Below are 106,581 nucleotides of genomic sequence, written 5' to 3' on the forward strand. Positions count from 1 at the left end.
TGTCCTAAATATCAGAATAAAATGATCACTGGAATAAAAATACACCACATTGAATGAGGTAATTATTGTGCAAAATCTCTAGAATAACTGTATATAATTCTATGGGGTCATTGACAAGTATTTTTCCAGCATCCAATAGAATCTGTCACAGCAATACATAATAAATTAAAATATAAAAGATATGTCCACATTAAAAGAGCATAACAATGATTCAAAGGAAAAAAAAAGTTGGTAAAATAATTCTGCATTATATTCCATGGTTAAAGAGATATTAGTCCTAAGGTGAAAGATATATTATACACTGACACTAAAATTTTACTTCTGAAAAGTGCATGTAAAATACTGTCATGTAAAATATTAGATGAATTACCAATTACACATCTATTCCAACTTAAAAATAGTTTCCTTTAAAACATGTCAAGCAGCATATACTTTTAATGTGATATAATGTGATATAAAAGTAATACCAGTCAAACCACTGAGTTTAAGGATAATACCTATAAATTACTAAACTACTTTTTTTAAGGAAACAAGATACAATAAGGCTTTTTACAGGTAAACAAACTTAAAAAAATAAACAAAAATACATTTAGGCATACAGTTTAATACACTAATGCTTAAGTAGTGGATACATTTCCTGATCTACTGTATGAACATACTGTGATGCCAATTGTTTGTTTGTCAACAGGAGAAAAAATTTGTAGGTCAGCATGTTCTCATGTATCTTCTTTCCTAACGTTGTTACTGGATGTGAAGGCTTTCCCATTACATTCTCACAAGTACAGTACCCCTAACAGTCTGAAAACTACGTTATACCTTATTTGGTGCCGCTTAACAGTGGCCAGAGTTTCAGAAATCAAGTAACATTTGAAAAAAGAGTGTTTGGTATACCATGCACAGGAAAACAATCTCAATCATTTAGCAAAGATCATTCAAAACATTTATGCAATGCAGCATTAGGTACTAACAGTAGTATTAAGTAATAATAACTATTAGTATTAAGTACTGCCATGATCCATCAAACATAATATGGGGCATACACATTTGAAAATAAGACAACATGAGCATCTTAAAATGATACTGACAACGTTTAGGTTGTCTTTACTACTGATTTTAGCAACCATGCAAACAGGATGTCTACCTCTCAAGTAAAGTACAACTGAAACGTTTCAGTCTGCTTAACAGCAAACTTTTTTCTGTGAGTTTGCAGGCAAACAGGTCAGTACCAAATAGTCTAATAGTGTACCTCTAGATTATTTCTCAATATTTTAAAAGAAATTAATGTTAATGCTAAGTTGCTAATTATTATAATACATAAAAAATATTGCACAATGCAATTGAGCAATGTGTGTGGCTTTTTTTTTACATGTATATTTGAGCCATACACCACAAACTACCTGTGTTAAAGTTCAGAATTGGAACCTTCAGCAAGGCTTCTGCGCTTACGTTGCACATTGTGAAATGTGAATTCTATATAGCAGATCCAAGACACATGAGACAGAAAAATCTTTCCAATAAGATGTGTAATATCCAAAGTAACTCAGTTTCTCATTATGCACTCTGGATCTCCAACCATTAAATCAGTATGAATCATAGTCAAATGACAGCATCATAGTCAAAACCTACCTAATGTTCTTGTTAGTCAGCCTTTCAAAGAATGAGAGCCTTGGGCTACTGCAGAAATTTTCTGTTAACGTTTTTCCCCTCAAATTCCAGCATGAAAGAAAACTTTTTTTTTTTTTTTTTTTTTGAAGTGGCAACAAAACAAAAGAAATTATACTCAAAATACACACTGTCATCTCTGGGGTCTGCAAAGAAGAACATTAGACAGACTACAAAATCTAAATAAATACTAGAATCATTATTGACTTCTGATCATTTGTTTCAAGATTCTGTATTTTTAGCTAACTATTTTTAAAAAGAACTAAACATGTAATTTCCAGTGTGCTACTTGTGCTTAGTTACCATTTTCCTCTACAGGTGTTATTTGATACCATTTGAAAAAATTCCAGTTAAAATAACAGACTGCATCAGACTGTAAATGAGGTTGACAACAAAAAATGAAGTATCTTATTTTTAGTGCCTAGCATGATACTGTCATACATTTAAAAGAACACAATATGCAGCAGCGATTTAGAATGCTTGGTAAACCACAGTACTAACAAATGAACATCTGAGTTATAGCATATAGTGAGCTGTAAGACTTATCACTAGATTTTATGTCAAACTGACATAAATAAAGAAGTGGTTTAAGAAATCATCTTATATATTGCCAGTTTGTGTTTCTCCATTCCAGTTTTTACAAATTAAACGTAACAGGCTCCCAAGTGACTGTGTATTCTACTAAAAATGCCTTACTTTCAAGTCTTCCGTGTTCAGGACTGTGACTGTCCCTGTTGGTCCCTGCCTATGAGAAGATTACATATGGAGTTTAATTTACACTATTTAAATATGCTACTAAAGATCTAAAAATGTCTCTAGACAGCTGAAGACACAATTTTTGTCCAAGCCCGATTTCCATATTCTGGAAATGTATGAATCAGTGATGTCCTCATAAATGCAATGACTGAACACAAATGCACATCTTTCTATTAGCCTTCAGTCTGTGGTGCTGTTATGTAGTTTTCCACCTATGTTTACTACAGATCTGGGCATATATAGATTGTTTGTTCAGAAAATGTGTTTTCAGTGGCTCACTATGTTTTAACGGGTAAAGGTATCAGGCAACAGATTCTCCATCTAACACTGACAGTACATCCTTGGGATCAGACACGTGATATGAAGCCCAGGCCCAAGCTGGCTGGGATCTGAATGGTTTCTAATGCCAGAGAGGATGGATTAAATGGAAAAGTAACAGGAAAGATGTGTTTAGCATCCATGAGCAACTGAGGAGAGTCCTTCCTGTCTCGCAGACGCATCTGCAAAGATAAGAAAGTGATTACATTAGCATTTAGTCACTTCATTGACAATAATCATCTTGCAAAGAGGTAGTATTTCATCTGTGCTTACAGACACATGTGTGTACAGACACACACTATGCTAACTTGACCCGACACATTTGCAACAATTGTGCCATTAAATTGTAGTTACTTTCATAATTTTCAGTTCTGTGTATCTTCCCCTTACGATGCAACCTGAAGATATTGAGATTCCCTGCAAAAGGAAGAATTTTCCCACTACCTGGTAACTGTATCTTTTCAGTAAGGGGAATTACAGTTTTATCTCAGTTCTACCTTCCCAATCTCCCTTATCCTGCTAGTAATGCAATTTGATTTCTAACAGACCAGAAAGATCATCTTTGTTTCTTTTATTTTGCTCTACTGGCTGCTTTTCTTCGGAGTTTTCAAACGTTTCATTTTCATCAATATGTATAAAACTAGAAGGGCTAAATGAAGAACTCTGGAATGAACATAGGCCTCAGTTTTCAAAGCAGTTGGAATTTCTCATGCAGACACAGGTCTGACAAAAGTAAATTTGCATATATAAATGTTACCACTTGAAAAGTTGGCATACAAGTGTGTTTACATACACAAAGATGCATAAGCACAAAAAACTCCCAGCTTCCAAAAATCTCATACATGCTGACAGGGAAACTAACATTTTCATGCAAGTCTGGAGGCAGTAAATTGTGATTGCTTAAAATTCTAAGGCTGACAATCACCTTTTCAAAATAGCTGAAAAATGGTAGCTAAAAAACCTAGTTTACTTCATATTCCTGAATGTATTTCAGGGCACCAGCTATTTTAGCTCATCAGAGGGTTTCTTAGAAATAGTCAAATGATTTTTGATTAAAAGATATAGCCATACCTGTATTGTACGTATAAATGATACCAAGACTCTCTCTTCAAACTCATTAACTGGAGTATACAAATTCAGAACTTTTACAATCTGTGAAGAAGAACAACCATTCTTAGGTTCATTTTACTGATGAATCAACAGATGCATCCATGGTTACTAATAATATACTTTTAATTAGCTATTTTAAAAAGAAAATTCTTTACAAGCATTTGTTATTTTTTGCTTTATTGATTCATACAGAATTCCATCACCTGCTTAATGCTATGTTATACGACTGCCTCCTTCAGAACATGTGTTCTTTGGAGGTAGCAACTCTAAAATTCTACATGTGTGTGGAAAATACCAAACTATGGAAAAAACAGATAAGTAACTGATTGTGTTCCTACATCCCCAAGAAACATGCTCTATTTCTCTCCCTAATTTTGACCCTATAATTATGACCTTCTGTAGCTTCCATTCAAGAGTCTTACGACTTCACTAGTGATTTTTCAAGAGCGTGAGCTATTTCTCTAAAAATAGACCAGAACACCAACACAAAGACTTTAAATAATAATATGGGTTAAACATGTAAAACTTATAAAAAATTCTCTTTGTTTACATGATTCTCTACTAAAAAACCACAACTTTTTAACAAAGTTACAACACTTGAAGCATGTGGAATTCTAACTTCTTATTTCAGTACAAAACTAACGGATTTTCTAGCAATGTGAATTACCAAATCAAAACAGCTATATCAGTGCAGCCGCTAGTGCCAACACCATTGTGAAAGAAACGGAGAAATTTATTCCTTTTCCTGATGGGAATGCTTAGTAGTCATCAAAAATGCTTGGATCCAGTTATTCCTGTTATTCCAGCTCCATGCAAAGGTAGCATGGTTAAAAAAAAAGTGCAACTTATCTGTACAAAATCTAAGGTTTCATAACTAGAAGTCTTCAGCTGTTTCCTGAGACACACTTGGTTCAGCCTTTCTGAGGCTAATTAGTACTGTAATTTAAGACTTTTGTTCACAGACCCTGAGCTAACAGCTCTGTGTGAATTGTCCATTATCATAACTGGATACTAACTCTGACGGCAGAAAGATAATTTCCTAGTATGCTAGGCAGAGCTGCCTGGAGTACAGAGATGTCTTAGAGTGAAGAGTTTTCTCTAAGGATTTTCACAAAAGAAGAGACTAGTACTGCACACTGCACAATCTGTTGAGTTTCCTCTCATTTGGTCAAAACTCATCTTGAACATCAGACCCCAGAAAAGATCTGGTCCTTTTTTTACCCCTCCAATTTAGTCTGGTTTAGTTTAAACGAAGTAAGAAATCTTCGATCTATGTGTGACAGCAGTGCAGGCAGGCACAGCAAACACCAACAGAACAGAGAACTGCTCAAAAGTGACAGCAGAACAGTAAGTTTGCTTACCTGGGCAGTAGTCAGTGCATTGCACATTGAACAAATGGCTTCTGCATCTTCATCCGTTTTCTTTTTTACTTGCAACAACTGTGCAGCCTGGATGAGGGGTTCCAGTGTTTCTTTAGCCCCACTATTCATCAAATTTTTATCACGTAGCCATTCTTCCAGCTGACTCACATTGTATCTGTACAAAGAGGCAAGAGTATCAAGACATTAATGCTTGATTATGGCTAAATCGAAAGCACATGCAATTTCTCTTTCCCTGTTTCTTCTTTGTCCTTACATGTTTTTCCTTCACACGTCATTTCTTGTAATTCTGTCTTCATACTGTTTCCTTCTGATTAAGGCAGGAAATTTTGAATTTCAAAATAGCTGTATTGGGTTTGCATGGCAAGGTTTTGGTAGCCAGGGGGTTACAGGGGTGGCTTTTGTGAGAAGCTGCCAGAAGCTTCCCCTATGTCCGATAGAGCCAATGCCAGCCGGCTCCAAGATGGACCCGCCGCTGGCCAAGGCCGAGCCCATCAGCAACGGTGGTAACGCCTCTGGGATAATGTGTTTAAGAAGGTAAAAAAACCCCAAAAAACAACGGGACACAAACTGCAGCTGGAGTGAGGAGTGAGAATATGTGAGAGGAAGGACTCTGCAGACACCAAGGTCAGTGAAGAAGGAGGGGCAGGAGGTGCTCCAGGCACTGGAGCAGAGATTCCCCTGCAGCCCCTGGTGCAGCCCCTGCTGAGGCAGCTGTGCCCCTGCACCCATGGAGGCCCACGGGGGAGCAGAGATCCACCTGCAGCCCATGGAGGGCCCCATGCCAGAGCAGGTGGATGTGCCTGAAGTAGGCTGTGACCTCACAGGAAGCCTGCGCTGGAGCAGGCTCCTGGCAGGACCTGTGGACCCGTGGAGAGAGAGGAGCCCACACTGGAGCAGGCTTGCTGGCAGGGCTTGTGACCCCACGGGGGACACACGCTGGGGCAGTCTGCTCCTGAAGGACTGCACCCCATGGAAGGGACCCACACTGGAGCAGTTCATGAAGAACTGTAGCCTGGGGGAAGGACCCACATTGGAGAAGTTTGTGGAGGACTGTCTCCCGTGGGAGGGACCCACGTGGGCTGGAGCAGGGGAAGAGTGTGAGGAGTCCTCCCCTGAGGAGGAAGGAGCGGCAGAGACAACGTGTGATGAACTGACCGCAACCCTCATTCCCTGTCACCCTGCACTGCTTGTGGGGAGGAGGTAGAGAAAATCAGGAGTGAAGTTGAGCCCGGGAAGAAGGGAATGGTGGGGGGAAGGTGTTTTAAGATTTGGTTTTATTTGTCATTACCCTACTCAGTTTTGATTGGCAATAAATTAAACTAATTTTCCCCAAGTCGAGTCTGTTTTGCCTGTGACAGTAACTGGTGAGAGATCTCCCTGTCCTTATCGCGACCCACGAGCTTTTTCATTATATTTTCTCTCCCCTGTCCAGTTGAGAAGGGGAGTGATAGAGCGGCTTTGGTGGGCACCTGGCATCCGGCCAGGGTCAAACCACCACAACAGTTAGAAGCCATGGCCAATGACATCCACTAACTAGCTTTTCCCATTTGTTTCTGTTCATATTAATTGCAGGAATGTGACAAGTATAAGAAAGACAAATGAGATTTTGCCCATGCAAATGTACAGTAAGGCTTTTCAAGGTGAATTGAGGGAGTGGAATGCCTTGGCTAAATTTCCTGGCATATGCCAGTAGAATGCATTGGACAACTGATGCCAAATGCAGGAATAGAGTAAGATGGCTTTACCGCATGATGCAGCAAACTACAGAGTGGGTGAATACAGCAGGTATCCACTGAGCCAGCAGCATACAAAGAACACAGCAGGCATATTTGTTATTCTTCTCTAAAAGCTGAGAAAGCAACTACCAACATTTCACCTACAGATCTGATTCCTACTTGATGATGAAATACTTTTGTTTTGCTTTTACCACATTTCCTTGAAATCCAGGTAGCGTTTGGCCTAAATTAACCAAGACTTTTTCTACTTCAAAATCAGTTTAACAGCAGCTGCAACTGTTTGTGTGTGGAAAAATAAATATTCAAAGTGTATCTGCTGTTCCATCAAAATGATGTTCACCAGTGTCAAGAGTTCGCTAAGATTTCCAGCAGCACATTCAAGAAAAGTATAAAATGAGCTCTCCCACCTTATCTGCATTCCTTTGCTCCACGAGCACATGTCCTTGCGCAGGAGGAGATTATTAAGCGTTACAGCCCCAATGATGTAGAACATCTGCTTGACAACCTGTTTGATCAGCTCTGGATCCATTCCATGCTGACACATCACTGAATGGAAAGAGTTCAGCTGCCGAATAATGGAGTCCAAAGTGTAGGTTCCTTCATCAGCAATGCTGGATGTTCTCTTCCGCAGTCCTGTTGGTTTCACCCCTGAGACACCTTGGATAGTTTCATGCTCCAGCATTCCTGAAACTGCATTTGATTGACAACATTATTGTAATGACTGAAAATTCCTATATGCACGCGTATGGTGCAAGACAGCAAAACTTAGTATTTACACAGAAAGAGCAGGCTGGGCTTTCTGCTAGCCACACTTTGCCATGTTTTCCAGCAATTCTCTGTGTCCCACTATGTTCCACAAAATGTAAGCTTAGAGGGTTTTTACAACGATCCCAGCATGTCTGTTTGAAAGGAAGGTCTAACTCTAGCTCAGCAAAATACTTTTTTCCTCTCATGGTCATGTGAGCAGCAGAGTCAGCAAACCAAGAGCTGTTTCATTCTTCTAACTGGTGTGATCAGAAAGCATAATGAAATTTGTGTAAGAGTACTGTCTGACAAGAAAAATGAAAAGTACTTTTAATGAAAAAAATCTCTCTGAATGTAAGCTTCATCACTGCTAGCTATTTCATTGCTGACTGCTGTCCATGATGACAACCAGCCATTTTTCTCCATATTCATTTTAATTATGAGTTGTGATGTAATTAAAGTCCAGTTTTTCCATGGGATATTTCCCAACTCACAGGGCAACCAGTATCAGACTGATACCACAAGAACTATTAATAAAACTCTACTGGTTAGGAAGAAAAAGGTATAGCATATTACCACCATCCCACTTTTCATTTTGGTACTACAGTGTGAAGTTTAAGGAATTCAACTTTGCCTTACCAATCATTGGTTGCAGAATGTTTTCCAACACTCGGACAAGTTGTTGGTAGATCTGAATAGCCAAGTCACTCAGTACTTGTCTGTATTCAGCTAAATCAAAATTAGTGAGGCAGTGTTCATTTTGACGAGGTGTATTATGCTTCATAAACCCCTGAATTCATAAAATAACAGAAACAAATGCTTCAATGAAATACAAAAATATTACGCAAAACCAGTATTGACATTTTTTCATTCAACTGAAAAATAATTCTTTCAAAAGATTAGTCACAGCCCCTCAAAATTTTAATTTGTAAGTTCTTCTTATTGAGGCTAATGCTAAGATTTGCTTTTCAATTGTGACTTGTGCCACATCTGCTTCCTTGACTTGCAAATTCAGTATCTGGCACAGGAACAAACTCTGCCAACTTTCTGGCAGGTAAGACCCTTCCTTCCCACTCCAGCATGGGCATTCTCTCCTAGCCACTTATAGCCAAAATCCCAGTTAAGTATGAAGAAGAAATTAGGCATACCACAGCCTCCAAACATAAATTGGTCTGCCATACTATGGTTAAATGGCTTAATAACGGCCTTTTTCATAGGAAGTTCAGTGAATCATTACTAAACACCATAGTGATCGCAGCCAGATTCTTCTACAATCTGAGCTGGCACTTTTGGGAGCACAATGTCATCTAGCCTCTGGGCCCCCAGCCTGCAATAAAGGGAAACTGGTTCAAATCTTATCTCCCCATGCATTCCACTGACACCATCACCATCATCCCAAGATGTGTAGCTGTTTTAAGAGAGTTTGACTAGATACTGAGATATTACAGGAATTTGTTAAAGAGTAGTGCTCACAATAGTATTGCAGAGCAAAAGAAACCAGAGTAGGAGCACTGCTTACCTCTTCTCCACTATATTGCTTCAAACAGTGCAAAAATCGGCAGGTGTTAGATAGCCAGAAGGACACTGTTTCGAAGTCATCACCTCTTTTCTGAAGATAAACACAAACACATTTCAACAAAGACTGGCAGGAGGAATACAATAATAAAATGTTAAACAATTGAACACTTAAAATCTACTTTCTTGCAGCTACTCAGATTCTGATGCTTTGCAAAACTTTGTGTATTTCAGTAACATATTAGAAAAGCAAGGTTTTTGACAAAATGCCATTAAACACCCTTCCTGTTTTCTGTAATGTGTTTCAAAAACTTTCAAAATATGATATCCTCCACAGATACGATCTTTCTGTGTTTTACAGACCCATCCTAACTGCTCTGTGCAGAAATTAAAGGGCAATGTGACAGTATTCCCAAAACACTCATTCTGTGGTACAATGACTCTTGTGAAGAGCCCAACATGGAGGATGGGAATGATGCAGAGCCAGCAGGAGGAGCAGAGAACAATTCAGTGTGCATGAATGTCACTTACATCATAACCATTTTGGAAGCCTCATATGGAAAACAAATAAAACAAAAAGCCCTCCTCACCAAAGAGTATAGAATCTAGTATATGCTGAGTAATTAAAATTTCTAGAGCTCTGTAGCATGCACTCCATTCACTTAAATATGCCCAAAAGTTTCTAAGCTCCTACAGGATTGTTTACTAAACATTTTTTCAAAACATGTAGCTTGATAAAATGCTTAGGTTTTGAGCACATCTGCTTTATTTAAAAACTATAAAACTCCATGAAGTATAAAGCATATTTATCTCTTAATATGCTTTCAAGATACCCCTGGAGTAAAGTTTCCTAGCCAACTCATTGCGAAGACTTTAGGCAGTAACATATTATCATCAATGTAATCTGTAGGTGAAGCAAATGAGGAAATCTGTGAACTAAAACTGCAAATGAAACATTTTAATTAAGTGTTCTGGATTACAAAGACTCACTATGCAAACTCTGACTGCATCGAAAGCTTTACAGGCATAGCTTCAGAGGAGGAAGTCTATTCAAAATAAAAAAAAAAAGTAGTTCTTTTTCCACTAATTCAAACCATCTGTGGTATTATGTGGATAAAATGCTATCACTGCCATTTGCTGCTTGTTAACAAGTTTTTGTAACTTTGGTGGGAGGACTTTACTGATCAGAAACCCAGAGCCAATTCATTGAGGTCTTTCCCTCACTCCTCTAACATAAAATCAAAAGCAAATTTTAAATTAATGTTTTCCTAAACCAAGCAGACTAACTAACCTTCAACACTTTTTTGATGCCATTGATAGTGGAAGTCAACAATGACCGCACTTTTTGGTCATCATTAAGGTAATCCGCGTGGCGTACACACATGAACAAAATATATGCTGGTAGTCCTGGAATCAGGTTGACGGCTACCCCCCGTGGTTTCAGCTCTTGGGAAAAACAAACACACATTGTTTTGTTAAGTATAAAGCCATTGGAAGGTGTTATATGTGGTAATTGCAACCTCCCCAGTTAATTGTACATACATATCTATATATGGCCAGTGAAAATTAAGAGTAAAACTCAGAAGAGCCACTTTCTTGGTAAAATATCAGAATAGAATAAAACACAACTGCCTGCTAAAAAATATGCAGACACATTAATATGTACTATACTCATCAGGAAGGATGATTAGGTTACAATAGACATTCAGGAATTTTAGGCAAACTGAACACTGTCAAAACCAAAATAAGCTATTCATTTCATAATGCAAATTCTGTGTTCTTACCATTCATTTTTCAGAGTGTGTGGGAGCAGAGGAGGCTGCAAATGAGAAAGATGCTTACCTAAAATAAGATTCTTGACAAGTTTTTGTTCATCCTCCTTCTTATATTCTAACATCCCTTGGAAGTCCTTTTCTTTCCGTGGAATGTTAACTGGACGAATAGGTTCATCGATGATTTGTCCAGGCGATATGTTCTCCATCTGGCCCACTTCAGAGGGGAAATTAAAAGAAATTATATCATATAATATTTTCCAGTGAAACCAATACACATCAGAGGACACCATGACATTTCTAAGGAAGAACTCCAGCATATAGAGCTACGAAATGTTTTTCTTTGGTTCAGGGTAACACTTAGCAACAAAACTCCCCTTATACAAAAAGACACATTGTTGATGAATGTATGTATCTTGGGGTAGCATTCTTCCTTTGAAGAAAAGTGGAAGTGCATGAATGGCATCCATTAACACAGACTAACTGCTGATTTCCTGGATTTTATCATATAAAAGCACAAAGGTGAAGCGATAGCCATTAATCACTTAATCCCAGATTAATACTGCAAGTGTCACTGTTAATTGTTCTGCAAAATGCCAGTATTTTTCAAGCTTGATGTTTGTTACCTGTTGTGGTAGGTTTACCTTGACTAGCAGGCAAGCACCCACACACCCACACTGGCTCAGCTTCCCCCCAGCCTTCCAGCAGGACAGGGGAGAGAATATTAAGAGCAAAAGAGAAAACTTGTGGGTTGAGATAAAGACAGTTCAACAGGTGAAGGGAAGGGGCCGGGGAGGGGGGGAAGCCAAGCAAAGGCAATCACTCATGCCTACCCCCCAGGGGGACCAATGCCCAGCCAGCCTCCAAACAGCCAACACTTTGTATGCAAAAAAACCCTCTTCTGGCTCCTGACGTTACATGGTATGGAATAGGGAATATCCCTTTGGACAGTTCGGGTCAGCTGCCCTGGCTATGTGCCTTCTCACCCCTGCAGCTTACTCACTGAGGGAGCAGAGTGGGAAAAAAGAGAAAGCCCTGACACTGTGCAAGCTCTGTTCAGCAACAGCCAAAACACCAGTGTGTTACCAACACTGTGTTAGCCACAAATCCAAAACAGAGCACCATACAGGCTGCTACAAAGAAAGTCAACTCCATCCCAGCCAGGCCTACTACATCTTTCTAAGTTAATTAGGTAATAAACACAGACTAAACTATGCTTTCAGAAACATTTTCCCACTTTGTATTTTGTGTGAATACTACTATGATCTTGTCCACAGTAGTAACCAAACAATATTGAAAGACTTTTTAAAAACAACCTTAATTTGAATAACCCTTCAAAAGGATATATGAAATATCCACCTTGTTGCATACAATGCCTCATGGTATCACATTCACCACCTACACTCAACTTGATTAGGCTGCGCGTTTGTTTTTGAAAAGCAAAACTTGGCTTCATCCCATGAAAGCTACATCCTCTTCTCACAACCCTCCTAGCTGCATGCAATCTCTACAAACTATTGCACATCCTGTAAGTGTGCTAAATGTAAACCTGTCAAATGCGATAGAAAAATGCAGAAATCCAAACTGGAGCTCGAGGGGAGCTGCCACTAGCTAAAGGATAATATACCCTTGTCAAACCAGGTTTAACTTGCTATCACTGTTCTTTTCAAACACTGAAGCACTGAAGACTACACAGTCACTAATTTCAATCTCAGTACTCAATAAACAACTCATTAGGCAGTGAGCTTGTTTCTGGAGGAAGCAGATGACCATAAAAAGCTTCTGAAAGATTAGGACCAGGATTATTTAAAAAAAAATCCGTACTTGAACTTTATAACATTATTAATTGCTTTTAGCAATTAAAATTACTTTACTTATGCAGAGACATAATAAGCTCTCAGTCTCACCAGTCCTAAGATCCTAAGGCAACTCACTCTGACACTCATAAAAATAAAATTAGCTTAGTCCGTATCTCAGCGTTCTCTCATTCAAGTTTCACCAGCAGCTCTGAAAGGAAACCTCAAGCAGAGAAAGACAGTCTCAGCATTCTTGGCTCCAATGATATAGCAACTCACAAAGGAAAACTGGGTAAATTATTTCTGCCTGGTTCATATTTAGTATTGCTTTTGTCTTTACAAAAACAGATACTGTCTTTGAGTACACAAATAGGCCAGGTAACATTCCTTTATGGTTCAATGGTTTCTGCAGAGAAACATCAATCTCCTTTTACTCACTGTTTCAAAATATGACAAATATTCTAAAGGTTTATAAAGGAACACACAGAGCTCTGAGTGCATCTCCTGTTTCTGGAATCAATTAACAGAGCCTAATGCTACTGAAGACCTCATGCCCTCCCGACTGCTAAGACAGATGGATATGACATTGGGATCACAAAAAGTAAACCAAAATCTCTCTCTTCCTCTCAAAATATAAAAGTACCTTCAAGCTCACCAATCTTCTTAGCAAATACTTTCAACTGTTTCTTTAACTTGCGAACGGTTTTGTCTTGCTTTTCAAGCTGCTCCATTAAATCCTGTAAATTAAAACGAGAGAAAGATTAAGATATGAGAAAGTGCCATAATGTGTAACAGACGAAAATCAGTGCTGTTAGAATTACAAGGTGGTGAGGAAAGCTGAACAGTGGTGCCACCCTCTGGCTGAGGTTTGCAAGCTGGTATGCTGCCTATAACACGAGGCAAATATCACAAATATTATTATGTGCAGCATGACAAAGGCAAAGCTCTTAGGCAGGTATATTCTGCAGACACTCAGAACTAGGTCTGTTCTTATGGCAGAAGGCATTTTGCTGCAAACATCTCCCTAATGCTTCCTCCCTGCTCTTCCGAATGCCTCACGGAAATAATTTTCTTTATTATTTAACAGCTAGCCTGTATTTCTGCATGATTTATTCATGCCTTCAGGACTGACTCGTTATTCAGACCTATCCATTTATAAGACTACAAGAGAGAGATCTGCAGAAAGACCGTAACTTGCACTTAAATTTACCAAAATCATCAAACATCCAAACATACAACATTACTTGTAATTCTCTGCCATCTCCCTATCGCTTGCTGTCATCACATTTCCTTAGACAGAAACCGGGGTCTTACATCTTTTTATTTCTGTACCTGAACAACACCTAGCACCTAAAAGTTCTACTCTTGCAAGAAAGCTGTATTTTTCTTTGAAAGGAGCACTCCCCAGAAATCTCTCTTTGAATAATTCTGTGACCTAGTGCCTTCATTAAATAATCATGGAATTAAAAAAGGGGAAGTCTTTCTAAAGGAAGCAAAACCTCAAGCTCAAAAATCCTGAAAGCCATTCCAGGTTAAGGGTTTGAAAGCAGCTTAAAAGAAAAATGCTCTTCTGTAAGCGTGATCCTCCATGGCACTCAGAAGAACGTAAGGGATCATGAGCTCCTTGCATCAAAAGCATCATATGGGCAACTATACCTTTCCTAAAAGTACTGAAAAATATTAGTGCAGCATTGGCAACAAATTTGAAGCACAAAATTGCTCTCAATCATATTAACAAAGATTTTACAACCTAATATAATATACTGGAGCAGTAAGATATTAGGCCTGTTGAAAGAACAGAATCAAGGCCATGCTTCCTATGCAAAGTACTGTTCTGTATTACAACAGAAATCCTGTTAATAACACAATATGCTTATCATCAGATATAATAATTTCTACTGAAATCAGTAAAAAAATACATGTAAGTCCAACAGACTGTTTTGAAAATATCAGTAAAGGGATATGATTTCTCAACAACAAATATGTGAGGAGGAAAAAAGTTCTTTCTGTGGTTCCTCTAAACAAATGGAACAGATTTCACATCTCATTAAGATTTGGAATCTCATAAATTATATTCTTTCAACATTACATATGGTGCTATCTCAATTTATTATCTTTAATTATTATGGAAATACAGTATTATTGCCAATGTTATCCTTCAGACTTTGCATTTTTGAAAAATACTAAAAGGTTACGTATTTTGATTCTGATAGATTTATTCATTCCAGATGTCAGCACTGTAAAGAGATCTATGAACAAATTCAGGCTAAGACTGGGCTACTCACAATTGCAGGCATTATTCGCCTTCGTAAGTATCTGTATGATCAGACCTCTATTTTGCTGAACTCAATTTAAATGTATCAAAGTTTCAAAGCAAAGAGTGGTTCTGAAAACTGAACTTCTTTTGCATCATGTACCTCTTTTTCAGGGCAGCGTTAAGTAGATTTCAAAAAGAAACTGCTTTGGTCACAGTGCAAGACTTATATTAGTAACAAAACTGTGCATCAAAAAGAGACACAGATTACACAGAAGACACTAAGACTAACAAAAAAAAGCAGTGAAGGAGGTAATTGGCATCGTGAAGCTCTCTGCAGGGGATTTCCTTTGAAAGGGAGAAAGGGAGGCAGCCTGCTTTTCAATTAGTGCTCCAGAAACAGCGAACGAGACAACAGAGAAACAGGATTCACGTGATCTACATACAATCATCCGTTTGTAAAGTGAAATCCGGTACGATTGATACTTCTTGGGATCATCTGCATACAACTCCTCATAAAACTGTAAAAATAGGTACAGGATAGTTTTTCCCCTGCCTTTGAGACACTGACACTTCAGTAAGCACTATATAAATGAAATCAGACTAAAACAAGACCAAGAATCTCTAATTTTCCAGTCCTTAGGTGTGGTGCTCACTCCAGCCTCTCCCAGAAAGAAGCTGACGTAGATGAGTTGCAGAACAGTCAAATCTTTTAAAAATGGGCAGTACTAGTACTGTGAAAGCCTGGAATATAACCTTTGTGAGACCCTGGACAGAACATTTTCTTATGCCAATCAAGATGGGATTGCAGTGAAAACTGCAATTCTAATATCACATCTAGAAAGCCTGTACATATTTTCCACTCTAGGGCTAGGAGTGGAAAAGAAGCATATTCCCGACTTGGAGTGGACTTGCAATACTCAAACATCAGAAGTGAAATACTAAGGAATGAGTCTATATTTAACAAGTAAAATTACATTCACTGTACTTGAAAATAAAGAGAGCTCCTCTGGGATGTAATTACATGACTGTGTGTTGTCTTGGGAACACAGAATGTGATGAGTAGGTCTCCTGGGGGGAAAAAAAAGGCTAAAAATTGTAACGTATATACGGCTAAGCAGCAGGAGGGAGCTGTCAGAGACAGAAACATTCACCATTTACCTTTGCCAGTGGGAGACAGCTGCTGCTGAGGCAAACTTACAATCTACTTTGAATCTGTTTTCCAAGATCTGTTCACTGAATTACCTGATGCTTTCCTCAAAACCTTTGGTGCTAAGACAAGAGCCTGACAACCATAACTTCTGTAACATACATAAGCAGGGCAGGAAAGACTATACCTTGGCTTGTTTAGAGGAAGCAATGACACTCAGAGCTAGGATTTTTCTTCCTGAAGTAGCATGGCTCCCTTCACCAATAAACAGTGAGAAGCCAACGATATTCCAACATGGGCCTCTGGCAAATTTCCCCAGAATTGAACTAGCCTGCACATGATGGCCACACTCCTTTGGAGGGAAAGGTAAGGAGTTTCACCCGATCTTTCCTTCGTACAAAAATGTTGTGCAGTAAACAAGGAATACCAATTATTAGCTAAGTGACTTCTAACCAGGTTTATTTTTCTGGAACTATTTCCTTCTTCAAAACATACTGAATAGCTGGAGCTCATAACACAGTGGATTATCTGTGTAGCTTCGGGCAGGGAGGACAGAAATGGGAAGAAAAGTGACATTGAATAATTGAAGAACTACATCAGATTTTTTCAACAAAATAAACTAATACAGTTCAGAGGAAACACCACTACTTGGCACTAATATTTTTTATGAGTTCCCTGGATATCAATCATTCTATTTAGCAATGATTAAACTCATCAGTTGAAAGCTGGGATCCATGAGCTTTCTCCATGCGACAAACTTCAGGCAAATTCCCTGAAACGTTATTACTTCATCAGCAATCACAGATCTCTCTCTCCCATTAGTTTACCTACAAAAAACCCACTGCACTCATGCAATTTTTTGCAGGAGGTTGCCATCTGAAAACTGATAAGAACTTACAGGTGCAGCAAGTCTGTAAGTCCCCTAGCTGCTCCTGCAGCATCATTTCCCTTACCAAGTTCTCATTAGTCAGCCGGGTGATCTCATGCTGTAGACTGGCTTCAATGCGGGCCTCTGGAGGCAGCTGCAGATTCTGTGCTAGGAGCTGCTGCTGGCGATTGTTTTCTTCCTTCAGACTTTGGATCTCACCTCGCAGTGATTCCAGTTCATTCTCGTGGCTCTTCTTCTGCGACTGAAGCTGAGACTCCAGCAGCCTAAAGAAGTTGAGCAACAGTTGCGTGAACACACTTTAAAAGTTACATCCCCAGTTCCCAGAGGGAGTGTAAAGCTTTAGCTGCTGCTCAGGAACAATTAGCCATGGCTTGCAAAGGAAAATGAAAAAGACAGAGTACTCTTTAAACCCTTCAGTATGCCTTCTAATTAAATAAAGCTTGCATGATCAAAAAGCGGAGAGAAACTAATTGTGACACTGCTTTGCATTTCCTTTATGATTGAACACATACTGTGTATGGTGCCACCGAGAACATATGGCAATAAACGTAATGCTAAGTCTTCACAGATTGTCACTGCTTTTAAAGGGGCTTTAAAGAGGTTTTACCTCTAACCAAATCACACAAACTGTGCAAGTTGAAGAAGACAGTGTGTTCGCTTAAGCTGGGACCCTGCTATATTAACAAAGGAAATTCTTTTTAGAGTCAACTCTGTTCAGTCAGAAACCACTTAATTGCAAAGGCACATCAATCATCTTTATTTTTACAATAAAACCAACACTTTGCAGAGGGTTGTCATTTATGTACGAAGGGTTAACAACAGAACCAAACTCAGGACTGGGATCCGGGAGCTCTATTTTATCCTCAACACTGACTCGCTCTTTCCCCTTGGGCACATCACGTCTCAAATTCTTCTCATGTGAAATGGGGATAACACACACCAGCCTCCTTCCGAGCAGTGCTGTGGGGATCTACTCCTGCTTGCAAGGCACTGTCCAAGTGCTCTGACTCATCATTTCATACATACACACACAGAGGAAATGACATTACTACTGACTACTAGTGTTCAATTAGACAATCTTTCAGGGTTTAAATATGCGTAAGACAGGCACATTTATTAGTAACTAGACTGATCAAGCACGCAAGGGCAAATAGTCATTTACCTGCATTGCTCTGCCATTTAATATAAAGCTTCTTGTCTCTATAGTGCTAGGACAAGAAACAAGAGGCGCAGAGCAAACATTCCCACCTCCTGCTCTGCAGAACGCTTGCTCTAAGTTAGAGCTTCACAGGCTTACAAAACAAGGTTAGGTATAGAAGTTGTTAGCACAAGAAAAGGAAAGACTTTAGTTAGTAGCATTCATTGCAAAATACCTGCTTCTGTAGTTACTACTACCAAATGTGTATATTGAAGACAACCACCACTGCTGATCTATTGAATTAGTTGCCAGTACAGGACTAGGAACCATTTTGGAAGTCTGGAACACATGCATGGATACGGGGCCCAGATGTGCACACAGAGGCAGAACTGCATTTCCTAACAAGGTGAACTCACCCATTACATGACCAGCATGCAGTCTTTGCAGACTTGAACAGTGTCACGATCAACTAAAGATTACTTCTGTTTGTTGGTTATTTTGTGTCTTACATTTTGAATCTTGCATGGAGAGATGTGGGAGAAGAATGTTCAATTTACTGAACTTGAGTCGCAACAAGGAGAGCAAGACCCATAACTATTTGAAAGTTAAGAGTACGCTGAAGCTACTCAAACAATAGTTTTATTACTAAAATGTTTGTACTTCTTTAGGCGGAAAAACTGTAAGGGACGTTAATTTTGATACACAACGTAAAGGTGGACAAATAATACACAGCTACAAATCTTTTCCAGTTGTGGAGCTTCTGGTATTTTACAGTCTATTTTTGTGTAAGTATTCTTATGAATTATGTATTAGTTGTTGCCGCCATCTTAACTTTTTAAATGGTAAAACTTGACAAGTAGAAAGGTTTGGGGACTAAGTTTGAGGAAACTCTTTAATTGGTAAAATTTGTGATTAATTTTTTTCGAACTGTTAAAGCAATAGAAATACTGTAGCTAAAGCAAACCCATAGCAAGGGGCACAGTTAGCTAGAAAAGAAGATGCAAACGAAGGAAAAAACCATTCTGAGAAGTCTGGTAACCTGTTGGCTTGTTTTAACCCTTCATAAACCAGCCAAAGTTCTCCATCCTCATTCAGCATATGATAGTCCTGGGGAGATTGCCTTTTAAGAAAAGTTTTTAAAAAAATACAAGAGAGATATGTGATGGTGATGAGATGACACATTAAGGACATTACACACTAAATTACAGTTACTATAAAAGATAAACAAACAATGCTTTAAAACAACTTAGCAAATTACTTCTCTTCTTTATACATATTTCTTCTTAATGACGAAATTCAGTTGTTGGTGTTAGCCCAACTGGTTACAGTATTTCATGCTGTTACAATAAACATATTATGACAGACTATTGTGACAACTACTGGACAAAAGGTAAAAAAACAACATGGGGAATGGCACCCAGTTTGAGCCATGCAGCAGTTAAAGGCTAAGAAGATGTAAATGCAGGAAGCTTGATTCTGCATTTCCCCATTGTTTCCTAATCCTTTCAGATATTGCATACAACAATTTTACTAATCAAATCAAATTATAACCCCAACTACAAGTGTTCTCTAAGTATCTAGACTTACATGGATGCAACTTACTGAATATGATATACACAGTGCGTCACAGCAGACCCCAACTGATTGTAGATTAAATAAAGAGAACTTGTACCTGTTTGTTTCCTTCAGTCCAATATATGCCTGTGCTATTTCTCCTTTGTCTTTCATCTTTTGTACATCCTCCAAGAGGATTGTAGAATCTGTCATGGTATTCTGGAAAAAGAATGATGATTTCCAGGGTAAATTTAACAATGTAATTGTTCTTTGAATCCATGTTTTTGTCACTTTACCCACATGGAACACTAATCATTGAGTAGCCACATTAAAATTAGCGTGGGTACCTGAGCAGGAGGTTGGTCCATAATTTCTATGTCCATTTAGTGTGTCTTTTAAAATGAATGCATGCAACATGGTCAAAATATCAGTCTGTCTAATAAGCGGGTGCGTGTGTTAACCTCTTTTCATTTGTTCATCATGTAAAAGGAACAAAATAAATTTCATGAAATGATGAATATGCATTTTATTTCAAATTACCAGGAACAGCTGCTAATACTGAAACTGAAGAAGCATAATTTTGCAAGCTTAATTCTATTAATATTTCTTAAACACGGCATTACATGTAGTCTTTCAAATCTCATAAATAAGGTCCATTCATCACTTCATGTATTTTAAGTACTCTGGCAAAGCAGGAAATAATTTACAAGGGCTTGAGATTTTTAAAGTTAGATATCATAATACCATTTTGTTTCAGTTTTGAATGTTTACTATGGCACTTTTGCTTTTTCTTCAGTAAAACTTAAAATACTTAACAGATGTTTACAGTCACCTTGGCCAGTCTGATCTGAGTCATTGCTGTGGAATAATTACAGTGGAACCACAGGACTGTAATGAACATAAGAGATGGAATTCTGCCTTTTCTTTTTGACTTTCAAAACAATCAAATGCTGTTTTCCTCAGTAAAATTCTGGAAAGTATTTACAATAACAACTTTGTGGACATAAATTTTTGGATCCTAGGTCTCTATGCCTAGCATGATTTGTGTTATCTAATATGAAAACCAATAAAATAGATAAGCTCGTCAAAGAATTATTCTCAACATCCTTATGAGCTCTTTGTGATTTTTCTGCTATTATATTATTACACAGTAAACCTGCTGTATCTCACCTGCCAATCTATCAAGCTTTAGCAGTCTGAACATATTTATTATTTTTGTGCTGATGGAAAGAAATGTTAATTACTCTTGTATCTTCAAAAATACCCTACCTGCTGTAGTTGTAATATTTGAATTAACGGCCTTCTTTTAGAGTCAGTTCACTTTCTCATGCTCCTAAATACTATGTGTTCACCTATGTCCTCTATTTAAACATTCAGCAATTCCTAACTAATATCTACAGATCACAACATGAGTCCTGAACGTTTGTTGCATGCCAAGGACAACAAACACTATAAAGTAAGATGCTCCTACCACAAACTTTTTTGTGTGAAATTTATGGATTTTGCAAGTTAATCGAGATCTGATTCCTGAATCAGTGCTGCTCTTACTCTCCTAACATACTCAGCAAGGTACATTGATTGAGCTAACCGGACCAGTTCCTGAATCTTTCCTTTCATGTTCAGGTTACCATAAGCTAAGATTTCAAAATTGTTAGATCTGCTTGTTTTGAAATAACTTGTTCTCTTGCACGGAGAGGGAAGATGGGGACACAGGGGACATAGGATAATGAGAAAGGTTTTTCAATAACAGGAAAGTAAAGTGCAAGAACAACTTCACGTACACGTAGGTTACTTATGAGAGGCAGGGAAATGGCAGCTCAAGTATTGTTGAGGGGTTCTTTAGCATTTAAGAGTTCTGGTTTATAACTGTAGAAGAAAATGTGTACCTTATCCTCCTGGCAATCAAAGTGGTAGGCAAGAAAGAAGAAAAACAAATCATTAAAAAAAAAAAATCTATCTGTGCTGCAGCTGTCCAACCTAACAAGCAGAAGCTTTCTGCAAACTGGCTGTTAGCCATCCCACAGGTCACTTTCACATTCCCCTCATACTCATAACTGCTATAAAAACAACACTTGTATCCCACCATGGCTGAGAATAAGTTATTCAAGGATTTACTATTCAACTATTTATTTACAATGTTCTAAATATTAAAGAAAAATTAGTTTTGTTTTTTTTATAATTAATAATTTAAACCAAGATATGCACACCTTCATGCATCACAGGCTTTCAATTTATTTAGGACAAATATAAACATAACTTTGCAGTAGCAAAGGAAGGATGACATATCTGTTCATTCCTTGCTGTGGTTATGAAACACTAGATAGCTTAGTTCAGTGGAAATGACTAGTTCCTGGATTTACGTGATACCTTTTCAGGTTGAATGACTCTTATTTTCAAAGCTATTACCTCCCAAAATATCTCACCAAAATTAGAGTTTTTTAGGAGATACACGTTTCAGTGGTTGTAATCTACTCTTCTCAACAAAACCACATAGCACCTATCAAGTGATAATATGGAATTTATCTATCTTCATAGGTCATCTTTATGAAATGTTATTTATTTGCAATCACCTATAACCCTGTATAGATTTAGAAGAAATTGTTCCTTGTACCTCCTACTGAACTATTAATTAAAAAGAATTCCTGAGAACTATTGTAAGTTTTCCAGTCAAACTACATACTCACTAGAGAAATGATACTGCTCCAAATGAGAATTATCTCTCCATTGTTAAAGGAGTCTGGGGAGATCCTGGCCGGACCATTGGTATCTACCAGCCTGGTGCAATCAGTATGGTATCTTTACATGAACGCTGGTAGACAAACCCAAAATTGGTTTATTAACAGAATCTCCCAATTCGCACTGCTGCAATTTGTGCATTAACAACGGATCAATGGATTACACTTAGAAAGGCTTTCAAACCTAGACCTTGCCTTTCAAGCATGCTGTTAAATTAAATAAAGCATGTCAGTGATGCAATGTAACTTCACTACACAGTGCACCTGCTATTTACCTTGGGTTGAATAGCCTCTTTCTGGCTAACAAGCTGAGACCTCAGGATGAGGACTTCTTCCTTGCGTACTTCAAGCTCTTCACTTACTGAAGTCAGCTGATCCAAGAGGACTCTATACGCAGGGGCGCCAGGAGCAGTTACCTCTGGAGATCGTGTTTCTGTGAGGGCCTTCTGCAGTTCATTCAACTCATTCTTCAGTTTTTTGTTCTCGGATTCAAGTTCTTGACGCTGCAAGAAATCAGGACAATTCTGTCACCCAGCAGCATTCCAACAATGAGTAACTGCAACAAATCAACCATTGTCTCCCGTATCCCTGGCCTCTTGACTATGGTGAATAGTGCCTGGGAGGATTTCACTAAGAGGGCTAACCTTTTGTCTGAAGTGCAAAATCAGAACACATGTACATGAATCATACAGAGTTGATGGGAAAAAAATTACAAATCTTTTTTTCCTCTTATTCTCCCCTTAAAAAGAAAAAAAGTTCACAATGAATACTAGTCAGCAGGCTAAGAAGATTCTGCATCATTCAGTGATACTAGGAAATACTTTTAGGTTTTGTGGTCTACGGTATGCATTAATTTAAATAACGTGTTTGGAAAAGAGGGCTACATTTATCACTGTATTTTTGCTCAAATTAACTTGCAAGCTGTACTAAGTATTTCAACAGAGAACTCCCCCCATTTTAGAGGATCTTTTTGTTCTGCAGCCCCAGCTATACATTCTACCCCTCAAAAAGGACAATCCTACAATAAAATGATTGCTGAGGAAATTCTGTTCTAGTTTCTCCAGCTAATACTCTGAAACAGGAGGACTGGTGTAATTTTCTATGCCGGCACATACAACTGGTGGCAATAGTCTCACTAGAAAATAACAGAAACCTCCTTTTTAGAATTACCTTGAGCGACTCATACTCCAACTCTGCACCTCTTATTGGAGGCCTTTCCTCCTCCTACAAAAGAATACAGACAAGCATGAAAAATAAAAATCCAATCCTTTCTATTCTTTAATTTAGTTGAGGCAGGAAAAGGAAAGGGACCTGAAATTATTTTCCTATAAAACTGGAAAACACTCCTTCTGGTACTGCTGAGTGCTTTAGTTTGAATATTGGCATTGTCTCCTTTCATTTACTTCTGAATTTATGACACAAATTGGTTAATATAAATAAAATCATGTACAAGTCACTCCACTGTCACTGGTGACAAAATAAAGCAGGATGAATGCCAGGATGCTCAAGAAATTCACTGCTGGAAGAGTAGTAAGAAACAATTGCCAAAACTGGTTTCATAATTTTATAAGTACTTAAGGAGACCAAATCAGAGGAGAATTTCAAATAAAATCTGCTAAACGTGTCTAATCCCAGTGCTTTGGCTCTGCATCCTGGTTGAAACACTTCCTCTTCTGCCTAAAATGAACAATTACTTATTCTCCCTATCATGTAGGTAGAACTTCTATATTGCTACTCCTTAATAAAGCAGCCTTTTTTTTTTTAAGCACTTTTTCCTCCTGTTAACTTCCATCAGAGGATCTCAAGGACCTTGGAAAACTAAATAACCAGTCCCTAGTACTAAGCACCAGACATAAAACTTGTCGTTAGGTAAAGCAAGTACTAGAGGAAGATGAGGATTTAGTAAATGCCAGTCAGCAGTCACACAGCTACTATTTCACGAGAAGAGATACTCTGGCATCAGCATTTGATCAGCTAGAAGGAGTCCACCTTGGCTTTAGCACGGAGAGCCTGTTCTTCCTTTCTGTCCAGTTCATCCTGCAGGGATTGCTTTTCTTGCTCCAGCTCTGTAACCCGTTTCTGCAGCTTGAGGAACAGAGACATATCCAATGGTGCCTTTTTCTCACTTGGTTCCTGCTTTAGAAAGAACAGAAGGAAGTCAAGAATTATTCTCCTTCCACATCACAAGGAAGCACTACAGTGAGTAAAGGCGGGAAACAGACTGGGGAAAGAGGAACACAGAAATGTGACTTGATTCTGAGAGTGAACTATTGGCACCTAAAATATTTCATCAGCTGTCAAATGCTATTTTAACAAAATATCTACTAGTATAAAACGTATCTAAGCCTAAAGCCTAGCAAAAGAAAGCACTAGAGACTACCTAGGAGACAGGAGGTCTATAATTAAGCATACCTTTTATTCTTACTTGTTTGGAGGGGGAAAGGAGGAAAAAAATGTCTGTGGTTAGACTCATCTGGAAACAACTGTAAATAGAGAATTTGGTTTTTTATTTTTAAATTATTTCTACAGTAAGTTCTTCAGCTACAGAGAAATCTGTCTGCTGATTGTAGATTTACAGGTTATTTAGTGGGATGTGACATGAATAGGTACCAGAAGATATATTTTATGCCTTTCTCCTTTTATTATTCTAATTATAGAGCCTGTTCTGGGACTAATCCACTAGCTTTCTCACTATTTTCTGGGCAAGGACCAGCATTTGTAACCTGAATGTGCATCAGAAATTGTCCGTCAGCCATTTTGTACTTTATGTAGCAAGAAGATCAAAGCATTTACTATGAAGTGCACCATAAAATTTTGAAGCCTAGAAAAGGAACTAGAAAATTAATATTAATGACTGTAGCAGACAAGCGAGCACAGCCATTTCCACTTCATCTCCTTTTACTGTTGAGGGGAAGAGTCATAAACCACACCAACAGCTCAGGAAAAAGAAAACAGACTTTGAATTTTCTGGCTTTACTGGTTCGTATTGAGATGGATCCTATTTTTTTAATGTGGTTTTGCATCATTGATTTGTATTGTTAGTCTAGAGTCAAACTGGAATGTGAAATCTTAAGGGGTTAAACAAATACAGACTTAATCTTCCGAGTGCTGCATTTATTCACACTCTTGTGTGAGTTAATTTTTTTCATTTCTATTCTAAAAACCAAAACTGGCTCTAAAACAGCAATCAGTAAGTCAAAAGAAAGATGACATTTGGCTCATATGTGAAATCCAATCACATGTAGTTGCACTGTCCTTTTCCTGATTATCCATGAAGGTAGGAGCATCTTTCTGAAACAATTATGCAAGGCGAAAAATGTAAGTGGGAAGGCGAGTTATGAAAGAGTCCGCATAGAACATGTGTCAGCATCAATGCGTCAGAGTATTTGCATGCATAGTAGAAAACAATTTTCTGAGGAGGCTTTCAAAAACAGTAATGACAGCCTGTAAAAAGCAACTGTGGAGATAACTAACCTAGACAGAGGGCAAATGGAGTGAGCTGTGCGATGGCTCACAGTTAAGGTCTCTAGAAAGCACAGAAAAAGCTTTGCATCTGCAAACTGCCAAGGACAGTCAGACCACCAAGCTGATGGCTCTCTGCTGTGTCAGCAGTCCCACTTCTTCGGGAGGGGCCAAAAGGGGGAGTTATCTTGGAAAATACTAAGAATGGCTTGGAGTTGCACCACAAATTATTCATCATTATTATTCATTAGCTGAAGCAAAAGAGTCATCTTTCTGAACATTTTTAAATATCCTGGGATTTGTATCACTGCATATGCAAAGGGATAGTACATTCTCAGAGTTTTACTCATCTCTATGAAATGGAGGAAAAACATATCAACATGAGGTTCTCACCCCTAACAGGGAACTCATTCCATGTAGTTACTAAGAATGTGGCTACCCACCTTGTCCCTTTTAATCCTTGAATATACAGTATACAGACTTCTCAGGAAGTCTCACTGGTTTTCTGAATTCCCACTTTGTGCTGAAAAAGTGATTGTGCTTACAAACACTGGCAAGCAAATGTTTTACTGATGCAAATCAATTGGATGGCCAGGTGTCTAGTCTATGTTTACTGTAATACAGAAGAATTCAAAGCATACTTTCACAAAGCCTTTTTACATAGGACCACAACTAACTAGAAAACTAGCTGAGAAACTAGAAAACTAGCTGAGAAAAGGAAAAGGAAATGGAAAAAGTTGAAGTATTAGGTATCTCAATGTAAGTATATGGTGTTCACAACCACATATGAAGAAAAAGAGATAGGAGTAAGTTCAACCATTGATCAATGAAAAGTTGTGGGTTTTTTTTAACATTACCTCCATCCTCACTGGTAAGTCCTCTGCTTCTGTGATCTCAGAACTAAAAGTATATTCAGACTCATTGCTACTGTGAGTTGAGTCCGTTCTTTTGTGTCCAGGCTTGGGGATGTTCTGGAATGCAAATGAAACAAATCAATACCACTATATGGTCTTCCCTGTGACTGTCACTTCACAACCTATAATTTAGCTTGTAATATTTGGTGTTATTTCACAGCTATCAAAATTTATAAGAAAAGATTTTTGATTCTGGTCTCTCATGCCACCTAAAGCCTATGAGATGTAGTTCACAATCAAATCTATGGAGACAGGTCAGATCCTACACCATCAAGTATTGCTGCAGAAAGCAGAATCAAGCAACAGTGCAGCACTTTGTGGGAAAGAAAAGCTTGGTTTACAGGAAGCACAGGCAGCAATTCTCTAACTTCCCAGACACTGTACTGAGGAATATTTTTTCTTCCTGACACACAAAATACTCCTAGAACTACTTGAAATTTAACACTGGATGAATGTGGTACAAACACCCCTAGCACATATGAATAACTTCAGGGCAGATGGCACATGCAATACCACTAGCAAAGTCAGAGCACAAATTTAGCCTTCTCCACAAACATGAAAATAAAAATAAAATTTTAAAAAGCATCAACCACAAATTTTAAATATATTTGTTTTGGCTGAGCTAATCTGATTAATCAATATTTAAAAGGACAAATTCTCTTTTCAGGTACAGGTCACCACCACACAGCTGACAGCAGAATCAGTTACTAACTTATACCACTAGATTCTGCCTAAACACACTTGTGAACAGCTTTTGATTTCTCAGATGTTTAGCCACTTACCACCATTAAGTTCATTTCATCCTTCAGATCATCATACCGCTCCTCTAAACGGCTGAACTCATTCAGCAGGTTCTGGTACCGTAACCGTTCATCATTCAGATCTAGCTCTAGCTGTTTTGTTTCCTCCACTAGCTTCTTTTCCATTGTTTCTGCCACAGAGAACAGGAATCCAAAGTGAGAACTCCAGTTCTACCTACCATGCAGCGCACCCATCCTGGAGGTACAGGCATGTGTCTACATCAGGAACACAGATGGTGAAACAGTCTGCTGTTTGAAGGTGGTGTGTGGTATTTGTGCTTCTATAGGCAAAGATTAAGCCAAATATATGAAGGACCAAAGCATTATTGTGGTAACCACAGAAGGGTTCACTCAGTCATGTTAGTTATTCTGCTAATACCTTGCATTAGTAATTCCAAGAGGGAGGAAAGAAGGGGCACTAGCCCAGTGCTGCATTATGTAAAAAGCAAAATGTAAGATGCTTTACGCCTCAGGCACGCTGACCTTTGTCATCGCATCTGCCTCCATCACAGCCTTTTCATCTAGACTTATGCTCCTCTGGTTTCTGTCTACGTAAGTTATAGCAGCCAGAAGAGCTGCAGTAGATTAATTGTATTAAATATCAGAGCCTTCTTTTTAAAAGTAAAATGCTTTGTAACAGTCACCTTCACCAAAAAGACCCCAAACCCTTAGGACTTCACAGAAACTCAAACAGTAAACAATTCTGATGCATATGAGTTATTAAAACAAAGAAATGATACCATTAAACTAAAAAGGAATGCAAACTAAGGCAAATTAGCCCAATCTATGCAGTAGAGTGCTGCTTTGCAAGGTGACATGAAGTAGAAAACCTGAGTGAAGAGAACAGAGCCAACCTGTTATTTCCCTCGCCTGGTCATGGATGCGGCGGTTCAGCTCCTCCTTTTCTGTTTTCAGTAATGTGTTCTGCTCTTTCAGCTCCGATACCAGCTAGAGAGATAATAAAATATTTGACTCAGAATGCAGTTCGTCTCTCATCAGTAGCTCTAACAGCATCTACACCCTTGTTGTAGGAGTTCAAATACTTAAACTTTTTCTTAGAGAATGAAGTTATGACATGTTCATTTCACAAATTACATGTCTTAAGTATGTCCCACTGCAGATTCCCCTGTATGTTCTGCACTCCATTTCTGATCAGATGCCAAAACTGCCTTGAACCATTCCACTGTGCCATAATATCTTTCAGTAAAGTCCCAAAGATGTAATTTATTCCTTAAAACAGAAATATTCCTAAAATAGGAAGAAATTTGGTCATTCTGTTGTATATTCCATTGCATGGGGTAACACCATAATCTAACACCTTGCCTCTGCCCAAAACTTGTGCCACTTTAACCGTGTCTAGGTTTGCTAGTTACTGATTTGTCTCTGATTATGGTTACTAAGCATTCCCTTTGCTTAATCAATTAATATTTTTCCTTATGTTTATCTTATTTGAAATGTATCACTGCAGCATCACATAATGATGAAATGGCTCTCCCAGTATTCGAAACTTGCACCGTTATCAGCAAGTAATCTTGACAGGAAACAACCTGTTTGATATGTTTGTGGTTAAAGCAAAGATAAGGAGTTACCCAAAACCTGTTGAACTAGACTGCGCACACATACATGTGTTTAGTAGGCTAATTGTTTAAATTAGGTAGGATATAAGCAGGTACCTTTGAATACTGTGTATGGGACAGACTTCTGGTATCTATGTCATTACACTCTCTAGGTAGGTAGAATTATTTCTTCTGATGAATGCGCTACCTCTGACTAATTGAGGAAGTTTAAGTTTTTGGATTTGCAAATACTTTCAATATCAAAATCTGAATAGATCGAATACATATATTTACATACAATATATAGATTTAGTATATTCTTCTACCATAGGTGTAGTTACTTAGGTATCAAGCCTATTTAGGATTGTACAGGTATAACATTCCTTAAAAATACTGTAAAAATATCAGCCACACAACCTAAGCAGTTAAACCTGGGCAAAATCTGAGTGGACACCAGGCCCCTATAAATCTTCTCATGCATCTGAGACTGCATACTTGCCTGCTCGGTTTCATGTTTGTATTTGTCTGCCCATTCCTCAATCGTCTTCTTCTCAGACTGAGTTTGGTGCAGCTCCTTCCGGAGCTTGGCAATCTCCTCCTGAAGGCTGAGGACACGGTTGGTCGCATTCTTAGCCTCCTCCTCACTCATCCGAAGCCTTTCCACATCACTCCGCAGCTTCTCTGTCTCCGTACTGTACGTGATCTCCAGGTTGCTCAGCTTCTCCAGAAGAGATTTGTACTCTTTGTTCTTTGCAAAACACAACACAGACATAGCAGCTGTTGGAGCAGTTCTGATTTAAGGGAGCCTTCCAGTTCCCTACAGAATACACCCAGGCATGAGAGCAAAAGAGCAGCTTCCCCATTTACAAAAAGTTTCAGTCTGTTTTTGCAGAACTGCTTAACAAGGTGACAGAACAGTCCAGTCTCTAAGCCTGCACATGAATGTCCCAAACTAAAATCAGACAGGGAGCCCACACACATCAAACACGATCACCTCACCTTCCCCTTAAACAGAGCAACTGACATGCTTCAAATGAAATACTGACACCAAGGGAGCAGATGTTTTCTCTCAGTGCTGCTGAGAGACACAAACGGATGCTTTACTGTTCCAGTTCTACTGTGGCCTCCCTTTCTTTTCTATCAATGTGCTTCAGTAGAAAAGAGAACTAATACCTTACAAGGAAACTTCAGTGCATTCTTCTGTGAATGCCCGCAGTGCTACTCAGAAAGGTAATACAAGATTTCTAAATATTTCCCCTGAAGCCACGGAGCTTTTACCTGCTCATCAATTTTTCGCTGCAGCTGCATGATCTTGTTCTCCAAGCCAATGTGAAGCTTCTTGTAGCGTTCTACAGACCGGGCCTCTATCTTAAGTTTCTTTAGCTCCCTCTTGGCCATCATGCGCCGGTAACAGCATTGCAAGTAAACAATTGCCTTCAAGGTCCTACGGTAGTGCATTCGAGCCAGCCAACCTCTTACATGTTTCTGAATAATAATAGACTTGTGCTCCCGAAGCATCTACAGTTAAGAAAAAACACCACAAGGGGTATTAGGAGTTGCGAACTACACCTGCTCAGTTAAACAGACTCCATAATGAGAGGTGTAAAGATGATGTACACATAGAGACACCGTGGCCTGAAAAGAGAAACTTCTGGCGAAGAGTAACAAGAAATGAATATGGAATTAATTTAAACAAAAAGTAAGAGGAAAAGAAGACAGGAATAAGGAAGATGACAGAGAATAAAATGAACAGGAACCAGAAGGAAAAACATGGAAAGAAAGAACTGGAGGCACACTGAAGAACCAGGCATTCCTTTGTGTTGATGTCAGATACAAGCTAATTACAAAAATACATGGTACCTGTTGGCAAGATTACAAATACAATCCTTTTCTTTTTCACTGTATCTTTTATCTTGAAGCATCTTAGACTCATTGACACATGCTGTATAGGATTCATCAATACAAAGTGTAAAATTACCACACTTGATATGCAATGCGGCTAGTACACACTAGAACCCAGAGTAAATCGTAGCAGCTGTTAAAAACAGCAGCTGTAGTCTAGCTGACCAAACCACCAGTTCCAGTCAGTTTCCCTTTCCCCCCACCCTGATCCCCCCTTCTGGTTTTGATATATCTTAGACCTGCCAGCATGGAAAAATCTCCATTTATTCTAATCAGAAATTTTACATTGTAGTAATTGCAACTTATTTCATGGCAGAAATTTCACCCATAGCTTTGAGGTGTTAAAAAAAAAAATTGATAATACTTTAAAATAATTCTTAATGAAAATCAATCATGAATGCCAGCAACCTTCATCACTGACTGATTCAATCAGAGATCCCCCAGGTACGCCTGAATTCCAGCAGACCACAGCTATGCTGGGAGAGCCTGCCCAAACCCACAAGGCGTCCAGGACTCTGAGAACTTTAGAGTTCACTTAATAAAGCTTCTGAAAATTAAACAGTTTATTCTAAAGAACAAAACTGTTTTAAGATTTTATGTTACTTCTTGGGCTTGGTAGTTTAAAGATCATAACACCGTCCACATTCTTACAACGATTTACCAGAAAGCTAAGACAACCTAGTAGGGCAACGACAATTTCATTTTCTCTTATACTTCTTAGCAAATGAATTGAAATGTGTTAGAAGCGTTACATTTCCAGATCAATGAATTTAAAAGGTTCACTGACAAAGTGGCAAGATTGTAAGATACACAAACTTTCTCCCTTAGCACTTATTTCTGAAGAAAAAATGAGACTTGAAATACCAGCACTCTGTTAAATAGCACACCGAGGTGACGAAATAGCACTCTCAAAAGTACAGTAAGGTCAAAAGCCGAAGTCCTTCTGACTGCGCGTCCTGCAGTTAGCATTCCTGCCTCCTTCTTACACGTTTCCTGGAATAGTCCTTCAGGTTACCCGCGGGTGCCTGAACAGCTCAAATGCAACTAGCTTTCAACAACACTTTCACCTGAAGTTTGAAAGCAACAAGTCCCATAAAATACCTCCATCGTGCAGGGACGGTCCTCATCTGCCAGTGAATTCTCACACCCATGCAATCCAGTGAGGAAACAGGCCACTCCAACGTAAGGTGGGCGTATCAGAAAAGTTACTTAATTTACCAGGTACTCCGCAGGAAAGCTTATGTAAAAGCTATGGAGGAACTAAAGTCCTTGTTAAGCTGAGAAGCACATCACAACATCTCAGGCAGAAGCCTTCCCCAGGATGTGTGAAATAGATGATTCAACCATTTTAAATTCCTTGTATTAGTCATGTGACTGCAACACATGCCCTCTCCTCTAACAACAACAACAGGTACCTTTCACAATCCTAACGAACAACACGTGTACCATATATTACTTACAGAGTCACGGCTCAGCCCAAGTGTGCTGTCATAGGGCAACCTTTCGGTTTCACTCATTTGCAATCATCATGAACTTCAGAACAACCGTGTTTACGTGCCCATGGCACGCAGAGCCTGTGCTGCTCTCCCTGGCCATCCCTGTATCTCAGCTTTAATAAAATTCCACCTCAGGAGGACAACACATACACAGCACACTGCAGGCGCACTTGTCAGAACTTCATTTTTACTGCGGTGAACAATTCCCTACTCAAGGGGGATATTCCCTGACAGGCAAGTCTGACCACCCCTTACAGGGACCCCTCCAGAAATCTGCCATCTCTGTTAAGAGGCAATATAACAGGTTTATATAACTCTGTGCTACAGGACAGATGCGGTGCGTGCCACTCACGTGACTAACTTCAGGCATACAGAATCATCTCCCATTTTCCTAAGGATGGCTTTTAGTCCACATATTGCTGTGGCCCATGTCTCACTTTTGTCACATCTGTCAGATCACTGTTAAAAACATATCTTACATAATCTCACAACATAAAATATGGTTTGTAATAATGAAAATGCTAAGAATTCCAATAAAAAGGCAAGTAGATACCCGCACAAAAGAACAGCCAAGTCAAGCACGGGGATCTTACTACTTAGAAATTCTTATCAGGGATTACTTGTTTTCAAACTTTCTGGTTAGTATATGTTAGAACGTTGTAATATAGACATATTCACATGTGACTGTGTAGGCAACTTTAATACAAACGAAAAACATACAGAAACATCAAATATAAAAGAGAAACACATGGAACATAAGCATTCGTTGGCTTTTGGTTATATGCCTTCAATATCTAGCTGCTTGGGAAAAAATAGACCCCTTTCAGCTAACTTTTCAGTGAAATATAGGCTGACTTTTGAGCTTAGTTAAAACAATTCATGTAGACTAAAGTGCCATGAAACATGTTGGCATTCTGTAGTCTAGCCATTTGAATCCTAATTCTGTTTCCAGCCCTGTAACCATCAAAGAGCAAATGCTAATTTCTCAATTCAATTTTTTTTTTTTTATCAAGCGTAATCAGGAAAATATTACCAATACCACTAGGACAGGGTTATATTAATTTCTCTCCAAAACAAAACCAATATCAATACATTAAAAAAACCCCAACACCCCCCCATGCTTAAGTTTTAATCTCCTATTTTTGTGGGTATTTCTTTGCTAACATTAATCTCCTTCAGTACATTCCATCAACCATTTCAGAATCACTGAAATTAGGGATGGAATAGGAACAGTAGTGCATCACATGTATATTGATGTGAGCAATACTGATATGGACTTATGGAGGCACATTCACACAAGGCCATTTTCAGTATTTAAGTGCCTCGACATTCTATATAACAAATGAAAAAGTTTTCTCAAGAGAAATGCTGTAAATCCCCGTTAGATTTTCCAGTGACTACACTGAAAGGCCAGGTACATTCATTTTAGATTACAATGTCAATATCTCTAAAATGACAAGTTCATTGATTGCAGTATCAGATCCTTCTAATTCCAGGTTCTGTCCTTCAGTCCACACTGTGGTATTTTGTTTGTGCGTTACGTGCAACAGCATGCACACAAACATTTCAGATTCCCAAGGGGACACCGCAGAGCAGCTTTGTCCTGAAGGTATGTGGAAATAAAGCTAGAGTGAAGAAGCAAAACATTATGATTTCTTACCATTTGGTACTTGTTCCTGGCCATGTAACCTCTTAAGAGAGCCTGAAGAGCAATAGTAGCAGCTCGCATGCATTGGTATCTTTTGCGGACCACATACATGCGCTGGAACTTCTGAATAATGATGGCAGCCCGTGTTCTCCGCAGGAACGTGGCATAGCTAAGCAGGAAAAAAGTTACAAATAATACCTGTAATTATTTTCCAGTGCTTGAATACTACTTTTTTTACATCCTATAACTTTACCCTCTTTCTCAAGAGCTACATTTTCTACTTCTGTTTCTTCCTAATGTTGTCAGTGATAAAGCATATTTACTTGCTATTCTACCAAATGGCAGTACAACAGAACAACAAATTAACAGAAACCTTGCTAGGTTTTACAGGGAAATGTTTTCACTTCCTCTGAGAACTGTGCTATAGAACTGACAAGATAAACTCAGCTTAATTTCTCATCACCTTTTCTCCACCTTTGAAGCTATTTCCACTATGCCACCTTCCAGATCTCCTAGCCTCAACCTGTAGAAAAAGTTTGCTCTTTCTTGGCCCTCTCAGCAAGACAACTACGAAGCATCTTGACACAGTCAAGTCTTTATAACCACCTTGTCTCCGAACGATGCCATGTGTACTCCTACCCTTTTCTCTGGCCCATCCATGGCCATCCCACAGAAGTCAATCCAAACAAATGACTCTGACTGACTTATCTCCCTTCACAGCTGCACCAGGGGTGACGAATGGCTTCTCCAGCAGGACAGACAGACCCAGCTGGGAGGGCACATGGAAACCGGGCAATAAGGACTCAGCCAAGAGTCCTGCTTTACCTCACCTGCAACATATCTCCTAGTACTACTTGTACTCTTCTCCCACTAATGACACATTGTTCTAAGCATCATACAGCCAGGGTACTACTGGCCTCTCAGGAAGGTCAAAAACAGGCAGGACAGACACACTCACTATATTCAATTTCCTTCACTTCCCTGGAAAATCGTTTCCTCTCAGCCAGTATAGGAAGGAGAGAACAAATGTATCACATTTAAATGTCCTACTTAAAGCGATCTGAATTGAGGCTAGTGTGGGTTTTCCCACGAGCATTGCTTACCATCGTGCTTGGTAGCCTCTGACATATCTCTGAATGGTGATGGCAGCCTTCCTCATACGCACGTACTTCTTTCGCATCAGCCACCCTCGGATCGTCTTTTGGATGCGGATACAGGCAGCTCTCAACTTATCTGCCCTTATTTTTTCCAGATAGGCTACTTGACCAGCACGGAAAAATATTTTTGTCTTGCCAAACTGGTACTTATCCTTGTCCTATTTTCAGAGGTAAAAAGAGGATCAGTTACAGCATAAATGTTAGTGGATTAAAAAAAGCCATGAAGGACTAAATGAAAGTACAGTTAGTAAAGAAGCAAAATTATCTGTGTAATATTTCAAGTAAACCTAGACTTAATTTAAGTAGTGGAGGAGAGTATTTTCTCTGTATGATTCTGTTAACAAATTAATACAATAAGGCCACAACCACGGGTTAAAGGAATAACATGAGATTTTTGCTTAGACAAGAATGCCACAAAGATTATAAGAGACGTGGAAGGCTACAGGAGGTGACGAAGGGGCCCAGAGGATGAAAGCAATACAGGCAATGTACATGTACAGTTTCCTGCTTAAATTGTAGATGACCCCTCTGAATGCTCCATCTTCAACCATATTACACAGCACAAACAAAACAGCTGGGGCTTCAAACATGTACGCATCGTTTGCTACATCAGGACTAAGCCAGAACAAAGCATCTCGCTGCTGCTCAAACACGTCTGAAATTTCAGAACTAAAACAGAAAGAGAGTAATATTCTATCTCTATAGGCTGTAGTACTCCTTGGAGGGAAAAACTGAGAATGTACAAAGGTACATTGAAAAAAATTAATTTTGTTGATTGTTTGATGTTAAGTTAAAAGGAACAGAAATCAGAGCTACAGCTTACGATACATTTAACACTATAAATACAAACACATGCCTATAAACCAAAAGATTTTAGTTAAGTCCAGCCAATGACACAGAAGTTAAAAAGCCAAGCCCCAACCTGCCTGCACAGTACTTCTTTTTTTGTTTCCATAAACATCCTAACATTGGCATCGCACTTCAGCAAAGTAAGCTTTCTTGCTTTTATATCTTCAGTAAACTTTGTCTCTTTCTCTTCCTAACTGATACTTCCGAGTAAGTCTCAATTAACCACCTTCTACTGAGAACTGGTTGGAACTGTCTCTTTGGAGCCTGCCTGCCCTCCGCTGTTCATCGGTCCTTAAGAGATCCCAAGAAACACATCAGTTCAGGTGCAACACCAGTGGTGTGGATGGCATAGCCTAGGAATGTAGGGCTGCAGCTGGAGGTAGGAGGCAAAGCAAGAGGCTGCTGAAGCATGAGGACAGCCACAGTCCTAAGCAGGGAGACAATGTCATGAGGAGGATGAAAGGAGTGAAAAAGGTTGACTTCAGCATAGGAGCTGAGAGGAGCAGTGTGAAAGAGACAAACACATATGCAGACAGAAACACCTCCACATTACTTAAGGTGTCGTTAATGCATCTCACCGTTAAGCAAGGTAAGGCTCACCCTCAACTGACCCACACTTAAAATCACTGTCTTCCTTTGCTGTGATACACTGGGCAATTCTACAGCTCCTGTGCCAATATTGGTGGTATAGCACTTTGTAGAAGTACTAAAATAGCCTGGCTGTGAGGGAGTAAAGGACGCTATCTTTACTCCTTCCGATTTCAAATGCTCTCAACACTAAGTCTAGTACCAGAATCAGCTTCTCCAGGACATTTTTACATGTCTGCTTTCGGTCACTAAGGACATCTCTCTGCTTCATCAGAACACGGTAACGGCTGAAGAACTCTTGGTACGTCCACCTGTCCCAAAAACAGAGACAGCGTCAGTCCCAACAATGAATAATTCTCTTAAAAAGAAGAACTGCAGCTGAAAGCAATCTAAAAAGCAGCAAACACACCTGGAGGGGAAGCCAGCTGCACTGATTCGGATGGTCTCCAGGACACCACAAGCTCTCAGCTGCTGCACTGCCCGCTTTTCATCAAATCTACGTAGGAATAAAAAGAGCCGGTGGGTGTGAGGCTAGTTTTGCATTACATGGGACCTCTGGCCCGGCGCACACCCAGGACGGGAGTGGCAGAGAGGGGGAGCAGGGGTGGGATGTGATGGGTGGTTAACAAGTCCATCTTTCTTCTGCAACTCAGCGATAACAGAGGACCAGGGAATTGCCCGAGCCCGTCGGCTGCTGCAAGCTGCTCATCCTGTCCTGCTTCCTGCTGGCCTGCCCAATAGCCATGGGAGTCTTTGTGTGCCTGGATTTTAAGCAGACTTTTGAGAAAAGCTCTAAGCAAGTTCATATATGAAAAAAAGACAAGGAATAAGACATTGGAATCTGCAAAAGCAAATTCCAGAAAATGTCAAATGAACTCAAGGAGTGCAAACTGCCAGTCACATTTAAAACAGCTAGCAATGAAAATGATGGTATTTTTTCTCATATATCACCATAAACAAAAAAAAAAGCATCAGGAAGTATTTCTCCCTCTGTTCATCCCAAAACATCTCCTGCTCTAAGTACACGTGCACATGCACAACGAGTCTGTAACAAGACAAAGGAGACACACCACTCCACTCCTGAGCGAGCGAGCAGAACCTCAATCCTCCGAGGCCTTGGGCAATTCCCTCCCATGTACAGGCTACACAAACCATACATGAACCAGCTTACGTGAACGGAAACTTGAAGTCATTAGGCTTAATACAGCGCACGTAGTGTGGAGTTGTAGCGTTCAGGGTTTCCATCAGCAGATGAAGAGAGTTTCGAAACTTTTTGAAAAAGAAAAAGGGAAAAATATCAGGGAATAGCCTCAATAAGCTCAGTCATATTTGAGATAACTTCAGAAAGTGGACCCAGGGATATTTGCTTATTTTTAATAACGCTTTTGGTAATAAACACCAGTTTGGTTTTGGTATGGCAATAGATTTTACTTTTGGATACCATCTTTGGGTGAATTATGCTACCATGAGACTTCTAAATGTTAGGTTTTACAGGAGGGAAGCTCCCATATCAACATGTGATAAATTACAAAAACATGGGATAGACTGAGTTATTTTCAGCTTCTGACTATCTCATCTACCCTAATCTTTGTCTAATCTATCTCTTCATGACTAAACCTCACGGCATATTACTAAATAGCCATTTAATTTTAAATAAATTTTAAATCAAATTTAAAATCAAGAGAGTGGTAAAAAAAAATATCAATTTCTTCAGCTCCACTGATCCCAATGTCAGACCTACTGAAGAGAACTTTGGAAGTCCAATGTCCAAGAGTTTTACGAACTTTACTTTTAAAGAAGTATCAGGACCACAAATACCTAACATACTGCAGTATATCCTTCTAACCATAGAATACCCTAATAGATAAAGAACACTATGAAAACACATCTTAGATGTTTTAAACGTATTGGTATGGATTTCCCTCTTCCTGTTGAACTCATGATTCTAACACAACCTCTATTTCTACACAGAATATGATAAAAATCACTTTTGTATTAGCTTTCTTTAACATGTATAAATTAATATGCATGGCTGATTGACAGGAGTAGTATGAGAGTACCCCTAACACATCAACTCATAGTTTCAGTCTGACAACAAAACTGTTAGGCCTCCACCAGCCCCAGGATACTGTCTGTTTGCAAAATCAGAAATTAAGATGATATTAAAAAGATAACTGGGCAGGGGTTCTCTTGCATGAATTGCAGAAGATTGGAATTTGCAGCCTGTACCATGAATGCAAGCCAAGCAGATTTGTGTTCTGTACAGTAGCATGAATGGCCATTCCTATTCCCACCCATAGCTTGACATAACTTGCTTGGGAAAGGTTATAGAGAAATTATGAATATCCAAATCAAACATTCTCTGAATTCCTTGATTCTCACTTAGCAGTGTGACTAGCGCATGACACTGCACAGACACTGTGCTAACATCTTAGTTAGGGAATTGACAACCATCCAAGGCAGTGGACAAAGCCCAGGCACTTTTGGTGATTTTATCAGAACTCGGAGCACCCAAGAGATGTGGCTGGTTCATCTTCAAGAATTGGCAGGGGACCCTGATACACAGAACTTAAGCTCCCTGAGAGCTAATTTATATTCCAGGCTGTCCTACAGTAACATAAAAAGAGTTATCCGCACAGACCTCCTGGAAGCCCCAGGCAAAAGAAGAATGCCACCACTCACTAGCAAAGCAGTACAGGCTGGCAAGTAGATAAAAACTGAGTACTAAACTGTCAAAAAAGTTCCCCTGGGCTCCTACGTATAATCCAAGGGACAATCTGTCATATATAAAGCACTGACTGGGGACATAATCATCTTGAGAAAACACCTGTTAAATCTGTTGAGTGGAAAGTAACAAAGTGAGTTCTCCAGCCATACTGATCTGCATATTTTTAATTAACTCTGGCACATACAGATGGGTATTTTATGTTTAGCTCATTGATAACTGGAACCAAGTTTTCTGGGAACTGAACTCCCACTTTTGATTTGAGTCAGACAATGTGGCACATGATCAAACAGACCCAGTATAACATGTTCAAAGCTTCTCAGCATCCAGCATGTTAAATATATTTTGAAAAACATGAGTTTTTGTTTTGGCACCACAATAAGAACTGAGCTCCCTGAAACTGTGGCCCAAAATGTAGTTAGGGTATATCTGCTCCAAACTGTAAGTCATAATCAGCTGGACCTGTCTCAAAATCACAAGGGGTCCCAAGAAGCACCAGCACACCTTGAGACCTATGAGACAGAGGGAGGTAGAGATTTTTTAATAGAGCTGCATCTTCACACTCACCTGATGGCCCACAGTTTTCTTATGCTCCTTGCTGGCTTGACCTGGTCTGGCCTTGGCTGGTTTTACAGCCGTTCGAGACAAAGGCACGCGCCCTGAGGGGGTTGCTGATGTGGGACTGAGGATCTTCTCCTCATCCTGGAATAACTCTGGTAGCAGCTTAAACTGGTGTAACAGCAGAAAAAATACAGAGGGTAAGAATCCAGCAAGTGACTGCACCCGTTTGTGCTTAAGGTAGAATTCAGGCTCGGTTTCTGTAAGCACTGGGTTTTTGTTGAACTCTACACGGGGACAAATGCAAAAAAGCATTCAAGCTAGTAGTATAGTAAATGGGCCATGATTTAATACTAAATATTTTTGTGGGTTTGATCAGTGAGTCTCCTTCTGAAGATAAAATTCTGATTTGAGGGTTTTTTCATAAAGCCAGGAACAGCTTCCATGTGAAACTGTTAGATACTGACAGCAGCTTCATAAGTACCCATTGCAATTATGTATGGCTGCTTTGATCTAAGAAGGAAACAGGGTCCTCTCATATTCCAGTGGTGCATCAGACTCCTTTGTGGTTGAGAAATATCTAGGACACTGAATAACCCAGCAGGCAACAAACAATATTCCTGCTTTATCACGCTAAATTGAAATAATCAACTTAAAAGAGGAACATCAACTAAAAAAAACCCATTAGCCAAATATATCCGACTGCAGATCTACTCTCAGGCCAGTGGGAGTGGAGGAAAAACCTGAAACATCGTTCTAAATATCACACAGGGCTTCCAGTTCCCTTTCTCTAATGGCTACAAAATACACCCATAAATAATAGCTGCTTTGAAGTAACTTGTAACTAAAAATAACACCACCAGGTCTTTCTACTGACAACCATAGCACTTCAGAAGCATTGTAAGAGCAAGAAAATCTGAACTTCTCTACCTGTCAATGAATAATCTTTTATCTAGCATCTGTGCATTTTCTCCCAAGAGATAGGAGCATTCAATTTTCAGTACTAGAAAGTGCTTGGGCTAAGTACAACCTAAAAAATAAAAAAATTGGGTTTGCCTTATAAAACTTGGTGAGCATGCATGATATCCAATGAAACATGCTGCTGAACAAAATGGTACTTGTGCTCTGTGGTTGTGCCAGACGGGCTAGCAGAAGGCATCAAACGTTCCTCAGTAGCATCCAGCACAGCACTCCAGCATAATACAATGACTATGAATGCTACAAAGGTATCCTAAATTCCTGAGCCAGAAAAGGAGTATCACAGCTTAGCTTTATCTCACCTGAGTCTGCCGGATTCACCTTAGATTACCTCTGTAGCTGGTGGAAGAATGAAATTTCCAGAGGGTGATTTAGCCTGTCTCCTTCCACTGACACAACAAAGAGTTCAGGACGATTGGGCTACCACCACCTCATTCACCTGCCCGCGGTCAGATGGAGTGGGTCGGTATGCACAGGCATCTGAGCTACAGAGCCAAGTCTTTTCATCTCATGCAGAAAATTATTTGAATGCAATATGCTTTGTCTGAAACTCCTGATGTTCTGACACACCAGGGGTGGGGGTGGGAACAGGGTCCCCAGTGTCTGAATTGCAGATGGATGAGCTCTTCTAAGCTGTTGGTACATAAGTCTCATTCCCTTTTTCCAGCCCTGGGAAAATCTGCCTGTAAAAATGGGCAAGTGCTTTTCAAAGGTGCCATTTTCATAGACGCTGCCTCAGTTACTGCATGCAGAAGAAGGGAGCAATGTATGGCCTTCTGCAGCAGAGGTCAACAACGGGAGAGCATTTGCTGAGATGATCCACACTGTGGGGGCATTCATGTTTTTGTCTGGCTTTGGTTTTCCATACCTTATCAATTTTCTTTGTTTTGCAGAACACTAGGAGTGTTCAAAGAGAGGGAAAACACTGATCAAAGGGCAGATAATTCACGTGGTAGAAAACAAGCAAGCAAGTATTTTTTCCCTGTAATTTTTTCAGACAACTTAACAGACATGCTGCTAACAGTCTTATAGATCACTTATTTCAATACAGAGCCACAACAGAAGATTTTAACAACATGCCAGTAGCAAGCATAAAGGCTGAGGACTGTTGTATTGCTTTCATGACACATGCATGGAAACCGAACTAGTTCAAAGAGGTCCTGTGGGTAGATTTACAAAGAAGGCCAAAATAAATAGCTAAACACTACAGTGCCTGCCAAAAGCAGTGTGTCATGCACTTCGGAGAGCAAAGAAGCATTCGAGCTGTGTGTGACAGTGGGCATGGGCAGGATGACAGATGATGCATTCAATTTAGAATTACCTTCTGTTGAATGTGCACAGCAAACCCAGAAAACAGCAACAACCAAAAAAAAAAAAAAAAATCAGAAATGCAATCCCACTACAATTACTAATAAAGAGGGCCTGCTGAAAAATAAAAATGAAACATTCTTCTTTTGAAAAGCTATTTTTTCACAGTTTAATTTTTTTTTTTTTTAAACCACCGGTTTTGGTAAAATTTACCATTGGGGAAAACCATGTTGTTTCTTAGTGTTTAGACTGAGTTGACTCAACCTACTGAGCCTGCCCAAGATGTTGTCATGCTCTTAGGGCAGCTAAGTCCCCACTGTCCCTTACTGACAGGACTACATCCCTCGGAGCACCCCTGCACCTCCCCCCTGCCCAGCGCACTGCCATGCTGTGGCAGTGCTGGAGCTACAGAGGTGGCTGGTCCCTGCCAGCTCCCCGAGGATGCCACCTGCCTCCCATGCACAGCAATTGACTTCACTCAAACCACTTCAACACTCCTCTCAGCAGAAAGCCTGCTGTGGTTTTTCATTAGACTACATGTTTAGCTTCATGTATCTGCTCAGAATAGAAACAGAAGAGAAAAATGTTGGTTTTCCTGATAGAATAGCATAATTTTAAATAGCCTGTCCTTGATACCCAGCTTCCTGAGCCATTAGAGCTAGCAAATTCCCAACAGCGATCACAGCGCAATGTCAAGTTAATTGCCTTTACATTTCAGAAGAGCACAACTAGCATTGTTGCCATTAAAAAAAGCAGACGATGCCACCGAAGGCCTGTCCTATAATATTCCTTCACACAGTATTTTTCAATTTCGATGTTGTCTTTCTTTCATAGATATCAAGAAGGCAACACTGTAAATTCTGGTTCGTGTCCTTAGGGTCTATACATTTCATTCCTCTCTCATTTTGCTTCTGGAACAGAACTTGTCTCTCCTCTAGAAATTTTCTCCTCAATTGTCAAGCCATAAACAAGGAGCTTCTGTTTTCAGATTATAAAATTAAGGGCTTAACTGCTAAGCCTTCTTATACTACCATAGTATATTAGAAGTCCTTGATGCCTTTGCAGAAAATATAGCAAAGTTCTGTGAAAAGTAAAAAAAAAAACAAACCCAACCCCAACAAAAAGAACAAACAGTGAAATCAGTGGCTAAATAGACTTATCTTACATGGAGCAAAATTAGGCTACAGGATTTTCTAAATTAATACAGATAGCCAAGTAAAACATAAACTATGTTCAATTTCAGTTAATCTGATACTAAGGGAGAAGTATTTCCTAGGTTTATAAGAAATTTTATATGACCCTTAATGCAAGGATTCAAAACTGCAAAAGAAGAAAAAAAATCCTTATACTAACCTTACTTGATTTTAGGACCTTAATTTGTTCTTCATAAACTGTGTCTTTATTCTTTTCCAAAAAGCCTTCACATTGATATTCCACCTGAAAACCATAATTTCACAAAAAAGTAAGTATTAAAAGTATTAATAAGAATATTTTGCGTAGAATTCACCTTCTGTAACATTCACATTTAAAACAGGTAATTCTTGTGGATGTTGAAAATATCAGCTCCCGAGCGCATCTTTGTTAAATACAGATTTTCCTCAAAGAGAGTGCTTTCCAGTAAAACATAAACCATTATAAACATACAGAGATGAATACTGTTATTGCATTACATCAGATATATTTCACTGCTGAGAGACGCTTGTGGTAAACCAGCATGATTGAATGGTTACTGTAAAGGTGAAGAATCAAAATGTGTGTGGAGCATCTCCTTCACTGAAGTTATCAGGGCTGCAAAATTGTGTGAAATCCAGATGCAACTGAGAACAAACTGTCTCATCTCACCTCTTTAGCTGAGAGACAACTAGATCTGCCTGCAGCTTATTATGAAAATGCGTCATTTGTACTCAGAAAGACTATCTTTATCAGAAGGAACAAAAAGCCTGAATGTTGTGACAATACATAACAATCCTCTATCACAGGGCCACGGAGTCTCCTGGACTAAAGAACAACCAGAGCGTCAGATAAAAAGCTAGTATTTATTTCACTGTCCTAATTCAAGGCTGAACAAAAGCCAAAAACTATTGTCAAAAGTCTATACTTTAGAATTCAGTATTAACATCAGTGTGTTAACTCTCACAAAGTGTCTCACAGTAACTCTTCAATCTTGTATCAGGAGAAGTGCAGACTATACAACAGAAGAGCAGACCCTTATAGCAATTTTATTTTTTCAGAGCAGACAGACTGATAGCCATCAGCAGCCCCTCTTTCAGTACAGCCATTTATCAGTGCTTACACAACGACACTATACCCCGAGCTGCCAAACATTTCAAAAAATTCTGAGGGGGGAAGAAGGCACAGGATCTCCCCAAAGTCCCTCCACGGCTGAAAGCCCACTCTGAACATTACCTCGGGTACCATTAATGTTCTTACCACGGGAGACAATGCCACGAGAGGGCAGCAGAATCTCTGCCTTCTCCCAGAGAATAACACGTCAAGGCACAGAGGTTACTAACCTGCCAGCTACAGCTTTATTTTTTTCCTTCAAGATGTCTGTATGCATTCACCTAAGCACACAGGAAAGCATAAAATGCTTAGCACAGACAGCGCATCAGAGCTTAGAGCTTTGCCAACACCTGCTTGGAGCTACTTTTAGCTTTCCTTGGCCCTCACTGCTCAGACCAGGCATAAGAAAGCCTTGCTTTCAAAGAGCAAAATTTAGCCTAATGAACAGTATATGAAATATTAATTAAATCCTTCTTGTTCTCTCATCCACCAAATAAAACACAACTCATGAATCTTAAGAGTTATAGAGATGTTCTTGCTGCTTTCATTAAGGTAACGCTGAAGGCAACAAGAACAGGACCCCTCCTTCTACGCATAAATCCAAGAACCCAGGAGTGAAGGCAACTAAAGGCCTCCAACCCCAATGTCAGCACATACAGACGTACTGATAAGAACCCCAGAGCTTCTCCAAATTTTTTTCGACAAAGCTGACAATAATCTGAGGCAGCTTCTTTGTTTAACAGGACAATTCTCTTAAACAGAATTTTTAAACTTTTTATTTTATTTTAACCTGAGGAGTTGCTCAGTTTGATGATGCATTGTGAGAGCAGAACAACGCATGCACTCCACCGCGATGCCCCTCGTCCAGCTTCCTAGAAATAGCTGTTCACTGACCAGCAGAGGCGAGGGTGGGAGCAGTGCATGCTGCTCCGGCAATAAGAAGAATGGTGTGTGAGCCTCTTTCCTGTTCGCACATTAAGATGGCAGCAAAACCAACAGCATTTTGGTTTTGTTCTTTAGCTAAAATGACAGTGAGATATAGGATTTTCTATTTTGTGCATTTCTATAGCATAACTGGAATTGATGCAATTATGCTGCGAATTGCAAATACACTAAGCTGTCATGTTTTGAAAAAGGATGGTTAGTGGTTACAGCATGTGACAGGAGTCAGGGGCTCTTGTTTGTGTTCCTGGATCTGCACAGCTGACTGGTCAACTTCCTTCTCCTGATCCAGTGTACAGGCAGGCACACATTTTGCAAGAAGCAGAGTAGAGCCAGGGATGCCGCTGCCCAGTCACTGCCTGCAACAACTGCCCACCCCAAGATCCCCTCCCATGCACACGCTCAGCAACACCAGCCATGGAAAGAGGTACTGGAGGAAAAGTCGTTACCTTGTCAGCAAAGTGCTTGATGATAAAAGCCTTATTCGACAAACGTGGTTTTTCAAAGAGGGCACATTTATTCAAATGAGTATTATACAGTTTTTGGGCCCAAGTGTCATCCGAGCCTTTTGGCATCTACGGAAGAGAACAGACAGCCATTTAAAACATCTTGAAAACTTTTCAGTAGCAAAAGAAACTAAGAAGATGGGGGACAACACTTTGCGGTTCACTTTCAAATGCCAACTCCTCGGATTTCCAGCACTGCCATAAGCAAGGAAGCTGGCAACCAGCTATGCACTTGCCTTTCTAATAGACTGGGTGCAGCCCAGCAGTAGGTGTAGCCGCTACGTGACACATACGACGCTAGTAACGCTTCCAGTATCACACACCTAGAGGCGGGGATCCAAGAGGTACGTTATCTGACTGAGCAACATCTCCCTGGGTCAGAACTCATCCAGCATCATTAGAAATTGCTTGTGATGCTTTGTGATACACAAAAACCCCAAGCTGGGCTTCCGCTGAAGTAGACAGCACACACCAACCCCTGTACATGGCTTGGCATAAATTAAACCAAGCTAAAAGACTAAAGGTGAGACAACAAGCGAGGGGCAATTTGGAGAAATCCGACAGGACCAAAGACTGGACTTGCTACACTTGGGAAAGAGAAAGTTGCCAGAGCTGAAACAGAGGTTGATCAGAAACCCAGAAACAGATACAGACACATGATGGAGAAGAGGGAAAAAAAAGCCTGACTAAAACCGTCTTTTCTCCTCTTGTAATTGCCAATTCTGTTTGTACGTTCTCCAAATCCTTTCAACAGCAGAGTGTCAAAATGATGGCTCTACATGGATGACTTTTCCCTGTGAGACCCCAGAAGCAGGACGGCTGATGACCTCTTTCTCTATGAAAACCCTTGAACACACACCTTGCACTCCTCATCCAACAGATCCAGAATTCCCATTTTGGCCTCTATGAGGTTGATGCAAGGCTGATTGTCGTAGAAATCAATCAAGGTCCATGGTATTTGTTCCTTCATATATTCTTCTTGTTCCAGCTTAAAGACATGCTACAGGGCAAAAGGAAGACAGTTTTCTGTGAAATAAAATGCAGAATAAATACATCGAATTCTCACTTGAATTCATCTTGGCACATTAATCCAGGCTGTCAAGTGACACACTACTTCAGCTGAATAAACCCTTTAACAAGTAAGTGTATGAAAAATAAATTAACCTTTTTTCCTGGCCTAAAAGCAACGGACTAAATTAAAGCACTCATCCATATTCTCTGCAAATAAGGTCTATTTTTTCCTATCTTTTTACTGTATTGTCCCACAATCACTATAAGCTCTTTTCTCTTAGAAAAAAACAACACAAAACCCAGAAAAAGCCTCAAGTGCAGGAACAGCACTTATAAAGTGGGATGTGCCACGCATTTATGACTTTGAAGTTATGAATACTGCTCTATTTCAAGTAAAATTTCACTATAAATACTTTTGCATTTCCTTGTAAAAGAACAGAGCTCCATTTTCTCTTAAATGGCTGCTGATTTTTTCCCAGGATGACGCATTGCATTGAAATACACTCTTCAAAAACCTGGAAGAATGACTCTAGGGGTATTATCACAAGGAATCCTTTAAGGAAAATTTTGGGAAAAATTTATCTGATACGAAGATCAGTAACAATGTAGCTGTATATTTTTTCAAAAATATTATCACAAAAAACCTGCACAGCTTTAATGAAGTGTGCATAGGAGATGAATTAAAACTTCAGGAAAAAAAGATAATAAGATATTAAACAGGCAAACTGTGGTCTTAATAGCACAAGCACTCTTTTTAAAAACAAAAAGACTGCTGACTCCAGTTATTTTAAATGACGTTTTATCTCCCATTTCAATTGTAATGCATACTAACTGCTCTGGCAGGCAGAACCGAACTCAGCGCGTACCCTAACAAGCAGCAAAGAGCAGCGCTGTGGGCAGGGTTTGGGGGGCCACCACAAACACCTGCATTCGTGGAGCCGGCCTCAGCTGCCCCGAGCTCAGTGCACAAGCCCACAAACGCCTCGCAGCTCTCTGGCACGCATCTGCCAGACAGCAGAAAACCACCCTGAGAAAGCGGTTTATGCCTTTTATTCCATTAGCTTAACGCCATCCTTTCCAAAGCAGCGCTCTTTAACAGAGCCCGCGGGAGCCATTCCCACCCCACTGCTTAACGGCTGCGTTACATGCAGAGTTAATTCCTGACAGGAAAGCCAATGGTAGCATTTTATTGGCGGGGCGTATCCAACCTAAGTCCTGAAAGAAAACATAAAACCGTTTCTCCACTGTAAAGGAATTAGCAATTAGGTGGTGACAGATGCCATCAGACCTCATTCTCCTTATGGGCTGTGGGTGGCGAGGCAGGGGAACGGTGGCCAGGGAGGCAGGTCAGGCTGTGGAGATGCATGTGGCAGCCAGGCAGTCCCCGAGTGGCTAGCCCTCAGCTGGGCTCGGGCCACCCCGGGTGGCATGTGAAGGCTTGCTGGCTGCTGCCATAGACACAGGGCTTTAATTTAAAACAACTCTGTGTACCTGCATGGCAGCCCAACGGGTCCGTGTCCACCGGCGCTGGGTTTGGTAGCTTGGTGGGGCATCAACACAAAAGCCCAGCCGCCCTGTCCTTCGTGAGATGAGTGCTTACAGCAACAGTGTGAGAGGGACAGGAACATGGGGATGGTGATCTTTAGTAAAGAAGCGAACCCTTACAATTCTTACAGTAAGTAGATTTTTGCTGTAGAGCTGAGAAAACTCCGAGATACCTTGCGCTTAGCAGTTATGACACCCTGCTTATGGAGCTGAAGCCAGCTGTGGCACTACCAGCACGGAACGGGCACGCCGGGGCTGGAAAGCCCAGTCTCCACTCCAGCACCTGGCTTCCTCCCTGACACGCATCCCTGCCGCTGGGATCAACAACGGCACGGGGGAATCCAGTCCTGCGAGCACGCACCGCCATGGCGGCACGCTCGTAAAGAGAGTTCAAAGCTATTCCTGTACTGCAGCACAGCCTAGCAACAGACCTGGCATAAATAACTTGCCTCATCGTTATGCAGGTAAGATATATAATTACAAACATCACTAAGACTGAGGAGAGAGAGAGAATCGTGATCTCGCTGGAGGAGGGGGAAGAGGCGCCTCTTGCCACACGTCAGTCATCAATTTCAGGACGCAGCTGAAAACCCTCAAAAAATAACGCCAGGAGAGGAATCGCGGGTGGCGGATTTCCAGCAGCAAAGCCCTGCTCTCTGCTGCCCGTGCACAGGCTCTCGTTGGAGGTTACGGAGACACAGCTAACTCCAACTTCACCCACACAGCGCTCTCAGTGACAGGCAGTCTTGGGGTCTTAATTGCCAAGCACTGCTTCTGTCTTATAATTGTTACTGTGATCGGAATTTCAAATAGTCCCAAAGCAGCAGTTAGTCAGAAAATCTATTTCTAGGAGATAGTCGATCTTTCCCCATCCCCCAAAGCCCATGGCCAGGACAGCTGGCTAATAGACTGAAGGAATTCATCGTAACCACTGGGGACCCAATTAGCAGAATGGAATTGGGTGAGGGGAAAGGGAAGAGGAAATGCCAGTTGTTTCCTACTTACCATATTGAACTGCTGCTGCAGCTTTTCGTTAGCATAGTTGATGCAGAACTGTTCAAAGCTGTTGATTTCAAATGTCTCAAATCTAAAATATGCAGATACTCAAAATTACTAGTGCAGTGAAAAAAAACAGATTAAATTACCCCATAACTTCAAATTCCCTCCCGCCAGTCAAATTCATTGCATTACTCCAGGCACAACCAACCACAATCAAGCAACGAAGCACACAGGGAAATGGCAAATTGCAGTACATGGGCAATTCAGTGATGCTCCCTCCTTAGGTAGGGATGAGGAACACAGGGAAGGGACTGATGTTCCTGAAGAGCGTGTTAGTTATCTTTTGTCCTCTCTTAGAAGTGCCACCCTGGAGGAACCATGAGATGACAGTTACACCCTTGTAACTTTCCCCAATGCAATACATAAAGGAACTACCAACAGCAAAAATCTGAAATCCCACTATAAATGTCAAACCTGAAAGGCAAGACAAAGATCTTAGATAGCATGTCAAAACCAAACACCTACTTCCTTCAGCTGGAATAAGCAGCTACCTTAGCATTTTTTTGTGTAATCCACGCAGCGCTACATGATAAAGACAAAGACGCTTTGCAGTAAGATAATTACGTAAGAGGTGTCATATCTCTGACAAAAAGACTCACCCATAAATGTCCAACACTCCAATGAAAGAATGCTGTTTTACAGTAGCGTGAAGGGCTTTGTTCACATGATCTACAATCCAGTTAAAGAGATTAGCATAGATATGTTTGGCAAGTGCATCTCTGGCATTGATGGCATGAAGTTTAGAAATTGGCTTGATGTAGGTTTCAGTGGCAGTTGCAAGCTTTCTATGGCAAAGCCAGTGGGCCATCTCTTCATACTCCACACCCATGAGGTCGCAGAAGATGGTGAGGGGTTCATGCTTGGGCTAATAAAAACAATCTCATTAGGTCTTGAAACAGTATTACCAATAGCATGCATGCAATCATGCAATCAGAAGAACTGCCTGCCTGCAGTGATCCAACAATAAGCAGCAACAGCATTTTCCTCAGCTCTTCCTCCTTCAAAATGTAACAAGTTCCCTACCCACTTATCACATTCACATCGCTGAAGTAAATTAGTGAATCACAGTTTCCCCAAAGGCATTTTACTATACTTGTGTTCACCAAGAAGCCCCACACAGGGAACCTGCAACCTTCGCAAAAATGAATCACCTAGCTTCGCAGGGATGGACGTGGTATTTTGAATTCTTGTAACTAACTGTCTCAGTTTTGAGTGTCTCGGCTAGAGGAATGCAGAGGACAGGACATCAGCTGTGTGCTGGGGACAGAATGGACTGTAGGTCCGGAGTGGTGCTCTCATCTGCTCACATACATCCATGGCAGGGAGTGACAGGCAATGGGGCATCGCAGCCCAAGCCAAGAATGAAGAGGAAGAAGTGTGGAAGGGCTTTAGTGCTCTGGTCTTATTTAACTCTGTATTTAACACAGTGTTTTCTCAGTGAATTCTGGAGACAAACATTAAGAGACTGGAGCACATAAATGATGTTCTCTAACTCTCGAATTGGACTGTACAAGTGAAAACATTGACCTTTGTTTAACTGGTTAAATCAACTAGCAAGACTTGCACACTGAGATGGGTATATAAGATTTCTGCATAAAAATCTGTGCAGTGCATTCAGCACTCAATGATACTACACCTCGTGACTAACAAGCAAACCGATAGCTAGAAATCAAGGAGGACCAACCGGTCTTTCCTCCTAAGGAACTCCCCTAACACTACTTCCTCATCACATTCACTTTGCACCCGGTGGCTCAACAGCACGCTGACAAGCAGCGTCTTGACAAGGACAGATTACAGGGGACTGTTACTACACGCCCAGTAGCTTCAGGGTACATCAGCTTTATCTTTCTATTTCCATGTCCTGACTTCTCTGGGGCTTCTTCCAAACCTTACAGCATACAGGCCCCATGGCAGTGCTGTCACACCTCCAAAATCCAGTTAACTGAGCATGTCTTCGTTCAGTTCAGCCATACCACCTTAACTGGCTCACAAGACAACAATAAAGTAATAATAATAATGAACACTGCAGAAAAGAGAGTCACATAAGGGTTACTCAAGCTGACATTAAACAAACTGATTCATTCACGCAGCGCCATGCGGAGCCCTTCGCTGAGCTCCCTGAAGCACCGCCATTGCATCACCACACCAGTGCTTCCCAGGCAGAGCGGTCTGCATGGCGACAGAGCTCTGCAATGACATGGCTATTGTCAGAGAACAGCACAGCTCAGGTAGCGGATGCCGTTGAGCAGACATTCACTGCCGCCTGCTAGATTTTTACCATGGTCAGGATAGGATTGCACAGGAACTTGCAGCTTTGTACTCACTCATTCAGTGGCATCCCTGCATTGGAGATACCCATTACAACACAGGCTAGCTCATCATGTCCTGGGGCTCATCAGCTTTTCTACCTGTGATCATTAAATGACGCTTTCTTTGTAGTGAAAACCTTTTTAAGACACACCAAAGAGCCAGACTGTTGCTGTGGTTTCACAGCAGCTATCCGTTAGATCCCACGGACAGATGGTGTCAGACCAGGCACACTGATCATCTGTGGCCCCATGAAGGACCTATTGTCTCAGCTCCAGAAACTGCTACTGCAGATTCTTGAGAAAGCGACTGATAGTAAAATGAGAAAAAAAGCCTGCAACTGTTACTACTATTTGAAGAGAGAGAATGATGAAGGCTGTGTAGTCCAGCAGTAGACATTCGAAGAAAGGCAAAAAGGAGAAACTAGTCACTTGTGAATCCAAGGAAGAGAAGAGTGATGAGCCAGGTCTTTTTTGTTTCTCATCTCCAGAATACGGACTTCAGTAAGAAGCCTTGGTCCTCACTGAATGAGGAGTTTTTTTTCAGATCAGACTATGCAGTCCTCATTGCTGACCTCCGCAAAGGTTAAAAAAAGACTGATAAAACCACAACGCTTAGATGAGTCACTCGAATCATATCTGTATATCATATGCTCACATCTAGACATCCCAGAGGACTTTGCGAAGCATTTGCTTTGCAATTATTTAGGCCATTTTGGCATGTAATGTTAAAAAAACCCATCCTGCAAAGCATTTACTGTGGGCAGTGAACATGTTTATGTAGGAATATAAAGATCTAGATGCCTGCCCAGGACTTCAAAGCTAGCCTGTCTGGTAGACTTTTCTAGAACAGATTGATTACAGTTTTGAAATGAAACTAAGGCAGCAACCGTAACAATACAGAGAGTACTGTCTAAAGCCCCTAAACGGAGAAGAGTTGAATCCATCTGCAAAAAGAACTGTGAAAATGTTAACAAATTAGAAATAAACACATTGCTTGCATTTTTATATTGTTACTCTTTTTCAGAAGAGGTCCCTGCAAACAAGCAGAGGGCAGAACTGTCAGAGTAGAAACCGTGCCCTTCAGTTCATCTACTACTCACGGGAATAGTGCAGCTGTCAGAATCCCGAGATGCAAACTCCACATTGCCCAAGTGAAGGATGCCAGCAAGGATTCGAAAAATTCCCATCTGGTAGGAATCACTAATCCCTGAAAAACGATGAATAAAACATTTTGAACGGAGAGAGAAATAAAGAACCATGAGCTGCAGTTGATGAAAAATTTTATTAAGAAGAGAAAAATGGTGACCACTGTGTGTTTTTTTCAGAGACTTTGGTATTTGACAGTACTGCTTGGCTCCACTTCTATTAAAAACATTTTACAACCAGATGAAAAAAAAAAAACAACACCTTTGAAATGAACCATTTTCAAAGTGCTTTGTCAGTGACCTCCAACACTGCTGCACCAAGGGAATCCACCATTTATGTTCATATAATGCCTGCTCCTCCTACACTAGATATGTGATTCCACTGCAACTTAAATACCTTCTTAATGCAATAAAAGTATCTCAGTCCCAAAGTTTATCAAACTCTCCTGTCTTTAAACACAACAGAGTATGAAGAAAATATACACAAACAATGTAGAAAACACTTGCTAATATATCAGATTTGGGATATGACTGTGTTTTACAAATTACCTAACAAAGTGCAGGCCTGCCTGGTGTTTAGCATTTCCTTAGCATCATCGACACCATCAATCACCGGGCTTCCACCTTGCTTTGTATAGTGAAAGTAATTTGCATTCCCTGTAAGAGACAAAACAAATCTTTTACACACACTGATGCAGAAATTCACAGCACATCTGTAAAGCAGTGTAATGATTAAGTTGCTCTTGGCAGAATCCATGACTTGAAATACATTAGTATATTTTTGCTTCATGGCTCACAGAACCCACTTATTCTGGAGAAAATTTTTTTCAAGATTTAACAGTGCAAATAAGTATTCTTAAGCTACCTGGTTCCTACAATAGGCCCTCAAGCATATTCTCTACCTAACCTTGGTTCAGACTTCCACACCCGTGGAATAATCAATTTGGAAGCAATTATTGTCCAAATCTCAGCCAACCACGCAAGTGGTAGGTGCAGAGTTGACAGCAGCAGTGCTTTGGAATTATGTGGCAGATATTATTATGCTATTATTGTATCAGGGTATTCAAAAAATTCTATTTTGCCCATTTTCTTCTTGTTTCTAATTTATGGTCTGGTTTAGTCTTATGAGTATCTGTAATCCAATCTGGCTGAGAAGTCATGGCTGGAGAACTGATAACTTCATACCACTCTGGCGACAGCACTGGGCTTCACTGGGAGAGCACTAGCTCTCCTGGGTACTGTGTAAATTCCTACGGTTTCAGTGGCCGTGCTTCCAACCACAGTAACAGACTCCTTTTCTTCTGATCTGCTAAGGTTTCAAGAATGCTGCAAGAGGAGTCTGCTAAATGGCTTCTTTAGTTATAATTACAGCAGCTCCCTTCTTTCCTGTGTCAGCAGATGTGAATCCTAAATGTGCAAGGATGGTGCAGAAGAGCAGAGAAACACTTTAAAACCAGAACGGTATTTCAGAAATCAGCACTGACAGGCTGTGCAGTTTTCCCACTATGAAGCTAACTTTTAAAAATATACAAGAAGCACTGAAATGTATACTGAATTTTAAAAATTATGAGGTGATTGCCTGTCCCAAGCTCATCATCATGCCTTTCTTTTACAAAGTACCAGTTCCTCTTAAATGAGAAACCCTCCCTTTATCAACATTTTAATTTGAAAAATGAAAAGTTTCACTTATCAATTTTGTGATCACCAGATTAGCAGAGATGGTAAAGTAATTGTTGGTAACAGCCCAAATAAAAGTATGCAGACGCAAAATAAGCTTTTCAGGTGCTTATACCAGAAATGGTAAAATTTTCTAGTAGCTGGAGCCATGGAAAAAAGGTTTTAAAGGACCATGAGAAGAGAATTTCACCCTTGCCACTGGAAAGCTACTCTGGAATCCAGGACATAGTAAGTCCTAGTGACTACAACTGCAGTGTATTAGAGTATGCTGAATAAACAAATCTGTTACTTTTGTTTTATCTAAAAACCACGAAGTCTGAGATGTGCCATTTTAGTTATTTTCAATATATTTTAGTATCTAAAGGTTTAAAAGTTTAGAATTTAAAAGCCAGCAATTCTTCTTTTGGTTCTATGGCTCAAAAAGCTCAGAGATGCTGCTTTGTACCTACAATTGCTCAACACAATGAATATGAATTTCATACCTAATCGTAGAGTTTTAAACTCAGGTAATGCTGCAGAGGCACAAAGTTGGTAAAAGATGTGGTAATTTCTCTCCTCTTCTGCCTTTAAAAAGGAAGTAATTGATTATTTTTCACAACTTAACAAGTGCCAGAAACATCCATGAGTAGAAAAGAATTACTATGTTTAATGCTTTCTCTAGCGTTACATTAAGAACACAGAAACCGTATGGAAAAAGGAAAGACAAATCAGCTCTATCATTTCCTTCTTGATTAATTTAATCCATTTTCAACAGCAAGAAGCATGCAGACATTTTAATTTCAAAAAAATGTATGATTTCACTTTTCAGAACTGCAGATTACTATTAAATATAGATCACGATTCTATGGGTGGGTGAAATGATCATACTTAAAAGCTTTTCATTTTCCAAAAATAACTAATACCATTCGCCTCAGCATTTATAGTAAGCTGGTGAAGGGAATATCTTTCTTGCCAAGGCAAAGCTCGAATTTTAAAATGAAGGACAAACACAGCTCAGAAGGTTGTGACTCATGACCAACACCAAAATTCTGAACTTAAGCTCTCTAAATTTCACAACTTCAAAACAAAACAAAACAAAAAGATTGTCTTCCAGGTAAAGCATGTGCAAGAAGTCTCTCTTATTTTTAAAATATACAACAGTACTTCATGTAACACCCCTACACAATGCAAACTGTAATTATTTGGTTTATACCTTTAGGCAGCCAGTCAAGGATAAGTCCATTTTTACTGAGCTCTAGACTATAAGGTAGACAAAGACGGAGGGGAAGTATGGGAGACAAGTTTGCGGATCCGTTCAAGTATGAAATACCAAAATGAAGAGAGTTCAAGAAAGATGAAATTACATATTCTCATTTGCCTAAATAATGGCAATTAAGATTCATTCCTAATTATTGTGATAGCAGTGGGTTTTAACAGGAGGATGAAAGTGAGCTAAGATGGCAGCTTTACAAACCACAACAGAGAGCTCTCCTTGAGCATGACTGGTTTCTGCTATGTTTTGAAGCTCTATTCTATAATACTATGGTAAGCACAAACTCATATCTAGTAATGCACTGAAAGTATTTAATGTTTAAATACACAGCCTTTTCAATACACATTTTACAACTATGAATAATGAAGGGCTGACTTGGTTTTCCTTTTCTCCCCCTCCCCACATGTGCTATATTACAAATACACTATTACAGCCATCTCTTAGGAGAGATAACTAATACCAGCAAGCAATAGCTTTTTTTTTTTTAGCATAGTCACACAAATATACAAGATGATTGTATCAGTATTACCTGAAACACCACTCTTGATTTTTCCAAGAGGTAAGTTCTCATGTTAGCACCAATGATTCGATACCTCTTATCAAAACCAATTTCAATGTATTTCCCAAAGCGACTGCTGTTGTCATTCCTTGTAGTTTTGGCATTTCCAATAGACTGAAAAAAGGGAATATTGTAAAGGTTAAACAGCTTTTAGAAATTATCAAATCTATTTAATCATCTACATGGCTCATAAACACTTAAGTACATTAATTTTTTCCTGGTTTCAAAATAATCACGAATTTAACAAAGAACAATCTCCGCCTGGCCAGCAAGTTACATCAAAATATGGTTATTTCACTAACACAAGATTGGGAGCTGATCTTCCTAGCAATGATTTCACTTCCATGTAGTCTAATTTTCCAGCTAAAAATCCTTTCTTGCTCTCTGAAGTCTTTTAAAAGGAATTTAGAATGCTTACATACACCCAGATTTCTTCTAAGGACTTAATAAATTATTTCATGTATGTATGTGTACAGATATACGTATAGTACTTGCAACCTCTGTAAGTCTACCTATCATAATAAACCCGTAGTCCAGCAAACAGTCCCTATGTTTTGTCTGGCTAGCAGTTTATTATTATTATAACTCTATAATCAACCACATTTCCAAACTACTTCTGCAAACATACCATTATAAAATATTTACTGTGTGCCTAAATATAATCTAAAAATTAACATGTACAGACTCACATCATTTACGTGAAACTGAATCCCTTCTGTAGCAGCTTGGTTACTGACTCAGAGACAGTCTTCAATGCTGCCCTACGTGCCTAACTTTCTTAGATTAATTCAATACAGCTTCATACACAATAAACAATATTTAATGTATTTCCTCTATAGTACATGGTCTTGGGATGCCCAGGGCAAATGATGACTGTGGTTCCTAAATGGTCTTGGTGCACCTCTGCCTTACCTCATCAGCGTTAGGATTCACCCTGCAACAGGTACCAGCTGGATATATCAGAATTCAAGGCATGCAAACCACAACATGCTGGACTTCATAGAAGAGCATTTTCTCTTCTCAATTAGATCATGTTTTAGACATCATACAGCAATTCACCTTCCAAAAAATCCTAAAGATATCTCTGTTATCAAAAGGAATGGAATTTGGAGTAATTCAGATACAGCACACTGCCTTTTATCGTATGCCACTGTATGTTATCAAGTACCTAGCTGACGTGCACCATAGCTAAAGAACACAGAGCTGTATCTATGTCCTAGTTTCCTAGTTCACATAGCCATTCATAGGAACTCTGTACTGAAATAAAACTTGGGAAAAACAAATGAGAGCAAATAGCAATGCTGAGTATCGGTATTCCAAACCTGTAAACAAAAGGCCAGTAAGTCAGGAAGGGTACAACTGGATACAGCACGGGAAGCAGGGATTAGACCCTCAGAAACCCCATTACAGCAGCAGCAGCACGCACGCCTGACTGAGCAGATGTCAAAGTGGGTATCAGATGAACAGCTGCTATAAAGGATGTACGAACAAATTGCATCTCTCCAGTTCTAAGAAACACCGAATTCATTCAAACTGAACATATTCAAACTGCATTTCCTGTGTTTCAAAATCATTGCTACTGTGATATACTTTGGTGGTGGTGGCAGCAATGTAATATTACAATATTTCCAGAAACCAATTACTACTTCAAAAGGTATTACTTATAAAAACAGTTAAGGAAGTCTTTGGTATTATATGATTGCTTACCAGAGTACATACTAAGCTGTACAATCTGCATAGCTACACAGGGTAACAAAGAATGAGTGGCAGGAAATTACATGTAAAGATGTTTTTTAAGACTTGACAACTTCTACATTTGCAATAGGAAAACTGTACATAGTTATTGACTACAAAACTAATTATTCAAATAGTTGCTAGAAATGTATAGTGGTCACTTGATATTACAGAGTATTTAGTAGGCAAAGATTATGTGAAATTCTGACACTAATGATGCTAGCTCATAAAATGCTGATGTTTAGGTTGTCCAAATAGATATCAAAACATAAAATGACCTTCTGCTCCTAAGATTTTACAATCAACTTAGCAAATGAGGAGTTTCCTCTTTCTAAAATGAATTACTCATTTTCTTCCTAATCTACATAGGTTAACTTGTGTTTCTGCTGATTTATCAACTGAAGAGTTCAAAATGTTAATTTTTCTATCCTAGAGTCTGTCTCAACGCCAGATTTCACAACACTCACTCTAAAGCTTATTTAAAGTTCAAGTGTTTGAAGTCAAAAGGATAACTTTCATCCAATTATAACAACGGTTAAAATGATTGACATTTTAGATATACCCAGGTTCATGAAATTGCTGTTATCCCTAGAAAATAAAAATAAAGCACCACCATTGCTTTTTAGTGGATTAAAAAAGGTATGGATAGAAAGTTCATTTCTAGTTCTCACTTTAAATTTCCTTGCTTTGGAAATTAAATCAGACAATTAGTGGTGAGCTGATGGCCACTGGCTGGGAGGTGGGGTCCAAGGAGTGAGAAAGAAGGTTGTTTGGTTTAGGCTTTGAGACCAAACAAAAGAAGTGGTGCAGGGAAACCTGCAGCCAGTTTGCATTTCACCCAGCAAACAAATAGCAAACTGCACACCCATCCTGCAGAGTCTCTTACCGTAGCTGTCACTCAGCAGACAGGCGGTGAGGACGCGGCCGCCTGCCTGGCACCAGGTACCACCTCTGTGGCATGCACGGGAAGGCAGAAGAGGCAATCAGCACCCGTGGTCCTGTTAGCCACCCAACGAATCTCAACGTGGCCAAGAGTGCTACGACACTTACTGCAAACGCTGGAGCAGTGAAAGGGGTACTCTGGGATTAGCTCACACGTGCAAAACTGCCATTGCTCCCCAGGGCCCAGGCTGCTGCCGCTGGGGTAGGTACAGCTCAAGACAAGGCTCAGCTCCCCTGGCTTCCTCCCATAGCTGGACATTTGGATCCCCCAACAGCAGAGCCCACTGCTCATCATGGCACCACTTGTTTTATCCCACAAGAGAGTTTCAAAAAAACACCACACAGCACCACAAACCAGGCACAATTACCTTGTGACAGAACACAAACTGTGATGGGGCAGTATAGTTTGAGTATCATGAACTCCTCATGCCAGGAGGAAAGAAGGAATAAAACATAGTTCATTTTTAAAAATACCTGAGAAAGAAAACAATGGCAGCATTTTGTATTTCACATTTCACTGCGTGCACTCCATTTACTCATGCCTATCCACTAATACTTCACGCTATTGCATAGAGATGCTAAACATTTACCAAGGCATCAGTCATCCTAAGCATTTTCTTAGGTTGTCCATAGGCGTGTGCATGTGCCTGCCTATGGACAGTGCTACTTCTCTCAAGGAACTCCCCCAAGACTGTTTCTCTCTGGTGAATCATTTCTTACCATAGTTCCTCAACTTCAGCTACAACCTGAATCTACACAAAGGCAAAGACACAAAAAACAATTCAGATGAGCCTAAGAAATGTTTTCTGCTTGGCCCCAACATCAGAATTACAGCATCTCCTGAGCTTCCCAGAGAACAGAGAACCTGAAACAGGAGGGAACTGCAGATGTTATGTCACAGCCTATTGCCAGCACCTGTGCTCCCAAGCCAGTGGCCCTGGGACTTGACTACAGTTAGTTACACAAATTTCCAGAATTGAAACATTAGTCTGAGCTAATTGTAGAAAAAATACATCTTCTGTCGTGCTTTTCCCCTCTGAAAGAAACTGCGTGCATCTCATGTAACTTTGCTTTCTCAATCTATCTTCCCTAATCACATTTCCTAAAACTGAACATTTGCTTTACTCAACAACTCTCTTCACTTCAAAGTATAATCCACCTGCCCCCACTGTGTGATGTATAAGTTCAGTGGGTAAGACCAGAAGTTTTAATCCTCTTTGGAATTTTACACACAAAACCAGTCTTCTGCACTTGCATTTGGCCAGCGATCTGGGAACTACCAGTTTTGCAAAGCTGAATAGATTTAAAGCAGTATTCATATAAAAATTACTTTGTTATGTGAAATACATTAACAATACTGAAACATTACCTCCCGTCTTCTCTCAACCTTTCACCTTCGCAACCTTACACAAAATGATGCCTAAAGCACCTCCCGGTAAATGGATTAAAACCAAAATTTTAAAATACATATATTCTAGGTTGTTTGATCCTTAAAAAAAGTATGGGCTGCTCGCTGTATTGAATGCTTATGTTAGCCCCAAAATAGTAACTGCAGCTGGAGGGTGGGGGTTAGTGCAGTAGCTGTCTTACCTCCATGATGGGGTTGGAGGCCAAGACTTTCTCCTCAACATTGGCTTCACTGGCGGATCCACTGACCGTAGCAAAGTACCTCATGGCATACTTAGCAGAGACGGTCTTTCCGGCTCCAGATTCCCCACTGACAATGATTGACTGATTTCGCTCATCTCTGAAACACAAACACATGTTAATTACCAGCTGTTCTCTCAAGGACACTTATTTTTTGTGCCCCCACTTGGCAACAACACTTCCACCATAAACGTCAGCAATACAGTGATAATGTAAATGCATGTGGCAGAAACAAGGCTGTTAGTGACCAAGCTGCCTAATGGCTGATTGGACTGCCTGCGACCAGGATGCTCAGTCAGGATTGATGCTGCAGCCACAGTCCAGCCAGCCAGCAGAGCTGCTCTAGAGAACCTGGCTACAGTAAAGTACCTGTTACCACTATTCACTACATGCTTCTGCAGCTACTGCTATCCAGAGTCCCTGGTAAAGTGCTCCACTAAATTATCAGTGCTCATTAGTAAAGATCATTAATGCCCTCTTGCAGATAGAGAAATCAACAGCAGAGTTAACAACAGAAACCTTTTGTCCTTCTGATTTAATCACCAGCTTTTCCCAGAATTTTTCTGAATCTGAAAAATTCAAGCAGGGCTGTTCAGGACACAAATAGTAGCTCTGGAGTGAAGACGATCCCTTTGTTGTGAAGTAAGTTCTTCTCATTTAAAAAAAATAATCTCCATTTGCTACTAAAGTGATTTTCTTCCATCTCAAAGGGGGGTCTATCCATAAACCCCAACTGTATGACTAATAAACACACTACAAAATAACAAGGATAGAAATTAGCATTGGTATAGCCTGAATCTTTTAAAATAAAGACCATACATGCTTTATACAGTATTTTGTTTTTCCAAAGCAAAAGAAGTTTAAAGGAATGATGTTTCAAAACACTCCTACGAGCTGGGTGAGCTTAACTCTATCCTACATACTGGAAAGTAGAGAAAGAAGGAATAAAATTTTACCCCAAAGATTTTCAGAGCTGGGGCTGGAACATAGAAAGTACGACCAAGCCCCTGACCAGGCTGCACTTAGAGCACAGTAACTGTGAATGAAACTTCAGGCACGCACATGTTTGGGCAGGAGATATACAGTCTGCACAGCCTCCAAACGCCTGCTGAGGCCACCAGTAAATGCTGGGCAGGGGAAGCAAAGAAATATGCATGGAAAAACTATTTGTGGTTTCTGTAAAAAAGCTGCTGATGAAATTATTAAGCTAAATTACAGATCATGTTGTTACTCTCAAGCTGTTACCTATCTTCAAAAACATCCCCAAGCCCCCAGATAAAATCATGACTCCAGCATCTACTTTGTGTTGCACAAAGACATAGGCTAAAGGAGCCACTGGCTACGTCATGCATCTCCAGGAGAGCCAAGGTGGGATTCCTTTAACCAAATGAAGGCATCGGCGGAAGCAGGTTTTCCACATTTTGGTAAAAGGAAATTACTTTAAATGGTTGGCTGCTGGTTTAAATTTAATAGCAAAGCATTAAGAATATCAAAGCAGCCTAATTTTACGTTCTCAACTTCCATCTAACACATGCGATAGGTGCGAATGACTACAGCACAGTTCACACATTCAGATACACCAAGCTGTCAGTCTCAGTGGGAAAGTTGTGGGAAAGCATAACTGTCTAGCTTGATACCAGGTTGTGTGAAGTCCATGTTACGTAGACTGAACCGCCAGAGATACCAGCCTCGGCCACAGGAATATAAAAACACCTGCCCATGAGACCCTTCCTTACAGCCATCAGGCCTGCTGCGCGCACTCCTGAGGGAGGTCTGTGGTGCTGGGATGGCTTGTGGTGGCAATGAAGATTTCCAGCTGGGAAAGGAAGAAGAAACACTCTTGCTTCTTCCCCATTCCGCCCTCCCTGAGTCCACTGGCAGTAGACAGACATGCATGAGGGACAGCCTGTAGCTCTGCACGTCAGGAGGTGGTGCAAGTTGGGTGACGGCTCCCGTTCAAAAAGAGCAGCGGATGGACATGGGAGAAGTCCAGCCAAAGACCTAAATGGGACAACCAAAACCAAACAATTCTCCTCTCACACAGACAGTTCCTGCAGTGAGTCACAGAGAACAAGTTCTTCATAGGACAGGCAGTGCTCGCTCTTTATTCCTCCACTGCTCTTTCACATAGAAAAAACCCCAACCATACCATTATAAAATATGAAACTTCTGGTCTGATTTCAGGAGCTGCCTAACACAGGAGATGGGCAATGACATAACAAGCTCTTCAGAGCTGTAGAACACCAGCCGTTTCATGTATTAAATATCATTAAATATATGAAGACTCATGAAGCTCCAGTCCTATGAAATGTATCTTCTGATGATTAAGCTTATTTTTAGCTTAGTTCCCATACAGAAGGCTTTCAGAAAACAAAGTAATGCAACCTAAGTACTACAGACTTCTGCCAAAACTGTCAACAAAACCTAACTCTGTTGCCAAGAGAGGAACATGGAAATAAAGGCGTCTTATTGTAACTGTCACATCCCTGAAGGACACGTGTGTGAGTGTGGCAAGCGCACACTGGTTTTGCAGTCCCTAGTCCCTCCTCGGGAGCTTAGGAGTGGTAGGAAACACTAAGCTCTTCAGAGCGCTGCAGAGGAGGGAGTTCCATGTTTTCAAAGACAGTAATGAAAAAATGAGGTTGAAATAATTTCTCCTTAAGAATACTGTTGCCAATTAGCTTAGAGTTTCCTTCCCCCGCGTCATAAGATACGAAGATGTACTCTTCTCCTTAGCACTCATTCATGTGCTCAGGAATAAGGGATCCGTTATTATATTACTGTATAAGTACATATACACATACACTTCTCATAAATTCGCCTAGAAAAGATATGGCTGGCTCACTGTGAGCTGAAAACGTTGCTGCCATCTCTTCTGCAATGAATATTTGTGTTTGCGGCAGCTACAGCACTCATGAGAAACAAAGGGCTCGCTCATTGTCTGCAGCGGAGTCCTCTCGCGTCGCCCCGCCAGCGCTCCATCCATGCTCAGAGCCGCTCTTGTCTTCGGAAGTACATCAGTCCATTGTTTTGCTTTAACACACTGGAGCGACCATCCTCTAGCATATTATTCTTTCTGCTTTTTGGCAGAGAGAAAGGAAAAGACAAAAAACCAGCCAAGATCACACTCAACATTTGAAGAAGGAGAAAGGACAGTGTAACGTAACACCCCAAACGCAACAACAGCAGGGGATGAGCTGTTACTGCCACAACCCCAGGAAGACCTGGCACATGGACGTCCTACCACAGGCAGCAAGACACTTAGTCTTTCAAGAAGGAGGGTGGGGTAGCCCTGCCAGGCAGCCATGTCAGCTCAGCAGAGGGCTCTTTGATGTCATTAAACTTTAAAGAAACAAAATGCCACACTGGAAAGAAAATAACAAGTTAAATAGAATCAAAATACCTTGGGCAGTGCATGAAATGTGCTGAGAATTATTTTTAAAGGCTTGGTATAAGCAACGGTCAGTCTAAAATATAACCTCCGCTTATGCCACATGAAATTTTCATAATCAGGCTGCATTAAAAACAAAACAAAACAACAAAACCACAAACCAAAACAAAGGAAAAAAATCCCCAGAAAACACAAGTAACAACACCCCGAGTTCTTTCTCAGGTATAAATAAGACTTTTGAGTTATTTTTCGCTAAATCATTAGCCCCCAACCTTTGACCTGACATTCTGAGCACTTAACATGCCACCAGTCAGGAAAAAAGCTATAATTAAAACTTCCAGCCAATGAAACAAGGAAGTAGGGCAACAGCACTGTGTGTGACACCACTGTGCAGCCTGATGCCACAACCCGTTATCTATGCAATGCTTCTTCATCTTCTTGGAGCTTTTTCTCTGAAGAAAGCACATAATTAGGCAATTTTAAAATTAAGATTACTTCTGAATGGAGGGAAGATTTTAATTCTGCTTTTACAAAGAGAAATGAGGGAAAGCAAGCTGGGAGACAAGAAAGTGAAGGAGTCCTCTTTCACCCAAAGGTGGATAATGATCACATCCTAGGATACAGAACTATGTTACAGTGATATGATACTAAGCCAAATTATCTTGAGAAAGAAGTGTTTAACCCCAGCAGACTGAAACAGATCGACTGGGAGCAGTTTACCATTCACAGAAACACAAAGTATTATGTTCAGGCATCGGTCAGGATCACATTCAGCTTTTGCCATTTCTGAACTGTGCAGAAGAATAAAGGAACAACAAAACCAAAATAAAACTTCAGTTTTAAGATGATAGGCCCAGACATTTCACAAGCTCAGATGTGACATGATAGGCTGAGACTGCTGCAGTAGCAGGGGACCTGATTCAGAAATCTTCCATATCCATTCTCTCAGGCCTATGCTTTAAGAGTCACGTGAAGGTACCAACTATTTCTTGCCAAATAAAAGAACCGTAACACACTATGGAATAAGTAACTGGTAATTTAAAATAGTGTTATCTATCACAGAAATAATGCTGATGTCTAATTTTGAAAGATAACAGTCAGATGCTGCATCCAAGCCATACAGAACTCCACTCCTTATGACAAGTAATGGCCACAGAATGAGCAATAAATGTCACTAATTTTTCATATCATAATTCTGGTAAAGGACAGAAACAGATTTGTGCATAGGCTGGTGAATTTTAAAGACAATTTTGCTTTACCTACAAAATTCCATCGACAGGCAATATGTTTATAAGGAAATTCACTGTCAGAGTGCCAAAACAGAAGAGATGTAGACTTACCTAACTCCTGGAAACTTGAGATTACAACCTACATTCCAGCAGGGTTTTTTTTTATACTTTGAAAAACCATTGCAACATTCAACACTGATGACAGCTTCTGCTCAAAGGAGGTTCAGCGTTGGGGAAAAAAAGAGTGCTACAAACTGACTTGAGATACCTTGCATGCAAAAAAGGGTTTTGCAGAATATGAATGAAATGACAATGCACAAGAAACTAGAAAGTGGTTTAAAAAACAAATCTTGTTTTCAAGATGTGAAAAAAAACCCCTTTGTTGAGGATGTGCATATATCTTAATGCAATACTTTTAATAGCATTGACGACTACTAATTTAAATTCTTTATTTCATAGAAATCTAAGGCAGATGCTTTCAGAAGGGCTCAGAATGGCGGAAACACTACTCCCATGGGGTCACAGCTGTCAGCTTCAGTGGAAGCAAGAGCAAGACTGTCACTGGGCACCTTCAATGTGTACAGAGTGCTGCAACAACACTGACTAATCACTGATAGCTGTCATTATCTAAGGCAGCTTTTAACAACTTCAGTTGAGCAATGGAAAAACTGAGGCAAAAAAGAAAAAAAGGTGCAAGAAATTAAACATTAAAGTTACTAATATTAAAGGCAGAGTTGTCAATTTTCAAACAATTTTCATTTCTGAAGATCATTACACCCACTGGTTCTCTCAAAAACCGAAACAGCTTACTGCATCACAGCCATTATTTCCATAGCAAACTGTCCAAACAGATCACGATAATCAAGACATATAGACTGAAAAATCCCTACAGAAATCTTTGTTTACCTTCTTCCTCTATACCAATAGAAAATCCCTCTCTGAAGCAGGAACACTAAAACAGTTAAAAACCTACCCATCAATAAGCGTTTCAGAAGGGATTAAAAAAACCCAGAGCTATTCAATTTAATCATCAAAGCACAACATTGGTTTTGTGTTTTTCTGCTTCCTATGACTGATGCATCGGATGTGTCACTTGATCTTGTCTTTCAGACTCATGACTCCACAGCAAATAACGTCAAATAGACGTAGATAAGCACACACACCACAAAAACATCAGCCTGGGAAAACAAACGAAAGGAATACAGAATTATTGACATCAGCCTCAATATTTGTATCAATCTATCCATACCCAAGCCACCAGCATCTCTACCTGGCAAAAGTGTATCATTAGCTGCTGATTTTAAAAGATTCTGACATGGACTTTGAAATGCTTGCCTGTGATGAACTACTTCAAAGTTGAGTTGTCTCAATGCCATATAACATAGATGAGATTGGCAGAAAAGATCAGAGTGAGATATCCTTAATATAAAATGAAGAGACTAAATAACAGGGCAATTTGATGAGAAGAACATTAGTACTTACTTTGCCTTTGATCCTAAATCATCTACGTTTGTTAACCTTGAGGACACTGCCACAGTGCTGATGTTTTCAAGGAAGCTTCTTGTCAGGACAGTTTGAAGGCCGCCACCCTCAGGACATCTTTGCCCCTCACTGCTCCAGTGCAAAGAGGTTTAATTAAATCTACTGCTTTTTTTTTTTTTTTTTTTGGTGGAGTTGCTCCTGGTTTCTTCTTTTCTTTTGGAATAACAGGTTTAGGTTATGGCTAAGGGCACCAACCCCATAGCATATGACAGTTTCATTTTTTTTATTTAAATCAAAACAGCACAAACTGCTGCTAAAGGCCTGATCCTGTGATCTTCAAACATTGAAATCTCCTACTGCTTCAATGCAAGAACAAGAACACAATAAATAGTTTTTATTTAATCTAGCAGTGACAGTCTGGTCTGCTTTATCTCACTGCTGTTCCTCTCCTGCAATTCTGGGGTAATAAGGTAGACTTGTAAGCCTGAAATTGCTTTACATTTTCAAACCAGTAAATTTTGAATGATCAAAGAACCCAACACAAACTCACACGGAAAGAACCTGTGACTCAGGGAACATTTGGGATAGGTCCCGCTCTCAGCATACACACATAATTACTATTAACATCAATGTGTGTTGTGCCCATTAAAGGCAGAAAAGGCACTAAGTGATATGCCATTCTACAGCTGAATTACAGCAGCAGGAAAACCAACCCAAGAAAATGACTTAAAAACTAATGACATTGCTGAAAGGTCAGATGGGATTCATTCTGAAATGCTGGCATGTTTGAAATCTTGCTGTACTTCCATTAGCTGCAGCTACTCTGAGAGCCACAGGATTAACCAGGGACCAACACAAACCTAGTTTAAGCTAAGTGACATGTTTTCTGCCCTGCGCCTGTAAAGCAGATTTCCAAACCGTGCAAGGATACACATACATACACGCAGCTGACATGATTAAGTGTCTCCAGCAATGCAAACATAACTCTGACCTAAGTAAGCATCCTATTTGTTGCAATCTCTCAGTGCCCCTGTTGCATATTTGTGACAGCGTATGACCAAAAAAAACCTGCAGTATCTACAGTCAGAACATTCACGCGTCTTTGTATCTGAGGGCATGACTAAACAAATCTGTTTAATACAGATCAGTTTCCCCCAGTGAGGCAGCTGTAACAACAAGAGCACAGAAAGTTTTACCAAATAACTTCTTCATCGATAAGATGAAATAAAAGAAGTTTACACAATGCAGTGAAAATAAAAGCAGTGTGGAAGCACTATCATTGTAACAGCTTTATCGATGTTTCCAAATAACTTCGAAGTCTTGACGACTAGAGGAATACATCTCATACTCCACCCGTTCCAAACAGCTTATTCAGTCTTGGAATAAACACCCACAGTAAAAGATTTTAAACTCCTTTCTTGTGAAATCCATTGGCTTTCATCAGGTATCAATATAAAGTTAAGAGTTCTCTGTAGTATCGAATATTTTGTGACCTTCACAGAAAGCAGCTTGATTAACTTATTAAGAAATTTAGGAAGGAACTTCCCAGCCGCAGAAGGCCAGCCCCAGCAGGCTAAAGGGAGCGCTGTCTTCAAGGGACTGGGCACCTTCTAACACAGGAAAGAGGATGCATAGCAGACGAATGCAGGCAAAGGAATAAAGCAACAGAAGGACAAATCCGTAGTATAAGATGAAATGATAAGGCTTTGTACACCTCATCTGAAGGCTCACTAAATAGGTCTGGCTTCAATAAATGCTGAAAGAAATAGTGTTTCTTAAAAACACCAGTGATTGTAAACTTGAAACCAAAATACATCCATTTTTTTTTTCCCTAGAACACTCTTCGGTTTTCAGCACGAAATGTGGTTTGGGAGAGATACAAGGATTTTTTTTGCAGAGCTCACCAGCCTGTGCTCTCCCCAACACCTGCCCTTCCCAGTCCCCCGTCAGGGTAGGTCCCAGGTTCACTCTTCCAGCAATCGTGCACCACTTTTGTGCGACGCTTCCATTGTTACAGTTACCTGCTTTTCTAAAAGACCAAACCTGCTTTTTACCCTTGCCCTAAAATGAAAGGCAGCTGTAAAACCCGCCAGTCGTGGAAGGTTTAACACAAGTCAGTGCAATATATTTAGCTTCACCTTTGCCTAAGTGCGGTGTTGTGTGGCAGTAAACAAGGCTGTAGATGTTTAGCAGCACTTGTTCACTGCAAAGGCCTTTGAAATTCAGGCCAGGGTGTGCAGCATCTGTTAGGAGCCATTATAAAAATTGGCAACTCTACAAACCCAGGATTTGCTTTTCAAGTAGAAATAATTTAACTGTTCAATAAATAAATAAGAAAGAATTCATTCAGCAGTTTTCTAATGCTCTCAGACCCATCGAGAGCAGCCGCAGCCAAGTCCGGGCAGCCTTCCTGTGACCTCTCTCATTGAGGGCAGGAGGCAGCATCTTGCCCTTCATCAACCTTCTGAACAAACTATTTTAATCACAAAGTTCTTTGCAGCCCTAAATAAGTTCTGTTATCCCCTGTTTCTGGATTTGGCTCTTGGCCTTCTTAGCATGGGAAAGCACCCCCATTTTGTCCTCTTACTTTCCAACTGCTTCCTACAGCCCACATAAAGCAAGCGTATTTTTCTATTCTCTCTGCATAGCTGCTGAGCCCCTCTCCCCAGGAGGTCACCTTCCTCTGAAGAAGTCTCTCCTGCAGCCAGGCAGCGCCAATAAGTGCCACCCCAGCGCTCTACCCTCACCTGTACTGCAGGAAACCCTTCTCCCTCATTTTTAGAGTTTCCTCCTTGCAGTGCTCCTTTGCACAGGTGGGCACAGCCTCTTCGTCCCCACAGAGCCACGTCATCCGGCGTTCCCAGTGCCAAAGCCTCCAAATTCACTTGTATTGGCACATCCCAAAAGGTGCGGCCTGACACAGACAATTATTTTTTCCACCCTCAAAGGGCTGTTGTGTGGATTAACAAGGTAACTTCTGTAAAACACCCAGAATGTGCAAAGTGCTATGTAAGCACTAAGGATTATTATTAGAGGCTAAAGTGCTTTGAACCATTCTGTGGCGATGTGACTGGGTGGGGGGGCAGGGGGCAGACAAAAGAAAAAGTGAGTTCTAGTGCTGTGCCCCAGGAGCAAGTGTCACTTCGTGCACAGAACAGCAGCCCCATTCCTCGGTCTGTTCCACCTGCACACCCTGCACCCATCGGTTTATTTTGACTATCTGGATCTAACATGCTCTGACCTGACGCATCCCAGTCTTCACAGATGCCACGCATTAAAAATTCAGAGATGCATTCAGCTGCACCTTGAGTCACAACAATGGCTCCCAACTAAGCAGTAAATTAATTCTCTGTAAAATCATTCCTTTTTAATAGGCATGGAACACTAGCCCAACAAACCATGTTCTTTAACCACATTTCTAAATATATTTCCAGTTTAACCCTTTTTTTAAACCTAACAGCATTTCTCACTGACATCTTCTTTAGCCGCCAGAGAAAAGAGGATATTCTGAGCACAGGACCAGGGGCTGAAAGCTCAGCACCTGGGTCCAACTCTGGGCTGATCCAGGCATGGCCATAGCACACCATCTCTGCCTTACCTGTCTTCTCTACAAGCAGAAATCGATATACCAGTATTAGAGGAGACAGACTTTGGTGAATGCTTGTAAAGTGCCTGGAAAACACGAAGCCTTCCGTGAAAGCAAACGTTATTATGCAATGTATGTTACCTGGCACAGACATCCCTTAACACTGCAGGAAATGAAGGCATGCAAAATATAGCATGTTCATTTTTGTGTATTGAAAACAAATTAGCTTTAGGAGATTGTTACCAGGAAACCCATTTAACTGCTGCGCTATCAATTACATACTCTATTCTCACGTATTTTGTTGCCAAGCTGGTGCGATCAAGTCATCAGACACTGGATCAGGATTTTTGATTCAGGGACTCTATGCTCTGCTTCTGCTGCCTTGGTGAACTCGCCAAAGTTGCTCTCCCACTCCCCATGTCTGTTTCAACTTATAAAATGGAAATAATGACACTGATCTCTTCTGTAGAGGACTTTGAGATCTGCTTCTGGAAAGTGCCAAACGAAGGTGAAATATTACTATTATACATAACTTGAATTCTCTTGAGTCTGTTCCAGCTGCAAACTCAGCCACTCCAAAACACCTCAAGTTCTTAAGCATCTTTTGGTGCTCTTCAACAACAGCTTGATAAAAACATTCTGCAATACTCTCAAAACCAGCAGATGTACTTTTTTTTTTTTTAAAATTAACAAATCGCACCACTTGCCATTTTAATTGTATCCAGGAGACACAGCTCTTGACTGTAAAAATGGCAAAAGGTGAAAAGATAATGAATTGATGGTAGCATCTCTCGACACATACAAATGAAGAAAACTGAGGTCAGCACATGCTGCAAAATCATGACAGATTGCACTCCAGAGGAGCACAAAGATGAGCCAGCACTATGCAACTGATTTATCCAGGGATTACTCAGAGGTCACTCCTGCAATAGTTTAGGAAAGCTCATTGCTTAGCTACCAGCAGGACACCTCACATGAACTCTAGCATCCAGCTACGACCACACTTAACCCTTTTGTTGCCTAAAAAGTCACTGCTCTGACAAGTAGGTCTCTGATGTTACTTCGATTACCCCATCTGCTGTCTTGTACCTGTAACATCACAAATGTCAGTCCCAAAGTGTAAGAGACTATTCCAAAATCACCTGTTCTCACCAGAAAGAAGAATTTCCCTTTTCATTCTAATTTTAACAACAAAGCCTGAGAAGTACCCCCTCTTTTCAAGGTAAGCATTTCATTTAAAAAGTCGTATGTCAAAGCCATAAGTCAAAGAAGGCCCTTGTATGTTTGTACAGTGCCCACCACAGCAGGCTCTCATTTCGTAAGTGGATGCAGATCCATGACGGGTTGTTAATCATCCCCCTTCTGACTTCTGCTAGGGGAGAATACAGTATCCATTTATCAGACACTTGGAAGCAAAGCAGCAGCTGATCACACGTGCATTTTTATAAGAGGACATCATCTTGGGATGCCTGGGATAACTGGAGACTGTCAGTCAAGGTGCTTTCAAAACACCTACTCAACAGCTCACCAAGCTCCTTTTGAACAAAAAGTGATAGAAAAAAATCTTCCTGTAGCTGAGAGCCATCAGACACATGCCAAACATCTGACAAAACAGAGAGACAGCCTGCTTATTAAAGGTAATTTAATGAAAAAGATACACACTAACATTGAATAATTTATTACACTTTGTCCAAACAGAAAAAGCAAAACTTTGGAGAATGATGTTTTAAACACTGTTGCTTTCCATCCTAGTATTCATTGAGTTTTATAGGGATCTAATCAGTATGTAATGCTGTTTGCAGATGTTACTTTCAACCTGCACTTTGCTAGACAACTTCACTAATTAATTAGAAGGAAATCTCCAAGTTAATTTATTAAATTGAAAAGCACTGAACTCTGCTGTATTTGTCATCAACCACAAGTAGAATGGAACAAACCAGACCAACAAAGTGCTGATAAAAAAAACATTATCTTAATTACTGCAATATACCCTTACCAGGCAGGCGAAAGGTTCCCGTTTAGGAGCGATTTAGAACTTCTTTCTCTAATAGCATTAGGAAACTGATAACCATAAGTCTCATACATTAATGCAATTCTTAACAGTTTCAAGAGCATAATCATCAACATCTCTTATTGCAAACCATACAGTTAAAAACGGAGGCTTCTACTGAATATTACAAAGAAAACGAGCTGCACCTACTAACGGTTATGATTCCTACTAAAGCTGTAATGCTTTCCAGGGGGAAAAAAAAAAATCAAATACTTGGCAACTGATGCTTTTCTTCAGTTTTCATAGCTACCACAGAGGGGTAACTGTGAAGACTGAACAACTTTTTTGCTAATAATTTGGAAAAGCTGACTTACAAAAGTGGTATGCGTTGCAGTTCAAAGGGTTCAACACATGCAAACACCCACATGTTGACATTGTGGCTTGTATTTGAGACAAAAATAAGTTCTTCAATAATCATTTACTTACTTTTAAATCATTCATCTGCCTTAAACATTGTCCTGAACCTGTATACGTTTACTCAAATGAAGCAAGCTATCGACGAACAATACATTGCCTATCTGTGAGAAGAGAGAGACCTCTGAGTGCAGGTCCCAGCTCTTTCCAAAAGCACAGCTTGTTACAGCGGTTCCTGCAGAACCACAGCAGCCTCCAAACCCCTCTGCACAAAAGCCCTGTGGCCAGGAGAGCCCCTTGGACAGGTCCCCATCCGACCGATCCTGCTCCCTCCCACTGGGACACGTTCATGGGTGGATCTCCTGCTGCTCGGACGGAGGAAAAGATCAGCTCTGGAACCCTCACACCTGCGGTCTGGAGGATCATACAACCCAAACCAATAACGTTATTGGTAAGTATGAGGCGTACGTAACCCGAAGTCTAACACAATTTAAATGCAGTTGTAAAACTAGTTCATTGCTTATTTTGGGCACAGCAGAGGAAAGGTGTTGGAAATGAAGCTGTCAGTCTGTGCAGAGGAGCTGTAGGGGATGGAGAGAGAAAAGGAAAAAGGCACAGAGATACAGATGAGACGGGGGGAACAGAAGGAGAGAGCAGGGGCACAGGGAAGGAAAAAAAAAGGAAAAGAAATCATAATCCAAAATGAGATTAGTCTTAAAAGAGCTGTGCACATTTTCCTGTGCTGAAAAAGACAAGATGCTATTGAGCAAACAGTAATCACATATTTGATTGTCAGCTACGGGTAAAGACAAGCCATATTTCTTTCACTAACTCTCCACCGGAAACTGGTGACAGAACTGCTGTTGAAAGAGGAAATAATGGATGCCCAAATGGGCACACCACTTCACAGCCCACACATACCACACCATTTGGCTCACTCTATGCAGGAAATTTCACATGCAAAGATATCTTTATGTGTTGCTTTACACTGCAATTAACCCCAAGCAGTTGCTGAATGTCACTTCTCGCGCACAAGCCAGATGTGAGCTCCATCCCTGTCATTCCAGCAATCAATATTTTTGCACTGTATTTTTTCTGAAGACACAATGCAAATATTTAGTGTACAATCACTAGCTTTCCTGATTGCTGTCATGGGGCATTTTCTATGGCTGAAGAAGACCACAGAGATCATTTAGTTACAACCATGCACACAGAAAGGGTTTCTCACCTACAGCAGATGGAGTAATGAAGATGGCAAGAAAAAATTCTAAATTCTAAATCATTAAATTATAAGTTAACAAGAAGACTTAAGGAGTAAATATTTAGAAGAGCTCAGAGCTCACTGAAGCCTTATGGATAGGAGCATCATGACCAATTATTCCAGTGATCATTTAAACATTGAGTTAGGAAAGATTAGAAACAACAGAAAAATAAATCTCACCAATTACATGCATAAATGCAGACTAATGCCATATGAGTAGCTACCATATGAATATTCAATGCAATTATTAAAGCGATAATGAAATAGAATCATAAAATCATAGAATCGTTTAGGTTGGAAAAGACCTTTAAGATCATCCAGTCCAACCATTAACCTAACATTACCAAGTCCACACTAAACCAATCAAGGGTAGACTAGACTAAACCATGTCCCAAAGTGCCACGTCTACCCGTTTTTTGAACACCTCCAGGGATGGGGACTCCACCACCTCTCTGGGCAGCCTGTTCCAATGCTTGACTACCCTTTCCATGAAGAAATTTTTCCTAATATCCAATCTAAACCTCCCCTGGCGCAGCTTGAGCCCAGTTCCTCTCGTCCTATCGCTAACTACATGGGAGAAGAGACCAACACCCACCTCACTACAACCTCCTTTCAGGTAGTTGTAGAGAGCGATAAGGTCTCCCCTCAGCCTCCTCTTCTCCAGACTAAACAACCCCAGTTCCCTCAGCCGCTCCTCATAAGACTTGCTCTTCAGACCCTTCACCAGCTTCGTTGCCCTTCTCTGAACACACTCCAGCACCTCAATGTTCTTCTTGTATTGAGGGGCCCAAAACTGGACACAGTATTCCAGGTGCGGCCTCACCAGCGCTGAGTACAGGGGGACAATCACCTCCCTGCTCCGGCTGGCCACACTATTCCTGACACAAGCCAGGATGCTGTTGGCCTTCTTGGCCACCTGGGCACACTGCTGGCTCATGTTCAGCCGGCTGTCAACCAGCACCCCCAGGTCCTTTTCAGCCAGGCAGCTTTCCAGCCACTCTTCCCCAAGCCTGTAGTGTTGCATGGGGTTGTTGTGACCCAAGTGCAGGACCCGGCACTTGGCCTTGTTAAACCTCATCCAGTTGGCCTCAACCCATCGGTCCAGCCTGTCCAGGTCCCTCTGCAGGGCCTTCCTACCCTCGAGCAGATTGACACTCCCGCCCAACCTGGTCTCATCTGCACACTTACTGAGGGTGCACTCAATCCCCTCATCCAGATCATTGATAAAGATATTAAACAAGGCTGGCCCCAAAATAGAGCCCTGGGGAACACCGCTCGTGACCGGCTGCCAACTGGACTTAACTCCATTCACCACTACTCTCTGGGCTCGGCCACCCAACCAGTTTTTTACCCAGCGAAGACTACGCCCGTCCAAGCCATGAGCTGCCAGCTTCCCAAGGAGAATATTATGGGAGACTGTGTCAAAAGCTTTGCTAAAGTCCAGGTAAATGTCACAGACAATCTGATTTTCATTTTTAAATAACCAGCTGTGGAAATGTAAATCTGCACATTTTTTTTCTTTAACTTCATAATTCAGGAGTAAAAGGTGATTTGTTCAGAGTGTAGAAAGTATCACTGAAGTTAAAGGGCAGGACAACTAATTAAGGAATTAGAAACAGCATTAGAAAACAAAATTCAATGAGCAAACCCAGTATGTCCAAATGACAGAAAAAGTTCTTAAAGACAAACAAGACAAAGAAAAATAAACAAAGAGAAAAGGAAATAAATATTGAGAAACTATATAAACAAGATGTTACTTCAGTGTAGAGGAATTCTTTTCATTTTCATTGTGTGCTCAGATTTCATTTTGCACCTAGGAAAGTCCTGTCAGCTATTCATAAAAGAATATCACATTGTTTACAACATGTTGTAGACACAAAGCAATTCATTCATTAATGGAGAAGGATTATTTAAGATCATTTCCATGTTTATATAATTTCTCATCATCTGCTTCAAAAAGGAACTTCTACCGCATCTTATTGCTTGTTATTCAGGACAGCAGAATTGCTGGAGGGTGCAGCAAGAGCTGGAGAAGGCAATTAACACATAAAGCAAAAACCACAGCAGCAACTCTAACCAAAATCTCTGCCCCGAGTCGTCCTCTGACGGCAGAGAATGCAGATGGCGGCAGACAGAAATCTCCACTGCACAGGCTTCAGCTAACAAGCACACAGAATACGGGCGATCTGGCAATTTGAAATTTCAATTTCAGGTAAGAGGCAAGTCTGCTCCAGACAGTGGTTAGAGGCAGCTAGTGGAGAGATCCCCCTCCAACCTCTTCCTTCCACTTGTTAATATTAAGAACAAAAATTCTGGAAATCTGGATTACATCCATCACTGACATATAATTGTAGGTCACCGTACCATGCCTCAGACATAAAATAAGGCTAATAAATTCTTGTTTTGTAGAGCTTTTAGAGGGACTTGAGTAGCAAGCCTGTTTAAAACAACAATGATCTAGACTGCAAGAGCCACAATGCAGACGTGACTGTCATAACACACAGTTTTGCCTTTATATTCCCATACCAGATTATATGTCTATTTTCTTAGCAGAAAGGAAGGCAAATACCTCTGCCATTCAATAGTGCAGATGTAGGGTATTTTTGAAACATTGGCGATTTCGAAATTACCTTGTCATGAAATGTTGCACTGTACTGTACTGTTTTCTTTTGAAATTATCTATTACATGGGTATCATGAATCACCATATTCACGTACGCAGACGACCAACTTCACAGCATACAGAGCATTTTGTTAATTCTAGCTTTCATATGGATTCTTAAATGAACAGATAGCTAATTCAAAGATGAACACTTTATCATTTTCAACCCATTCTCCCCTTGCCTCCTCCTTCTGCAGTACGGCTTGAGGGCCATCGCAATTAATCCAGAGATCTGCCACTGTTTTACTTGATTAATTTGGTCATGGGTTGTATTGTCAACAAGGAAAACTCTATCAATAGCTTGCAGCTAACCAGTGAGGATACCAGGGACCATCTTGTTAACCAAAGACCACACACTAGCCCAAAAGATCTTTATCCTAGAAACAAAATATTTCAAAAACTCCTCAAATTGACAGGGTCCTGGGTGAAGGGGAAGAAGTTTCTAATGACCACTCTCCTTAGCTGACAAGTTCATTTTCATGCAATATTAAAGAAACGACGATTTCCTGCGCAGCTGTTACAGTGGCCTTAGAGACACCATTTTCAGGCACTCTGTGCAGTTGTCCCTCTGCTTCCTCTTAATTCTAGTCAACAACAGTCCCAGGCAGATTACGCAGCTGGGATTTTACCGACATGACTAGGAGCCTATAATAGCACTCATAAGCCAAGTGATTTTTTTTCTGTTATCAGTATCACATATAAATATGATACAGTTAAGAATCTGGCACTTTTCTCTTTAAAAAAATCCAATGATGATTAAAAAGTATCTCCACATTTTGCTAATCAAATTAAAACAACATAATCTTATACAGCACTGGGCTAATTTTAGACCTAAATACTGATGAGATCTGTGGTTATTCCTGTTACCTGTCAGTGGCCATGATCTCCAAGGCATTTGTAATGCTTTACTGTTTGCTAACTTAGGCCACTTACTAAAACCCTGAATAAAAGACAGATCTTGCAAAATATTTCATGAGCTATAAATTAAAGAGAAGGCCATCAGCCAGAAATTTTAAGTGTTATTCCTTTTAGAAAAAAAATGGATTTAAGACTAGTGGTCTACAAACCTGGCCATCTGCTTATATGCTTCTTCAGCCACCGCAAAGATATGTGGATCCATATCCCCCATATTTTGGCCACTGTACGCATTGATGATATCTTCGCCATAGATAGGCAGTTGTTCATAAGGATTTATGGCCACTAAGACAATACCTACAAAAGGAAATGAAACAAAAGGAATTATTAATAGTTGTTTCAAAAGAAAACAAATAAAAAAATGGGTTTAACACCAAGTATTGTTCTAACCTTTATAAAAATAGTAACTAGAGAAGAATAAGGATCTGATATTACTGACTTCAACAGATGTTTATTCTGACCACAGTTTTGTGTAAAAAAGTGTCAGAAGAGTTGACTTCTACCCTGCTTTAAGAAACACATCAGGGACAACTTTTTACCTTTTCTCTCTGCCTGCCTTTTCTAACACCAGCATGCACAAACCAGCCAGATTCTGAGTGTGCCAACTTGAAATACAGCCTGCTCAGTGCAGTAAACCAATGAATGTGCACTGTACTTCCCTGTGTTTTACCGTGAATTACAAATGATAATGTGATTTGTGAATTATAACTACTACCTGGCCTTGCTGACTGTCAGTTTGGATATGTGAAGTGTGTTAACCCTTCAGGCATTCTGCTGTGCCCAGGAATAACATCTTCAGTTTTTGTAACAAGCAACAAAGTAGAGTCATGGTGTAATTTGGATTCCAGGGCATCTCTACCAGTCAGGCAGGACAACCTCCTGCTGAAAGGGGTCAAAAATAAATACATGTAGACATATTTCATAGGGCTGATACACAGCGGTACACAGTCATGTCAGGAAATTAAGTAATTGCAACTCTAGACAGCACCATAAAACCCTCATTATATACATCTGTGTGTATAACTACTTACACTTTCCATTTTCTAGTTTTTCCATCCCGATTAAACACATATCTGCCTTTTTTAATACCACTCATTACTACAGCATTTCTAAACTCATGCCATCCTTTTACTCTCCCTGCACAGGAAAACTTAGTCGTACTCCATACATCCTTCCTAGCCACAAAGTGAGATCTCAAATGCTTTTGGTACAATTTTCTTTTTCATGAGAAACAAGGACTGCTCTGCCCACAAGGATGATTTGACAAAGATTACTTATACCCTTCTCTCTTGCAGCATTTACAATGGGTAGGAAACACTTATGTGCTCCGTGCAGGGGTGAAAACACCAATCACTGACACGAGACCCAGCCATGTCAGGCAATCTGTGCTCTCTTGACACAGCAATTCCTCCTCACCTTGACAATGTGATAAGGGGGGGAAAAAAAGAAACTCTAATTTTAACTATGGCCATTTTAAAAATAGAATTTCTTCTTACATTTGTATCTTGGTGCCTAAAAGCAACAATGCAGGTGCAGATGGCTGCATAGTGACTACAGCAAGCATGCTATATGTGCTCCTTGGACAAACCACCCCTGAAGAACCTGCACCAGAAGCATTTCCATAGCACTCTGCTCGCTTCTAAATTTACTCAGAAATTCACACGCGCACACACACACTTCCTCAGTGCAGATCCTAGCCCTCTGCTCCGCGCAGATTACAGTGTTGTGCTGTCTGCCTAAGAAATTTTCCATGGAAAAGCTGGGAGAAGTGAAAGCATCTATAGTCTGGCACTGCTGCTGCTGCAAGCATCATCCCATTTTTAAATCCTGTCATGCATTTATAGATTAAGCACAAACCATAGCAAAACCATTAAACCACAATGGAGTATCTTTCACGAAGAGATCCGAGAGACCTCGATGTATTTCCTCGAATATATGGCAAGTTTTATGGCTAGACACACCCCTGTAAGTAGAGTCTGTGTTTTTCCATCAGCCATGACTTCACTGAAATGACTCATGAGCTCGAGTGAAAAGTCTCTATAAAAGCTTATGCCAAGTTCTAACGCTGTAGTGATGAGCCAAAAAATAAGAGGGAGGTTAGGGGGAAGGGGCCTCAGTACTAGCGGACTCGAGGTATATTTTCGGTGTTGGTTTTTAACATCTGCCCTTTGTAACTCTGAAAAAGTAGTAAAAAGTTAAGTAAGGCTGCGCCACTGAGCAGAGCAGAGCAGAGCCGAGCCTCGCAGGCTTGCAAGTCTAATCAAGGAGGCATTAAAAAAAAAGCTGGGCGAGGCTTCAGACAATTCCCTCCTGCTTTTGGCTACGTTGGCAAAAATAAATCCTTCAATTCAAAACAAGAAGCCCCATGGCAAGTCTCCAGCATACTAAATCATTTAACTTCAGTAGCGATCTGTAAAATCAACAAGCAACTACCATCTGGAAATATCCAAAACAAGCGAGTTAGGAATTACATGCTTCCTATGGAACTTTTAAAGCAGCCTGCCTCACAGGACTATAATCCAGATTAATTTATATATAACTTCTCTTTATCTCCACTAAATCATACTGCTGTTTTAAGAAATATCATGGGCCTTCCCAAATCAGATTTACATGTGTTTTCATTCCTACAATGACACTAAATTAAACTCTGGCTACTCTTTTTGCCATTCTTCTTAGCTAACTTTTTTTCTCTTGAATGTATTCACCCATCTGTGGACAAACTGGATATTAATAAAAATAATTTATTAATTTAAATTAAAGTTTGCTCTCCTGCATAGCAGGCAGTACTTGATATATCTGAACTAACCAGCAGTATTCATTGAGTCTTCATCATAGGCATAGCAGTTTTTCCATATAAGCAATCAAATTTTCCTTTGCAACTTTTCAACTTCCTTCATTAATTCTTCATTTCATATTCCCAACAGTAAAGCAAAGTTATAAATCACCTCTGAATTGCTGGTGAAAGGCTGACTTGAAATTAAGAAATCAGGAGGTTTTCTGTTCAAAAGTTTGGATTACTTCAAAATGAAATTTTAAAGAATTTAATATCCATTTGACTATCACACTAAGGACAGCATGGTTGAATTAATTTCTAGTGCCGTGGACCTCCATCTGTCCCAGTTCTAGTTCTCCTGGTTGAGAATAATGTTACCATAATTCTCTTGGTGGATTAAAGTGGTTTTAATCTCCTTTGGGCTAAATCAGCTGGGTTAGCTCAAACCACCTTCACAGGGTATTTAACCTGGCTAATGTGTGAATCAGATTAAGGAGGCAAATACAGTTCCTCCTGCAGGCAGAGCTCTAAGGCAATAATCTTTGCAGAGGGAAAGTAACTTGTACTCAGGATGGGAACTGATAGAGCGGTTTGAAAGGTGAATGTCCGTGGCCAAAGGATCAGGTTTTTAAAGGCCAACATGCCAACTTTATTTTCCTTAGCTTATAACATAATGAACATATGCCTACACCCCAAGCTAATAAATCCACAGCATACTGCATTCCTCAGGTCACCAGTTAGCGTTAAACCTCCTTCATCTGCACTTTGACCACCAAGAACCCCCACACTACTGGATCCACATGTTTCTAATAAACTCACACGCAGTCCCAGAATCATCACTTGAGACTTGTCTGGAAGCAAAGCAGCCGACCAAGCTCCGCCGCCCCAGGCCCTTTGGCAGACACATTCCACAAAGCTAAAGGCCTTCCAGCCCTATGAGAAACTATAAAACCAGCCAAACCCACAACTAAGGCTGCACTAGGGAAAACATGAAAACAACATGTTTTCCCGAACGCAGCAAAACAAAACTAGCATACAGCACATTCCTTTTGAAACCCTCTTAAATGATGCTAAACACGGAGCGTGTTTGCAAGCAGCCGAAACACAAACTGGGCAGGCTGTCTTACGGGAGGGGTATGGTGGTATCAGTAGGCACGGGGCCACCAAACTCAGACTGAAACCCCCTTACAAGCTCAGGCCACAAGACTCCAGTTGCACAAAAGCCTTTTCACAAAACGTTCCCCTAACAAGAGCTTTGCCATGGGGGGAATATGGACAGACACACAGATGATGTCTAAACTGGGGGAACTGAGGTGGTTTCCCAGTGCCCGGACCAGAACATGCACCCTCAGCAGAGGTTGCCCAGAGAGGCTGTGGTATCTCCATCACTGAAGATACTCAAATACTCAGATACTTTGACCGGTCCAAGCCCTGAGCAACCTGATCTAGTCAGACCTGTTTTAAGTAGGGAGCTCCACTGAAGAATTCCAGAAGTCCCTTCCAACCTACATGATTCTGTGCCTCTAGTCATGCTCTGACTGCACGATGGGATGAGACGTGGGTATGAATCATCTCCCACTCCCACAGGAATGAAGGCTGGCTGCAAGCAGAGGGAGGCAAAGTCTGATTCAGTCCCCCGTGCTCTGGACACTGCTGAGAGCAGGACTGGGAGCAGATGCACTCTGCTGAGCATCCACAGATTAGGAATAGCCGGAGTGAGCAAAATGTGGCACGACATCAATACCTGCAGTCTGCCCATCACAACGTGTTTAACATGCGTGTTCCCTTCGCTCTCCATACCCATCACCAGGGGTGGAGCTGTAACAGTGACCAGAAGAGGGAAAATCTGACCCTTGGCATACTCCATATGCAGACCAGGACAGGACGAAGCCTTCAGCTGCTAAACACAAATTCCTGCTTCAGACACCTACAGTCATGATTAGCTGGTATCTCTCAAGGGCCACTTTGCAACCTAACTTTCCCTAGTTTGCAAAGCAGCACAAAGTACAATGAAATTATAAACAGCAAGTCTAATATATGATAACATCAAGAAGGGTCAATACACTCTGGCATGTGATACCCAGAACTGAGACTGCCCTACAAAAGTCTGATTAGAGACAAAGTTAAAAAGAAATCATGGGGCATGTTTTCTGCTGGCATAAACTGAGCTACAATTAATTTGCAAATGATAATTTGACTACACCTACTGGAAGAATGTGTCTTTGCCTTAATCAGACAATTACGAGAAAGAAATTTTTAATATCTGGTTTCTCGTAACCACATCATCATACTGTGTTTTGTTTTACTCAGCTGAAAATGTATAAAATCCACCAATGACTTAAACTGTTTCTTATGCACTAACACAATATCCAAAGTAGATATTTGAATAATTAACAAAGTTTTTTATATTGAAAGGTTATATTAAACATTAGCAATGTATTTTGACCAAACACAGATTTAAAAGAAACACATGCACATACACAAAAAAGCCCAGAAGCATGAAATCTAAATTTTAAGCCTAAACTATGTCACAATAGTTCTTTAAAATAGACCACTCGCTGCAATTTTGAACCTATGATAAAGTGGTCATTAAAGTAACTTCCTCCATTCTGGCCATCTGAAAATATCACAGGCAATTACAACTGTGGATAGCCTCTACTGTGAGTTCAATGGTATTTTTAAAACCAAGATTGTGCATAATTGTGAACGGACAAGCGTTGGCTCACACACTGTTACAAATTCAGTCCTGTAGTGGCACCCATTGGAAAACAGGAAAAAGAAAATAAACGGGTATCTTCCGTACAAAGATAGAGGCGCTCAATGCAGAGGTAGGCAATAAATCCGCCAAACAGCACGGGCAACCTCCTGCATCTGCACTGTGTGAAGCTCTCCTCCAGCCCATGCCTATCTAAGCAAGCCCAAAGGGAACGCCAACCAGCCAGGAATCCCACTGGCAAGCTTAAATTGCTGACTACACATTTTATAGACAGAGTCCATTGGGAAGCCAGAGGGATACAAAGCAAAGTCGATTTTCTCTGAACCTTAATACTTTCAAGTGTATTTGATGTACTTAATGACCACAAACACAGGGACTTCCGTAAGAACAGCCCAACATGTCCTGTCATTAAATGATTTTAAGTTAAAAGTACACATATTAATAATCAACTTTCCTCTTTCTGTCTACAGCATTCTCGGTAAAGATTATGGTATGAAAAGACAGTACTTGCCACAATACGTGTAGATTAGTTTAGAGTCTATAAATCGAACTTTGAGGTTGTGTAAAACAGCAGGTTCATGGAGATAACTGAGCGCTGTGAGGTCATTTTCACCAACAAGTATGTCAGGGTTTCGCAAGGGTGGGAGTTCCTTAGTCTTCGGATCTAGGCAGTATTCTAGGTCCTGAAAATCAAACGGAAACGCATGCTGAAAGAGCTGGTGCTTAGGTTTCCTCATTCAGTCTCTCCAACCATTCTTCCCAGCAAAACACACCAAGTTACAAAAACACAATGCAAGATTAAATTATTTGGTGATTTGAGGGAGCAGTTCTTTCTCCAAAAACATAATTTAAAATTTCCCAAAAGGGTTTTCTATATGCAACAGGCAACCATAAAGAGACATTATCTTTTTACACTATTACTTAAGCAAACCCCTTTCTTTTGCTGCCAAATCTTTTTATTATATAAACCAAAATATCTTATATCATAAATCTAACTAGTTTTTCACATTATTTTCCTCTTGAGCAGAACAGACAGAGGAAGCAGATTCCCATCAGTTCATAGCCAGCTTCATACACAGTAATATGCCATGAAGAACACACAAACTGAAAAAAATGCTACTTAACAATTTTTGCAAATATAAATTAATCTCTAATGTAGATGTTTTAATTGCATCTGTCTCTAGATCTAAAATGATTTGATTTACCTGCTATTTTCTTGTCCCCACACAATGTGACTTAATTGGCAAACACCCCCATTCTGCTACATGCAATACTCAAATGTGCAGCATCACCACACAGCCTGGAATATGAGGGGGTGGGGGGAATTAATCTTGTCACATTAAAAAGGTTGTACTCAGCTTGCCATATAAGAAATGTGAGTGAGTCAAAGACTGAAATGCATTCTAGTCTACCCTTGATTGGTTTAGAGTGGACTTGGTAGTATAGGTTAATGGTTGGACTGGATGATCTTAAAGGTCTTTTCCAACCTAAACGATTCTATGATTCTATGATTCTATTCTGTATATATAATCTGTTCTTTTTACTTCATGGCTGTGTAGCTCTCCACGTGAAAGTAGGATCTAAGCTGGCCACTGGTAAGAAGAAAAAAAATTAAAAATAAATATTAGACCAACTGCAGTAGATCTTTCTTTTCCATCAGAAGATCTGAGGGATCACCATCATTATATATTAAAATTAAATAACCATTTAAATGGCATGGAAAAAATAAACAGGCCTTCACTAGAAGGACATGAGCTTTTCGTAGACATGTCATAATTTCTCTACACAGTATAAAGCATCATTTTCATAATGCTCTTAATCCTTGCCCCTTTTATCTTTATTAATCTCAGTTAAAGTCACAATTCTTTCCCTGCAACACTGTTCGCCTAGCAACACTGTTCTCACTGGAATATCAAACCAGGGTTATAGCTTTAACGGCATAAGTAGAAAAAGATGATGCAACTGAATGTAACAGGCAGTTGGATAAAAGCAACACGTTTTATTTTATTTTTGATAATCAGGCAAAATGGGTTTTTGTAAATAAACAGTATAATTTATCACACAAAAAATACTACTTGAAGTTGGTGGACAAGAATAATTGCACATACATAAATACAGATATATTTTGACAATACAGCTTCCTGTGTTAGATACATCAGTATCTGGTCAAGAGCAAGAACAATCAGGTTATGAACAATACGTAGACCTACCTTGCCTTCCTCAAGTCGAAGCTGGAGGACTTTATCTCCAGGTTTATAATCTTTGAGAAGCTCTGCTGACTTCCAGACCTCCTCTGGATCAGGGATCCAAACCCTGGCATACTGCAATACCAAAAGCAACAGCAAAAGATCAGAGACTTTTTGTTGCAATATAGTTAAATCATCAATATGCATGACACCAAAACCTTTTTTTTTTCTTTTTTGAAAATACATGTTTAACAGCCAAACCCTTAAGCAAGAGACAAGTTAATTAGTAATCTGAGGTGAACGAGCTGTTCTACCTATTGATAAAAGGCTACACAAACTTAATTTTATTGCCTACATGGAAAGAAAAGGGCATTTTCCATGCAAAATAACATTCCAAGGTACATATTCAATGCTGAACATCTACAAAGAAGAAAAATTGTGTTTTCAGAGACATCAAAAAGTTAGCTATCAAAAAAATTACTCAGAGAAACTCTTCTGAGCAGATTCTAAATGTATTTGCAACATACCATTATATAGCTTTTTTTTCCCTGAGACAACACTTTGGCACATCCGTGTTAATTCAGGCAAAGCTACCTGATCTCAAGTATTAAAAGCCCTTTCCTTTGTAGTTGCAAATAAGGCAATTTTAAAATGGATTATATCCAGAATGCCAAAAGAAAAAATCTGAAAAGATTTCGTTGAAAAGGCCTCCAAATAATAGAAAAAAACTAAACCAGCATTCCAGTTAATGACCATTTTCACACAAACTTTATTCATAAAAGTAACCCAGAACAAACATATGACTTGTTTTCAAAAACATTCATATTTTTAAATGAGTGAAGATATAGTGGTTATGTCATATTCAAAAATCAATTAAAGGCGTATGGAAACCATCTAGTTACTTATACAGTTGCATGTACATGCAAATATGTACATATGAAAACAGCTCTTGTGTAACACAAGGAAAAGGCTATGACATTCTTAGTACATTAAAGCTTCTGAACTGATGCTCTTGCAATGCCTAGAGCACTGAGATCATCCCACACCCATCACCTTTGCAAGCAAAACAGCTTCTTGGCTTTAGAGGTGAAGCCATGTTGCAAAACATTCTCAATCCACTAAATTATTTCAAAATAACTGTAATGCATTTGTCAAAGCACAGCATTTGATGGCAGAGAAAACTGCATTTGGTCATACAGCTTCATCACCTAATCTTACACAACTTATTTTTGTATAGATCTTCTGCCTCAAAGAATGCTGAAGCTTTTTTTTCCCTTCTTATTAACCCAGTTTTCCCACTACTTACAATGACGAACTTCTTGTTTCTACTAGGGATTTTTTGAAAGACCATACTTCATATTGCCTTCTTGTTGCAAGACAGGAAACGATAAAAAGTGTTCAGCGAAGGCAGCGGGTTGGGGAGCGAGACCTGAGGAGCCCCAGCACCTGGCCCAGGAGAGGGATATGCACCCTGCCTAGCTGGAGACTGCCAGGGAGGCTCAGTGCCTGGAATTATTTCAAACTTCACAAAGCAATTTGCTTCCCATACCCGGGATGCTTCTCAAGAACAGTGCACATGAGTAACCAGGGGATCAGGCCCAGCCAACGTGGGTTCATGAAAGGCAGGTCCTGCTTGACCAACCTGATCTCTTCCTATGACCTGGTGACCTGCCTGGTGGATGAAGGAAAGGCTGTGGATGTCATCTACCTGGACTTCAGTAAAGTCTTTGACACAGTCTCCCACAGCATTCTCCTGGGGAAGCTGGTGGTTCCTGGCTTAGGCAGGTGTACTCTTCGCTGGGTAAAAAACTGGTTGGGTGGCCAAGCCCAGAGACTTGTGGTGAATGGGGTTAAATCCAGCTGGCAACCAGTCACAAGCGGTGTTCCCCAGGGCTCTGTTTTGGGGCCAGTCTTGTTTAGTATCTTCATCAATGATCTGGATGAGGGGATTGAGTGCACCCTCAGTAAGTGTGCAGATGACACCAAGTTGGGTGGGAGTGTCTATCTGCTCGAGGGTAGGATGGCCCTGCAGAGGGACCTGGACAGGCTGGACCGATGGGCCGAGGCCAACTGGATGAGGTTTAACAAGGCCAAGTGCCGGGTCCTGCACTTGGGTCACAACAACCCCATGCAATGCTATAGGCTTGGGGAAGAGTGGCTGGAAAGCTGCCTGGCTGAAAAGGACCTGGGGGTGCTGGTTGACAGCTGGCTGAACATGAGCCAGCAGCGTGCCCAGGTGGCCAAGATGGCCAACAGCATCCTGGCTTGTGTCAGGAATAGTGTGGCCAGCCGGAGCAGGGAGGTGATTGTCCCCCTGTACTCGGCACTGGTGAGGCCGCACCTGGAATACTGTGTCCAGTTTTGGGCCCCTCAATACAAGAAGAACATTGAGGTGCTGGAGTGTGTTCAGAGAAGGGCAACGAAGCTGGTGAAGGGTCTGAAGAGCAAGTCTTATGAGGAGCGGCTGAGGGAACTGGGGTTGTTTAGTCTGGAGAAGAGGAGGCTCAAGGGAGGCCTTATTGCTCTCTACAACTACCTGAAAGGAGGGTGTAGTGCTGTGGGTGTTGGTCTCTTCTCCCAGGTAACTAGCAATAGGACGAGAGGAACTGGGCTCAAGCTGCGCCAGGGGAGGTTTAGATTGGATATTAGGAGAAATTTCTTTACTGAAAGAGTGGTCAAGCATTGGAACAGGCTGCCCAGAGAGGTGGTGGAGTCACCATCCCTGGAGGTGTTCAAAAAACGTGTAGACATGGCACTTTGGGACATGGTTTAGTAGGCATGGTGGTGTTGGGTTGATGGTTGGACTGATTTAGAGATCCTTTCCAACCTTAATGATTCCTAGTTTTACTTTCATTAGAAAATAATCCAGCCACCAAGCCAGGAAACATGAAATTATTACTCCCCCCTTAGTTGGTTTAGTGGTGGACTTGGTAGTATTAGGTTAATGGTTGGACTTGATGATCTTGAAGGTCTTTTCCAACCTAAACGATTCTATGATTCTATAATTTACAACAGCCTAAATCAATGGCTTTTATCCTTAACACATTGCAGCCTTTAAAGCACTGCCAGTGCCTTCATCTAGAAAGCTCCTGAACTGTTGAAAAGCTTATGCCATACATGTAAACCAATTCTCTCTACTGAGTGGAAGGAGAAGAATAATGAAATAATGAATTAAAAATTCACTGTCCTTGCTCCCACTACAGAATGTTATGCTCCCACACCTGGTCTTTCATCATCTTCACTGGATGTTTATGCCAGCCCTAAGAATCTACTTTATACAAAGACAAGAAACTTAGTTCTTTGTAGTAAATATGTGGTTTTGTTTTTTTTTTCTTTGAGCTTTATCAGTTTCATATATATTTGCTATTGTTTTCAGTAAAAAAGTGCAGTATTACTTTATTATTTACACACCCTCTTCCCCACTCCCTCCAAAAATACGAATATTGATGAATTATTTGAAAAATGAAAGATCCCCAAAACAATTCTTCAGTACGTGCTCTTACCATTCACAGAGCACCGTAACAGCAGTGGAGGCCAAGAAAAAGGCAGCGGAGTAGCCAGGAAATTAGCAGCTGATGCCATGGTTTGGGCACTTGGATTATTTGTTTTCAGCCCTGCTGTATCCACAACTCGCAGGCTAAGAAACCTCATTTGAGTTAACATGAAGGTGTGTGCTAACAAGTGTATGCGCCAATGCAAGTACAAACCTACAGAAACTACAGAATAATGCCAAAATAATTAACCAGGACATGACAACAGAGGTGCAGTATTAAAGTCAAGTAGTGCGCTCAGGAGCAATGTCTTCTTTCCTTTCCACCCTGGTCTTCAACCAAAGGATTCCCTAAAACTTCATAAACACACATGTATCCAAACTTACCCCAATGCACCTGTTCACAGAACTCTCTTTTATTTTTAAAAAAGCAAAAAACAACCTAAAAATCAAAACCCTGCCAGAAAGCAGGGAAGTTTTTTATTTTTTAGTTTAACACAAGGATGCCACAGTGTCAGACACAGCTGAAGCGTGAATGCATACCACACTTTGCCCAGGTTTCCACCCCCCAGCTATAGCAGCAGTTCTCCATCCTCAGTATTTCTGATGGGATATTGCTTCCCTCTCATCACAAGAATTAACAGAAAGCAAAGTAAATGTAATATGAAAGAGGAAAGCATTTAAATACTGTCTAGCAAAACAGGTTAGCAGGCTGGTCTCCTCTAGGCTACACAAAGAAAAGTTTCCTGACGTAAAAAAGGCAGCAGCCTTGTAAGACACAAATACTGTTAACTTCAGGCAGCAAATGCTGCGTAGCAGTTTCTATGTGATCTATGCCAGCATGAAATAGGCACCTTTAATTTTTTCAGCTGAAACTGTACATTTTCTACTGTCTAGAGAAGGGAAAGAGAAAGCAGAAAACAGATCACCATAGAAACTGGGTTACTACAGGCAGCTGAACCTTCCGCATGACATAACCCTACAGATATTAAAGTCATCCTATAAGCACTAAGCTGTAGCTTTTCATCTCTAGCATCATTGCCTACACTTAAGTCCCTGCCAAAGAAAACACCTGGTAAAAAGAACAGGTGGGAGGAAAGAGAGAGATGTTCCTAATTATAAGCATTGAATCATTTCACAACATTCTCACCTCATTAATTTAACAGAATGATTTGCAAAATCAGATTTTCATTCTATCTTTTATATAACCAGTTGATGTTAAAATCCCATTGCTGCCTAGCCTTTAGTGGGATCCAACCCTACAGCAGAAAACAAAGCACCACCACTGGGAGAAACAGGACCAAGGACCTCTGTCTTGGGAAATCCCTTACTCTAGTATGTCTACTATTCATCCCTCTTTATGTACTAGTATATAAAATCAAGTTTAGGACTACATTAAAATAAGACTAAAAGACAATAAACTTCTAGAGACACTGATTTACAAATCAGCCTTCTAAAAACGGAAGGCAATCCTAGCCTAAAAATGCACTGAAAATGGCAATAAAAATTATGGCAAGAAACAAATTAACTTTACTGAAACTGTGCCTGATTATGATCAATGAATATATTACTCTTTGCAATAGGGCAATGTAAATGTTAAGCCACCAGAATAAAACTGCTGATAGGGGACATAACAGTATGATTTAATTGAGGAAAGGCAGTAAATGAAATTTTAGGTAAATATTGTTACCTTTCATGATAACCCAAGCTTACCGATAGCAGCGCTTGCACTTTACATTGCAGTATTGGTTTGGCTCTAATAAACTTAGCTTCGCTATCCAGGTAATAATGTTGTACATACTCTGCGGGTATGTTTCTGGCTCACCACTGGTGACTTCTTCCTATCCTCATCAGAGATGCAGGACTGGAAGAGGCATGAGGAGGACAAGCAGCCTATCCTCCCACCCTGCGTCAAACCCACACCATCATGCTGGCACTCTGGGCTGGAGACAGCAGCCAGCTATCTCTAGCTGAGCATTCACAGGACCATCACTTACTCTAAACGAGTTTTAAAAAAAATCAGAATGAAATGTAAGGCACACAGATGAGATACCCTTGAATTCAGAAGGAAAACAAATAATTAAATAAATATTGACAGGACTATTTTGAAACTCAGTTTCTTGCCTACACTCTCTTCCAGCCTCAGCAGACTGACATAAAAACGCCACCACCTCCAAAATCACATGGAAGTGCAGAATCACCGTACTTTGTTCAAGGAAGGACAAGCTGGGCTGCTGAAAGGCAATGGCTTAGTGATCTCTATGTAGTGACTCTAAAAGAGTTGACAGCAGAAAAAAATACAGGGAGAAGTTTTTATTTTTCACTGGCAGGTCAGAAAGCCAGCGGTATTATCACAATTTTATATAATAAGAAAATATAATGGGAAATCGCAGTATACTCTCATACCTCATGATTTCATCTTAGATCACATGAAGAAATCAGCAGACTATAATAATTATCTATGAAATGAGACCATATGACTCACAAAGCCTCTCTTCTGAGATATTAACCTCTTGAAGTACTAATTGACATGGCTGACAACGGAATTAGCAATGCAAGCGGCTCAGCAGTCACTTCAGGAGTCAAATAGTTTTCCACTTTCATTGCACAATCACAATACTGCAGAAGGAGATACAGCTATCTTCCCAGCTTAACAGCTCTTTTGATAAGAGCTGAAAGAGTTGATGAAATGATCTACATCCTAGAAAGGAGAAAAAAAAAAGAGGAAATTTCAACTCATAAAAAGCTGTCCCTAGTTTCTCAGCAAGATCTACCCATGCCAGTGAACTTGTATGACTTTCACTTCAGCATTGATCATCTATTTATTTACTTACAGACAGCATCAAAACCCACAGTCTTTCAGGTGTTAACCATGAAAAACTTACGACAGACACTGCCCCCCTCTCTTTCAAGGATTACCTCATTTTTAGGTAGGAATAAAGCAGCTCATTAATGTCTGGACCAAAGAGATACCATCAATTGTGCCAGCACTAGCTGAAGGAGCCGATGGAACAGCAACAAATGGTGAAAGTCAAAGATAAATTTGACCAAAAGTATTCAGTGTGAACCTGTTGCTAACTGAACATTGCCACTTCGAGAGAGCAGGCTGCATTATTAGGCTGGAAAAACAAAAGTGTCAACCTTAGCGAGGCATAACTACAAAACAGCACAAAGTTGTGAAAGTTAACGCTGCAAAGTGTTGAACTGATCTACGCAGAATGCTAACTTATTAGAAAAGGATTTCCTGAGCTGTGTGATTTCCTTGCATGGGGTTGCTCTGAAAACATAATTTGATGCTATTAGAATAATTTCCTTTTGGCTTTGTATTTTCCCTTATACTTGGTTCACGGTGCCACCTCCATGGATGATAACACTGAGCCCAGAAACACTTGAAACAGAAAAGTTTGCCTTTTATGTTAACAATATAAGCAGATGCATGGCTGGGTGAGTAACAGGTCAAACACAAGTCTTAACTTGACCAACCTGGATCCCCTACAACGAGATCCTGATCATTCACACGTAAGGTGGGAAGAGGTCCCTTTTCTTCCACTGCTGAAACCACTATAATTTCTGCCACCTGTCCTGCGATACGCAGGCAGTCCCAAAGAAGCACAGCATTTCTATTAACAAAGCGATGCTGCTGGTTGCAGTTTGAAAAGAAAGACAAGACTTTACTCTCCTTTCATTAACAATGCCAACTAACCAGGAGGGACTGGAAAGTAGAGCACTTCCATGACAAGCAGGCTGCTGCAAAACCTCTGACCATCTAGACTCTTCCTACAACGTGAGGGAAATGGCATCATTAACTTTACAAAAGAATCAAAACAGAAATTATCAACTTTCTTACAGGCAGTAGCATTCTTTGGGCATGGAGTGTGTTTTCTGTCTTGTTGCTCAGCAACAGCCATTTATATACCTCTTGTACAGTTTAAGGCCTGATATTTAGAAAGTATTCATTTTAAAAGATATTTATGTCATGATACATAGTGGGGAAAATATACGTGATGATTTCTATTAATGTTTTATCTGAAAAATAATCTCACATAGTTAGTTTACCTAATAGGAAGATCAAAAATCCCAGGTTATCACATAAATCTGGGAATTCCTTGACCAGCCACATGCGGAGCTCCCAAACGGTGACCGGGGACAGTGGTGACCCAGGCTCCGAGCTACATCCTAGGACACCACCACTACGAGCCTGCATACTACTGACGTTGGGTTTGCAAATTTGGGTCAAAGCACCTGCAGCACTCAAGGTTAGGCAGGTAAGGCACTGTATCCTTCACCACGCACAGGGAACCTACTTGAATGGCACCTCAATGAAAAAGAATCTGTTGTACTTGAGTATTTCATCTACTGTATAAATATCCACTACATTTGAATCCCAAGGATATAAAAGTTCGAGGTAGCTTTTTTTCTTTCAAGCAATTTTATAAGGCATTCTGTGTATTTAGGGCCTGGTAACTTCTAACACCAAAACCAATTTGTACATTGCTTGCCAAACATGCCTTGATTGTACAAGGTACAATCAAAAACTACCAGCATCTCACAAAGAATCACTGCAGCAAGATTTACATCTTCAGCCACTGAAGAAAATATCCATTGACTTGCATTTACCTGAAACTTCACCTTACTTCAAAGTGATGCAAAAAAAGTTAAATCCCAAACACGGGTATATATACATGCTACTGCAAGCAAATCTGATCAGCAAATAGAAATGTAATTTTTTTTTTATTTCTTTAAATATTACAATTATTAGCAACCTGTCCACTGAAATTCAGAGAAAATGATCACCCTGACAATCTACACACTGGGCCTGACATCAAGGCCAGAAAACTCAGTGTTTTACTTTAAACTACCAAATCTATCAGAGAACAGTTATATTCCCAGGCTGTAGCTGATACGATTTTTTTAAGAAAGATTTTTAAGGAGTTAAAACACATGAAATGTTTAAAAGTTGTGAATTTTCTTAATCTTTAAAAACATAGCTTTCTACATTTTATGTTGGTGGTACTTGACCTTCTCGTCAAAATGTTGTACGGAGGGAGACAGATCTGCTTTATATTCAGTCGTTGTTAACCCAGACAATACTTCAGCTATCAAAATGTTGCCCATTCGCCCCCCTAAGCTGCTGCAGACGGGAACGGTATTTGCCAGCTCCTGTTGTATTTCACAGACCCATTTTCACACCAGCTCTTCTCCATCCTCCCCAAGCAGCCTTCCTCAGCCAGTGGCCGTGGTTGCAATCTTCTACTCTGTGACTTACTCAGCCGGTGCTGCCAGTAGCACCCGCCGCTGGAAACCACTGGACAGCGATGGGAAGTCACACACAACGCCAGCTGGGTACATCGTGAGTTGGCCCACACGATGCTTCTAACAGGGCTTAATTAAGGTTGTATTACCAATTACAGAAAAATAAAACACGTTTCACAAAGTGCCACGCAAAGACTGGGACGGCCGCTGGCCCGGCCCGTGTGTTAAAAGGAAAGGGCAGCCACATCCTTCCCCACGTCCCCGCCGCCACCACGAGCCTGCGTAGGCCACCGAGGAGGGATGCCCTCACCTCTGCGCCTGCGGCTCCCCGCCTGCCTGGGGGATTCCTCATACATCACCAGTCATCAGCAAGGCTACAGCGTAATAACCCACAGTAACGACCCGCTGAAACAGCCGTACTTCCATCGTACTTGCTGCAGTATGCTATTCTCATTTAATTCAGCACACTTCTCAAGAAATGTTAATGTAAAGTAAATCAGGCTTAAGAAAATATATGCAAAGACAATGTTTAAGAAGCATTTGTGTTTGAAACAGTTTTGATTTCTAGACCTGTCAAAGGAATGAATGCAGCTCTGAAAGATCTTCAAAAAAGATGGCAATTGCAGCTAGATCAAAACCACCAGTGTTCTGGTCACTACTTGAGACGCAAAACAGCTGAATCACCACAGTAAGATCAGCGAAAACATTGAGCAGAAGTGTGGCGCCTACCCCAGACTGAGCAACAGGAAAATATTCTGACTCATGTAAAACTCTACTTGGGGTCATACCCACACAGAGAGACATACACTGTATCGCATTTCGATCCATACCACCAAAACGAAGGCCAACACTGAATTATATGCTAGTGATTTCAAAAAGAATTTAATTATAAGTCTGCCTTAAAACACCTAATTCATCCAACCTGAAAAACGTGTTGCAAGAGTTGTAGAAGAGTGGCCACAAGAAATTTAAGGGCAAATGAAACAACTACAGCCATCCCCTGAATATTAAACTAATGAGACATGTTGCATTGAAGAAAGAGTATTAGGAAAAGGATGCATGATTTCATGTGTGTGTGCTTACAGTGAATGTTGTGGGTATATCACAAAAATACTCCAAAAATTTTAAAAATCCAATACCTAAAGAATACACAAAAAAAACATTAAACGTGTCATGATTAACTTCAGGGGTGCCTGGATTTAAGATCCAAGAAAACAAATACTATGAGGCCAAATGAAACAAGTGGTTGTAGGATTTTGTTTTAACATTAAGATGATGCAAGTCATAATATAGACTTCACAGCATAATTAACTAAATGCTGAAATAAGTATTATTTCCAAGCCACTGGTACAAATTCAGTCAAGGCCCTCATGTTTCTTACACATTTTTACACGCTGATGCCACACAATGAAACGTTGACCTCATTTTCACAAGTTCTTGAACGGATTTAAGATCTTACAGAAGCTTTTTATAATTATTTTGCCCAAAGTTTCTAGAAACCTCACCCGTAGGAGGCAGGATAACTGAATCGTTTCTCGCAACACGCAGCACAGCCCAAGTTTTGCTTGGGGACCAAAGGGGCTCACAGCGCTGGCTGCAGCTGGTTGTTCATCCTGGGTTCATACACGCAGAAAGAGGAAGCGTTGTCTTTTGTCTCAGTGTCTATGCTTCAGCGCAGAGCCATCTGCAGCACTGCCATGAGATTATTTGGTGTATCTAGCACTTGCTTAGGCAGGAAAAGAAAATAAAGGGCTGTATTGATCAGACAGATGCACTGCTGTGGTGCCGTTCTACAGTGATGGAGTTTGAAATGAGAAATAATCGAGAAAAAAGCAGCAGAGCCATAATTGATCACCTAGCTCAAAAGAGGTGAAATAAGGCTAAATTTTCTGACATCTGTAAAACATCTGGAGTATGGACAATTGCTGACTTAACTGTGAAAACTTAATTTACAAGTTAAAAATGAAAGTAAAGATATTTGGCATAAACTTTGATAGTAGATAAGGCTGGACTTTTCAGAGTATCTTTCTGTAAAGTTGAGCTCAAGTCCAAACAGCATTCTTTTGTTTCTACTTAATCCTAGCCCCCCCCAAAAAGTCACATGGAAAGTAAAACACCTGCTTGACGCCCTAAAAATCCAAAATTAACTGATTATTTTTTGTTAGAACGACACGGAAGCCCCGGGCTGAGAGGTAGTTACATCATTAAAACAGAGCTTTTACTGACTTAGCTTGAGTTATTCAGGGAAAACTAGTCCTACGCAGCTAACCCAGAACGTAACTCTGTCATTACGGTCAAGTCCACACCACAGACACCTTTCTGCCATATTATAACAGCAACCTGACATCACTGAAGCATATCTAATGAAGCTATATTTAGTCCCACCGTTCCTTTGTGGGAAGCGAACAGCAAGTCCCCATGCAAGGAAACCAGCAACTGTATAAATGGCCTGGCAAGCTCTAACTTAAAACCAGAGAGCAGAGTTAAACCTCCCCAAGAGCCTCCGCAGGCGTTGGGGGAAGCTGTGAAAGCAGAACTAGGGTTAACGGCCACAGCGTTGCTCTCAGACACTCTCTGGCGAGAGCGGCTGCGTTTCTTCCCCTGCGATCTCCAGCCCTGCACCAGTAAATCCCCCAAGTGAAAAGAGCGCACGCGAGACGCTGGGTGCAGCAGGGCTGCGCTGGCTGAGAGCACCGCCGGGACCCCAGTGCTGCCTGGGCCAGCCCATTTCCTTAGTGCAATTCCAACCTTGATTAGCGTGAGAAATTACGGAAAACACCTCTGTGTTGGAGAGGGGAGTGAAATTAAAACCTTTCACACCAGCTGGAAATTGTATACCATATTTAGCTTCAGAGAAACTATTCCACTCCTTTTCTCTACAAGAGTTATCTATTTGATTGTTTGCAAAAAGTTTATATTGCCTTTGTATTTCCAATCCATAAGACTGTCACAAGGAAGAAGTGCACTCTGACGTCAAACTCTTAACAACTTCTGCAAATGCTTCTCCTCATATAAGATTTTTCTAAGAGAGACAATGTCCTAAACAATGAAATTACTGTCTGGCATGTTTGAAAAGTCTTCTTCATATATCTCCAGATGATAAGTCAAAACTCTACTTACTTTAAACCTTCATTAATAAACTATTATACTAATAAGCTATTATATGCTTGGCTGTACAGCCTTCACCTGTGTTAAAAACAAGAAAACAACCAAACATATTCTACTTACTTTAACATACATATAGTCTAAACCTTCTATTTCCATCCCGTATCTCTTGTAACACAGACTTTCAGCACTTGCAGAGGCAGTTGGTGTTTCCTTTCCAGGCAAAACAGGCTCAGTCTCCATGGAAAATATTTCTGTATTTCTTGTATATGTGTACACTAACTCATAAGGCAACTTGGGAATCTCTCTCTCTGGTTTCCCCAGCAAAACAACTGAGGTCATCTGCTTTAAAGATGCTTATGAATAACCCATGGAGTCTGCAGAGAGTAACGTGTGACAAGCCATGTTGGCGCAATGAATTCCCGCATTGTTAGACCGACTCATAGTATTTTTAGTTTATTTCTCTGGCTCTACAAAGAGCAAGAGTGTCCTCCTGTAAATCACAAAGTAATCACAAAATTCCCTTGTCTTGTGATAATCAAATGGAAGAACTCAAAGGTACTGCTGGCAACTGCAGCAAGACTTCATGATTTTTCACATCCATTTACAAAAAAAGAGACCATATGGGTATGAAAGTCACTCAGGCGAGAAGGCTCTGTTCTTCTACATTTAGGACTGTCAAGCTAGAAACGTGCAGTTTACATCTAACCACACAGCACTCTTAGGAAACTTGACACAAATCACATGTCGTATTTCCCCCCTGTGTTAACCACTATAAAGACAGAATGAGAGCTCTTCAAAGCAATGCTGCTTTAGCCTTTACATTTAATTTTAAAGCGAGGGCTCTCATCAGACCACAGTGTGAGTACGTAGCCTGGAAGAGTCTGCTCTCAACCATCCCCACTGTCTCCTAAGAGCTACACAACTCAACAAGCCACTTCTGGTAATTACCAGTGGCAGCTTTTATTCTATGTGAATTCCTGGACAGCCTTACCTACAGCCACACCTGAAGCGGGGTTAAAAGGCAAAAATGAAGACTTGATGAGCAATGAGGGAAATGCAACAGCTTTCAAGATGTTCAGAAAATAACCACAACTTTCACCAAACAGCATGGAAGTAACAGACTCAAAGACAACCCTATAGGCGCAGCTGCATTCTGCATTCCTGACTGCTTCTCCTCTAGTTTAATCTTCTTACTGCTCACTCAGACCGTTCATCAGCGTGGTGACTTCTCATTCATACTTGTTTATTTGATGTTAGGCTTGTACCACCTTCTCCCTTAACATTTTAAGAAGCTTTAACCCAGCCTTGAGTACCTCCATGCCATTATTATTCAGGGAAAGATCTGTGACAATTCTTGCTATTGTCCCAGATTAGCAGGCCAAAGAAATTAAATCCATGCCACTAAGGAGAACAGATGGTGTAAAGACACAAGATCTCTGCTTTTGTAAGTAATCCATTTTCACCTTCTTCAGAATTTGCATTAAGATTCACAGATACTCACATTAAAAGCTGGGTCAATATCTGAAATCCACAGACATTCAGTAGGAGTGAAGTCTTTGAACTTTATCAGTAGTGCCTATTGTTTCCTGTGCTTATCTTCCAGCTGCTTAATGCCCAGAATTCAGCAAGAATGGCACTCCTCTAATGTAATCACACCAAGTACTTACCCTCTTTTTAAAAACAAACAAAAAAACCACCACACAAAAAAATCCCACAAACCTTTTAGCCAGCACTGATAATTTCTTTACATTTTATTATGTATATAAATAGGCTAAGATATATAGAAATAAAACTACTAAATACTGCGATTAACTGAGAGCAGGCAGCAAAGCAGCTATATTGTGACAGAAGAGGCGTGGGTTATGACCCAGATGGCCAGGAACAGGAAGACCCCAAAATCATCATCAGCTTGATCACTGTTGCTTTTCACATTTGCGCAGTGCTGGGCAGTTCAGGTTATCCGTCTCACACAGTATTTCACATTAGGCTGCTGCCTGTAGCAAACTGAGAAAGCGGGCTAGGCTAAAACAAGTGGAACCATTATCTCCCTGAGATGGTGGGGGCCCTGAAAGCAGAAGCTACTCCTGAAAATACACTCCAACTATTAAATATTAAATTGGGTTTTAAGGAGGCAGGTCCTAGCTTACTGCAACACTGCATACACAGAGCGTAACACAAAGCACTTGACAACGTCCTTACGATACGTTTTCATTTGTTTTCCTGCACAAATTATTATGAGCAGGTACACGACAGCAAAGTTACTTCCCTGCAATAAGAGGAAATAGAGAATAAAAGGCCCAATCTTTCAGATTTACATGCTTGTTTTAAAAGCATAAAATTAAGCAATGCGATTACTCACATGGAATAAAGATAAATCTTTGCAGGATCAGGCTTAAGCAAACCCAGGGTTAAGCAAAGCCAGGCAACACTGAGAACAAGGAGGAAATGATGCAAAGGGTGGCACAGAGCTTGGCACTGGCACGGGCATGAAAGTGCTGCTCTCTGCCAGGAAAGTCACTAAAAGCCTTGCTATTAGCACTGGTAAATGAGGCCTTAGCAACCCAATCATCCAACTCTCCATCCTGGATGCAGCTCAAAAGTAAAGCCAACAAAAGGAAAAAGTTCCTGTACAAAGAGCCTTTGAATTCAACACAGTTTGAATCTTCTCTTATCTCCCATGACCTTTAGATAACAGTTTAATTTTGTGCCTAATGCATTTCTATTTACTTAAAATTTTTTATACCAATTTAAACCAATCAAACTCTTAGAAGCATCATCCCCACAATAAAAACATAGATCTGTTGTGGTGTATCATGAGCAGGGTTATGGTCTATGAAAATAACTTAAGCAGAAAGATATAGTTGGAGGAAAAAGTCAAAGTCACAGACAGGATGAAAATTTCCAAGAACCATGGGTTTATTCGGACCCTAACACCATACCTTCTGCAACAAGAACCACCTTTTATTAAGGGGAGATAGGAAGTTCTTCCTTGCTATTTCAGCAGCAGAGAAGACAAGCAGAAGGTGCACACTGCCGCTTCAACTCATTCAAGTAGTTTGCTAACGAAGCAGCAGGAACATTAGCCTTGCCCCAAACAATGTGTCTTGGCCCTGGGCCCAACTGTACAAATACTTGCTATCAGAGTCAAGCGTGATATGTGCAGTAGTAAGCACTGCTCCACCACAGCGAGCACAAAATTAGATCAGATAACCTCTGCACCTTCAAGCACACGAAAGAAAACCCAACCAAGTAAAGGAGTTCAGACTCCGCTCATCCCTAACTTCATACATGCAAACCAAGCTAAGCTGACTTTAATCAAGGGGCATAAAACAGACCACTGGCTCTAATCCGAGAAGCTCTTGCTGCTTGACAGCGCAAAGTGAAACTGGGTCCATCATCTTCCCCCCAGCCAAGATGCCTTTCAAACCAGCAATGTCTGTACGCACGCTCATATACACATGCAGGTGTCAAAGACTCCAGTAATATAAACAAGACTTCAAATAGTTAAGTATTTGGTTTGTGTATGCTTTGTGTTTTCAAGTAATAAAATCCAAATTCAATGAATGTCCCTGTAGGACACCCCAAGTGGCTGACTCCTCCGAGGTCTGCTGCAGAGGCTGTTCTGACTTGCCAGAAATCCAGGCACCATCCCACTGGTACCCACAGGACAGCAGACTTGCCAGCTGCGGACTGCTTTTCCCTCACAGCAGAAACACCATCTACGATTAACCTTACTATCACTTCCAGCTTTTTTTTAAATCCTATTAAAAATAGAACATCCAGAAACAGTGAAACCTTGTAATACTGGATGTTTCTGCGACTTCCTCCAATTCAACTGGTTCAATGAGCAAATTTCAATAACAAAAATGCTTTCTTTAGTCTTACAGAAATTAAACAATGAGTCTCATTAAGGAGAGAGACAAATTACTTTGTTATTAGAACACATAGAGAGGATTAAACTCCCAAAGGCCCCATGAGGAGACCCTAAGAGCCAGGTACATCTGCCTGACCCGCTGCCTATCCCTTCCAACTCAACCTGGAGCTCTGTGGCTCACCAAAAGCTAATGGTGGTCATGGCACACCTTTCCTGCCATAGCAGGAGCTCGACAGCACTTTATCTGATCATTTATTTATCTAAAAAATAACAGTAATCCGTTACCTAAGCCATCTGGCACATGCTATAAAATCACTGCAGTAGAAACAGGCTGCAAATAACCAGTGGCAGCTCGATGTACAGACATTATTATTCTCCAAGGATTGCTGATGACAATTTGTGGGGGGATCCCACATAATCCACTAATATTATTAGGTAAATGTTTTAACATGATACTCAAAGAATTAAAAAAATAAGACCAATTATTATAAATGGGACCTTCACAGTTATTCTTCACATGTAACAAAGAATTCACACAACTTTCAAGATTAGGTCTACAGCAAAAAAAAAAAAAAAAAAAATTAATATAAAGCTACGATCTCCTCTCCCCCAAGAGTAGCTCCCAATGATACTACACTTCCAATGTTTCATTAGGCCTACAGGATATGCCCTCCCAAAAACTATTTATGGGCTGCGAGAAGCTTTCGCAAACAGCTTGCGATCTCTCCGGCCCTGCCCAGGGCGGTATCATTTCCTCCTCCGGGCACACTTGGTGCCCAGGGGAGCAGCTCTGGCACAGATGGGGCTCCAAATCAAACCATCACTTGTCTTACTTTCCAAGGCTCACAGTTTCTTTTAACAAGAATGATAGATCGCTGACATGTCGCAAAACGGCCATTAGAAAGCTAAGAGTTTTTTTCAGTTTCTTAGGCTGCTGTGGTTGGCATCCGACTACAGGAAACATTTTTTTTACAAAAGCATAATAAAATGTCAAGGTTAGGTTAAACCAAGTATTGTTAAAGACTGTTGGGTAATTATATCCCCAGCACCTTCGGTATAAAGACAATAGGAATAAAGTTGGTGCACACGGTTATGAGTTGTTACTGGCAGAGTTGCCATCGCATTTGTTCCAGTAACACAGGAGGTCCCTGAAGCAGAAAAGCAACTGAAATATCCCCTCTTCTGCTGCTGCATTAGATTTTTAGAAGACAAGAGGCAGAAATACAGCTCTAAAATATACTGTAAAGGCTCAATGTCACTTGCAGATGTAACTGCTTGGCAGCACACATTTGATTTCTGCAACAGCCTGTCTGCTCTGAACGGCACGGGTCCGGCTCAGAAGCAGAGCGGGACGCCCACGTTGTACGTGGAGATAAACGACTCCCATCTCTGCGTTACTGGGCAGCACGGCTCTGGAAGAACAAAGCGGCAATCTACTGACACAACTGGTTACTGTTTAATGTTTAGAAAACACTTATGTCACATGCAATAGTTTGAACAGCAATAGACAAGATTATATAATTAAGGCAGCTTTTTTTTTTTTACCCCCAAGAAAAGCCCACTAATAAGCACAGAAATTTGGAAATACGGTGATATTTTCTCTCTTATGCTCAGCTTGTTTTTTCCTGTATTTCCCTCCCCACGTACCATTAATGCACCCAAGAAGAGCCATAACCTGGCCAGAATCTGCCTTTTGCCATTTTTGCTTGCAAGGACCCAACACAACTGAAGGGGAAGACCAAGTCTTGTAAGAGCCTGGCTTCAAACCTGAAGCAGCTGCCTGCAGGCAGCCCCAGGAGAGCAAGAAAGGGCTCCTTGCGACACTGGGGACTGCCCAAGCATTTTTTTGTTCTACGCAGTTCCCTCTGACACTTCCCTAACTCAATTCACTGCTTATAAACCCTCAAACTGAACCATTTCAAGGAGAGAGTGGCAGGACCGAAGATCAGCTACCGAGTTCAGTTTGCCCAGACCATGCTCTCCAGCAAAAACTGTTTACCGGTTCCTCTATGTTCAAAGGAATATTTCCACTGACTTTAACTGAAATTGGATTAGGCCCTAAACTAGGAGCAAGCTAGCTGGAGCTAGCTGCCCCTAATCTCAAAGATACTGGAAACGGAGGAACCTACTGGTAACAGCAAGAATAAAAAGAAATGAGTGTCTGACTGAATGGATGGATAAGTAAATAAATAAGCGCATTGCACACAGCCACACAAAACTGAAACGGAAATCCTGAGAGGGCAAAGCAGCATGCTCTAGGAAAGCACAGCATGAAACAGAAACAACTCAAACCCAGGGAAAAAAGGATGGAAATGGGGAACAAAAATGACAGAACAAGGTCAACTCTTCACTCTGACTTTAAAAGAGGTGGCATAAACACAGTGTCTGATCTGCTTTGTTAATTTTCATGTTCAGGCAATGAGAGCATGTGCTGGGGCTTGGTTTCACACACCTGAAACTCCACAAAGGTGATGTCTAACACCAAACGTGGCAGTTCTGCCAGCGCGGAGAAATCTGATGAGTTCCAGGTCTAGGCAAAGGCGTTCTCACTTGTTCTTAATTTCCAAGGAAAGGAGACTACACTTAACAAACCTGACGCATGGCCTACATTGTCCCTATCAATTTTTATGGGTCAGCAGAAGTAGGCATATATCTGATGTTGGTCAGCTGAAATGCTGATCGACTACACCCAAGCACCGCTCAGCGCGGCTACGGTGATTCAGGAAACACACTGAGATTCTCCTAAGTTTGTTTGCAAAGTCAAAGAACCAAAACTTTCAGAAACGATCTTACAGCAGGACCACCAGCCTGCCATCGATAGATGTCCAACGGGACAAGTTAAACAGAGCTCATAGACATAATATTTTAAATAAGAATGCCTGGGATATAACCCATGGAGCAGTTTTAAACTCCTGCACCCCGAAATTGAAGCTAGAGCCTTCAAGCAGAGTCTGTATTTGCAGCGTCACCGGGCACAGGAATACAACGCCTGGCACGGTTTGCGCCCATTGTTCACAATTAGCTTGTCAGTGCGCTAGAGCCAGTCCTTTAACTTAAATCCAAATTTCCCAATTAACTACAATGATGTGCAACAACGAGGCCATCTATATGGTCAACAAGTCTGGACATATACCTGAATGAATCGAAGGAACAGGATTTTCCTAGGAGTGGCATGAATTCTTCAAAAATGTGTATCACTGGTTTCTAACATAAAATAATTCAGCTTGGGAAAAAAAGAGTTCCTTTATGCTGTTTCAAGATGGCACATTGGTTGGGACAGTGGGTGCTATTTTTACGCTGGCAAACAAAGAAACGAAATTTGAAGGCTTAACAGTGCATGTCAGCAAAACTGGACACACTGAAGCATGTAGCAGAGAGCCCCACTTCCACACACAATAGCTGGAGATAAGAAGTCTACTTCTCCCGTTCTCAGACAACATTTGAAGAGATGCTGACAACTTCTTTGCAACACTGGTCATCCAGTCATTAACATAATTTTACCAACAGTTGTTCCAAGTAACTCACATGAGCACAGCTACCTGAACAACTCAGGCAAGCTAGGACGTGGGTTTCCAGTGGGAGAGGGTAAGAGAGCTGCCAAGTACTTCACTTCAGGACACACACATGCACACCCACAGTCAGCAACGATGTGCTGCAAATTCACACCCTACCCTGCTTGCCAGCAAAAAAATCTATGCCAATACCATACGGTAAGTGTCAATGCTCTACTGGAAGCTCTGGTACTTGAAGCAGCTGTCCTGAACAACAATCCTCACTCTGCCTGCACTCAGTATAAAAGAGATGTGGAAGTTGCTCTTTCTGTGGCTACATAAGGCTCTAAAGAGGACAAGAACAGCGTATGCTGTGAGAGTAAAGCGCAGAAGCAACCTCGCTGGCCTTCATCACCCAACGAGTCCCTACTGGAGGATCATCCCTGCACCTGTTTGTGTTTGCTCTTTTTACCTCGGCATGCTACGACCTTAAATCCATTATTTATGTTACTTAATCAAGGATGAGATACTGAATGTGATTTAAACAGCATGATGGTTTTACCTGGGGAAAAAAGCCATCAGAGAGGGAAGACAGCAGAGACAGTCCCTCTTGAACACCCAGCAGCTTTCCTATCCCGGTGCCCAATTCAGAGCCATGCCTTCCTTGGGAACTACAAGGGGCCCTGAGCTTTCCAGTGTAACGCAGTCCCAAGACAACAGGACACCCACATTTTTGCGGCAGCTTCTGACCAAAGGATTTAACCACTCAGGAAAGTGAATTCAAGGTCAGACAGGGATGGAAATTTAAGAAAAAAAAAAAAAGAAAAAAATAAAGTATTTCTGATCAACTCTTTATGAGACATTTTAATTCTGTAAGAACATCCACAGAGAGAAATAAATCAAGAATACCTTTCCAAAATAACTCCTTACATAGAGGAGCTTTATTGGGTGCCTGGGAACAACTTTGCAGTACCATTGCTCTCTTGATCAGAATGCTAATCTTCATCTCTTTTTGCAATGACAGTTAACAGAGATACTCTTCTGTGAGACAAGACACCAAGATGCCTCGTATCAACTAATGTATTTAGCATTCTTTAGGGGGTACAGGCATGCACCTCACTTCCTCACATTCAATCTCTCCTACACAAATACACTATTTAGATATGGTCAAGCCTATTGAATGGACTGTCCAGTTTGATTTGTACTGATGCGCAGTCAACGTGCTGTCCACCGCATCTGAGTGGGAGGACTCCGTAAGGTGAACTATTCATGCCAAAACAAAGGGGCTGTTTCCTTTCCTTTCTCTCCTCACACAAAGACATAGACTGGGGATAATTTTGGAGTATTTCATAAAGTTTCCTTTCATAAAGGGTCTAGGTGGCATGGCTTTCGATAAAACACGCTTTGACCATGCAAGCTTTTTGAAAGAAGTACTTGGAGTTTGCTATGCTGTACTGCAGTGCTCAGTTCTGGTGACCCCAGTGATCCCTCCTGCCCTTCAAAACCTGTGGTCTGTCACTTTTTTCCGATTTTTGCACTAGATCAAGGCAGAGCAATGAAAACACCGCACTGCTAGTGGATAAACAACCGTTTCAACAGCTCTCGATTTGCAGGCTTTGGCACCATCAAGATGCATGGGGCAGTAACTGTTTCCGGGTAGAAGCTGATGAGGTACGAACACACAAGCCTAAAAAGATG

At 40.5% G+C, this 106,581-nt stretch overlaps 1 protein-coding gene across 1 annotated transcript; it reads right to left on the reverse strand.

The window, feature by feature from the left end:
• Positions 1–2,765: 2,765 nt before the first annotated feature.
• Positions 2,766–97,857, reverse strand: MYO5A (myosin VA). The gene is made up of 43 exons (XM_075714510.1): positions 97,639–97,857; positions 85,692–85,802; positions 83,993–84,164; positions 78,145–78,289; positions 61,007–61,163; positions 56,711–56,854; positions 55,412–55,493; positions 53,802–53,909; positions 53,208–53,314; positions 50,398–50,663; positions 49,745–49,826; positions 47,043–47,183; positions 46,127–46,252; positions 43,806–43,889; positions 42,466–42,468; positions 40,176–40,337; positions 38,055–38,152; positions 37,293–37,379; positions 37,086–37,194; positions 35,393–35,604; positions 34,302–34,458; positions 30,522–30,761; positions 29,743–29,991; positions 28,542–28,635; positions 27,670–27,818; positions 26,831–26,944; positions 24,501–24,647; positions 23,682–23,735; positions 22,787–23,014; positions 21,663–21,671; positions 19,895–19,995; positions 19,262–19,342; positions 17,149–17,347; positions 15,492–15,566; positions 13,435–13,528; positions 11,066–11,212; positions 10,515–10,669; positions 9,228–9,317; positions 8,348–8,498; positions 7,372–7,654; positions 5,208–5,382; positions 3,808–3,888; positions 2,766–2,918 (listed from the first exon to the last, which is right to left on the reverse strand). The coding sequence occupies exons 1-43, from the start codon at positions 97,855–97,857 to the stop codon at positions 2,766–2,768; spliced, it is 5,841 nt and encodes a 1,946-aa protein (XP_075570625.1).
• Between the last annotated feature and the right edge of the window lie 8,724 nt (positions 97,858–106,581).

This window comes from Pelecanus crispus, chromosome 7, assembly GCF_030463565.1.
Source record: "Pelecanus crispus isolate bPelCri1 chromosome 7, bPelCri1.pri, whole genome shotgun sequence".
NCBI classification, from domain to species: Eukaryota; Metazoa; Chordata; class Aves; order Pelecaniformes; family Pelecanidae; genus Pelecanus; species Pelecanus crispus.

Coding starts and splice junctions, on each gene's coding strand:
- MYO5A (XM_075714510.1), bottom strand. CDS start 97,857: ATGACCTCAGTTGTTTTGCTGGGGAAACCAGAGAGAGAGATTCCCAAG. Junction 23,736..24,500: donor CTCTCCGTGCTAAAGCCAAG/GTGGACTCCTTC, acceptor ATTCTTTTGTAG/GAGGAGGAAAGGCCTCCAAT. Junction 11,213..13,434: donor GAAGATTGGTGAGCTTGAAG/GTACTTTTATAT, acceptor TCCCCTCTGAAG/TGGGCCAGATGGAGAACATA.